The 137561-nt window shown below is 40.2% G+C and overlaps 1 protein-coding gene across 1 annotated transcript; it reads right to left on the reverse strand.

Annotated features, from left to right (window-relative positions):
• Positions 1 to 3984: 3984 nt before the first annotated feature.
• LOC124597599 (mite allergen Der f 3-like) lies at positions 3985 to 116928 on the reverse strand. The gene is made up of 7 exons (XM_047135947.1): positions 116871 to 116928; positions 102730 to 102815; positions 90329 to 90417; positions 60271 to 60406; positions 44164 to 44280; positions 12306 to 12464; positions 3985 to 4140 (listed from the first exon to the last, which is right to left on the reverse strand). Exons 1-7 carry the CDS (start codon positions 116926 to 116928, stop codon positions 3985 to 3987), a joined length of 801 nt encoding a protein of 266 aa, XP_046991903.1.
• Between the last annotated feature and the right edge of the window lie 20633 nt (positions 116929 to 137561).

Here is a 137561-nt window from a genome sequence, read left to right on the forward strand (position 1 = left end):
TGTGTCTATGTGCCTGTGGTTCTGTCAGTGTGATCATGTGATGTATCTGACCCCAGGAATGTGTCAATAAAGTTTCCCCTTCCTGGGACAATGAATTCACGGTGTTCTTATTTCAATTTCCAGGAGTGTATATATATATATATATATATATATATATATATTTATGCATTTATGTCGATTTATAATTAGTTTATATTTGTGAATATTATTTGTATTTATACGCTGGGTCTGGCCTAGGGAAAACTATACTATCGAACGAATACATCGATAGGTCGTGTGGAGAACGAAAGTGTTTAGGATCTTTGGTATAGTGTTAACTCTGTCGCGTGGAGCGCGGGCAGGGCAGGGGGAGTCTGGTTGGAGTAGCGAGTGGAGGAGGTGTTGTGTGACGCTCCCGCGAGTTGCCGCGCTTTCCGGGTTCAGCAGCATGTAATTACGCTCGACTTGCGATGATAGTTTCTGACATGGTGTCGCAGACGGGAAGCATTAGCTGGCGGACATCAAGAGCCCGTTTCGCCTGGTGACCGTGTCGAGAAGAAGGCGCGCCAGCATCCAGCTTCTGCAACAGCGACGGCCGACAATGAGTGACTGTCGCCACCTCCTCGATCGACGACTTCAAACCTTCAGTCAACCAACAAGGAAGACTAAAAGCACGTTAAGTTTCAGAACTGTATGGCAGACCTCAGCTTTTCAAACTGTTCAAATCGCAAAATTACAGCAACTTAGCACGAACCTTTGTTGCTCAGTGTCCCAATTGCATTACCAAGCAGGGTCCCTTCCTTTTCCGAAATGAACCCGAGTGTCGTTGAAATTCAAACGCCAGCATTAAAGCAGCATCATTCAATTTCACTGCTTTAATTTCAAAGTTCAGTTTAAGTATTCACAGCTGGCTACAATATTTAGATTACACGAGCACAAATTAAGAGTGCGAGTTTTGTTACCGTATTTTAGCTTACCTGTGGCTGCAGCTCAGCTTGGTACGTACAAAATTTTAGTATTGTTAATTGTTCAGAATCATTTAATTCAAGTTCAAAGTTAAATCTCTTATTTCTAAATTGCGTAGATTCAAGTAGCTTTTGAAATGATTGTTGAGGTAGTCCAAGACTAACCGTATTTTACTGAATTTCGATGTGCTTCAGAAAGAAAGCTCACTATTAACTTCAGTCACTAAATTAAATTTCGATTTTCCGGTTTTATTAATTCTTTTGCTAAATTAAGTCAGAGTGTAGCGAGATTTATTACTTCTGACAAACTTTCAGTTTTCACACTACACGTGTCAACCTTCAGTTGCCACGCTTCTAGTGCTAATTATAAGTGTAATAACCTTTCTTTTTCAGTTACTATAGTAATTGTCCTTAGGACTGGCGACCGTAATTTCCCCCAAATCTCAAATATCTAATTACCGCTAGTTAATTGTTAACGTAACGGCCGCACAGTTACTTTCTTTATTAACTTTACCCCTTTTCAAAATTAATTTCCACCAGTTTCATTTGCATTTTTCCTTTCATTTAGATGTAACCCTTTCCTCCCTCTTTACCGACAGATTAACTTCGGTGACGATTGCTTTTCCCAAATTTCCATTAGGTACACGCGGTTTAATTTTTCACTGTCATTAAGGTCGATAAGTGAGGGGGAGGTTACAAGGGGACGCAAAAGTTAGAAGCGGTGTGGTAGCCTCTACGCCCCCACTTATGCTGAAGTTATCGCGTGCTAAAAGAGGTCTAATTTATATCGGAAACTTGGACGGCCAGTTTCTCAGAAACGGCTGCTTATCTACGGTACGGATAAGACGAGACGTGTGTTCGCTTATTTTTTGCATTTATTCTACTGAGTTTCCGGGAAATCGCGTTATGGCACTTGCTGTGTTCTCTTCGTTAGCAGAAAGCGACGGCCCATCTCTCTCTGAAGAACCGGCAGTCGCTTCAGAAATGGAGGCCCCTACTGCTCGAAGGCCGGCCTGTCACAAGCGAGGAGAAAGCTGAATCATCCCTGGATCAGTTATAAACAAGTCGTCGCCGCTCGGAGTTTCCAACGACTGCTCACACCCATTCTGTATAACATTATGCCCGTAAACAGTCACAGGAGCATTCTTCTGAAATATCTATACAGAGTTGCTGGACACTGACGGTACGAAGTGGCGAGGCACACTAAAGTAGTGTTATCGATGGACAACACCCGAGCTCATGCTACGCAAGACTCACTCACGCACTCTGATTCTTTGTGCTGTCACATGTTGCCCTACTCACTGTATTCTCCTAACGTGGTACGCAATGATTTGTCCCTCTCTCCACAGTCGAGGAAAGAATTGCGTGGCAGATGTAACCACAATGAGAGTATATTCGATTTTCGAAACGTCTCCTGTAGAGCTCAAACGCATACATCTACAAACAAGGCCCCCACTACGTCATCCATTGTCGTGAAAAATGTCTCGTATTGAAGGGTGAATGTTCATCTTGAATTATTCGACGTGGTAATTATAATTTGATGACTGACCGTCTTAATTGCATTTTTTCACCTTGCACTGTGTAACGAACCTAGCCTCCTCGGAATTTTCACACATTAACACCTGGGTTAATTTTCTTACTTAAATGACATATTTCTTAAAGTAGATATTTCTGAAGACATCTGATTACCAAATAATAATTCTTTTACTATATTTTTATTATTTATGTCGACATATTTTCTAATATCAATCTTCTTCCATGAAAATAAGTAACCACAATTATCAACTTAACCGATCCAAAACAAATTTACAGTAAATACAATATTGTTACTCTTCAGTTCTCTTGTAAACAAAATTTATGTTTTCATTCATAATTTTTCTTATTTTGCCATAGAAAATGAAATACATTTTATAAAGTAGCAGGAAGATCCTATTTTTCATATCGTCAAAATCTGTAACATTTGTTATTGGTAATAGAGCCTATAATTCATTACTTAGATAATTATTTTTCAGAAAAGAATGTATAAATGAAATTTCAGAAACAATTTCACTTAAGACAGTACCGTTAATACAATTTTTTACTATATCCTATTCTAGAACGTACATGAAGCTGGACGTGCAATGTGTAATGCATTTTTGGTGCCAAGTGCGTCAGAGATGCGTCAGATAGCGTTACAAAATCGTTCAAATGGCTCTGAGCACTATGGGACTTAACATCTGAGGTCATCAGTCCCCTATAACTTAGAACTACTTAAACCTAACTAACCTAAGGACATCACACACACCCATGCCGGAGGCAAGATTCGAACCTGCGACCGTAGCGGTCGCGCGGTTCCAGACTGTAGCGCCGAGAACCGCTCGGCCACTCAGGCCGGCGATAGCCTTACAGTTGGATAAAATAGAATAGAATGGGCTTAGCATTTGCTTAATTTGGTAAATGTTGTGCTCTGATGGATTGTGTTCTTTCTATGGCTCAAGAAAATTGCACAAGCTATGTTTGGAAAGTGTCAAACATGTGACGGTAAGTTTGGGTTTAAGAACATCCAAATAAAAGATGAATATGGTTGAAAGCAACATAATATTCCAGCTGCTTGTCATTTAAACGATCGTGGACGAAATTTTTTAATAGGTTACACAGGAACAAAGGATCAAACCCTGACACTGAGACCAACTTTGCAAGATAAGCATTATGTATCCGCAAATGTAATGCATTAGCTCTTACTACATATTTTAACATTGTTTAAACTACGAGATAACATTTGTTTCTTGTAAAATATGGAAAAGTAGAAAAGTGATTTATAAGTGTAAGATGAGCGCTGAATTACATTTATTATAATTTATAAATAAGTTTTACGAATGAGAGTGAGCTTGACCCAGTGTCACAGATTGAGTACAAGATTGCCACCAAATAATGTTTTGGCTGGAATTTTATTGTCACTTCTAGACAGAGGTTAATATCGATAACATATTCTTATAACCCACAATATTAATTTTATAGGTATTTAAGGGCTGTAGCAAATACAAAGTCACCGTCTGTAGTACTACACCCGTGATCCGCTGGTCTTCTCAGTGATCCAGTCCAGATAACTGGAGACACGTGTGAAGACTGAGGGGTAGGGGGGCTCACCACAAAAGTGTCCCCACGACACCAGCCCCACAACCTTTCCCTCGTAGAGCAGCGGACCCCCTTCATCACCCTGCAAAGTGATAAAGTTGCTTGTAGTATGTGTAGAACATCATATTTTAGAAAGATATATTCTGATCACGCTTAACGTTGTACACGTTTCTTTTCACTCAACTTAAAAATGTTAATTATCAGGATAAACTGTTATTCACACCTCTAAACATAAATCTCAGTATTTTAATTAAGATATTGATTGCAATCGAAATTTACACCATGTTATTTATCGAAACATATTATAAAACAACATTACAAGCAACTAATATTAGGGATTCGAATAAAACTGCTAATCTTTACCTTTCTGAATGAAATGTGAACTTAACTCTATAAAAATTCATTCCTTAAATAAATTCATGATATTTACTTCGTTTACTTCGACTGATGATAATTCTGTTTTATACATATTGAAATTTTCGTTTACCACGTTTGAAAGGAAACTTGATAATCTAGCTCTCGAATTATTAACTTGTTTCTATATACTAGTAAGGCCTACTTAAACACACTGCTCCAGTGAATACAGGTTGTTTATAAATGAATATCGTGGTTTTAATGCTTTATAATATTTATTACATTAAACTTACAGTTACAAATTATATGTCAAATGAAAGAGCAACTCAAACAGTTTTACCAAGAACCTTATAAATGTTCACTGGCATAGCAAAGTATGCGGTTGGTTGAACTTCACTGTACCCAAGCGCTGGATAGGCCACAAGGGGCACAATGGCAGGGCTTGCTTTGCATGGCCTCCACATGCACCCGACCTAACGCCATGCGATTTTCTCCTTTGGGGCTTCATCAAGGATAGTGTGTACATGCCTCCGCTACCAGCAGACCTCCCTGAATTAAGAAACCGGACTGAAGCAGCTGTTTCTACAATCACTGAAGACACACTTATCAACATTTGGGAAGAACTCAGCTATAGACTTGATGCGTGCTGTGTGACAAATGGTGCTCACACTGAACATTTATAAGGTTCTTGGTAAAACTGTTTGAGTTGCTCTTTCCTTTGACATATCATTTATAACTGTAAGTTTAATATGCTAAATATTATAAAGCGTTAAAACCCCAATATTCATTTATAAACAGCCTATATATATATATGGGGTGATAGTAGATAGCATATTGGCATAGCTACAGAGAGCAATCTGTGTATGCCCTGCTAGATATATATAAGGAGCATTTATACATTTTAATGGTTTTCATATCTTCAACATATGTACAAACATAACTGAGAAATAGAGATGAACTAAAGACATCAAATGAAATATGCTAGTGAAATAATCAGTTTCTTCCTATACTCCAATGTGATTATGAAACATTTGCTCTTCACTCCAGCCTAGAGCAGTTAGTGCTCCATGCCAAGCTCCAGCAGTCAGCACATAATGGTCTGCAGATTATGAGACATTAATCGAAATCAATTGCAGTTTTTTAAAAATGAAATACATTGCCAGAAAAAAATTAGTATACTTGGAAAGACTATGTCGATTTTGATCCAGTGATAGCATATGCCAGCTGGGGGGATAGTTGATAGCATATTGGCATAGCTACAGAGAGCCATCTGTGTCTGCCCTCCAAATGGAAATGCTCACAGCCCGATGTCCCACAGTGATGCAGATGTGTAAAGCAAGGAGGCAACCATGCCACAGAGAAGGACTCATGCTTTCTACACCCAACTGAGCGAGTTAGATCAAATTGTGCCTCTCAGAGTGGTGGCATGGTCCTTTCGGAGAATTGCCACACAAGTTGGACATGCTGCGTCGATTGTGCAACGATGCTCGTGTCAGTAGCCATGTGAACATTCTCACTACTGTAGGCAGACGAGATTCTGGACGTCCCCACAGCACAGATGCCCACCAGGATCGTCGTATTATGAGAGCAGCAATGGCAGATTGTACAGCTGCCATAGCACAGATAAGAGGGCTTGTGAGCCCCGACATATCAACACGAAATGTTGAGAACTGGTTGTTACCAGTGTGACTACAGACATACACACGAAACTGTGGCAAACAAGTTGTTAGCAGTGGGACTGCAGCCACACACACTTCCAGCCAGTCTTCCACTCACGCCACGCACGTGCACGGCTCGACTGGTGCCGCCAGAGGATCACTTGGACGATGGAATGGCGCACCGCAATCTTTAGCAATAAAATCAGGTTCTGCCTGATGCAGGTGATGGTCATCTGTTGTACGACATAGACCTGGTGAGCACTTCCTGGAGAGTGCATTCGTCCAAGATACACTGGCCCCACTCAAGGCATTATGAAGGTGAAATAAGCTACAATTCTTCTTCGCCTTTAGTGTTTCCGAGGGGGGGGGGGGCACTAAAGAGTTGTCCCAACAAGATAGTGAGCGCACACACACACACACACACACACACACACGCACGGCTCCCCTGGGCCGCACGATTTCTGGACTTGTCTCCAATCGAGCACATATGGGATGTGACGAGATAAGAAGTGACTCATGCGACTCTTCAACGAACAACTCTTACAGAACTATCTGAAGAGGTCGAGCAGGCGTGGTATTACGTATACCAGGAATGTATTCATCATTTGTATGATCGACTGGATGCTAGAGTCAGTGGTTGCCGTGGTGGCTGTGGAGGCTGCACCATGTACTAATATACTTGTTGCAGCATGGGTCTATATTTTGTACCTCAGAACCGCTTGTGCTAGTGACATGTAAATGTAATCATTTCGTATACTCCAATATGCACTGCTGCACCAATAAATCTTAAGTGAACTGGAAGTGTCTAAAAGGACGTATTAATATTCTTTTCTGGCAGTGTATTTTATGTGGTGGAGACCGTTTTTATTATATTTTTAATTCTGAATAGTTCTCGGTTACTCAGTCGGGTGGTTTCGTCCAAAAGGCCAGATATTACGGCAAGTCGACTTCTTGCCATCTTTAGGCGTTCCTGGTGACTGAATGATAACTTTTTTTTTACATACATTGCTGAACAGGCCCAATCACCGTAGCTGATTTTCAATGTATTGGTATGTATGTTGGTGCTGAACACAGGTTATTTGGCATTTGAAGAAATGTCCGTGATTTTATTCGAACTTGGAAGTTCCCCAGCCAGCCACCACGAGGTTCAAATGGTGCAAACGGCTCTGAGCACTATGGGACTTAACATCTGAGGTCATCAGTCACCTAGAACTTAGAACTACTTAAAATTAACTAACCTAAGGACATCACACACATCCATGCCTGAGGCAGCATTCGAACCTGCGACCGTAGAGGTCGCGCGGTTCCAGACTGAAGCACCTAGAATCGCTCAGCCACAGCGGCCAGCCCGACTCTACGTGGGGCTCTGCGCCAGTATGGGGCTGCTTTACACTGGCAAGTATGGGCATATTTCGGAAGTGATTGTTGGACCCATCCACAGATGCTGCCCATCTGGCCCTGTATGCTTTTCTTGATTCTGTCGTTCATCCCAGCAGCCTAGTGCGGTATGGCTGAGGAAGCAGGTGTCTCTGGTGTGGCAGCCCCTACCATTGCCTGAGGGGAGACCTGGCTGATATTGAACGTGTACAGGATTCCATCTGTACGCTGTTCTACAGGTATTGTGGGCTCTATCTGAATGGCTTGTCTTTCTAGCACTGCCTTCCTGGGTATCGCGTCGCGTGAGGCGAGTTGTAGCTCTGTGGTGCGGTCGTCTGTCGGCGGATGACCTGTTGGGTTTTGGGGCGGGCAGGTGCAGCCTCATCCGTCGGCTCCTTTGCAGCATCCCTGTCAGTTCGTTCCGATTTAGCGGTATCTGAGGTTACTGGCTGCATTCTTCTACTATCCCCAGGTTCTGTCTTCCTTCAAATGACAACGGTGTGTGGTGCTATCGCAATGGTTGTGGGAGGGATCAGTTGGAGGGTTTCCTCCACGGCTGCCGTCAGGACAGCTACGTACTGCTTCGACAGTAGTCAGATTCTTTCCGCCATCCTCTCGCAGATTGCTGCGTACTCTGTCGACTTGTTGGCGTCCCCTGGTTGGGTAGCAGGTGCTCATTGTCTTCTTGGTGGAGCAGGGATGGGAGGTTCAGTCGTGTGGTCCTTCTTTCCGCGCCTGCGTTTTGGCTTCTTTTCGTGGCGACAACCCATTAAGTGAGGGCAGCCCCGAAAGCTAGCCACATGGTTGCCGCCGCAGTTGACATGTGTTAGTGCAGTGACATTTGGACAGTAGCATGTGGTCCTTACGTGGGTTTGTGAACATTTTGCACGCACCTCAGCGTTTCAGCAATATTTGCCACATGACCCAGCTGCTGGCAGCAGAAGCCTTGCTCACTCCTTTCCAGCAACGATGGTGCGACTTCGACCACTAATCACGTCAGCCTCCAGACATGAATGATGTCTTTGTTCTTCTTGTGCCAGGCTGAGCCGACAAACTGGCTGACCAGCGGCCATTCCCTGTTTGTCACCTGATGCAGGTCTATGACTCAGTAGAAGCCGTGTCGTCACAAGCCAGGGGTAGGCCATGCAAAGTCGCCTTCACAGTCTCGAGCCTTCTGGGATCCCTGGGTACAGTCTCTGTGACAAGGTGTTCAGTGAGAAGCTCCTTGGCGTCGTCATGTACTTATTGAGATGCAAAGGACAACGTCAATAAACTCCCATTGTTCCTCGCCTTGCACATTAATCTCCTCGTATGACTTTGGCGATGGCGGCGTCTAGTTCTTCCTACGACTTATACCCTGCGCATTTTCCAAGAGTGCCGGAGGCAGGGCAATAACACAGTTTTTGGATTCGTCTGAGGTGAGTTCACGAGTGGTGGAGGCACTTGTCTCTCCTTCTTGCAACTGGATTTTCTCTAAGTATATGGAGATGATCATGCTGGCTGTGGCCATATGGGACACATTTTCCTGGCCTGTAATCATCTTGACCTGTCATTTGCATCGGCGTTGCCTATGCCTCTTATTGTCTGGCATAGGCACTAGTAGAAACATGATATTATGCTTTTAAAGACAGTTGTCTCGATCAGAGTAACTCGAAATACGAGAGCTATACCAGACCACCTAGTTCAGCATACATGCGACAGATGGCGCTGAATGCAGGGGTCGACGACATGGTCGACAAGCGCTACACCTGTGGTAATGCTGACGGCAGTGGTGACTATGTCAGTGAAGACACTTTCATCGACAGCCCTGCCTGGCCATGATATGACCATTCTGCTTTCGCATCTCAAAAGAGACACATAGCCTCAGGTGTCTTCAGTGTCACCGACGAATGGGTGAAGCCAGTGATACTGCTGCCAGTGAGAAACTCGGAGTGATATTTTTTTTTTCCAGCGCATTTCATTCTTTTCTCTTACAGAGGAAGGCTGTCTTAACTAGTGATACATAGTCGCACTTTCCCAGCCAATGTCTTAAACTAAGATCGTTCTGTTTCCATCTTTATTTTGTTTGTGATCATGCCAAGAGGAGTTATTTTTGGGAGGGGGGTAGGGAATATTTGCTAGCGTCTCGCAATTGGAGCGCTTGCCGACCCTGTCGTCGACCCCCGCATTGTAGTACGAGTCTGAAGGGGTAGTTCAGTCATTCAACTTGCAGCTGCAGGGAAAATTCCAAAACCCTTGGCCAGAACTGTTGGTGGCTTCGCCTTGTTTTGAAGTGCTTTTTTTTCCAAGGGTCATCACCTTGGGTCAGTGAAGTCTTCTTCTTGGTGGTGGGTTTTGGACACTGGGCGTTGACCTTCTCCACATATTGGAGGTAGAACAGCCAGTTACGTTGCCATTTGTAGTCCTGGTCGTCTTCGTTTGGGATAGACCTTTCCTGCCATTCTGTATTTATTACTTAATTACAGCTGTTGAAGAATTCGATGGTTTGCACTACTTGGTCAGTTCTTTCTGTTCAGATGACTGAGATGCTGTCTTTTCTGTTGATCTCTGGCATTTGTGTTGTGCATTTGCACATCATCGGCTTCTTGCTCTGTGATCTAACAGGGCAGGTCTGCATCTCTCAGTGTTGCAGCATGAGGCCACCATGCGCCCATCTGCACCACTTCTGAATCTAATTATGGCCGACAATACTAGATATCTCTCAGTAGGAGGCAGGCCGCTTCCATTCCTGTATGGAGCGTCATACTAAAGTGAGAGTCAGCCTCTTACAGAGCGGCGTCGATGTCGGCACGTGTATCGTCCTTCTCACAGCCTGTTAGTGTGCCATTTTCTGCCACTGCTGCGCCTTAGACGTCTCGGCGATCTGGTGCTCACTGCCTTCATTCTAGTGTCCTGCTGGTTACTCCCTCCACCATCCTCACCGACGTTGGGGGCAGCTGACCGTGCAGGAAGGGGACCACTTCCGTCTCGCCTCTGGTCTGCTCTATGGGTGAAGCTGCGTCCTTGCTGCGTCTTCACCTCCTTCGACGCCTCTTTTTGACGTGATCGGTGCGTGCCGAACTCGCCTGGAACGTCTTCTTCGTCGCTTGGAACGTCATACACTGTTGCATTTCGCTGGCGTGGTTTCGGCCAGCAAAGACTCTGCAGCCACACCATCTTGCGACATGTGAACCACCACAGTAGGCACATGCCACTTGGTCTTATTTCCTCTCGGAAAGCTGGACTGTTGTGCTTGACAGACCACTCGGCACGCACTGGCTGATTGTAGCAGTATTTTCCTACATACTCCTCTTCTTGGTACTTATAGCACTGCGACTAAGTGACGAGTCCCACCGGGAGAGGCTCCACTTTCACGTCAAAGCTCATGAACTTGTTCAGTTCATAGACTAGTTTGGCTTCCTTTCTTCTTTTCTGGATCTCAGCTATGTCTACAGCCAAGACAAGAACAAGCGTGGGAGGTTCTTCTTTTGGCGGTCCTGCTGTAGGTTTTTCTTTATCCAGACATGTTTTTCTTCTTATTGGTTCTGTTATGTAGACTGACAGCCACATCTCTGAACCCAGCAGGTAGCGTACCTCCGCAGACTGTGTATCTATTTCAAAGCCATGGTATTCCTCTGAAGAGCGCCTTGATTGCTGCCATTTTCTTCTTTGGTTGCACCTTCTCTCGTCCTAGAACAATGTATTGGCTGCAGAGAGGCTTGAGAGCCTCATAGTCAGCGCAGAGTCCATTCGAATATCTAGTAGAGCGTCATTGTCAAGGCATTTGATGATGAAGTTTTATTTCACAGTGTCTTTGAGTGCGCAACGGAATCCCAACTAGTCTTCAGCCTGATACCGGACAAATATAGGTGGTGTCAAAGCATCTCAGTCACACATGGTCTGCTCTCTGACAGTGTGGCAGTCGGTCTTCGTCCATCTTATCACAGCTGGCAGAGTTAACGATTATGAGGTGGTTGCTGTCAGTGCTACCCAGTTCTTGTTGCAAGATTTTTATCCTCAGCCAGCTCCTTGGGCCACATCGCTGCTGTGCCTCCAGTCACAGTTGCCCTCTTCAGGTTCCCACATCCCTGTTTTCTCATAGAGTGTGCACACTGACACAACAGTTTGCTTCCACTGTTAAAACAACAAACACAATGGGTTTTCCAGGTGCATGCAACCCACGAGCTACCTGCTGGGTGCTGCCTTTATTTCCTCTCTCCCCTTCCCCTTCCAGCATCTCCACTCGGCGCCTCCGGATACAGTCCTAGTGCGATGATGAGGGAAGTGCAGTGTTGGGCGTCGACCCGTTTGCAAATAACACGTGTTCTATGTTTGAAGACCTTCTTCTTTTTTAGGAAACAACACGGTGCACAACTGACAAAGTGTGGCTTAACGATCCACACGTCATGCAACTAGTATTAAATAAGTAAGGAATTTTACTCACCATGAAACTCTGTAACAGAAGAATTTACAGTATCCTCCAGATAGATTTAATATACTAAAGAACACTTAAATATGCACAACTCGTATAATTTACAAAAGCTACACAAAACAGAACCTCACGTCTCTCAACAATAAAACAGTAGCCAGTCCCACAAACTGCTTATGGCAGTTTCTAGAGCCCGTTCCTTCACGTGATTCTAAAATCAGTCGCGAGACTGAACCACTGACGAGGAAACATCAAGTGTTCCTAGATACACTATCCTCCTTCATGTGATTCTAAAATCAGTCGCTAGATTGAAACACTGATTAGGAAACATCGTATGTTCCTAGGCACACTATCCTCCAGGTACAACAACTCCCCCACTCTGTAAGAGGCAGAAAAAAGGCCCTTCCTCGCACCGGCATACTTTTCACCACCAGCTCGTCGTTTACTTACAGTGCAGGCGTCGTAGTGCTTGTTATTCTTGAAACGAATTGCACAGATCTGTGTAGGGTAGACGTTGTAATTGATGTCATGCCACACGGACTCACACAGCCACTGCTGCCATATGTGTATGTCCACTTTGCGCAGGCCATCTTGAATCTGTCCAAAGTACTGTGAAAAAAGAACAGTCTTTTCTTACACTAGAGTTACGCTAGTATGTTCCAGTTTTCAAAACCCAGTATTTAAGCACAAAAATGTATGATGTAAATCTTCTATAATAGGCCCACCATTAGAAGAGCTCAATATTTTAACACAACATAGAAATAAATAATGAGAACATCATAAATTACAATCTAATTTAAATTGGGACTCATCTCACATTTAAGGTCTGAAGCTGCAATATTGTTGTATCTCTGCAGAGAGTGCTCCACTCTCCACAGTGACAGAAAATAGCTTTAAAGTCTATCACTGACACTTCATGTATGTAATACTTGTATATAATTTCTCTAAGTATAGGAAGTAGCTGTTTCTAATTTTTGTTAGAATCAGAGTTAGGTGAATGTTTTCGAAACAGAACGAAAGTTTTGCATCCAGAAACAATTTGAAACATAGGAAGTAATTTCGAAAGTTATTGAACTCATTGAAATAGTTTTTATTTTCGTTGAGTACCAAAATATCCTCCTCGGCGACTGGGTGCTCTTAAATTTCATACCGCATTTTCGTTTACTATGCAAAGCTCCAGATTTTTTTTGGTCAGTATTTAACCCACATTTGTATGAAGTTTAAAGTCTTACCTCTTACAGTAACCACGTACAAATTATGAAATTCAAACGAGGCATAAATTTTTTCTGTAAAGTCTGCAGACATGTCTAAAGTCTGTTCTTAATTTCAATTAGCGCCTGAGTTACGCTTTTTCCTTGAGAAATTTTCTCATTGAAGGGCAGGGTGGAGAAATTAGAGAAATTTTCGCTACCAGAAAGTATCCTATTTGAGAAATACCAGGCGCAGTGCTTTGAGCAGAGGAAGTAACGACACAGAGTGAGATAACAATGTCATTGGAATAATGTTAACGGAAATAGTCCAGTCAGTTCGCTGTAAAATGCCAGCAAATTTAAACAATACCGCAAAGTAGTCGATGACAGGGGAGTTGCAATAGTATCGCAAATTCACCATTGGTTGGGAATGTTGCATCTACATGTGCAAGCTGGCCGGAGTGCCGGCCGGTGTGGCCGAGCGGTTCTAGGCGCGTCAGTCTGGAACCACGCGACCGCTACAGTCGCAGGTTCGAATCCTGCCTCGGGCATGGATGTGTGTGATGTCCTTAGGTTAGTTAGGTTTACGTAGATCTCAGTTCTAGGGGACTGATGACCTCAGATGTTAAGTCCCATAGTGCTCAGAGCCATTTTTTGAACCGGCCGGAGTGGACGAGCGGTTCTAGACGCTACAGTCTGGAACCGTGTGACCGCTACGGTCACAGGTTCGAATCCTTCCTCGGGCATGGATATGTGGGATGTCCTTAGGTTAGTTAGGTTTAAGTAGTTCTAAGTTCTAGGAGAATGATGACCTCAGAAGTTAAATCCCATAGTGCTCAGAGCCATTTGAACCATTTTGAATTTACATGTGTAAGGGGGGGTTCAAGCTTAGTTCAGACCATCGACTTTTACATTTTCATCTTTTCTAATCTTTCTCAAGTTGCTCTCAGAAAATTACGGGTAACTCCTTCTCCACCATGTACGAACTACACGGTAATGGTCGCCGTAGCCCAGCCGTTCAGTGCTTTAATGATGTCTTTAGTAATAATCATAGGCCGTATAACTGCTCATCGATGTATATATCTACACTACTTTCTTTCTACAGGACACATGTCAAAACGACAAGAAAGCTTCTGTTCGACTCTTCTGAATTATGTAAGAAGAAGCTTGGCTAATGTAACTATGCTTCTCAAGCTTCAGTTGTACCCACCAACCTTTTCTAATCGAAAATAGTATTAGCTGCCGCTGAGTTCCGTTTTCTGTAATGCACTATAGCTTGTCTACGATGTCACTTCGATATCATTCGTGGGGAGCGAATATTTTTCTTAATTTATGGCCAATTTTGACTTGACCTCCTACAATATATGTTAATGAAATAAACTCAGTCACTTGAAAATGGCATAAAAGACAGAAAAATGGGTCGTAATTAAATAATGAACAATGCAGCCAACTGGCGATGTGTTCATTTCTTTAAACAAAAGTTGCTTATGAAATATAGACCTGCTCTATTTTGGTGGCAAGCACGGTTGAAGTTCAGCTTCTCGAATTAGCTATGTTTCTATAATACCTCATTGTTAACAGTGGTAACAATGGTATTCGTCTACTTAGGATAGATGCTTTGTTCTTCGACAGCAAAATTTCAACATCCAACGCTCTACACTTTTTCTGTGGAACTGATTCCCAGTCATTCAGCTGGCATCATCAGTCTTTTACCAAAGTATTTTAAATCTGCATTCTTTGCAGATACCTGCACATAGAGTGGACAAAATCATTTTTGTATATTTGCGACATCACTGACAAACCTATTACACACATCCCGTCTATGTGACGAAGACGTATTCACATGACTGAGGGATACTCGTAATGATCTAACTGAAGGAGGTAAACGCACTGGCGAAAAAAAATCGCAACACCAAAATATAATTAATGTAGAGAAATAATATTTCTGGAATACATTTCTATAGGCAACATACTTAAGTGATTTACATTGCAAGATCACAGGTTAACATAAGCCCGAGATAAACCATTGCAAATGTGAAATGCCGGTACATTAGTAACTGGTTTAAACGTCAGAATGTTGAATGCAAGCGTGCAAAGGTGCATGCATTGTGTTTTACAGACGACGGATGTCAGTAAATGGGACGAATTTCCATGACTGTTGCACTTCGTCAGTCAATACAAGGACGGTTAAAGCTGTTTATGGATGAGGCTGGAGTTGTCATCCAATGATGTCCCTTATGTGCTCGATCGTAGAAAGATCAGGTGATCGAGCTGGACAAGGCAACATGTCGACGCTGTAGAGCATGCTGGGTTACAACGGCTGTCTGTGGACGAGCGTTATCCTGTTGTAAAACACCCCCTGGAATGTTCTTGATAAATGGCAACAATGGTTTAAACGTCAGAATGTTGAATGCAAGCGTGCAAAGGTGCATGCATTGTGTTTTACAGACGACGGATGTCAGTAAATGGGACGAATTTCCATGACTGTTGCACTTCGTCAGTCAATACAAGGACGGTTAAAGCTGTTTATGGATGAGGCTGGAGTTGTCATCCAATGATGTCCCTTATGTGCTCGATCGTAGAAAGATCAGGTGATCGAGCTGGACAAGGCAACATGTCGACGCTGTAGAGCATGCTGGGTTACAACGGCTGTCTGTGGACGAGCGTTATCCTGTTGTAAAACACCCCCTGGAATGTTCTTGATAAATGGCAACAATGGTTTAAACGTCAGAATGTTGAATGCAAGCGTGCAAAGGTGCATGCATTGTGTTTTACAGACGACGGATGTCAGTAAATGGGACGAATTTCCATGACTGTTGCACTTCGTCAGTCAATACAAGGACGGTTAAAGCTGTTTATGGATGAGGCTGGAGTTGTCATCCAATGATGTCCCTTATGTGCTCGATCGTAGAAAGATCAGGTGATCGAGCTGGACAAGGCAACATGTCGACGCTGTAGAGCATGCTGGGTTACAACGGCTGTCTGTGGACGAGCGTTATCCTGTTGTAAAACACCCCCTGGAATGTTCTTGATAAATGGCAACAATGGTTTAAACGTCAGAATGTTGAATGCAAGCGTGCAAAGGTGCATGCATTGTGTTTTACAGACGACGGATGTCAGTAAATGGGACGAATTTCCATGACTGTTGCACTTCGTCAGTCAATACAAGGACGGTTAAAGCTGTTTATGGATGAGGCTGGAGTTGTCATCCAATGATGTCCCTTATGTGCTCGATCGTAGAAAGATCAGGTGATCGAGCTGGACAAGGCAACATGTCGACGCTGTAGAGCATGCTGGGTTACAACGGCTGTCTGTGGACGAGCGTTATCCTGTTGTAAAACACCCCCTGGAATGTTCTTGATAAATGGCAACAATGGTTTAAACGTCAGAATGTTGAATGCAAGCGTGCAAAGGTGCATGCATTGTGTTTTACAGACGACGGATGTCAGTAAATGGGACGAATTTCCATGACTGTTGCACTTCGTCAGTCAATACAAGGACGGTTAAAGCTGTTTATGGATGAGGCTGGAGTTGTCATCCAATGATGTCCCTTATGTGCTCGATCGTAGAAAGATCAGGTGATCGAGCTGGACAAGGCAACATGTCGACGCTGTAGAGCATGCTGGGTTACAACGGCTGTCTGTGGACGAGCGTTATCCTGTTGTAAAACACCCCCTGGAATGTTCTTGATAAATGGCAACAATGGTTTAAACGTCAGAATGTTGAATGCAAGCGTGCAAAGGTGCATGCATTGTGTTTTACAGACGACGGATGTCAGTAAATGGGACGAATTTCCATGACTGTTGCACTTCGTCAGTCAATACAAGGACGGTTAAAGCTGTTTATGGATGAGGCTGGAGTTGTCATCCAATGATGTCCCTTATGTGCTCGATCGTAGAAAGATCAGGTGATCGAGCTGGACAAGGCAACATGTCGACGCTGTAGAGCATGCTGGGTTACAACGGCTGTCTGTGGACGAGCGTTATCCTGTTGTAAAACACCCCCTGGAATGTTCTTGATAAATGGCAACAATGGTTTAAACGTCAGAATGTTGAATGCAAGCGTGCAAAGGTGCATGCATTGTGTTTTACAGACGACGGATGTCAGTAAATGGGACGAATTTCCATGACTGTTGCACTTCGTCAGTCAATACAAGGACGGTTAAAGCTGTTTATGGATGAGGCTGGAGTTGTCATCCAATGATGTCCCTTATGTGCTCGATCGTAGAAAGATCAGGTGATCGAGCTGGACAAGGCAACATGTCGACGCTGTAGAGCATGCTGGGTTACAACGGCTGTCTGTGGACGAGCGTTATCCTGTTGTAAAACACCCCCTGGAATGTTCTTGATAAATGGCAACAATGGTTTAAACGTCAGAATGTTGAATGCAAGCGTGCAAAGGTGCATGCATTGTGTTTTACAGACGACGGATGTCAGTAAATGGGACGAATTTCCATGACTGTTGCACTTCGTCAGTCAATACAAGGACGGTTAAAGCTGTTTATGGATGAGGCTGGAGTTGTCATCCAATGATGTCCCTTATGTGCTCGATCGTAGAAAGATCAGTTGATCGAGCTGGACAAGGCAACATGTCGACGCTGTAGAGCATGCTGGGTTACAACGGCTGTCTGTGGACGAGCGTTATCCTGTTGTAAAACACCCCCTGGAATGTTCTTCATAAATGGCAACACAACTACTCGAATGACCAGACTGACGTAAGTGCAATAAGGGTGCGTGGGATAACCACGAAAATGCTCCTGCTGTCATGCGAAATTGCACCCCAGACCATAACTCCAGGTGTAGGTCCAGTATATCCAGCATGCAGATAGGTTGGTTGGAGGCCCTCAATTGCCTTCCTTTTAACCAACCTACTATCATCACTGGCACTAAGATAGAACCAGCTTTCATCAGAAAGCACAACTGACCTCCACCCTGCCCTTCAATGAGATCTCACTTGACACCATTCTAGTCGCAAATGGAGGTGCTCAGGGGCCAGTGGAATGCACGATACAGATTATCTGACTCTGAACTGTTCTTGAAGTAATCGATTTGTAACAGTTCGTTGTATCACTGTGGTACCAAATTCTGCAAATTGCTGCAGCAGATGCACTACGATGCGCAAGAAACGTACGCTGAACACGATAGTCTTCCCATGTGGCCGCTGAAGCCTGGTCGTCTCGCGACCAAACATTCTCGTGACCATCGCTACCAACAACCACGTGCAATAGACACATTCCTGCCAAGTCTTTCTGCAATATCGAGTGCGGCTGGTCGCGGCGGAGGTTCGAGTCCTCCCTCGGGCATAGGTGTGTGTGTTCGTCCTTCGGATAATTAAGGTTAAGTAGTGTGTAAGCTTAGGGACTGATGACCTTAGCAGTTAAGTCCCATAAGATTTCACACACATTTGAACATTTGCAATATCAAAGAAGAAACATTCAGCTTCTCATAGCCCTATTACGCGGCCTCTCTCAGGCTCAGTGAGATGTTGATAATGGCTTCTTTGTCGTCTTGAAGGCACTCTTTCCTAACATCATCTCACCATGTCCAGTCTCAAAGGTAACTAACGCTCACGACCGTTACGGCATGTGTTTAGAGCAAACTTGATTTGCATCCTCATAGTGGTACTACTAGCGCCTTCTTACGCGACTGAGGTGAAACACACCTGCCAACTTTCGTTTATTTTGCACAACTCCTTGCTACTTCAGATTTTGTCCGTCGGTATAGCTCTCTGTAGTGAAACTTCCTGGCAGATTAAAGATCTGTGTTGGACTGTGATCGTTGCGTCGAACTGCGCGCCAGTCTAAACAAGTAGGCAACGAAATAAATAATGTAGCGACAACAACACGTACATACAATGGGGAGAGAAATCTGGAGTTTGTCTGATAAAGTACATTAAATACGCCCATAACAGCAAAACCGCAATAGCAAAAGAAATTAGAGTTTGAAAAGAGCGAAAATAAGAGTAATAATCAATAGTTCTGGATTCAGGCTAACTGGGTCGCGATGGTGAAAGTCAAACATCAGATATTGCTCATATGACGCGTTTTGGAATTTGTCCATCATCAGATATGCAGGAGCTATTATTGCGCGTAGATACAGTATGAAATGAAATGAGTGTATGGCATTGTTGGCCGGGAGGCCCCATCCTGGGAACTTCGGCCGCCAAGTGCAAGTCTTATTGCAGTCGGCGCCACATTGGGTGACGTGTGCCGGTGATGAGGATGAAATGATGATGAGGAGAACACAACACCCAGTCCACGAGCGGAGAAAATCTCCAACCAGGCCGGGAATCGAACCCGGGACCGATTGCAGGGAAGGCAAGCATGTTACCACCCAGCTAAGTATACAGACAAGTAGATACAGTGTTCCAGTAGTATTTGAAACAAACATTAGCGGACTACTGATAATTGTAATAATGGTCGCCTGTCTCCTGTATTACTTTACATCACATTTGTAAAAATAAGAGTATCAAGACAATAGCCTCTAAAAAAACCGAAAGTAAAACGCTAAATAATGGAAGGCTTCAGGTCTAAAGTGGGTGAGAAATAGAAAAGAATAACACGTTTCGCTGTTTGCCAATGACAAGCTGTAGAATAGATGGTAGATATAAAACTGTCACCGTAAACAATTAATGTCGTCCTATGATTACCACTGATAAGTCAGGACATTAAGACACCTCCTTAATACCTGGTAAGTTCACCTTTGGCATGGATAACAGCAGCGACGCTAGTGGCATCGAAGCAATGAGACCTTGGTAAGTGGCTGGGGGGAGTTGCACCTCATTTGCACAGCCAATCACCTAATTCCCGTAAATTCCGAGGACGTGCACGATGACCTCTGACGCCACTTTCAATCACATCCCAAATGTGCTCGATCAGGTTAAGATCTGGTGATTTGGGGGAGGGGGCACATCAATTGGAACTCGCCATATTGTTGCTCGAACGACTGTGTTACATTCCTTGCTTTGTGACAAGGCTCATTATCTTACTGAAAAAAGCCATTGCCCTCGAGAAACATGATCGCCATGAAGGGTTGTACGTGGTCTGCAACTAGTGTACGATACTTCTTGGCCGTCATGGGGTCTTGCACGAGCTCCACTGGACTCTTGGATGCACACATGCATATTCGCCGGAGCATAATGGAGCCACCGGCAGATTATGTCTGTCCTGCAGTATGAGAGTCAAGAAGCTGTTCCCCTGGAAGACGACGGACTCGCCCTCTCCTATCGACACGATGAAGAAGATATCGGGTTTCATCAGACCATGCAACACTCTGCCACTGCGCCAACGTCCAGAGCCGATAGTTATGTTCCCATTTCAGTCGCAGGTGCGATGTTGTGGTGTTAACATTGATACATGCATGGGTCATCGGCTGCAGAGACCCGTCGTTTGGAGTGTTTGGCGCATTGTGTGTTCAGACACACTTGTATTCTGCCCAGCATTAAAGTCTGATGTCACTTCTGTCACAGCTCGCGGCTGTCCTGTTTTACCAGGAAACTGAGAATGTTGGTAACACTCAGAAAAATAAATGAAACTCTGTATTAAAAAGATGGCAGTTACAGTGATATGTAACGTAAAGAGTGAACTGAAAGTGAACTGTAAGATGTCCACCTGGTTGCCAGATGAGAAAAAGCAGTTTGCTTGGATAGAATGAATTAGAAGTTACCTGTAAGTACCTTTCCATTTTATAAAAAACGTGAAGGAACTGTTTTTAAATCTATAACCAAGATGTGAAACCATAATCTATGTGTAAAAATGAACAAATCATGTAATATTTCAGGACACCCACTGAAGATGCCTTATAAAAAAGGCGAAACGAATCTGGGTGCACAAATAAAAATAAAAATTTCGATGTGCAGCATGCAAAAAAGGCATTTTCTTTTAAACAACTGCAATTTATATACAGCTGCTGCGAAAATGACCATTACAAGAAACGTGTTATATAAGCCTTGCGAGGCATTTCCAGTTGGTCTCTACCACAGATTCAGAAGACTACATCTCAACATCCATAAAACCCTGGAACACATAAAGTTCAACAATATTTGTAAATCCAATAACCTTCTACCTAACTATATCCATGTAAAGATTAAAAACAGTTCGTCTAGTTCTATAAAAACGAAAGAAACAGCTCAGAAAGTTTGGCTAAAATACGAAATCAAAGCTCTACACTCGAAAAAACAAACTTTATCTCGAAAACTATACAATACAGATGTACAACTTGCAAATAACATTAACAATCCTGCTGTTTCTTCTGATCTGGTCAGAAAGGTTGAAAGCTACACTGACACTGTCTTGAAAGAAAATGAAGAAAACCATAAGAAAAAGATAACACAGCTGATGAGACAACAAACACAACAAAGAAACTTAACAATAAAAACAACCAAAACACACACACAAATTTTATCCACGTTTGATGAATCTCACAGACACACAACTGAACAATGAAGGAAAAGAGCTCTTAGAAAAAGGACTGAAATATAACATGAATACAAAAGTAGATGAAGAATATACAGAAAACCTCATGTACAATAAGAAGCCATTCTAAAGCGAGAGGAGAAAAGTGAAAACAACAATGTAAACACTGGTAAAATGGGAATTGATAAAAAAAAGAAATACTTAAAAATATTACAGATACAAAAACGCAAACTGACATAAAAAGTAAAAACACAGAATCCAAAACACTCATAAAACTCAGAAACAAACTCCAAAATGAAAACATCATTATTACTAAAGCATACAAAGGAAATATAATAGTCCTTATGCCCAAACAGCAATACATTGACAATGCACAAGAGTTCATTTCACAAAATAATATTCAAAAATTGAAATCAGACCCAACAAACAGATTTCAGGCCAAGGTAAAGAATATGTTAAAAATATAGACTATATACTGGATGACAGAGAAAAAGGTAAATTAATACAGAACAATCCTACAGCACCCACTCTCTAATGCCAACCAAAAATCCATAAACCAAGTATCTGAGTATTACATATTTTAAACTTAAAAGAAGCTTCCACTTACAAACTTAAAGGAATCATGTTGATATTACTAACAGAAACTTATAAAACAGAAGATGACAGCACAACAAGCAGCAATGCACAATTAAGACAACTTATAAATGATTTAAAAATCCCACACACAGCTACTCCACTCTCTTTTGAGATAGAAAACATGTATTCTAACATCCAATAGCAGAAACAATAAATATCATAGAACAAAACCTGAAGGACAACAGCCAACGACCTGATGAACACATCAAAGAAATACAGAAGTTTCTGGAACTGATAACTGAACAAAACTAATTTAATTTCAATAATCAATACTACTTACAAGAAGATGGGCTACCAATGGGATCACCAGTAGGAAACTTAATTTTCAAAAATGTTATCAAAAAGAATTACAACATACTTTATTGGGTCAGATACAAAGATGAGATCCTTTGCTTAATAGATGAACCTCAGGCAAAAATTGACCAGTTTCATACACTTATAAACACAATACACAGAAAGATAAGATTCACAATGTAAAAATAACAGAACAACCAATTAAATCTTTTATATACAACTATTAAAAAAGAAAACAATCAGCATAGCTTTGAAATCTATCGTAAACCTGCAACAACTGACACAATCCTACATCAGACTTTTAATCAGCCACACTCACAGAAACAATCAACACTCAGACACATGCTTCGGAGGCTCAACACAGTACCATTCAGCACAGAAAATTACCAGAAAGAACTAGACATCATCACACAAATAGCAACAAAGAATGGGTACAATAGGGATCTAGTTACGAAATTAAACAAAAAAATTAAATAACAAATACAGTCAGTGAACACAGTACATAAACACCCACAAACAACAATACAACAAAACACTGTACAAACAGGCACAGAGACAGAACAATAACGACACAAGGAATACAGGAAAACAAGAAAGAAGATTCAAGATGGTACACAATGACATACAAGCAAAAACTCACACATAAAATAACGAACATTTTCAAAAGACAAGGGATAAACATAGCATGCAAAACAGACAATTCGATCCAAAGATACATTCCAAAAGTAACAAAAACCTTAGATATCTACCAAAAAGCAGGAACCTACCAACTACAGTACAGCACATGTGATGGAAGGTGTATAGGACAAACCAGCAGAACATTTGACACCTGGCACAAAGAACATATCAGAGCTTGGAAATATACAATGAGCCACTCAACTTTTGCAGAACATTTGAGAGAAAATAACCACAAACCTACTACAAGAGAAAATGATATGAAAATAATTAGAATAAATAATGAAAAACATCTCCTAACATTACAAGAAAATTATCGTATATACAAAACAAAGGCTGAAAAAAATAACTACTAAATGACCAAGTAAATATGACTAACAACTCACTGTTTACACTGATTAATCATATAATATACAGAAAACCCAACAAATGATTATACATCTGATTCCTCTCATAAGTATGTAGAGGAAAATATAGTAATAATAATTATTGTTATTGTTATTAAGAATAAATAAATGAATAAAAAGTAATAATAAAAATAAAATAAATAATTTTTTTTACTAAAAAAAGTCTGTCTCGCTCTCTAATACACACGCACACACACACACACACACACACACACACACACACACACACACACACATTCACAAAACAGTTGAATGCAGAAAAGTGAGAATTTTGGTAACACTTAGAAAAAGAAATGAAACTCTATATTAAAAAGAGAGCAGTTACAGTGATGTGTAAGATGTCCACCTGCTTGCCAGATGAGAGAAAGCAGATTGCTTAAATACAATGAATTAGAAGTTACCTGTAAGTACCTTACCATTTCATAAAAAAACGTTAAAGAGCTGTTTTTAAATCTATAGCATAGATGTGAAACCATAACCTATGTGTAAAAACGAACAAATCGTGTAGAATTTCAGGGCACCCACTGAAGATGCCTAGTAAAAATTGCGAAACATGTCTGGGTGCATAAATAAAAATAAAAATTTCGGTGTGCAGCACGCAAAAAAGGCATTTTCTTTGTAACAATTGCAATTTATAATTATCAGTACTTTATATTAATAAATATGTATAAGCTGAAACCCACACAACCTCAACAAGTTGTTAATATGTAACATTAATTTTCAGAAAGGAAGTAAATGAAACCCACTGAAGTGAGCACAGTAAGAGCTGAAATGTGTTTTGGTAAAAAAAAAAAACGCTAACCACAACTGTGTGGGCCAGTTTTGCGGTTTTTATTCAATAAGATATTTGGGTCTCTCAAACTTCGTGTTCAACACCTGTATTTTATCCTTAGTCATTTATTTAGATAGGGTCCTGTTCCAAGTACAGTGATATTTCTGAGTATCCAGTTTTATTGAACTGAAAAACAATTTTCTTTGACTATAGAATGAAATTTTCACTCTGCAGCGGAGTGTGCGCTGATGTGAAACTCCCTATCAGATTAAAACTGTCTGCCAGACCGGGACTCGAAATCGGGACCTTTCTTTGATGGGCAAGTGCTCACGATGGGTCCCCACAGCTTTACATCCACCAGTAGAGTACTTGCTGCAAAAGACAAAGGTCCCAAGTATGGCACACAGTTTTAATCTGCAGGAAGTTTCTTTCACTACAGTTAATAAAGATTGTGGAGTAGCAAATTTCATAATTATTCACTGAGCGTCATGTCTGAAGTAGGTCACGCAATTTGCATAAAAGGATAAATAGAGTTTTGCCAAAGCACAATTACAAAGAGAATATATAAAATCTTCAGCCAAAAGACTGTTTGTATTGAAATCTCAGTTCAGTATTACTGTTACCTGAAAAAACTGTTATAATTCGTAATAGTTACTAGCTAGTAGACTTCATGGCCAGCATAATAATTATTATTGTGCGGGTTTGGAAATAAGAGTGTTTATAACTTCTTACATACGTAATTAATGGTATTTTCACATTGTGCTGTGACTAAAATGTTCAGCATTGTTCTGAGCCTACTGACAGATTAGTTTATGAGTGCATAAGCCAACTGTTGAGCCAGATTTCAATTTCATGTTACAACTGCAGCAGTATGAACTGCACTTGTCAATCTCTAACATATTTTTGTAATAATAAGCAACTAGCTACAATTATTCAATCTATATTAGATCTCAGTACTGCATGAAGTATTGGAGCAAAATAGTGTAAAGACGTGAACACTCCTTAAGAAGGCAAATAATAGTCAGTAATGTAACACAGTTATCTGAAAACAATTTCAGTGGCAGCATTTTCTACTGATCCAACTGATAAAAGATAGTTAATACTTTCTTTTTATATTTGTCAGTATGCACAGATCCAAATACTTAATAAACATCAATATTGTCCATAGCAGGCTGTAATGCAACGTTTAATTCTGCAATTAGAGCTTCATGTCCAACTTAGCAGATCTCCACCATAAGCAAACGTTTTACTTGTAATGATCATTTTATATAAATAGCAGGTGGAGGGGGAGAAAGTAAAGGAAAAAGAAGGGACTATTGGTATCAGCTGCATCAAGACTTTTTTTCAGAATCAGTGACGACAAGTGAAAAATCTCTGAAAGAATGGACATCACACATTCATGTAGTTGACTGGCCACAATGGGTATTGAATCCACCACCTTCAGTGTGAAAGAACAGTTACGTCTGACCTGTGGGAATCTCAAAGTAGTGAGCATACAGAACATCAACAGGGGCTGCTGATAAGTGGTACTAAGTGGGAATCAGCAATGGCCAGGAAGTGTGATGAGATATTCTGCACAACTGTGATAAACACTGTGTCCAGGAGGCACAATAATAAGCCCAGCTGCCACATAAGCAGGGATCCTGATTTTAAATCTCAGTCCAGTACACATATAAAATAAGAACTTCAGTGTACTTTATGTGTGTGGCTTTCATTTTATCCAATTCCAATCCATAAACATTTTAATCAAAAGTGTGCTGATATTAGTTAATTTTATTCATTAATTTTAACCAAATTACATCAATAAATTTATCAATTGAAATTATTAATTTTAACTGAACATAAAACATAAAGAAAACTCACACATGAAAAGAAATTAATTTTCTTGAGATTAAATATTAAATACAGGAACTTGTATTTTTAAACCCATTAATTTCTTCATTTTCTTAAATTTTTTTATTTCTTGCAAAATTCACATTTAGTTTTCTGTGTTTTCCATTAAAATATTTATCAATTATATGCTCTTTGATTCCAGAGCTGTCTTACCAACCACCACAATCGTCTTTTAAAACCATAAAACTAAAAAAATTTGGAAAATTGTTTATCTTGATTCTCACCATCAAATATGTATGTAATAATTCACTTTTTCATAGATTTATTAAATAACATGTTTGATGTTTGTTTTAAAATATTTTTATGTCTTAACTTTCTAACTCTTCCAAAACTTTACACATAGCCATATACATAGAATAAATACTTTAACAGAATTAAGAAATGCTAGAAATCTTCTTATTTTTGATATATTCTAGAACACATTTTTTTCATTTATTTGATCAGTTACTTTAGAGACAGAGACTTATAAAACAATTTCAATATAGATTTTCTTGAAAATTTATGCATTTTTTAATCCATCTTTTCATCATTATTTTTTAATGTTCTCAACGTTTTTAAATGCCAATAATGTTTTTTACTCCAAATTCATTTTAAAAATTGCTTATAATAATATTTGAAATTTAGGGCTATGTTTTCCAGAAACAAAGAATTTCATTTTTGTTATATTTATTTTAAAGATGGTAATTTAATCAAGCTCTAAACATTGTTCTGTAACAATCTTTTGAATATTTCTGTGAAGTAAATATATTAATCGATTTATCAATCCTACATATTTTCGATTTGACAACTTCCATTTATATAGAAAAGTATTTCCTAGAAAAAGCAATAGTTAAAAAATGAAAATATTTTTTTTAGTAAATGGAGTGAATCAACAACTTAAAAATTATGATAAATGAATTTTAATAATAATTGACAAATAGCATTTTAATTGTATATTATAACATTATTCTTCGATTCAAAGCTATTATGAGAATTATCAAAACCAATCCATTTTACAAAAGCTGTATCATCTTTTGTTTATATAATTTTTGTATAAGATAATATCTGGAAATTTTGTCTTTTACAATGCTTAAATATAAAAAGTTACTTTCTCTATCTAAACTATTTTCTTTTTATATGTTTGGATGAGAACGAATGACTTTTCCATTTTCGAAAATTTCTGTTGACCAATTAACTACATCGCCTCTTTGAAATTTGCCTATTAATTTCCTGATTCTTACTTTATCGCCTACAAAGCTTAGACTCTTCGAAATTTGTAACATAAACAGTTTGTAATAATCGTTCTTGATTTTCTTTGTTTACATGTTTGGTTTAATTTTCATTGTTGAATATTTCGTGTTATTATATTGATCAACTTGCTTTTTAACTTTATCCATCCATTTATAATTACTGTCTAAGTCAAATTAATATCTTTTCTTTTTTTAAATCCAATTAAATCTATCAAATACAATGCTTTTATTTCTGTGTAAGTTGAATAATGAGTAATTTTATATTTTTTCATAAGTTCTCAAAACCTTTAATATAAAATTCTTTTCCATTACGCCTTTGTAAAGGATATCTTTCCTTTAAATTTTTTCAAAACAATGAGCTGTATTTTGATATGTTTTATCCTTAACTGGAATAGCCTAAGTAATTTTTAAAATCCATTTATTATGATTGATAAATATTTTATACCTTACTTATTTTTGAAATTCCTTTAAATTTCTTAGATACATATCTACGAAATCCAGTGGCCACAAATGATCGATACCAAAAGAAATAATTTTTCTTCTTGTAAAATTTTTACTCACCCATTTATGTAATACATAAATTATTTCTTCTCGAATATTGTTATCAGACTTCTCCAGCACCTACAGTACTTTTTAATTAACCTACTTTTCTTAGTTGTACAGACTGAACGAACACTTTCAAATGTTTGTTATAAGTTTGCTGTTATTCTGTTTGGATGTATTACATCACTAAATTTTTTACATTTTACATACCAAATATGACTATATGAAGAATGGTTGTATTTGGAAAAAATATTTATAAAATTTTAACTAGATAATGAACATCTGGAAAAGTATTTTATTTTCTAAAACATAACTCATATTATCTTGAAAATGTAGATATTTTTTATTGACTTCAACTAAATAGACTTCATGTTTCTCACATTGCATTAAATTTATAGTTCTCGATTGTTCATTATTATTAAAAAAAGAAATCTTGGTAACATATTTTACTTTTGGCAACAATCTTGTAATATATTTTGTTTTTATAAACAATCTTACTGATATTTTTATCTCTAACATGACATTTTGTTTCCACTTTTGATTTATTCTCCTCTGCTCATCAACTATATAAGCATACATTTGTTCTCTTGAACCACAAAATTCTACCATTAATTTTCCTTCACATTCATCTTTCAGTTTCCTAATACTTTTAATTTACTTAAGGTATATTATAAATAGAACTTTCTGAATAATCAAAAGTATGAAAAAAAAATCAATAATTGGTATTATATCTTTATAAAAAATTTAAGTTTTTATACAATGTCACTATCAGTATATTGATAAAAAGTTCATTTTTTGTGCATATTTAAGTTTCATAATATTATAATGAAAATCATACCTTATTTCTTTGGATTAAAACTATAGTCACTGCAATATAAATAGGTTTATTAAACAAAATTTTAGTTTCTTTCACTCAAAGAGCAACTACTATTCGTTATTTTTTTCAAATTTTTCTTTGCTATTAATTTCTCGCATTTTTTTGCATTTTCAACTAATTTTTTGTCTTCTCTGTTTCCTATATCTTGCAATCTTTTTCTGAGTACCAAAATAACCAGAGTTTATAAGACTCTTCTAGAAATTCATTTTTTGCTTATCAGTTTTCATTATCTTCATTCCTATGAGAGCTACTATTTAATATTTATATAATAAATGACATAATAATATTTATTATCTGATGTAGTTAATTTGTGCATTAGTTCTTGGTACAATTTGACTTTCAGATGGTAAAGGTAAATTATTTGGTAAATCACATAATTCTTTTTTATATCGTAAATCGACTTCGAAAATATAACTTATGTTTAGAAGGATCTAAAATTACACTTAGATTTTTAGAACCAGAATTTTTTGGTCCAGTTCAATCAAAATCGCCATCGATTCATGGTATACCTATATAGATTATTTTTCATCTAAATAAACTAAAAAATGCAAGATATTGTTTGTTTCAAAATTGTTCATGTGGTTAGTATATGATTCACCATGTCATTTACAACCCTGTGATATACGACCTTCTACTCCTTTTCCAACTACTGGAATCATATCGTAATTGTCTAACAATTAAAGTGGTTGATTAGTCAGTTATAATATCACACCAAATAGAAAACAGGTAACGTAAAATACCAACATGGATCTAAACCATATGCATCGGCAAAAAAGTTTCTAAAATTTCTAAAACATCAGCCTAAGACGAAACATCAAATTTGAGTTATATAAGACAGTATTCTAGTTAATTTTTTATCCAACAATGTTTACCAAAATGATAGTACACATTTATGACCTACATTACTTGCTTTATAGTCTTTTAGTTTATCATAAAATTTCTGTTTTGCTGGAAGATGTGTTTCTTGAAATTGTTCCCAATTACTCATATAATCATAGGGATAATCTTCTTTTTTGTTTCTAAATTTTTTAGGTATCCTTGTGAAAAAATCACCCTAATATTTTCCATTCGATTGTTTTTTAAACTCGAAGCAAGCTTCTCAAGACTTCAAGCTTAAAATTTAAATATATCAATAAATATCATTTTCAGATTTTTGAAAACTAATATATCTATGTTCGTTATTTAATGTTAAATCAATACATTTTCCATTGTTACCAAGAACATTTGCAAATAAATGAGAATCATCACCTGATAAAGTAATATAAATAAACCAATATTAAATCACAAAGTGTTAGTTTTACCATTGTTACATAACTGATGTTCATGATAATAATTTGCAGAAAAAGAATATTTTATCGATTTATCTTGCCTAGATTATTCTTCATTTATCAGTTGTTTCATTTCCTCAATTCACAATAAATGTCACCAATATTTAAACTTCTTTTTCATGGATACAACAAATTTTAATGACATTTAGACCCTCCTAATATAATTCGATTCTTATAGTATTCACTGATATATTTAATCAACTGCAGAAACCACATGGTTAATATGTTTGACATTTCATAGTAGACAATCGTTTTGGAATTGGATGACAGTTATCCATTTAATAATAAACATTCAACATCTGCAAAAATAACAAAAGGAACTTTAGGATAAACTTAAAGTTTTTAAGGTTTATGTACTGACCATTTTTTATTTAGCTCTATTTTGACCGGCTTAACAATTACACAATTTTGAGTAAGTATCTAAATATTCTATATTATTAAAGTATTAATACCTATGACAAATTTTGATCCATTATATTTCGAGAGCTGTGTTACAATCTGTTGATCAAAATCTTTTATTCAACAGTTGTACGAATTATTTCCCTTTTTAAAATATAATAAATAAATATAAGTTCCATTTATTGTGTATGTTGTTTATAATGATATAATTGATATTTTATGCCAAATTAAAAAATGCTAATAGGTGAATTAACTTTTGTCACAAATCTTCGAATATCATCACTTATGTGTGGTAACTCAAAATCTTTAATTTTTCACCAATAACGAATCTACTGTTTTATATTCAGTAACCTTTTGTGGATTTTCATTATTTTTATTTTCGAAATGAAGTACTGGCAATTTTGTAGACTACTTAAAATGTTTCTGATCATAATTTTTACATTAGTACATGCACATTTGTTCTTTTATTTTCCTTGTTACTTAATATAAGATGACTACCTTTATTCTATTTAATGTCTATCCAGAATCATAAATTTTAAAACATATCCTTTTTTAATATCTTGTTCCCTTTTTCTGATTTTTTTAACTTTATGTTTTTCTGTAGGAAGTACATAATTTTTTAGTTTGATGACAAAATTCATTAGTTGTCTGCAGTTTATATATACAACATAAATTAAAATTTATTTTCAAACTGTTACATAACTTAAAATTTTGTCATGCAGTTGTCATAATAATTGGCTTTCCAGCATTCTAGAAATGGTTAGTCTCAAATGACAGTAAAAGATTTTTGAAATTTTCGGTTTGTTATCTTTTTTTGTTTCCACAAAACAAAATTGGTGAAGAAAGTAAATATTCACATAATGGATTTGTTCATGATTTTAAAAAACTCTATTATCGTTTTCAATCTTAGAATAAGGCAATAATTACCAAATTAGCCTTTGTTTCTTTTTTCTTATTAAGTGTTAAACATACAATTAAATTATGTTTATTTTTAATATATGATGTCCACAAAATTTTTCTAATTTACAATAATTCCAAAGTACATTTACAGTTAAGTTACTTTTAAGAAATATACCAACTGTTTGAGTCCTTTATATTTTAGTATAGAAATCCCTTCCTCAAGAAACTGAAACAGATATTCATCAATTCGTTTATTATATCACATTGGCAAAATAATTTTAAAATCATTATTAAGCCCCAAAGAAATAAATTATATTTGTCATATCTACTACTTATATGTTCACAGGTAGTAGTAATTACAAAATATTTATTTCTAGATCACAAATTCTTTTAAACAAATTACATACACTCTTTATTTGCATACTCATTTATAATGAAAAAACGTCATTTCTTTAAAAAATAAAAACTGATTGATTTTTTTTGAAAACAACTTGTATTGTGAATGCAGTGTCCAGAACTCCTCTAGATTTTACTTTAATATGTCCTTCTTCAAATTAATTAAATCATAACCATTAATTACTTTATTGTATTTGTTTGACAAAATAATTTTAAATTTGTTATCAAGTTACAAACAAATTTTTCACCACATCTCGTATTTAAATACTGTTTTTGTAAGAAGTAATATTGTATTTAAAACTTAATTCAAGCTTACTAATATTTTAAAGAAAATGTAATTGCTAGTACAGTTGAAAGACTTAACGAAATACCGAAATCATTGAATAATAAATTGTTCTGTATTTTTTACCAATAACCACAACTTTGTGAAGAAGAAAAGTATATCCAAAATAGTGAGTTTTTTGTTCATTTCCACTCATAAATGTAAATTCAATTGTTTGAATGTTCATATTCACAGGTTATGTACATTAGTATATTCCACTATAAGATTAGTATTTTAATGATGTCGTTCTATGGATTCAAGGTCAATGTCAATATCATTGCACAACAGCACCTACTGATAAATGTGCCAGTGGCTCTAGTTGTCGCTATAAACTAAAGATAATGGATGAGTGTGACTTGAGGAGATGTGTAGGATGCCTTGTGAACACAAGCATGAGCTGTACCATCAGATCAGTTTGTTTGAAATAAGGTGAATTATTGACATAAGAGAATTTCATGCTTCTATCCGGGAAATTGCTCCTCATGTGAAACAAAGTGCTTCAGCAGTGCAACAGGTATGAGCAGAATGATTCACGGAGAGCTATATTACATGACGAGATGTCAGATTGCACCACCCAAACCCTCCCCCCCCCCCCCCCAATAAGATCGACACATCATACAAATAGCATAGCAGGACAGATCTGCATCCTCCACAGCTCTGGTCCAACTGTGGAACAGTTATTATGGCATGTGTTATGTGGGTAGATGCCAATAGTGTGTGGAATATGTCGAGACACCACAGGGGACTTAAATGGCATCAGGCAGTTTTTTCAGATAAAGGCAGATTCTGTTTGCTTAATAATGATGGCAGCATTTCGGTTTACTGTACACAGGAAGAGCAGCATTGCAGCGACCGCATTCACACAAGACACACAATAGCAGTTCAAGGCATCATGACATGGGGTGCCATTGAGTACAATCACAAATCACAGTTAGTGCATGTCCAGGGCACTGTGACCAGTGTAACCTATGTGAATGACATCCTACAACCTGTCACCATAACCATTTTTGCACAATATCAGTGATGCCATTTTTCAGCAAGACAATGCATCACTAGATGTTGCTGAGTGTACACCCGCCTTCTTGGTGTCACAGGATGTCAGCCTTTTCCTCTGGCCCATCAGATCATAAGACTTGTCGAAAATCGAAATTGTGTTGGATGTGGTGGAACAAAGGTACGGTGCTGTGACCCACTGCCAACATCAAAGATGAACTTTGGAAACAGATGAATGCAGCATGGACAACTATACAACAGGATGCCATTCACACCTTATATGTACTGATGCAATCATGCAACAAATTATTAGGGTTGTGCCTGCTACACAACAAGACACATGTTGAACCAATGTGACTGAAATACTAATTATTTTTGCAGAACTTACTAATGTACATGTCCTGTGCATATGAACATCCTATCTCTCATTGTTCAACGTGTTCTGTTTTTTTTCTGAACACAAGTGTATTTACTTCATTCTTGTTTAGTAATATTATTATTGAACTGTGTATAAATATTTATACTTTCAGTCTTCATGGAAGGATAGTTTAATTGTATTTCTAAAATTGGTTAATAAGAGGATCATAACTATTTACTGTATTTTTTGAAGAAACTAATCTTCTACTGACAAAAGTAGTCCAAATTTTCCTAAAACGAAAAATTATACTAGTGTTTTCTTAATTTGTTTAATTACCTTTTGTATTATTTGATCCAATTCATGTTTATTAATTTTTGTATCAATATTTGATTCTTAAGGCGATTTTATTTTTTTTATTTCTTAAAATTTGTTTTGGTTTTTAATTCTAATGAATCTGTTGTCAATTTTTAAAATTCTGAATATAATTCTGAAATAATTTTTGGTTCTGATTCATTATTAAATTTTTATTGCAATTCATTTTTCAGTTTTTCTAATTATTCACCATTTATTTCGCAGCTATCAAAGCAGCCTTTAGAATGTCCCTTGCCTCCAAAAATGTCCATTTATTACATTTCAAATATATTGAAATTTATAATTATGTAGTAACAGTTTTCACATAAACAAACAGAAAAGACCACAAATAAATTCTTCAAAAGTTTATATGCTATTAATATTATAATATTAATTAGTGCCAAAAGTTAATAAATTGCTATGTAAATTTCTGCCAAGTGGATCAAACACAATTCCTGTATTATTTGTTTTGTAATAACAAATCTATAGAGCACTGACATTATCAGAAATATGTGAATGTAATGTTTCAGATTCATGTATCTTAAAAATGTATACTAAATGTTCAATTTTTAATTCCTTAGCAAGGTTTCTTAAAACAAAATTTGATAAAGGTTCATAATTTTATTAATTTTTGTTTCTTTTAGTCAGTTGCTTTCTTTTCCATTGCTAAATCACTTCTTTTTTGTTTTTTACAACTTTTTTGGTTTTTTACCACTTATTCTTTTTGCTACTGTACTGGCAGCAGCTAAATGTGTTAATGCAGCTACTCATCCAGAACATGTCGGAATACCAAATGTTATAAGTCAATTTCCAGCAATATTTTCATCTTTCTTTCTTTCTTTTTTGAGTATCAGTTACAAAATTATCAATATTATTTAATTCTTCTGTATTTTATTTAATTTTCTTTGCTTTGGGTCTAGTTTTAGCACTTCAAAGTAAAGTATAAGCAATCGATAAGCTGTTCCATAAAATATGGAGGGTGCAGCCGCATAAATTCGACTTCTTCTTCTAATATTTCGGCTCAACATCATCCTGCCATATTCAGGGTGAGCCTAGGTGACTGACAGTCCAGCACTTGCTCCATCCTTTAAATGCCACAGACCACAAAACTGTACATGTGGCCCAGATACACAAGGCGCCAGAGACACTGATGGGAAAGGGGTGACATATGCATCGAATTAGATCTATGGCTGCACACTTGATCCACATGGTGATATCGATGTATCGCAGAGGGCTGCACTGTCACGCCATCATTGTGAGGTTATTACAGGAATTGCCAGATTCCATGATCTTCCCAAGCTGAAGCCACCATCCCTACTAATTAAACTGGTCGCCAACCGTACTTCAATTGCTTCTTTCACTATTGAGTCACAGAAAGATGAAGTTCACGCTAAAATTTCGACGTTATCATACACTATAGAGTGCCCGTTGTCTATACAGTGCTCTGCCACTGCAGATTTATTAGCCTGTAAGAGCTGGGTGCTTTGTGCATCTCTCCTGGATTGTACATGTCGTCTGTTCAATGTATGAACGCCTGCACTCATAGAGAATCTTGAAATCCTAGGCTTCTGAAGCACCAAATGGTCTTTAACGGAACCCAGGAGTGCTGCTGTCTTCGGTGAATGGCGAAAAATGACTTTCGCTTTGTGTTCACTGAGGATCCGTCCTATTTATGACGATAGGTTTCCCAAGTATGGCAGAAAAGCCTTGGATTTTAACTTTATAAAACCTATTGTTGGTTTCATTTGTAGTGCCTTACATATCTGCTGTGGAGGGTACCTGTTGGCCTCATAAACATTTCTCACGTGTAGAAGCGCATACACCAGACTGATCTCTACAGCAATGATGTCTGCTCTGAGTACCAGGGTTCTAAGCACACTCATCATCTGCAAAGGATGGTGGCAGCTATTTGCATATAAATATAAATGGATATGGATCTGTTTTCGATACACTGCAAGTCTCAAAGTGTCATCATCTAGCCACAGATCTAATTCCATGCACATATCTTATCTCTTTGCCATAGATCAACGTCTCTGGTGCTTTGTGCATCTATGGCACAAGTGCTGGAGCGTCAGTCACCTTGCCTAACTCTGAAGAAGGCTGGACGATATTCAGCCCAAATATTAGAAGAAAAAGTCGAATTTATGTGGCTGAATGACCCAAATTTTATTGAACAGCTTAATGATTGGTCGTACTTTACTTTAAAGTACTAAAACTAAACCTAAAGCAAAGAAAATTAAACGTAATAACGAGATTAAAATTTATAAATACATTTCTAAAACATCTGTGAGAGTAGCAGCATTGAAATCATTCAAATTATCAGCTCTATCATTTATAGTTATTTCTTAGAATTGAAATTGGTTAAGAATAGGAGCAAATAAAAGAAAAGAGTTTTATAAATAATTGGAGCGCCAAATATTAGTTCTGGTTTAAAAGGAGCAGAAAAACCTTTTTCACATCGAGAAAAATTGTTTTATATTGTAAAGATTCGATGAGATGAATTAAAATTAATAAACATTACTTCAAAAGGAATTATATTTTGGCAAATTGTTAGAACAGTGTTTCATTATTTGGCATAATTTGATTATTAAAACCTAAAAATCTTCCAATTTAACCTTTTATATCTGCATACAATTTAACATCATTTTCAACAATAAATTTATTTTAAATTTTATCTTCTTTAATATGTATATTAGGTTTTTAGTCTTATTAATTTTTCTTTATTTTTAAACAATATTGACCAACAGGAATTTCTATTGTTTCAACATCACAATATAATTTATAATGTATTGGTACAGTAGTTTCAGGTAATAATGTTGTTTGGAAAGCTGTCAAAGCAACTTTTATATAATTATAAATTAATGGAATTATGTGACTCATTAATTATTATTAAATTAATATTAAAATAAACAAAATGCAGTCAAAACTGCTGTAGCTATCACAATAATCAAGAAATTGGTTGGGTGCCACAAATGTGCATTTGTGAGAAATCATTTTAAAAGACAGGGTTAGCGTTTACCAAAGTCAAATCAGTGTGCTGTAATTGTACCAAGTGAATGTGAAAAAACTACATGAACTATTGACAATCATATTTTAGTGCCAGGACAGTTAAACTGAGATAAAGTATATCATTATTTATTCATTCTAAAAGTTAGATCAGTCAAAAATTTCAGAATTTGTTAAAAAGTGTAAAATATTTAAGAAAATAATTTTTACTTTAATAAGGAAAATGAAGAGATTATAGCATCAGATAATGTGAAGGTAATTCAGTTGTTTTATTTTATAGTTAAAAAACAAGATAATGTTAGAGAATATTTTACTATAGGAAGATATAAAGGAATAAATAGTGTTATTTAGCTGAAACAAATTCATAAAAACAGAATAATTAGTGAGAAATGTTTTGCATTTTTAAACATTATTGGACAGGATGATAAAAAACTAAAACATATTTATCATGGGTTTGTTGAGGGCAGAATTAAATTTTTTCACTTTAAAGAAATGTGCAGTAAATGATGCAATGATGATAAATTTGGAGTTATTACAAAAGATACAAAAGATATGAAAATTTAGTTGATAATGAGAAATACAGAAATAATGTTCAAATTTATAAAAATGTAGAAAGCTTCGCAAAATATTTAAAAACATTAAAAACATAAAAACATAGAAAATTGAGGAGCGTAACAAAACGAATTAAAATGTTAAAATATATAAAAACGTTCAAATATACAAAAATGTTAAAAACTTATAAAAACACATCAATAGCTATAAAATGTGTAAAATGCGCTGAAGGATCTAAAAACATTAAGAAAGTACCAAGATTCATAAAAATAAAAATGTATTAAACAACATTACAAATATGTAAAAACATGTAAAACATATGAAGCTATTATAAAAGATATAAACAAAATTGAAACATAACTATTCTTTAGAAACCAATATACATTTTAAAAGCTAAAATATTAATTTTGTTATGCTTCTTACATGTTTGCAAAATGCGATCACCTTAAAGGGCTTACTATGTATTTTGTGTATGATTGAGAAGTTGTTATAAGAGCTAGATGAAACAGATGGATAAGGGAACAATTAAAAGAAGAATTTTAAATTGTAGAAAACCACCTAGAAAGGAACATGAGAAATAAGATCAACCCCTCATTGATATAATAGAAGATACATTAGGTAAAACTTAAAACCAATTGAAGATACAACATAATGGTGTACCATGAATTAAAGAATACGAAACTCCCCAGCATGATATAGATTAAGAGAAACAGAAATACAGGATTTATTAAATAAGTATGAAGTAGAGGTTAAAGATAGAAAAAAGTGAGAACAACTCTCAAATGTGAAAAAAGTAGATGTACGTGAAAAATGCTGGAATATGTCAACAGTAGCGAATATACGATTTTGGGATTGGCACATTTACATTTGTTGGTAAAATACCTGTAACATTCGATTCTGATAAATTAGCAGTTGGTGATAACCATATAAAGTAACAGATGGATTAATGAAACTTTTAACTGAAAAACAGATTACTATCTATGATATCAATAAAGAATTTGATACTGTTGATATATCAAATTAAGTATATTATATCACTCAGGAGAATTATATTCTGATTATAATAGAAATAAAATAAAATCGAGTAAAGGTAAAGAATATAAATATTTGATGAAAGAAATTCTCTATGTATATATTTCAAAAAAAAATTTCCAGTAATTTTAAATTCTAGTGAAGATGAAATAATAGGTAAGAATATATGGTAAAACCAATTAAATACATTTGGATGAATGATGTTGGAGATTTGATTGCTATATAAGCAATTATTCATGGAGGAATATTAGCTGGAAACAACAACTATTGCAAAGAAAAATTTGGAATAACAAAAATGTTAACATTTAATTTAGTGATTTTGTTATTAATAATCCAAAAGCTATGACTTATGTAATGAGATGTTTTAATACCAACTTATTTAACCAGATTTTTGAATAATTTACCTCCCACATTTTGGAAATGACAAAAATATGGAAAAGTGCTCATTAATACTATAATTAATAAATTACTTTTGAAATGTGTCTTCCTGGTTATAATCTTTGTGGTCCAAGAATCACATTAGACATAATGTTATCTAGAGCTGATTAAGGAATCATTCCTTTAGGTGAAGCTTGTGAAAAATATAATATTGCATATAGAGACAATAAAGATCTAGAAAAGAAACATGAAGTAAGTATAGAACTTCAGTTAACTGCAAAAGAAAGAACACATGCTGAATATGCCTCATTTGGTGAAAAATTAGCAGCAACAGAGGAATATTGTCTGAAAAACTAAAATTAGGATAGGCCTAGATGATAATGGTTGGGGATTAGCACTTAACTCACAAGGTGAGTTTCCTGTAATGTATACTACTAGGTGATGTACTTTATCCATCAGAAGTATCTGGCGGTTTTTAAAGATATTATGTGGAAAGGAGATTTAACTGTCAATTTTCAGCTGGCCATGGTGGACGAGTGTATCAAGGTGCTTCAGTCCAAAACTGCGCTACTGCTACGGTCACAGGTTCGAAGCCTGTGTTGGGCATGGATGTGTGTGATGTCTTTAGGTTAGTTAGGTTTATGTAGTTCTAAGTTCTAGGGGACTGGTGACCTCAGATGTTAAGTCCCATAGTGCTCAGAGGAATTTGAACCATTTGCCAATTTTCCTTAAGCTCTAGTGCTGGAAAAATTTTGAGATGGGCCAATAAAAATTATACTGGAGTTGAATTAAAAGTTTCATTACCAAAAGAAGGAAACACTGAAAATATGGAAATTAGAATCTCTATCATCAAATATGAACATGATTATCAACTAGAATTAGTATAAGAAAGACTAAAAACTCCTAAATACCAATATCTTTCTTTGAATTACAAACTACAGAAATTGCTAGATTGAATAATAATAGTAACTTCGAGTGTGTGTGTGTGTGTTTGAGGTTTACGGGCGCTAAACAGCGGGGTTATCAGCGCTCAAGTAACTTCGAATTAGATGTAACAAATCATTATAATTGAACAACATTTGATACATCTTATTGTCTTTTTTTTTCAAATAAAAAGAAAAAATAATCAATTGGTTGAATTTCTTCAGTAAGTTGATCAAGTTAAACTGCAAGATATTTATTTTAAAAATGGAAGAAATATAATTTTTCCACTAGAAATGTGGAACTTAGATCCACGAAACAATTCTTCAAAAGCTTATGAATCATTTTATGATTTCAAATTTCTAACAGAATTAAAAGGGGGTACTCATATAAGTCCATATAATTTCATTATGGATTATGATATTTGTGTTGTAATACAGAATGTTTGAAAGAGAACTCCATAGTTTTAATGTGTACTATTCTAGTTGCTGGTGTTTGATTCATCACCTCTCTAAGTTTGGCTCTGCTGCAGTTGGCAGATCTGCTTAACCTTGAGACAATACCAGTGCTGGTTTTCTCCTCTATTCCCTCAGTACAGTCAAGGTGGGTGTGCAGTGCAGTGCAGGGCAACTCAGCAACAATGTGTACTCCGAAATAGAAAGTGCAGTATGTTATTTGGCTCATGAAAACTGTGTCAGTTTCAAAAGAGCAATGTAATTTTAGATACTAGCATGTTGGTGAACCACCAACAGTAAAACTATCCATCATTGGCGAAATTATTTCAAGGAAGCCAGTAGTGTTTTAAAAGCAAAAATCGCCAGGTAGACCAAGAACTTTTGAAGATGTTGTTGAACAGATCCGTTTTCGTGTTTTGGAGCCCAAGGAAGTCATTGGCCAAGCAAAGTCTACAATTTGGAGTGCCTAAAGGTACTGTGTATGATGTTGTGCGTAAAAGACATAAGTTTGGTGTGAGAAGTGGAATAATGTCTCAACATGTGTAGGGCAACAAATGGATCCCACGTTAGCGTATACTAACAATAAATAAAACTTGAAGGAATTTCCTTTCGTTAAGTGTACTCATTGATGTAATTTTTCATTAATTTCCCCTATTACATTCATATTTAAAACTAAGGAGTTCTTTTTCAAACAACCTGTATTACTCAAAGGACAAATATGGGTACAAATCGAGAAACAAAAGTGAAATTAACTGCTTCTTTCATGATAGAATTCCTTAAGCTACTTGAAATTTCACACTAACTTTTTTTTATGGAAAAAATAATTTAACTTACACTATTCGACAGAAAATGTTAATTCAGAATTTTTAAAATATTTATATTTTTTGTTTATTGAATTAGAGATGTTTAAAAATAATATTAAAACAAAAATATAATCTTTTAATATTCTTTATTCATTGTTAAACTCTTTGAATGTATCATCATAAATAAAATAAATTGTATGTTCAATACATATTTTTATATGATATTTCACAAATTCTTTTAATGTTGTAGAAAAGAGAAATTTAACTTTTCTATTTCTTCCTACATTTCTGACAAATCTTAATTGTAACCATAAAATTCAAATTCATGTATATTTTCACCATCAATTCCTTTGATATTAACGATAATATTATTATGTTCTACAGTGCTCAAATGCTCTATAATTAAAGATGCTTTAAAACAATATTTGCAAATATATCATTTAACTTTTCCTCTCTTGGCTTATTATTTCTTGCAACTAAAATATTTTTCTGAAATTTAAATTCATCAAAAGCAAAGATCATAATTCTAAATTAGATTTCTTGAAACTGCAAAAATTATTTTGTTAGAATTTATAAGGAAAAATTTTATTTGATTGTTAAAATGAAAAATGAAAAAGGACTAGATTTTAAAAATAAAAATGTATTTGATTTTTAAAAACGAAAAATGAAAACTATTAGATTTTAAAAGTTAAAAATTATAGATTTGTTGTGACCATAGAAAATTTTAATTTTTATTCTTGCTTTTGTGACCATAATAAGAGTCCAGCTCCATAGGCAAACAGCCAGCCAACATTAAGAAATAGTCCACCAGGATGTAGGGACAAGATAAGCAGTGGAGGCTGCCAAGTATGGCTTGTTGGTCAAATAACTTAGTGTTTGACTTCCTGCCAGAGGAAGCATCATGACTCAAACTTGGGCAATCGAAGACGCAAACACCAGGACAATAATACAGCAAGAGAGAGTGTCAGTCACGTGCAGAAAAGACTTGTGTGGAACCAAATTAAGTTATGTGCAGCTAGAAACGAAAGTGCCATGTGGAACTGAATTCATTCTTGCACAATCCATCCAATTAGAGACGAGAGTGTCATGTGGAACCCTAGGCATTCTTGTGCAATCCAATCACTTAGAAATGAAAGGGTCGTGTGAAACAAATTAACTCATGTGCACCCAAGTACATAAGAAACGAAATAAAAGGCCAGCCAGTTGAATAGCTAGAAGCAGAGATTCAGATGCAGATTCAGAGCCAGTGCTGGCAGTTTGGAGATACTGCAGCGGGACGCCAGTGGGGCAGAGTAGGCCCATAGCAACTGATACAGCTGATAAAGACTTCAACTATGAGAAGACGGTGATACACTCTGGGTGACACTCAGGAACTGCAGGTCAAGTAGGATTTTTAGAGTTTCATTGGAATAGTGTTGAACAGAGGTTGTCAGTTTTTGTCTCAATTACCTAGAGAGATTTCAGTGGTAACCAAGAACAAGTGATTGCTTTGTACTTGTTTCTTATATGTTCCGGCGATTAGCTTTGAAGTAGCAAGTCCAAATAAATAGACTGAATCTTACTAAGGGGTTTATGGTCCAACACCTCACATAAGTATATGTGAGAATAAACTTGATAGAAACCAAGCAATCTTTTCGGCCTATTGCAATTCTGTAACCTATTTTCAGGAAACTGATTTGCTTCAAATCAAGGAGATTCTCTCCCTCTCATCTCTGATATAAAGGTTGATAGCTATTTATAACCAACCCATTGTCGTTAACGTCCCGATTGCGCTACGCAGTTTGCACTTACTTCATTCTGGTATAGTGAGGCTGTGCCAGGATGTGACAGATTTAAAAAATAAAAAAATTGTTAGTTTTTTAAATCTAAAAAAGCTATTAGGTTTTTAAAAATGAATATTAAAAAATTTATTAGATTTAAAAAAACGAGTTTGCATATTTAATATTTAGTCTCAAAAAAAGGTTTTTTTGTTTGGGACTGTTTTTAATGTTTATGTTCTGTTAAAATTATCAGTTTTAATTGACATATTTATTGATGTAATGAATAAAATAGATAAATATTTGCACATTTTTGAATAAAAAGGTTTATCTGTTGGAGCCAGGTAAAATGAGAGCCACACACATATAGTGTGCTGAAGGTCTCATTTCATTTCCGCTTTCACTCATCGCTGCTGATTCTGTGTAAAACATAGATGCATCTGATATCAATGATCCTTGCATTCTGATTTTCTTTCTGCCCCTTTCAGCTTCAACTTACATAATATTCAGCCTCAATTTACATAATATATATCTGTTGTGTTTGTTCTTTCATACATGTTGTAACAAAAACATTTAATATTCCTCTTGTGTTGTTCTTGCCAAACTACTGTATCATTGGTTGCTGAAGTGTGCTACTGTCGTTTATCCTATCTGCAAAATGAGAATTTCAGAATCAAGTAACGTCAGTCTGAATAGTTAAATTTCTTCATGAACAGTGCTAGTGCTTGGTATAATTTTGCGTAATTAGGCTGGTGACCATTGTGTTTTATGTAATTGCAGTTTACATATAAATAATAGAATCTTGGTTCAAATTCATTTAGTTCTGCTACTACTTCCTCTCAACAGCAAGGTTTCGAGAAACGAAAACATTCTGATACCTTTCCATCAAGCATGAGTACAGTCAAATTAAAATCCTTTCACAGGAGTAACATTATCAGTCTATTGCTAACAACATAGTAGTTTATACCTTCTCTCCGCGTTTTCCTGCTATCGCCCAATGACAATATTTTCCTGAAGACAACACCATTGTCAGTGGATAATCTGATATCAGTGCTGGCTCTCTCTAATAAATTCCTTCCAAATACCGAGATCACTAACGGTCCTATTACGCCTCTTTGCACTGCACACTTTTCTGCTGAACATTCGGCACCCAGTATATAGAGCTGGGTTTTATTAGTGAAATATTTCTAGAAACAAAATCTTATCTAAGAAGATGTGAGACTGATTGTATCTTGGTAGTTAGTTGGAATGTGGCTCAACGTCGAAAGACTTTCTTAATCCAAGCTGCTAGTATGCATACACCCTTTGCAAGAAGAATACAGCTCAAGCTGAGGAACCACATCCTCAAGTGACAGTTTAAGCGTGGAAAGTTTTTGTCTCTATAGGAAGTTGATTTCAGAAATTACAATATAGAAAGAGGGGTCTTACCCAATGTTTTCCCCAGCCGATGGTCGTGACGTTGGCATTGTCTGGAACCTCCTCATCCTTTTCCGGCAGCTGTATTGGCGCCACTGTGACGCTGTCAATTGGGAAAGCTGGGGATACCTGCAAAGGCATGAACATTTCTGACGGCTGTGGAAGTAGAGTAGATATAAAATTAAGGCTTGCAATGGCAAGGAAAACCCTCTGAAAAAGAAAAATATTCTGACATGTAACATAAATCTATGTTGTGAAGATAAGACTGTGGAAATAAATGTCTATATGCTATACTTGTGTATAGCTATATACTATAATATACGACAGACTATTTGTATACACTGTAATCCATCACAGTTTGTGTATCTTTTATAATTGTCAGAAACTTAAAGGGTTTTAAAGTATTTACTCTTCTTTTATTACTCGTTTATCTTTAAAATCATTTGTATCTGTCTCAGTTCTAAAATGTTTAACAAAATTTTACTGTGGTATTCAGTGAGAGCGAGAATCTAGAATGTGTATCGATAGGTAGCGGTTTTCGATACAACAAAGAGTGGTCGGCAGTTATGCGTGGGTTGGTTGTCGACGCGTACGCCGGTATGGATAGCGAGTTTATAACACCAACATACAGCTTTTTTACCCTTCGCTATGGACTGGATAAGTAGTGGATAAACTGTATTCAAATGTTACTTCTCTAAGACTGATCCTGATTTAGGTTTTGTGTGATTTCCCCAAATCGCTTAAGGGAAAGGCCGGAATGGTTCCTTCGAAATGGCATGGCCGCTTTCCTTCTCCATCCTTCCCTAATCCGAGCTTCTGCTCCGTCTTTAACAACTTCAGTGTCGACGGACGTTTAACACTAATCTCCTCCTCTTCCCTGTATTGATCTTCCACGCAATGGTATAGAGAGTAAGACGCAGGAGTAGTGCAGAGACACGTTTATTGTCAGGATGATTTTCGAAACACATCGCGAACTGCCGGGACAAAATTCCGAAGTGTCGGTGTGGCTTTTATCGTGATCTGAGATATTGCGGAGAAATGTGAAAGCAATGAGTTTAGAAAGACAGTTTTACAGTGTGATCTAATATCAGCATTGAGCACATACAGTATTATGATCTGTGTACCAGTGACAACATGATTCTTATTGGGTAACACTCAGTTTACAAGTTCCCTGCAAACTCGACATCATTATGAGCTAATTCTCTTAGGACACTTCTTGTCGAACAAGATTCTCTTCAATTAAATTATATTAGCCATCAATCTGAGGTTCTACTTCATTTCACTACAGCAAAATGTACCAACACCCATGTTCTGAAAACTATGTTTGTCTACTAGAGTGGCTACCCACCCATTTTAATTGCAGTCCAACTTGTGAAACTAGTTTTCAGAATTAGTTTTCAAGAGTTCCAAAAATTAACTTAACTTGTTGGGACACCTTAATGAACGATTTTTCACAAATACTTTAAACGGATTCAATGCTCGCTGGCTCCAGCTTGTTTTTTGCTACTCGTTTCATATTCAGGGTTGAACACGTATCAGAAAATGTATTTGGTACAGCTTTTCAGTAAGTTTCGGAATCAATTCTTGCAAACACTTTAATCTCTCACTAATCCACAGTGTAGTCCACAAGAATGCAGATCTTAACAAGTTTATAATCAATGTAACTTCGGTGTTAACGTACTCTTCAGTAACCTCTCTAATCGAGGCAAATGTTATTGTTTTGAACGTCGCATCATGTGTTGTGAACTGAGCGATTCGGAAAATCGATTGACAGCCTTTATCGTCTTCGTTACAGGGTTTGACGTCAAAATGACGCCAGGTTTTCACGAAGTCTTGTGAGATGAGGGTTACTCGTTCTTATCATGAACCAGTGTATCAGGTAGAAGAATAAAAGCAATATTGTAAAAGGACAGATTAATTCAGTGAAATGATTTCAATATTGAGTATATATTCCGAACTGTATACAGTATACAAAAGCTACTACTTTCGAACAGTGGTTACAACTGCTGTTACTCTCTGCGCCGGCGCCAAAAATTTCATTTTTCAGTACAGTTTCGAATCAGCTCGACACATAGCCCATAGGAAGGCCACTTGCAATAGTGGCCAAAACGTCGGACAGTTTTGTATATTGACAATGCGGTAAACAGCTCAGAAGAATTTTATTGACAGATTACATTTGTTTCGCATCGTTGACCACCAATGCTTCCACAAAAAAGAAGACGATATCTATCTTTTACTGTACCTTCATACTACTGTCTTCAAGAGCAAACTCACAGCGACGTTCCAGCACATATAGGCACCATTTCTCTCACAGCTAAGTTTCTTTCTCTGAACATTGTAATGATTAGACAAATCTCCTCTCGCAGTTATGTTGTTTAATGATTTATTACATGAACCTTAACTTGGCTTTGATGAGTTCATATGCTGATTTTCTTGGTTTTCATATTGTTGTAGTCCATCTCACATTGCTTTGTGACACATTTATTTAAATAATTTTCCCATAATTTCAAGCACTGAACTAAAACGAAAGTCGCTGTACAGTGCTTTACCACAGAAATATGTCAATGCAAATGGTATCTGTTTTCGTTAAATTCCTTTATCAATTGCATGCATTACACTTTGTTGACTTCCTACACTATTACGAAATGTTCTGAAACTTCCTGTCTCTGCTGGTCTTGGGGCATTGGTCTTTCGCGAGCAAGTGCTTTCTTTACTCACTGAGTTTCATATCTGCGCCGGCCGAAGTGGCCGTGCGGTTATAGGCGCTGCAGTCTGGAACCGCAAGACCGCTACGGTCGCAGGTTCGAATCCTGCCTTGGGCATGGATGTTTGTGATGTCCTTAGGTTAGTTAGGTTTAACTAGTTCTAAGTTCTAGGGGACTAACGACCTCAGCAGTTGAGTCCCATAGTGCTCAGAGCCATTTGAACCATTTTGAGCCATATCTGCGCACACTTCACTGCAGAGTGAAAATTTCGTTCTGGAAACATCCCGCCGGCTATTACTAAGCCGTTTCTTCACAATATCCTTGCTAGTCTCGTAAGTTTCGCAGGTGAGCTTCTGTGAAGTTGGGATTGCAGGAGATGAAATACTGGCGGAAGTACAGCTGTTCTGAAGGGTGGCGAGTCGTTCTTGGGTGCTCAGTCAGTAGAGTACTTGCCCGCGAAAGGCAAAGGTCCCGAGTTCGGGTCTTGGCCCAGCACACGATTTTAATCTCCCAGGAAGTTTCATATCAGCACACATTCCACTGAAGCGTGAAAAATTTATTCTAGAAGATATGTTCTATTAATTTTTTTGTTTTTTGTCTTCTTATATGTAACCTGGTATTGGCAGTGTCGATATGTGTTGCACTCTCTTGGGTACGTTTAGTCAGATTTTCCAGTGGATTACGCAATATTTGAAGTGCTACTGACATGTTCTCGTCGTAAAGTGGGCGCCATTAGGCCAGTTAGGGTCGACCAAATACACCAAAGTACCTATACTTTCTTTGGTAGAATGTTCAGACAGCGGATATTTTTCTGCTGAATCAAGTTTGTTTGCGTATAACAACTCACCAAACTGCAATATTACAGAGCCATTTTGGGCACTTGTGAGCTATGTACATGCTGCTATACCTATTCCATTACAAGTGAGGGCACCAGTGGATAAATTCTTAACACAATCAAATATTATAATTCTTCCCCATTCTTTAATGTTAACAATCAGATTTGACTTTTACTTAACAGATCAATTAAAATGGTGTTAGATTTTTTTGCATGAACATGGACATTACTGATAGAAAGATTAATTATGAGCGAGATCTGGTTTCACTGTACGTGGTGCTGAGTACGACAGAACTTCAGAACTTTGTTTTTTAGGGTCCTGTGCCTGTAGTTAGTGGCCAGATGTCAAATATTCTGTAGTGGATATTCCTGTTAGATTTTACATTGATTTTTCAAAACTACTATGAGTGGAGAAGAGAGCTGACACAGATTTCAAGTGGTAGGGGATAAAGCAGCAGGGTATCACAAAGCAAGTAGCAAGAAGGAAAGAGAAATGGGATCAGGTAACAATAATAATTTTGATGAGAAAAACAATACAGGTGATATGATGAGATGTGATTCAGAGCATTGAATCTGAATCAGGAGGTTAAATTTAAAGTTGCAGGTGAAGTAAGGATGTTGAATCTATAACTGAATCGAAAGTTATCAAGGTATTGTAGGCTGAAAATAAATCTATGAAGGCATTATATGAGCAATTGATAGGAATCGAAAATAAAGGGGCAAAGCTTAGGTTATAGACAAAGAAAGAGTTTGAAAGATTCAAGAAACCTTGAAATATTTAAAGTGGAAGTCTTAACTTTCAAAAAGATGTGAGGGGTATAGGTTATACCGAGGACAAACAAGTTCATTAGAACTGAGAGCTGACGCACAGATGCAAGACTTGGACAAAATTGTTGAAGACCAAGTCAGTTAATGTAGGAAAGGCAGGCATGAGGTTAAAATTTATTATGGTCGATTTTTCAAGCGTTCAACAAAGAAGCTAGAGAGAAGATGAAAAAATAGGACAGAATGAAGTTACCTGAAAAGAAAGTTTGGGAAGGAAATATTGCAATTCCGTCTATGATAAAACACATAAAAGACAGGAACAGTTTCAGTAACATCAGTTTTGAGCTACATGTGTCATTTCATCCAATGCCTTTGACAAATAGTTTATAAAAGCAATTCAATGCAGGCTGGTCAGAGGAGGATAAGTTTAGGCGAACAAGTATATTACTTAAAAGGGAAAGTTTAGACTGGGGTGCAGATATTCCAGAAAGGATTGTACATTTTAAAACTTTTGCAAAAAGTTTTTTGGTAGGTGCTGTTCCAAAGTCAAGTAAGAAGAAGTAACAGAAGCTGTAAAAAGGAAACATATTGCAATCAGTCAGGAAAAGTCCTAAAGGAAAATTGTGAGCTGGTCCGGTGTGGCCATGCAGTTCTAGGCGCTTCAGTCTGGAACCGCGTTGCTGCTCTGGTTGCAGGTTCGAATCCTGCCTCAGGCATGGATGTGTGTGATGTCCTTAGGTTAGTTAGGTTTAAGTAGTTCTAAGTTCCAGGGGACTGATGACCACAGATGTTAAGTCCCATGGTGCTCAGTCATTTGAACCATTTGAAAATTGTGAAGAACAGACCAGAAAACTAATACTCTTGTACCATTCTTGGACAGGAAAGGATAGCATAAATTTATTTATAGAAAAAGTACCCTATAACAAGAGAGCAAGTCTGATAGATAGTAACCATAATCTAGGAGAATTTTTGGAAGGAGTAGGAGAAATCGATGAGTGGCAAAGAGATTATAATTCCAGATATAATTAAGTTTCACAGGAGGATAGAATATCTGTGGATCATATGAGTTCATAAAGAATGAGATGAGGGAGAGGTTGTGGTAATTTTATGAATATTACTACAACCACAGGAGATCAGGTACTCAAATAGGAAACAACATGCCACAACAGTGATGGTATGCCTTGTCACATTTGATCGGGAATGATAAGTTTGCTGTCAGGATTATCATCATACTGAGTCTTCACATGATTACATAGTTCCATCTGTAAAAGGCAAGGTATGTAATAAAGAGGCTCTAACTTGAATAACTGTGAATGATTTGGGAACAAAAGGTCTGATTGCCTAATTTCAAATTATAATAAGAATGATGAAAGAAAATCTGGAGTTGAAAAGTGCCTGTAGGTTTGTTTATTCAATAACCAAAATATAAGGTGCTAGTCAGGGCTGGTACGCAAAACGGGATAGAGATGAGAAAGCAATATGTTGATGTAGTGTATCTGACCCACAAGAGGCTGCAAGATTATGAAGGTGCCCAGCAGAAAATATTGACTAATATTAAGTGGGGGAGACAGAAATGGAATGAGCAGTGGGGAATATAGTGAGTGCTATAGCAGTTACGATAATAGCACTGAGAGCGAATCTGATAGAGTGGAATCTGAGGTACATGTATTTAAGGGAGAAGATGTACGTGAAAGTGCCTTGTGAGATAAGAAGTTGATTGTCATTAACAATATGTATCCATTATAGAGTGTGGAAAATGGTAATGAAGAACTAGATAAGGAATAAGGAATTAAGCTGTCCCTTTTACAAGTTGGTGAAAAGATTATAGAAAACAATGATGTGCCTGAGAGGAAACTACATGAAGTTGGTGCTGAATGGGTGGAGGAAAATTTAGAGAAGTAGACTCAGGACAGGAGGGAAATGAAGACGATCTTTAGAAGAGGAATCGCAGTGGTGATGGTAATGATGGTAGACAACAACCTTTAGTGCTTGTAGAGGTATATGGGATCGGAGAATGAGCTTTACTAGACATGGGAAAGCAGATCTGTGCTATTTCAGAGTCATTTTGTGAGATGATAAAGCAAGAAGAACAAGTAATGGCTATGTCAGTACTAGGGTTGAAATTTGTAGGGAAAATTATTAAGAGCCAATTGATAATCAAGCTGCAGATTGATGATGTTTGAGCAGTAGATATATTTTTGTAATCCTTGACCTATATGTACACGTAATTATTGGGATGGACTTGTTCAAAGATTGTAGTACTTATATAGACTGTGAACTACAGTATATATTCTGATCATGAAAGCAGAATACAGGTGGGCCAACAAACAATTGGTCGTAATGTTAATGGCTTGAAACAATACTATAGGTATATGAAAAGTGTCGACCATGTCTGTAGAAGGAGAAGTAGGGGAAGAAGATAAGAATGGGCCAGGGATTCCAGAAAAATAGGTCAAGTGATACATGAAGTGTTGGAAAGAATAGTTAAGTGCAAGATATAAGTCAGTGTCAGAGGCAAGAGTTGAGAGAAGTGCTATTGGTGAATACAGAAGTATTTTCAAAGAAATCAGGAAAAGTTAAGAGTTTTGAGCGCATGTTTGATGTAATACCACATGAACCATTTGCTAGAAAACAGTGTCCTACATTGATCAAAGGAAGGGGGTCTTTAGAATAGGGAATTAAGAGATTTTTGAGTTGGAGTGTAATAGAGAGAGGTACTAATGAATATGTAATTCATTGGTGGTTACGAAACAGGATCACGCAGTATGTGTAATGAAAAATGCAAGGAAATTGAACACAATTGTAGCAAAACAAAGAGTGGAACTGAGAACATGGATGAGATTCTTCAGAAATATGAATTTGTAAAATGTTTAACAAACCTGGATTTGACTGCTGTTCATTGGAAAACTGGTGAAGCATATAGAAGGTACACCACATTTTTCTTTGGGACAAGACCTAACAATTCAATGTATTGGCATTTGGGTTACCCAATGGTGCATTACCCAGAGTACTTGGGCCTAAGTTGGGTACAGAAATTACTGTGTATGTTGATGACTTACTTACTGCCACATCTAACTGGAGGAAGCATTGTGGAGGTGTTTCAACCATTAAGGAAGGAAGGTGTGACACTGAGACTGCAAGAAATCGGAATTTATGAACGGGGAATTTAAATTTCAGGTGAGTGTGGATCATGTTAAATCCTCTCATGATAGAAAATAATTGGTCTTATCTCCTTTCATTACTAATCTGAACAAAATACATTGGCTTACATCAAAAAGAAGTAAAGGTACAACCCTAACCAAAATATGTTATAGAGTTGTAGTAAAGGCCTAACTCTTGGTACTGTGTCCTCAAAGCCGGCCGCTGTGGCCGAACGCTTCTAGTCGCTTCAGTCCAGAACTGCGCGACTGCTACGATCGCAGGTTCGAATCCTGCCTCGGGCATGGATGCGTGTGATGTCCTTAGGTTAGTTAGGTTTAAGTAGTTCTAAGTCTAGGGGACTGATGACCTTAGATGTTAAGTCCCATAGCGCTTAGAGCCACTTGAACCACTTGTGCCCTCGACGTCGATTTCCTCGGTCTGTTAACCTCACTGCCATTACTTTTATAGCAGTTATTCACTCTCTGTACTCCAACATATGTACTCGAGTGATGAATTATTCTAACACGACAATGCAGGACTTACAGCCACTCTCCCAGGATTGTTTGAGTTCTGCTGACAATAAATAACACAATATTTTCAAAGACACAAAATGGTGTAAACGCGCCATTGAGACCAGGAAGTGTCAGTGCCAATATAGTCACAAGACTGAGGCAGTAAACAACTGGGTAGTCCATATTGTCCCACTTACTGCCATGAGTTGGAGTGATGGTTTATTGTATGGCAAATGCTTTGCTCATTATCTGTTGTCACCTAAGTCTCAATCAAAATATCATCAATCAAAGTGTGAATATTTCTCATAATATAATGAGTTAATTCAATTGCTCCGTCGAGACACTCTCAGAATATTACATGAAATAATTATGCTTACCTATCAACTCGAACAATAAATTATTTTATGTTAGACTATTTTTTCTATGGTGCATGCTTTGAACTTTTTCACGTGGTTGTAGCTGAGGGAAAGTCTGTCCCTGTAAACTATGGTTTTTTTAATATTTTTTCCCTTGTTGGTATTCTTCATCAGTCCTCCAAAGTTGCTGTGCAGGATTAGCCGAGTGGTCTGGGGCGCAGCAGTTATGGACTGTGGCTGGTCCCGACGCAGGTTCGAGTCCTCCCTCGGGCATGGGTGTGTGTGTTTGTCCTTAGGATAATTTAAGTTAAATAGTGTGTAAGCTGAAGGACTGATGACCTTAGCAGTTAAGTCCCATAAGATTTCACACACATTTGACCTTTTTCCTCCAAAGTTCTCGGCAGTGCACTTAGAACACCAGCCATGATGTCTCACTTTTTTGTGCATATCTTCTCACTACTGGGCAATCATGGCTCCTCGTTGTCCCTGCCAGCTACTATCAGTTCTGATTATTACACTCAATCAAAATTTAAATATCTTGTGATTGCAACCCCAGATCATAGTATGGCTTTCACCAATCTCACGTACCACTACTGTGATAATGGCAAACTTAGTAACTCTGAAATGAATGTTTACAGTGAGATGACATACCACTGCCAAATTTCAAGTTCTGGTAACTGAAGGTATCATGCCTGCCAAAATAATAGAGGCCATGAAAGGATGTTCCAAACCAAGGAATAGAAAACAGCTGAAGTCATTTTAGAGATCTGTAGGTTTTATAGAAATTTGGCTCCAGAGCAACTATTCCATGATCCAAATATGAACCTATTACTGAGTCCAAACGGAACACATGAATGGAATGAAAAATTTCAGGGAGCATTTGAAGGAAGCATTTAGTGAAGATGGAATATTATATCACCCAAGGTGGAGCAGGCCCTTCTGTATGAGTCAGACATGAGTGGGCACAGTTTAGGAGTGAGGCTTTTTGGTGTTGAGAATATTCAGTCAATTGCATTCGCAAATTACACTTTGACTTGGAATGCAAATAATTATAGTGTCTCAGAGTGCAAGGCCTTAGCTTTGGGCTTCCAAAATCTCAGAATATATCTGTAAGGGCATATGACATATGACCACTGACCACTGAGCGTTACTGTTCCTGAAGAAATTCAGATTAGCTCATGGGAGACTAACACAGTGGTCACTGTACCCACAACAGTTTCAATTTCAGATCAAATATATTAAAGGAACGCATAACTAACGCAGTGGACACTGTACCTGCAACAGTTTAACCCTGAGATCAAATGTATTTAAGGAATTCATAATAAGGGATTAGATACATCGCCCAGATTACCAGTCAGAGAGGATGGGGACGATATGGAAGAATATCCTCTCGTATAAATTTGGAAAGGAACCCCTGATGGAAAGAAAATTATAGTTGTATACAAGAACAGGAAGAAGTAGCAAAATATGGATGATATATGTAAATCAGTAGAGCAAAATTTGGGGGTAAAGATGAACAATTACTTTTCAAAATTTTATAAAATACGTGATGAAATTCTGTTCTGGAGGACCCTTGAAAAAACAGCATATTTCACATTCTAAGAGCAGAATAACTTTCATGTAAACATTAGTAACAACCTCTACAAAAAATAGCGTGAAATCAGCGAAAGGAATAACCAGTGAGTTCCAAAGTCCTACCAGCAGTCCGACTAGCTCAATGACGATGCATAGAAAGTTAAAATGAATGAGTTTCAAAAGCCGAGTAGCTCCTCACAAGCCATGTGTTTCTGTAGCCAGTGCTAAGTGAAACTTCAGGTAGCGTAACGGGGGACTCCACTCCTGAGTGGAAGACTGAAAATGAGCGAGTTGTAGTGATGAACCACCTGTGCCCTGTGTCAATCTGATCGATGGGTTTCGGTTTAGTGAATACCGAGAGGCCTTTATCTGTCACCGTGTGCGGTGCCAACAGTGAAGTGTAAAGGACTTGGTGCATGGTGCAGGAGTATTTTTCGTTGTTAGTATATGTTCTACTTATTAAATTTAAGAAGAAACTAAATGCAGGGCGATATGAACACATGTTGCAGCATTGTTGAGTGCAGAGGAACATCTCAGGGATGATGATTGTTTATTTCAGCACGACAATGCACGGACAGGCCTGCCCATAGTCCCTACATGAAGTAATGGAACACGTTTATTCTCAGCGTACAGCTTCACTACTTGAGGAAATATGGGCTGCCATCGCTTCATAGACATTAAGACATCTCATTGAAAAGGTCTTCCGCAAAGTTCAAGCCGTCATAACGGTGAATAGTGAATATTTTTGAATACACCGTACATTAGTGTACGTTAATAGTTGTCCAGGTAGTTTTGATCAGATAGTGCATATTGATGATTAAGGAGAAAACTGACCATCAATCCTTAACGTTAATAATAATAAAGGTCCCCTGATTTGTGCCTTTAGCATATCAAACGTATTTACACCAGTAGGGATTTGTACCTATTGTCTAACATTCACTGACCGAGTACACCCACAAAGCTTATACCCAGTTGGATTGCTGAGTTAATGTTGCGCACTAAAAGCTAAAAATTTTAAAGAGAGAACCGAACAGGATGATGCATCGTTTACCAACCATAGACAAATCAGCCTTCGTAATACTAACTATTGGTCAGCTGAGAAACCCACGCTCGCCGAGAGAAGTGGAAAAACAACGCTTTTTGTCCGGCAACGTGTGGGACGTGCTTTTCAAGAGGTGTATTAATGGTCACTATTTTGTTGATGGGACTCCAAATAGGCACATATATCTGTAATTTCTTCAGTCTACATCTACATCTACATCTACATCCATACTCCGCAAGCCACCTGACGGTGCGTGGCGGAGGGTACCCTGAGTACCTCTATCGGTTCTCCCTTCTATTCCAGTCTCGTATTGTTCGTGGAAAGAAGGATTGTCGGTATGCTTCTGTGTGGGCTCTAATCTCTCTGATTTTATCCTCATGGTCTCTTCGCGAGATATACGTAGGAGGGAGCGATATACTGCTTGACTCTTCGGTCAAGGCATGTTCTCGAAACTTCAACAAAAGCCCGTACCGAGCTACTGAGCGTCTCTCCTGCAGGTTCTTCCACTGGAGTTTATCTGTCATCTCCGTAACGCTTTCGCGATTACTAAATGATCCTGTAACGAAGCGCGCTGCTCTCCGTTGGATCTTCTCTATCTCTTCTATGAACCCTGTCTGGTACGGATCTCACACTACTGAGCAGTATTCAAGCACTGGGAGAACAAGCGTACTGTAACCTACTTCCTTTGTTTTCGGATTGCATTTCCTTAGGATTCTTCCAATGAATCTCAGGCTGGCATCTACTTTACCGACGATCAACTTTATATGATCATTCCATTTTCAATCACTCCTAATGCGTACTCCCAAATAATTTATGGAATTAACTGCTTCCAGTTGCTGACCTGCTATTTTGTAGCTAAATGATAAGGGATCTATCTTTCTATGTATTCGCAGCACATTACACTTGTCTACATTGAGATTCAATTGCCATTCCCTGCACCATGCGTCAATTCGCTGCAGATCCTCCTGCATTTCTCCTGCATTTCAGTACAATTTTCCATTGTTACAACCTCTCGATACACCACATCATCATCTGCAAAAAGCCTCAGTGAACTTCCGATGTCATCCACCAGGTCATTTATGTATATTGTGAATAGCAACGGTCCTATGACACTCTCCTGCGGCACACCTGAAATCACTCTTACTTCGGAAGACTTCTCTCCATTGAGAATGACATGCTGGGTACTGTTATCTAGGAACTCCTCAATCCAATCACACAACTGGTCTGATAGTCCATATGCTCTTACTTTGTTCATTAAACGACTGTGGGGAACTGTATCGAACGCCTTGCGGAAGTCAAGAAACACGGCATCTACCAGCGAACCCGTGTCTATGGCCCTCTGAGTCTCGTGGACGAATAGCGCGAGCTGGGTTTCACACGACCGTCTTTTTCGAAACCCATGCTGATTCCTACAGAGTAGATTTCTAGTCTCCAGAAAAGTCATTATACTCGAACATAATACGTGTTCCAAAATTCTACAACTGATCGACGTTAGAGATATAGGTCTATAGTTCTGCACATCTGTTCGACGTCCCTTCTTGAAAACGGGGATGACCTGTGCCCTTTTCCAATCCTTTGGAACGCTACGCTCTTCTAGAGACCTACGGTACACCGCTGCAAGAAGGGGGGCAAGTTCCTTCGCGTACTCTGTGTAAAATCGAACTGGTATCCCATCAGGTCCAGTGGCCTTTCCTCTTTTGAGCGATTTTAATTGTTTCTCTATCCCTCTGTCGTCTATTTCGATATCTACCATTTTGTCATCTGTGCGACAATCTAGAGAAGGAACTACAGTGCAGTCTTCCACTGTGAAACAGCTTTGAAAAAAGACATTTAGTACTTCGGCCTTTAGTCTGTCATCCTCTGTTTCAGTACCATTTTGGTCACAGAGTGTCTGGACATTTTGTTTTGATCCACCTACCGCTTTGACATAAGACCAAAATTTCTTAGGATTTTCTGCCAAGTCAGTACATAGAACTTTACTTTCGAATTCATTGAACGCCTCTCCCATAGTCCTCCTCACACTACATTTCACTTCGCGTAATTTTTGTTTGTCTGCAAGGCTTTGGCTATGGCTATGTTTATGTTTCCTGTGAAGTTCCCTTTGCTTCCGCAGCAGTTTCCTAACTCGGTTGTTGTACCATGGTGGCTCTTTTCCATCTCTTACGATCTTGCTTGGCACATACTCATCTAACGCATATTGTACCATGGTTTTGAACTTTGTCCACTGATCCTCAACACTATCTGTACTTGAGACAATACTTTTGTGTTGAGCCGTCAGGTACTCTGTAATCTGCTTTTTGTCACTTTTGCTAAACAGAAAAATCTTCCTACCTTTCATAATATTTCTATTTACGGCTGAAATCATCGATGCAGTAACCGCTTTATGATCATTGATTCCCTGTTCTGCATTAACTGTTTCAAATAGTTCGGGCCCGTTTGTCACCAGAAGGTCTAATATGTTATCGCCACGAGACGGTTCTCTGTTTAACTGCTCAAGGTAGTTTTCAGGTAAAGCACTTTAAAAAATTTCGCTGAATTCTTTGTCCCTGCCACCTGTTATGAACGTTTGAGTCTCCCAGTCTATATCCGGCAAATTAAAATCTCCACCCAGAACTATAACATGGTAGGGAAATCTACTCGAAATATTTTCCAAATTATCCTTCAGGTGCTCAGCCACAACAGCTGCTGAGCCCGGGGGCCAATAGAGACATCCAATTACTATGTCTGAGCCTGCTTTAACCGTGACCTTCACCCAAATCATTTCACATTTCGGATCTCCGTCAATTTCCTTCGATACTATTGCACTTCTTATCGCTATAAACACGCCTCCCTCTGCACTGTCCACCCTGTCTCTGCGGTATACATACCAATCTGAGTTTAGGATTTCATTACTGTTTACGTCTGGTTTCAGCCAACTTTCTGTCCCTAGTACTATATGGGCGTTGCGACCGTTAGTAATGAGAGCAGTTCTGGGACCTTTCTATAGACGCTCCTGCAGTTTACTATTAGCACATTAATATTGTTATTCCCTGTTGCATTTTGCCTACTCCTACCTTTCCGCGTCTCAGGAGGCGTCTTGTCGGGCCTGGGGAGGGAATTCTCTAACCTAAAAAACCCCCATGTGCACTCCACAAGTACTCCGCTACCATTGTAGCCGCTTCCGGCGTGTAGTGCACGCCTGACCTATTCAGGGGGACTCTACATTTCTCCACCCGATAGCGGAGGTCGAGAAATTTGCACCCCAGATCTCCGCAGAATCGTCTGAGCCTCTGGTTTAAGCCTTCGACTCGGCTCCAAACCAGAGGACCGCGATCGGTTCTGGGAACGATACTACAAATAGTTAGCTCTGATTCCACCCCGCGTGCGAGGCTTTCCGCCTTCACCAATTCCGCCAACCCCCTGTACGAACTGAGGATGACCTCTGAACCCAGACGGCAGGAGTCATTGGTGCCGACATGAGCAACAATTTGCAGTCGGGTGCACCCAGTGCTCTCTATCGCCGCCGGTAGGGCCTCCTCCACATCTCGATTGAGACCCCCCGGCAAGCAGACAGAGTGAACACTGGCCTTCTTCCCCGACCTTTCCGCTATTTCCCTAAGGGGCTCCATCACCTGCCTAACGTTGGAGCACCCAATAACTAATAAACCCCTCCCCCCGTGTGCCTGCTCGGACCTTGCTGAAGGAGCAGCCACATGTCCACTCACAGGCAGAGCGGGCGATGCCACACGGACAGCCTCGACATTTACCCTCCGCCTCGTGCGCCGCGAACGCCACTGAACCCGCCACTTCCCTTGGGGAGGGGGTAGCCCAACCGCGCCTGGTACCAGCGAAGATGTCTCGACAGCAGGGACAGTGGGTGAAGCATGTAACACCTGGGGTGTACCTTGCGACGCACCAGACTCCCCACTGCCGCTACACTTCGACGATCCATCCTAAGGAATCAATTTACTGAAGAGACTTAATCAACTTTTAACTAGTCTGCTAATTCAATAAAGGCGGCTGATTATTGACTAAACTGTGATTGCTAGCCACTTCTTGTAGAAAACAATGAAAATAGCACTACCTGTCTCTGGACTGTATTGAAAACAAACACTAGCACTACTGGCACTATGGTTGACTAAAGGGACTCTCTCTGGCTGTATTCAAAACAAACACGAAATCTATGGAACACTATTAATAGCACTCGACAATTAAAGCTTCCTAAAAGCAAAAACACACGGAAGAAGAAGTGACAAGTAAGAAAAATACAGTTAATACTTAAATTAAGGTAGCTCGCTGCACAGCAGACGTGAAGCAGACGGCGGTTAGGACGTTCCCATTTTTTCACAGTTTCGTTCTCCGACAGAACTTTCCATTTTTTTTTTTTTTTTTTGCTATATGAGTTTCTGACTACAAAAACAAAAAAAAAATTGAATCCAGGAAGAAAATTACAGTCGTTTCGGTCATGTTAAAATTTTAAATCTTGCAGATGAGATGTCCACTACTTTTTAATCTTATTTTTCGAACATGTACCACAAGGTTGGATAATTTTTCTTTTGTTCACTGGAAATTTAGACTGTAGCTATCTTCCTTTCCGTTTCTACAGAGAACCTTTCTCGTAATCTTGAGTTCCTCTTTTAGGATGTTTTGCACGTCTCCTTTTATCTGAAGTATGGGATTTTCGCTTGCATAAAGGGCTGCTGGTTTTATGACAGTGTTGTAGTGTCTGATGTTTGTTTGCGTCAGAAGATATTTTTATTCGTAGATACAGGGAGTTCTTCCATAGGCTCTCTTGAATTTCTGTAGGTGAATTTTCCCTGTCAGTAGATTCGATAATCTCACCTAGGTACCTGAAATACGGATTCTCTCACTTTGACCTACTTTGCGGACAGTTTCTGGATATCGAGTTCGGAAAACGTGAATTCATGTTTTTGGAAGGAGAATTGCATCGATGTTATTGAAAGTAACATTATTTTGGTATGCTTTCAACCCTGTTCGCGGCTGTCTCCTACTACACTAAAACTTCTGGAGTCTTTTCAGTAGTTTCACCGTTCTTCTTTCTGTTGTCTCCACTGGCGGGCCACAGACATCTTCTTAGATTTCACCGTTTTGCTTCTCATTTCAAAGATTCAGTGCAGTTGAAATATTATCGATTATTATTGGACTCTCTCGATACGAATCCACGTTACGAAATACTAGCAATACTGACCTTGAGCACGGCGATGTCGTTGACCCAGGAATCACTGGCGTCATAACCCTCATGAGAGCTTATGAATGTCACCGTGTGTCGGGTGCCGCCTTCACTGAGGGTGTTGGTACCAGCTAGCACCTCGTACGTGTCGTCGCTGCTGACAAAAGAAATGAAGAGTGCGTCACATCTCTGCAGAAGAGAACTACGTGTAACTTGTTACAGTTAGACAGAGCTATTTTCACTTAGACTGCGCTTAGTGAGATGTGTTATCGGATTATAAAACGTACAGGATTTAATGAAAATGTATTACATAAAAAGTCAGTAAAATTAAAGTAATCCGTAGCTCGACACTTCCTTTGAACGACATAGACATTTACTAGGCAAGGTTCTATTCGAGGTACTATGCCTTTACATTCCTGCGACTATTGATATTGACCTTGTCACTTATAATGGATCAATTGTTCAACTTGCAAACAAATGAAAAACTGATTGACAGTTTTCATTATTGCGGTTGGATTTATAAACTGCTAAATCTGAAGCAAAGCCCTCCATTCTTGGAAGGAGGTGTTTCTGTATTCTATTCTCCATAGGTTCACATACGAGAAAATAAACTATTAGTAACAAGCACAACGATATTTTGGAAACTAGAGAAGTGAAACCGTAGTAGCACAACGTCTTTGTCTTTGAGCTTTCTTGACGACTCTGATCATCTGCAATGGCACCGCAAGGACTAGCAAAAATCCAGCTCATACACCTCACAAACCACTCCCTGTCTCAGACAGCCTTTGACAAATTTACAGATATATACTTAGCAATCCTTTAATTCTTTTAATTAATCGTAATATTTTTCATATGCTAAGTTCAGAAACCCCCCCATGAACCATAGACCTTGCCGTTGGTGGGAAGGCTTTCGTGCCTCAGCGATACAGATAGCCGTACCGTAGGTGCAACCACAACGGAGGGGTGTCTGTTGAGAGGCCAGACAAACGTATTGTTCCTGAAGAGGGGCAGCAGCCTTTTCAGTAGTTGCAGGGGGCAACAGTCTGGATGATTGACTGATCTGGCCTTGCAACACTAACCAAAACGGCCTTGCTGTGCTGGTACTGCGAACGGCTGAAAGCAAGGGGAAACTACAGCAGTAACTTTTCCGAGGGCATGCAGCTTTACTGTACGGTTAAATGATGATAGCGTCCTCTTGGGTAAAATATTCCAGAGGTAAAATAGTCCCCCATTTGGATCTCCGGGCGGGGACTACTCAGGACGACGTCGTTATCAGGAGAAAGAAAACTGGCGTTCTACGGATGGGAGCGTGGAATGTCAGATCCTTTAATCGGGCAGGTAGGTCAACAACATAAGATTCTTCTTTTTTACAAAGTGATGTTGAAGAACCACAGAATTTATACAAAAAACGCGTACATCAAAAAAGATATTTAAAAACCGTTATAATGTAAGGTACTCCTAAGATTATAAAGAAGTATCATTCTTCAGTTCTAAGAAGAATGTCTCTATTTCGAACTTTTCCTTTCTTTCTGCCTGAGGATAAATGGTTCAAATAGCTCTGAGAACTATGGGACTTAACATCTTAGGGCATTAGTCCCCTAGAACTTAAAACTACGTAAACCTAATTAACCTAAGGACACCACACACATCCGTGCCCGGGACAGGATTCGAACCTGCGACCGTAGCAGTCGCGCGGTTCCGGACTGAAGTGCCTAGAATCGCTCGGCCACCACGGCCGGCGCCTGAGGATACTGTCTGTGTAGCAGTCTTCAATAGTCATATGTCATGCCGTCATCCCAACGGGCCAGGAAGATCTGTTTCATTTCTTTAGTGTTTTCATGGAACCATTCGCTCTGTCTCTCACTCACAGTACATGGACTGTATTGGAAAAGCTGACCTGGGAGTCCAGGAAACGCAGCTCTTTGAGGCACCCAGCACTTTGCAGTTATCCAGCAGGTTTTTTTACTATATTCTCACCGAGGAAGGTGGCGCACTGGCTACCACCCTGGACAGCCTTTCAGCAGGACGACGGATCAAACCCGCGTCCGGGAATCCTTATGTAGATTTTCCGCGATTACCTTAAACGCCGGAATAGTTCCTTTGACAGGACGTGGCCGATTTTGTTCCTCATTCTTCACTCGTATCTAATGACCTCGCTGTCAATGTAACCCTAAATCATAATCTTTCCTCTTCTTCTTACTATGTCCTCGTAATTAGGGCCTTTTTAGTTGCTGAAAAACTTGTTGACTGCTTTAAAGGACCTCAAAGCAGACATTCTCATGTCTTTTATTCTGTCTTCAAATGTTTCGTCTTTCATCAGTTTCCAAATGTCGAAGCCGACGAAAATTCCCTTTAGCTCCTAATATCTGCGGAAACTTAATTGTCTAATATTTGACACCATCTTTGGTAGGGCTTTCATGAACTGTATCATAATGGCAAATTTTAGGTGAAGATACAAAAAATTTCATTTTTAACCAATATTTTCCATCAGCAACTCCTGTGTCAATCTCTCCATCTAACTGCAACGGCTGCACCAATTGGTCTCAGTTTTCTGATCTACAGGTTGCCAATTATTGCCCTACATGAAATAATATCGTCATAACTTCTGAACGGTTTGCGTTAGGGTGTTAAAAAGTGCATGGTTGGCCGCGGAGCATGGTGCAAGCCCACGCACCTTCTTGTTGTCGGCCATTTCAGAGTGATAATGTAAAGGTATAGCGTAGGTGAGAGTTTTGCGTTTGTGAAGGCTTGTTATGCAAGCAATAACAGCCCAACTGCGGCCCAAAGTAAGTTTGCGACTGAATTCAAGCTGAAGACAACCGGTCCAAGTGTGCTAACAATCAAGAATTTGATTCGCAGGTTTGAGAGAATGGGTAGTATTCGTGATGAGAGTGTTTGCGATGTAGGTCGTCTCAAAAGGGTGAAAACGCCTGAAAACATAGAGAAGACATGCGCTGTATTTCAAACGAGCCCCAGGAATCGATCAGACGAGTTGCACAACAGGTAGGAATCAACCGGGAGGCACTGCGACACATTGTTCTTGAATACCTACATCTCTTGCCATAGAAGTGACAAACAGGACTTTGATGTTAATATGGTTTGGTTTAGCGACGAAGTCCACTTTCATTTCGATGAGTTTGTTAAAAAGCAAAATTGGCGCACATGGGGGACTGAGAACCCTCATTTCGTGATCGAGAAGTCTCTTCACCCTCAACAAGTGACTGTGTAGTGTGCAATGTCCAGTCACGGAATGACTGTGCGATATTCCTTGATGGTGCGGTGACCACCGAACGGTATGTGAAGGTTTGGGATGATGAAATCATCTCCATTGTATAAAGTGACCCTGATTTCGACAACACGTGGTCCATGCAAGATGGATCTCGACCCCATCGAAACAGAAGAATGTCTGATGTCCTGGAGGAGCGCTTTAGGAATCGCATTCTGGCTCTGGGGTATCCTGAGGCCACTGGCGTAGGCCTCGATTGGTCGCCATTTTCTCCGGATCTGAACACATTCGACTCTTTTTGTGGGGCTATATTACAGAAAAAGTGTAGAGCAATAAGCCCAAAACCATTGTGGAGCTGAAATCAGCCAATGAGGAGTTCATCGGGAGCATCGATGTTCCGTCACTTCAGCGGGTCACGTAGAATTTCGCTATTCGTCTGCGCCACATCGTGGCCAATGATGGCAGGCACATCGAACATGTCATAACCTAAATCTGAATACCTGTAGTGACGTTTACACGTTGAATGAAGTATGTGTACGCCGTAGTTTGTAACTAATTTTTTCGTATAGTTCAATAATTGTCACCCTGTATACATGCTGGTCCATTGATAGTGACCGGGCTAAATATCTCACGAAATAAGCATCAAACGAAAAAACTACAAACAACGAGACTCGTCTAACTTGAAGGGGAAAACTAGATGACTCTATGGTTGGCCCGCTAGATGGCGCTGCCATAGGTCAAACGGATATCAACTGCGTTTTTTTTTTTTTTTTTTTAAATAGGAACCCTCATTTTTTATTACATATTCGTGTAGTACCTAAAGAAATATGAATCTTTTAGTTGGACCACTTTTTCGCTTTGTGATAGAAGATGTTCTAATAGTCACAAACATATAAGTAAGTGGTATCACGTAACATTCCCAGTGCGGACGGTATTTGCTTCGTGATACATTATCCGTGTTAAAATGGTAAACGTACCCATTGCGGAAAAGGTCGATATCGTGTTATGTATGGCTACTACGATCAAAATGCCCAACGGGCGTGTACTATGTATGCTGCTCGGTATCCTGGATCATCTAAGTGTCCGAACCGTTCGCCGGATAGTAACGTTATTTAAGGAAACAGGAAGTGTGCAGCCACATGCGAAATGTCAACGACGACCTGCAACAAACGATGATAATCAAGTAGGTGTTTTAGCTGCTGTCGCGGCTAATCCGCACATCAGTAGCAGACAAATTGCGCGAGAATCGGGAATCTCAAAAACGTCGGTGTTGAGAATACTACATCAACATCGATTCCAACCGTACCATATTTCTATGCTCCAGGAATTGCATGACGACGACTTTGAACGTTGTATACAGTTCTTCCACTGGGCACAAGAGAAATTACGGGACGATGACGGATTTTTTGCACGCGTTCTATTTAGCGACGAAGCGTCATTCACCAACAGCGGTAACGTAAACCGGCATAATATGCACTATTGGGCAACGGAAAATCTACGATGGCTGCAACAAGTGGAACATCAGAGACCTTGGCGGGTCAGTTTATGGTGAGGCATTAAGGGAGGAAAGATAATTGGCCCCCATTTCATCGGTGGCAATCTAAATGCTGCAATGTATGCTGATTTCCTACGTAATGTTCTATCGATGTTACTACAAGATGTTTAACTGCATGACAGAACGGCGGTGTACTTCCAACATGATGGATGTCCTGCAAATAGCTCGCGTGCGGTTGTAGCGGTATTGAATAGCATATTTCATGACAGGTGGATTGGTCGTCGAAGCACCATACCATGGTCCGCACGTTCACCGGATCTGACGTCCCCGGATTTCTTTCTGTGGGGAGAGTTAAAGGATATTTGCTATCGTGATCCACCGACAACTCCTGACAACATACGTCAGCGCATTGTCAATGCATGTGCGAACATTACGGAAGGCGAACTACTCGCTGTTGAGAGAAATGTCGTCACACGCATTACCAAATGCATTGAGGTTGACGGACATCATTTTGAGGATTTATTGAATTAATGTGGTATTTACAGGTAATCACGCTGTAACAGTATGCGTTCTCAGAAATGATAAGTTCACAAAGGTACATGTATCACACTCGAACAACCGAAATAAAATGTTCAAACGTACCTGCGCTCTGTATTTTAATTTAAAAAACCTACCTGTTACCAAATGTTCGTCTAAAATTGTAAGCCATATGTTTGTGACTATTACAGCGCCATCTATCACAAAGCGAAAAAAGTGATCCAACTAAAACATTCATATTTCTTTATTTCTTTACGTACTACACGAATATGTAATAAAAAAGGGGGTTCATGTTTTAAAAGAACGCAGTTGATATCCGTTTCACCTATGGCAGCGCCATCTAGCGGGACAAACATAGCGCCATCTGGTTTCCCCCTTCAAGCTAGACAAGTTTCGTTCTTTGTAGTTTTTTCGTTTGACGCTTATTTCGTGAGATATTTGGCCCGGTCACTATCAATGGACCATCCTGTATATTTCAGTCTCGAACAAACGTGCATATAAGTTGCCCATGACGTTATCACAGTATGTATGCAATTTGTGCATCCTTTCTGTTGGCAGGGGATTCCTCCAAAGCTGGATCGTAATGACCTAAGCCGTTTCACAGGACCTACTTTCGTCTGCCCCCGGATAGTATACTGAAGTTCATAGAAATCGGTGACTCATAGCGTCTGATCTAGTCTTGTTAAGTTAACTGATGACTATAACAGTGAAGAAGAATATCCAAGCACGAAGATAATATTAAACGGTTGTCAATTAACGAGATTACACAACTCATGCGAATGAGACATTGTGAAGCCAAGGACAGCTTATCAAACAAGTACTTAGGTTTTTCGTAATCTGGATAAGACAGAGGAATGGTTTTTTCCAGATCTTCAGTACGAGTACGTCAAATCACAGTACTAATTAACGCAGCTCACAATCAAATTTCGAGGACCGCGCGCTGCTCATTTGAAATTTTTTCTATAAGAGCCAACTGATTGGGAGCCAAGAGAGGGTAGCGGTGAGGTCGGAGGGATAACACGCAGACGCCCGCGTCGCTTGTACTACACTGAAGAGCCAAAGAAACTGGTACACCTGCAAAATATCGTGTAGGGGCCACGCGAGCACGCAGAAGTGCCGCATCACGACATGGCATGGACCCGACTAACGTCTGAAGTAGTGTTAGAGGGAAATGACACCATGAATCCTGCAGGGCTGTCCATAAACCCTTAAGAGTACGAGTAGGCCTAGAACTCTTCTGTTACAAGGCATCGTAGGTATGCTCAATAATGTTCATATCCGACGATTTTGGTGGCCAGAGGAAGTGTTTAAGCTCAAAGAGTGTTCGTGGAGCCACTCGATAACAATTCTGGACGTGTGGGGTGTCGCATTGTCCTGCTGGAATTGCCCAAGTCCGTCGGCATGCACAGTGGACATGAATGGATGCAGGTGATCAAACAGGATGCTTAAGTATGTGTCACCAGTCATAGTCGTATCTAGACGTATCAGGGGTCTCAGTCACTCCAACTGCAGACGCCCCACGCCATTACAGACCTTCCACTAGCCTGAACAGTCCCCTCCTTCCACACCCGCCAGTTATTACCCTGGTAGAGTGGGAGAATCATTTTAAAGGCCAGCTGACAAAATAAAGGACAGAGTGCAAGGAAATAAAACAGGATATATGGGTGAACCAGGATGGTATAAAAGCACCGGAACAACCATGAAAGAGCTACAGAATGCGGCTACACAAAACAAATTTTGATAACCATCAAGATCTGAAAATCTACCAGCAGAGTTAGTAAGGTATGACCCCATAGAGACTTCTATGAAAATCTAAGCATGTTATTTAATAAATGTATATGGTATGGGTAGGAAACTCCAGCAGAATGAAACGCTGCGTATCTAAGCCCCATACATAAAAATGAAAGAAACAAAGGAAGTGTGTAGCAATGATCTGAACATACGTTTTCCCACTAGGGTGCAGAGGAACAGTAGCACAGCCATAGACCATATTTTTATTCATTCTTCGTTACTGGGTTGGCATTCTGTTAGTAAAAGGGTGAATGGCTTTTCAGACCATGATGCACAAAATTTAACACTAAAAGGCTTTTGTACTCAAACGAATGTCACATATAATTACAAACTATGTAGGAAAGCTAATCCAACAGCAATAGAGAGTTTTTTAAACCTCGTTAAGGAACAAGAGTGGCGCGATGTTTATAATGCCGATAACGTAGATGGCTAATATAATTCTTTCCTTAGCACATTTCTCATCTTCTTTGAGAGTTGCTTTCCATTAGAACGTTCCCTAACGGGGTACTAGCAGTAAAAGGCAGCCTGTGTGGCTTATTAGTGGGATAAGGATATCATGTAGAGAAAAGCGGGAATTATATCAAAATGTTAGAACTAGTCACAATCAACAACCTACAGTAGCCCATTACAAACAATATTGTAAGGTGCTTAAAAATTTTATTAGGAAGGCAAATAGTATGTGTTACGCAAATAGAATAGCTAATACACAGGATAAAATTAATACCATGTGGCCAGTTGTGAAGGAAGTGCCTGGTCAGCAGCACAAGATCGACGATATAAAGTCAGTTAGTAGTAAAAATATTTCTGTTACTGATAAGTCAGATAGATGTACAGTATTTAACAATCATTTTCTGAGCATTGCTCGTGAATTAAATAAAAATTTATTTTCTAGAGGGAATCATTTAACTCTTTTGAAAAATCCCTTTCTGAGGCTGATGTCTGAAATACTCCTCTGTGATAGTGACAAGGGGGAGACTGAGTTAATAATTAAATCACTCAAGACTAAGGACCCATTGATATGATGGACTGCCTAGCAGAATATTAAAGTCATTTGCTTAGCCATATTTGTAATTTTTCCTTTGAGAATGATCAGTTTTCTGAACGATTAAAGTACTCAGTAGTAAAGCCACTTTATCAAAAGGGAAAATGGGATAATGTGGACGGTTTTAGACCTATTTCTGTGCCAACAGTAATTGCTACAGTTACTGAAAAGGCTGTGAATGTAAGGATAATCGATCATTTTACATCACATAATTTGCTATCAAATGTACAGTTCGGCTTTGGAATTCGTTTAACAACTGAAAATGCTATATTCTCTTTTCTCTGTGAGGTACTGGATGGATAAAAAAAAAGGTTTAGAGTGCTAGGCCTATTTTTTTATTTAACTAAGGCGTTTGATTGTGTTGATCACAAAAAATTGCTCCAGCAGTTGGACCATTACAGAATACAGGGAGTAGCTCACAATTGGTTCACCTCTTACGTTAACAACAAACAGCAAAAGGTCATTATTCACAGTGTTGAGAATGGCTGTGATGAAGGGTCTGGCTGGGGTACAGTCAAATGGGGATTGGGGGGGGGGGGTTGCCCCAGGGATCATTGTTGGAGCTACTCCTGTTCCTTATTTACGTAAATGATATGCAGAATATTAAGGGTAATTCTAAAACATTTCTGTTTGCTGATGAGACTAAGTTGGTACTAAAGGATGTTATGTGCAACATTGGCTCTGTTTCAAACAGTGCAGAACATTAGTTCATTACCTGTAGAAAATAAACTAAAGCCGAATCACAGTTTCTAATACGGAATTCAACAAAACCCGACGTTTTAATTGCACAGGATGGGCATATGATTAGTGAAACTGAAGAGTTCAAACTTCTAGGTGTCCAGATAGCTAATAAACTGTCGTGGACTTTCCACGTTCAGGATCTTGTTCAAAGATTTAATGCTGGCAGTTTTACTATTAGAACGCTATCTGAAGTAAGTGATCGTTCGACACGACAATTAGTCTACTTGACTTATTTTCATTCTCTTATGTCGTATGGTGTTATATTTTGGGGTAACTGTTCCTATTTAAAGGGATATTTTTGTCTCAGAAACGGGCAGTTCGGGCAATAGGTGGTGTAAAACTTCTCGAACCTTTTGTCGACCCCTGTTCACTAGATGGTATTTTGACATTGCCCTCTCAATATGTATATATTTTACCATCGTTTATTGTTGGCAATATCAGCTTATTCCCAAGAATTAGCAGCTTTCACTCAGTTAATACTCGGCAGAAATCCAATCTGCATTTGTATCACACGTCCACACAGAAAGGTGTGCAGTGTATTGCTGCACCCATTTTCAATAAGCTACCACAAGAATTCAAAAATCTTAGCAGCAATCCACGCGCTTTCAAATCAAAACTGAAGAGTTTCCTCAGGGGTCACTCCTTCTATTCTGTTGAGGAGTTCCTTGAAAAATTAAGCTGATTCTTATGTTACGTTGTTGACTGCGTTTACTTAAACTTATGACTTGACTTTTTTTGGGTTCATAAACATTTTATTTTATGTGTTATTACTTTCATGTAGTAATTTCGTATACTGACACGTTCCATGACCTCGGAGATTTCTTCCTCAATTTGGTCCTACGGAACTAGACGTGTAAACAAAATAAAGTAAAATAAAGTGTCACAAGTACAATTAGCAGGCTGTAAGGAAGGATATTAAAAACAGGAATGAAGAAAAATGTTCAAATGTGTGTGAATTCCTAATGGAGCAAACTACTGAGTTCATCGGCCCCTAGACTTACACACTACCGGTACTTAAACTAACTTATGCTAAGAACAACACACACACCCATGCCTGAGGGGGGCTCGAACCTCCGGCGGGAGGGAGGAATGGAGTAGATTGTCAATCAAGTGCAAGAACAAAGTGACTTCGGAAGAGACAGGTCATGTGTAGGTAACACCTTTACCCTGAGACAGATCATGGAGAAGATATAGGAAAGGAATACAAGCAGTTATTTGGTTTTCATATATCTTGAGAAAACGCAATGTCTCTAAAGCTATTCTTCGAGGTGCTGTGATCCAGTGAACTGCCAAAAAATTGTGTAAGAAATATTATAAACTTCTACAAGATGGCAGAATGTGTCCTTACAGTGGGGACAGAAATTTCTAGGGAGTTCTGAAATTTTCCCGGCGTATTTCTTCTTCTAATAATTTCCGGGTATGCAACCGGATCCCGTCGACATTCTGCCACGATATTTCGGCCCAGAGACGTCCGGCCATCATCAGGTGAGTACACAACTACTGAAGAGCCCAGGGGCAGTCGCGGTATTTATGCCGAATCTCGCGCATGTGAAATGTACTGGCATCCTACAGCGCATGCGTCAGGTGTTGACATGCTCAGCATAGCCGAGTTGTACGTGCTGCCCTCGGTGGTGGAAATAAAGGTTCATCTAGTCATTGAGTATCGAATGACACTGTCGATTCCGCTGTGATTGTATAATTTTAATCACAGGATTCCAATTTTTATCCAGCTGAAAGCCGTTGTCTCGATTTATAAGATTATTGGCAAGACGTATTTCCACTGATTCCTTGATTACGGAATCCCAAAAACTGGAAACCGGGGATAAAATTTTTGTTACATTGTATTCCATTGAATGTCCCAAAGAAATACAGTGCTCTGCTACTGCCGATTTTGACGGTTGCCGCAGACGGGTGTATCTTTCATGTTCTATACATCGTTCATGGACAGTGTACTCACCTGATGATGGCCGGACGTCTCTGGGCCGAAATATCGTGGCAGAACGTCGACGGGATCCGGCTGCATACCCGGAAATTATTAGAAGAATTTCTAGGGAGGTTTTCAGAATAACTTAAGGACTGTAACAAGGGTGCTGTCTATCCCCACATTCTTTAAGACGTATGTGAAGAAGGCGCTGATCTATGGTATAGAAAGTGCATGGACGTGGACACTGTAGTAGGAAACCACCATATGTACACACTTTTCTATGCTGACCAGTTTGTTGTAGCAAATGATAAAGATGATATAGTAATCTTATATGCTTAGGAAGTTGTTGGAAGAGTATAAAAAGTAGGGTTTAAAAATTAATTTAAGAGTTTGAATACCTGAGTAGTAGTCTATCACGTGATGGAAGATGTAACAGATACATCTAACAATGGATCAGGCAGGGAAGGACAGCTATCCACAAATTAAATCCCGTAGTTTGGTCTTCAAAAATTAGTTTAAATATTAAAATAGTTCCATAGAAATCCATTGTGGAACCAATAACAAGGTATGGGACTGAGTTCCGCAAATTCACAGAAAGAAGTAAAAGAAGACTTAGAGCTTCAGTAATGGACCTCTTGAGAAGAGCAAGTAGAATTTTCCGACTTTACCACATAAGAAATGAGGAATAAGATAAAGGCTGTAAGTCATTACAGTATTGTGGATAGAATAAAAGAAAGACAGCAAGAATGGTTAGGGCATGGCAAAAGAATGGAATAAGGCAGGTGCACGACGAAACTACTTTCATGGCAACCTACTGGAAGGGAAAGAAGGTGAAGACCACAGAAAGGGTGACTAAGCGGTATCCAAGAAGCTATGGAGAGAAGAAAAACAGCAGAGGAGGATGAATGGTGAGATCGAGGTATTTGGCGGAGGGATGCAGGATGAGGCGACAGCTGTAATGCCCCTGCAATAAGAAGAAGTACAAGTGTGTAAAGTGTGTCAGTGGTATGCAAGGAAAATTATCAGTGAAGTGAGGAAAAGAGAGTCTTAGAGGTAAAGAATTATCTTGTATTTCGAGTTTGTGTATTTTATTGGTTTTTGTTTGGTGCTAGTAGTGTGGTGTAACGTGGAATTTCTATGGTATTTTATCCTTTTAAGCCAATGAAAAACGCTTGTGAAATTTCAAAACATCGTTAAGGTAGTTTTTAAGATTGGAGCATCCCATTGGGCATGTTTTGGCTTAACATAAGTGCAGATGGGGTGCGGAAGCTGCCACGACAGCGAGAGCAAGTCCCAATCGCTGGGGAGGCTTGATTAAGCTTTGTCGTCATGGCCCGGCAGTGCCTTGGTAGGCTCAGAGAAAAGGAGTCGGCTGCGAGAATGTAAACGATCACACAGCTGAAGATTATACCGGAGAACTGTCATGAAATTTAAATTATGGTAAAACATCAAATATGACATCAATATGAGGTGAAAGAAGTTCTTTGAGAATAAAACTTACGGACACTTTAAAAGATTTCAGTTTGAACAATTAGTTTGCACTTGTGTTTTAATTTCCAAGACTACCTCTATTTTAAAAGCAATGGATGCAGGGTGAGTTGTATCACTGACATGCTGTTTTCTGGACGACTTTCATTTCTGAACACAGCATTATGAAAACACTTAACGTGAAGAACAGAACACTTTGTGAATCATAGCGCAGACATATGTTCTGTAGATTTTTGATTTGACTGATGCAAACTGCATCTATATCTGATGGGTTATGTGAATTTCAATCAAGTAGTGCATCAAAATTCAGGGAGGCAAGTGGCAGCCATGTTCGACCACAATCGGGCAGGGGTGGCTAGGCGCTGCTTGAGTCCCATAGAGGGTCGAAGCTGAGGCGTCTGAAACATTCTGGATGCTGAAGGAATATTTCCGCCAAAACTTAAAAGTAAGATGCAGTTTTAGTGGGAAGACACCCGTCAGCATCAGTTGGAGGACCTTGGCCCTGGCCCTGAAGAAACTGATCAAGAAGGGTTCCCGAGTAGGTTGATGCCTAAGTTACCGCTGTGGCTCATCAATGTAATTAAACTATGGATATTAGGAAAAGTGACGTTTCTGACATCACATTCTGTTAAAAAGGTACAAATAGGGGTAGCGTCCCCTTGTACCCAGAAGGTCATGACATGTGTTGACTCAAGACAGACCTGTAGCTGTGAGTTGATGCCTAAGTTACTGTTGTGGCTCACCAAAGTAATAAAAGTATGGATTTTAGGAAAAGTGACGTTTCTGACATCACATTCTGTTAAAAGGGTACAAATATGGGTAGCGTCCCTTGTACTCAGCAGGTCATGACACGTGTTGACTGAGGACAGAACTGCAGCTGATAGCTTCTCAAGTTTAGCGACGCATTAAGCTTTTTGTTAGATCATATGACCTTTGCAATGAAGAACTAAAGACAGTCACATGGGAAGTGACTGTAATTGGACTCAAAAGTGGTATTTTTCACTGTGGCAGTAGCTACAGTTTTAAACATGGATAAATCAGATGAACAAAAGTTATGTCAGGCTGATACACAGCACCTCAGATTGGAACTAATAAGTACGACTCTGCTTTTTATCTTAGTGTCGTGGCAGATACTTTAGTGGTAGTGGAGAATCTTCTACATCGACATGCTAAGCAGTATTGTAACTATCATGGCGCTTCTATTATAAAGTTCTTCATGAAACATGTTTTGTTTTGTGTCGGACTGTGGTCGCTAAATCTCCAAAGCTACGTTTTGAAGATTATCTGGCATTCGTGGCATCCATGCAGCCTCCATGAATTTCCTTTCAAGGCGGTTTTGTCTTTGGTTTGGAATTGCTATTGATGTACACCAACTGAATTGCATGACATATGGCCTCGACAGAGTAGTCTGTTTTTAGCAGACGAATTGAATATTTACAGTGATGAGCCAAAACATTACGACCACTGACAATGGCGACGTTGGATGCCGCCTAGTGGTACTGCTGGCACGTGACGTAGTCACAAAAGTATGTAAGCAGGACATACACGGACGGGGGATCATCATTGCAAAGATATGGGCTGCAAATGGGGAAATACATTGAGATAAGTGACTTGATAAAGGGCAAATTATTATCACGCAGAGACTGCGAACGAGTATATCGAAAACGGCGAAGCCGGTCGAATGTTCATGTGCTACTGTCATGGGCATCATCTAGGGAGAGAGGTAGAAGGACAGTAAAACTACCACTAGACGCTAAATGTTTGGACGTCCATGACTCTTCAGAGAACGCAGGGTTAAAGGGCTTATCTGCTCTGTAAAGTAGGATAAATGGTGATCTGTGGCAGCTCTGGCGAAAGAGCACATTGCTGGTGCATGCACAAGTGTTTTGGACCACACCGTTCATCACACATTGTTGAACATGGAGCTCCACAGCAGACCACACCTACTTATTCACATCTTGACCCAAAGACATGGTCAGTTATGATTGCAGTGGCCACGGGACCATCGGAATGCGACCTTCGATCAATAGAAACGTGTCGGCTTGTAACGCCGGAAATGCGTATCCTCCTATTTCCATCTATTGTACTATAAATTTTTTCCTTGTTTTGTTGCTTGAAGATATGACATTTCTGTGTCTTTATATATTGTAATTATCTTACTCTCTGTATATATACATATTTTTATGCATTTATGTTGATGTATAATTGGTTTGTTTTGTAAACATTATTTGTATTTTTACGCTGGGTCTGGCCTATGGAAAACTATGCTATCGAACGATTACATCGATAGGTCGTGTGGAGAACCAAAGTGTTTAGGATCTTTGGTAGTGTTAACTCAGCCGCGTGGAGCGCGGGCAGAGCAGAGTCTGGCGGGAGTAGGGCGGTGGAGCAGGTGTGTTGAGTGACGCTCCCGCGAGTTGCCGCGCTTTCGGGGTTTGGCAGAATGTAATTGCGTTCGACGTGCTATGATAGTTTCTGACACGGTGTCGCGGACGGGAAGCATTAGCTCGCGCACATCAAGAGCCCGTTCCGCCTGGTGACCGTGTCGAGAAGAAGACGCGCCAACATCCAGCTTCTGCAGCAGCGACGGCCGACAATGAGTGACTGTCGCCACCTCCTCGACCGACGACTTCAAACCTTCAATCAACCAACAAGGAAGACTGGAAGCACGTAAAGTATGGCAGACCTCAGGTTTTAAAATTGTCCCATTTATCTCACAAAATTACAGCAACTTAGCATGAACCTTTGTTGCTCATTGTCCCAATTGCACTGCCAAGCAGGGTCCCTTCCTTTTCTGGAGTGAACCAGAGTGTCGTTGAAATTCAAACGCCAGCATTAAAGTAATATCATTCCATTTCACTGCTTTAATTTCAAAGTTCAGTTAAAGTATTCATAGCTGGCTACAATATTTAGATTACGCAAGCACAAATTAAGAGTGTGAGTTTTGTTACCATATTTTAGCTTACCTGTGACTGCAGCTCAGCTTGGTACATACTAAATTTTACTATTGTTAATTGTTCAGAATCATTTAATTCAAGTTCAAAGTTAAATCTCTTATTTCTAAATTGCGTAGATTCAAGTAGCTTTTGAATGATTGTCGAGGTAGCCCAAGACTAACCTTATTTTATTGAATTTCGTAGTGCTCCAGAACAAAGTTCACTATTAATTTCAGTCACTAAATTAACTTTCAATTTTCTGATTTTATTCATTCTTTTGCTAAATTAAGTCAGAATTTATCGAAATTTATTACTTCTGACAAACATTCAGTTTTCACACAACACGTGTCAACCTTCAGTTGCCACGCTTTTAGTGCTAATTATATGTGCATTAATCTTTCATTTTCAGTTATTATAGTAGTTGTCCATGGGACTGGCGACCGTAATTTTCCCCAAATCTCAAATGTCTAATTAACGCCAATTATTTGTTAACGTAACGACCGCAGATTTACTTTCTTTATTAACTTTGCCCCTTTTCAGAATTAATTTCCACCAATTTCATTTGCATTTTTCCATTCATTTAGATGTAACCCTTTCCTCCCTCTTTACCGACAGGGTGCAGCAAGCTGCAGGTGGTGGCACATGTCGGCACTAATGACGTGTGTCGCTTTGGAACTGAGGAAATTCTCTCTGGATTCCAGCGGCTATCTGATTTGGTGAAGGCTGCCGGTCTTGCTTATGAGATGAAGGCAGAGCTCACCATCTGCAGAATCGTTGACAGAACCGACTGCAGACCTTTGGTGCAGAGCCGGGTGGCGGGTCTGAATCAGAGGCTCAGACGGTTTTGCGACCGTGTTGGCTGCAGATTCCTTGACTTGCGCCATAGGGTGGTGGGGTTTCGGGTTCTGCTGAATAGGTCAGGAGTTCACTACACTCAGCTGGCGGCTACACGAGTAGCGGAGGCTGTGTGGCGTGGACTGGGTGGTTTTTTAGGTTACGGGAAAGTACGGGGTGGGCAGCAATCTCAAAGGGTGCATGGCAAATACAGGACGTGCTTGGATCAAGGAACAGTCGGAATTGTAGTTGTAAATTGTTGTAGTTGTGCTGGGAAAGTCCCTGAACTACAAGCGCTAATAGAAAGCACAGAAGCTGAAATCGTTATAGGTACAGAAAGCTGACTAACGCCTGAAATAAGTTCTGCAGAAATTTTTACGAAGTCTCAGACGGTGTTCAGGAAATATAGATTAGGCAGAATTGGTGGTGGAGTGTTTGTGTCTGTCAGTAGTGGTTTATCTTGTAGTGAAGTCGAAGTAGATACTAAGTGCGAATTGGTATGGGTGGAGGTTATACTTAACAGCCGAACTAAGTTAATAATTGGCTCCTTCTACCGACCCCCAGACTCCGCTGATATAGTTGCTGAACAGTTCAGAGAAAATTTGAGTCTCGTAACAAATAAACACCCCACTCATACGGTTATAGTTGGTGGGGACTTCAACCTTCCCTCGATATGTTGGCAAAAATACTTGTTCAAAACCGGTGGTAGGCCGAAAACATCTTCCGAGATTGTCCTAAATGCTTTCTCTGAAAATTATTTCGAGCAGTTAGTCCACGAACCCACGCGAATTGTAAATGGTTGCGAAAACACACTTGACCTCTTAGTCACAAACAATCCAGAGCTAATAGAGAGCATCATTACTGATACAGGGATTAGTGATCACAAGGTCGTTGTAGCTAGGCTCAATACCGTTTCTTCCAAATCCACCAGAAACAAACGCAAAATAATTTTATTTAAAAAAGCGGATAAAGTGTCACTAGAAGCCTTCCTAAGAGACAATCTCCATTCCTTCCGAACTAACTATGCAAATGTAGACGAGATGTGGCTCAAATTCAAAGATAAAGGTACACAAAACAGGTCCGAACGCTGTTGCAGAGGCAACGGAAAAAGCATGCGAAGTTCAGAAGAACGCGAAATCCTGAAGATTGGCTAAAATTTACAGACGTGCGAAATTTGGCACGGACTTCAATGTGAGATGCCTTTAATAGGTTCCACAACGAAACATTGTCTCGAAATTTGGTAGAAAATCCGAAGAAATTCTGGTCGTATGTGATGTACACAAGCGACAAGACGCAGTCAATACCTTCGCTGCGCAGTGCCGATGGTACTGTTACCGACGACTGTGCCGCTAAAGCGGAATTATTGAACGCAGTTTTCCGAAATTCCTTCACCAGGGAAGACGAGTGGAATATTCCAGACTTTGAAACACAAACAATTGCTACCATGAGTTTCTTAGAAGTAGATACCTCAGGGGTTGCGAAGCAACTCAAATCGCTTGATACGGGCAAGTCTTCTGGTCCAGATTGTATACCGATTAGGTTCCTTTCAGTTACGCTGATACAATAGCTCCCTACTTAGCAATCATATACAACCGCTCGCGAACCGGTAGATCTGTACCTACAGATTGGAAATTTGCGCAGGTCGCACCAGTGTTTAAGAAGGGTAGTAGGAGTAATCCATCGAACTACAGACCTACATCATTGACGTCGGTTTGCAGTAGGGTTTTGGAGCATATACTGTATTCAAACATTATGAATCACCTCGAAGGGAACGATCTTTTGATACGTAATCAGCATGGTTTCAGAAAACATCGTTCTTGTGCAACGCAGCTAGCTCTTTATTCGCCGCTATCGACAGGGGATCTCAGGTTGATTCCGTATTTCTGGATTTCCGGAAGGCTTTTGACACCGTTCCTCACAAGCGACTTCCAATCAATTGCGGTCCTATGGGGTATCGTCTCAGTTGTGCGACTGGATTCGTGATTTCCTGTCAGGAAGGTCGCGGTTCGTAGTACAAGATGGCAAATCATCGAGTAAGACTGAAGTGATATGAGGTGTTCTCCAGGGAAGCGTCCTGGGACCTCTGCTGTTCCTGATCTATATAAATGACCTGGGTGACACTCTGAGCAGTTCTCTTAGGTTGTTCGCAGATGATGCTGTAATTTACCGCCTAGTAAGGTCATCCGAAGACCAATATCAGTTGCAAAGCGATTTAGAAAAGATTGCTGTATGGTGTGGCAGGTGGCAGTTGACGCTAAATAACGAAAAGTGTGAGGTGATCCACATGAGTTCCAAAAGAAATCCGTTGGAATTCGATTACTCGATAAATAGTACAATTCTCAAGGCTGTCAATTCAACTAAGTACTTGGGTGTTAAAATCACAAACAACTTCAGTTGGAAAGACCATATAGATAATATTGTGGGGAAGGCGAGCCAAAGGTTGCGTTTCGTTGGCAGGACACTTAGAAGATGCAACAAGTCCACTAAAGAGACAGCTTACACTACACTCGTTCGTCCTCTGTTAGAATATTGCTGCGCGGTGTGGGATCCTTACCAGGTGGGATTGATGGAGGACATCGAAAGGGTGCAAAAAAGGGCAGCTCGTTTTGTATTATCACGTAGTAGGGGAGAGAGTGTGGCAGATATGATCCGCGAATTGGGATGGAAGTCATTAAAGCAACGTTTTTCGTCGCGGCGAGATCTACTTACGAAATTTCAGTCACCAACTTTCTTTTCCGAATGCGAAAATATTTTGTTGAGCCCAACCTACATAGGTAGGAATGATCATCAAAATAAAATAAGAGAAATCAGAGCTCGAACAGAAAGGTTTAGGTGTTCGTTTTCCCCGCTCGCTGTTCGGGAGTGGAATGGTAGAGAGATAGTATGATTGTGGTTCGATGAACCCTCTGCCATGCACTTAAATGTGAATTTCAGAGTAGTCACGTAGATGTAGATGTAGATTAACTTCGATGACGATTGCTTTTCCCAAATTTCCATTAGGTACACGCGGTTTAATTTTTCACTGTCATTAAGGCCGAAAAGTGAGGTGGAGGTTACACGTGGCGACCTGGTGACAGGGCAATCTTCGGATTTGAGGTTGTTCTGGACACGAATTTTGCATTGTGCAAATCTCGAAACAAAGGACTGGTTACGAACAGGTCGTTACGTCAGCGAGAATAAGTAGTGTGAGGAATCCTAATTAGATTTGAGATATGGCATTTATATTGAAAATTATTAAAATGAGTGAAGACAACAATTACCAAAATTTGGTAGACTTGGATACGGAACAATCGGTCGAACAGTGGGAAACGCGCACCGCGGAACGCATTGTTCAGGGGCAGGTGGCTAGCATGCGAGACGCGACCGCCGAAACGCAACAAAGAGCAGAAATGGAATTCCAAACTTTAGGAAATGATTCGGAATCGGAAGTGAAAATAAAATCTGAACCCCTTGATGACGAATACGGGGGGACAATTAAAGAGGCACCCGCTACGGAAGTATAACCGCTGGTTTCCGAAAATTTAACTGATTTAATGAATGTATTGATTAACGAAATCAAGGCTCAGTCTAGCAAGATAGAAACTCAATCGGCAGAAATTAAAGCTCAGTCTGCCAAGCAAGAAGCTCAGTCTGCCAAGCAAGAAGCTCAGTCTGAAAAAATTGACAGGATGCTAGACAATCAGAACAAAGCTATTAAAGTTGTTAACAACAATGTTTGAGTTGTTAACACAAAAGTTGATAAAATCAAATAAGATATTGTTGTGATTAATACCGAAATCTGTAATCTTAAACAGGAAATGATAGGCGTTCAGGCGGAAATTGCGAGCATAAATACTCGTTTTGATTCCGAAATTAGCAGAATCGAGAAAGGTGTAGGAGAAGAAGTTACTCCGATCATTGAGAATAAGGTCACTGAACAAATTCAATTAGTGAAAAAAGAGGATCAACAGAAGGTGGAAACTTTAAACGCTTTAGTATCCGAAGTAGATACTAAAGTGAGGAAGCAAGCTAATACCTGTGAAGAGAAAAAGAGGGAAGTGGAAACACTTGCCAAGTAATTACGAGAGTTTCGGAATTAGAAAAGAAACTTGACGAAAAACAGCGCTATGTGCCAATCTGCGCACATAGTTCGGAATTGTTGACGAAAGAGGAGCGGTTCGACCCCTTGAAAAAGGCGATATACACGCGACGGATTTCATTAAAAATTGTGAAAGAGTTTTACCCAAATCATGGAATAATGAGAGAAAAATTAATGCGGTTATTGACGTGTTGGCTGGTGATGCCAGGCGTTGGGGCTTAAACCTCAACATTACGAACCTGACTTTTGACGAGTTTAAAAATTTGTTTCTGGCTGAATACTGGTCAGAGCAAGAACAACAAAGTGTCTGGCGCGAATTTGTCGTATCGACGCCTTTCGATGCGAATTCGCGCGGCTCGATGAAGGAGTTTTGTGAGGGCTGGATCCGCAACATGGAATATTTGCGTGATCGCCGCACGGAATACGAAATAGTCTGGGAACTCTACAAGAAGCTTCCAGATGATACAAAGCGATACGTAGGAAGCAATTACAAGGCAATCAATGATTTCCTGGAAAGAGTTGTGGACGAGGACAATTGGCGCAATAATCGCGACAGTGGTAGAGGCCGCGGTAACAACAACGGGTACCACAACAACCACAACAACGATAACCATGGGAATAATGCATACCGCAACCATGGCAGCAATAATAATAATGGTTCAGACCGTAATAACAATCGGTACAATGCAAATAATAAGAGGAATGACGGAAACCAGTATCATACTAACGTGATACGGGCTTCACAGAATAGTAATAACACCAGAGGATGTGAGAAGCCACCTCAGCAGCATTCGGGGAGCAGATCTGCTGGGATGAGACAGGGAAACAATTAGCCGTGCCGGTGTGGTGCCAACCGGGCGTGGAGAAATTTTGGCGGCCCAATAACAGGAGAGGTGGTGGTGGTGGTGGTGGTTAGTGTTTAACGTCCCGTCGACAACGAGGTCATTAGAGACGGAGCGCAAGCACGGATTAGGAAGGAAATCGGCCGTGCCCGTTCAAAGGAACCATCCCGGCATTTGCCTGAAACGATTTAGGGAAATCACGGAAAACCTAAATCAGGATGGCCGGAGACGGGATTGAACCGTCGTCCTCCCGAATGCGAGTCCAGTGTGCTAACCACTGCGCCACCCCGCTCGGTCCAATAACAGGAGAAAACCCAGGTGTCGTCGTTATGAAAATTCCGTATGGAATAATCAACGGCGGGCGAGTGTGCTAGTGTTCAGAGAAAGGAGTGCGCCCACAAGTAGTAGATCAGCTGTAGACACGGCAGTAGAAAATACATTCGCTGTCAGTGAGAACAATTTAAGTAGTGTTCTGGAAATCGATTATAAAGTGGCTGCTGTAACACCCACAGCGGAACTGGAGATTGAGTTTAAGATTCGCAAGTGTTGAGAGAAGATCAGATGTCGGATAACACGTCCGTCATCGAGCGAGGGAATCAGAGAGGGATGAGGTCTGGTTAAGGCAGTTCGGTCGCTTATACGACGAACTAAAAGATTATAGGGGCCTGTACGGGAGAAGGGTTTATGGGGAGCGCGTGGAGGATTTGCCGCGTCTCGTCCCGCAGGAAGAAGGTGTTTGTGAAGTGATAGAAAGTTCAGGCCCTAACCGGCAGACTTTACCAGAAATAGTTGATTTTAATGGGGAGCACGAGCAAGATACGTCGTGTTTCGTCCCGCAGGATTTGGATGTTGAAGTAGTAACGGAAAGTTGTGGCCCTAACTGGCAGAACTTACCGAAAGTTATAGTGGTAGAAGTAGCCGACCCATCCGACGCAAAACTCCAGTCTAAAATTGCGACAGTATTAATGAAAAAGATTACGAAAATTTTAGTGATAGCCGGACACGATTGGTAGAAAAGCACGTAGATTACAGCGTGTATGAGGTTAGAGCTGATGTTATACGGTCGGACGGTAGCAGTGTGGGTTGCGCAGATCCAGAGGAAGTAATTGCAGATACTACTGGGCACATTCCTCCAGGTAGATTGGCAGATGAGATCAATCTGACCAAAGTGGAATCAACGAAGGTGACAATTAGTGAATTGATAGCAAAGCAACACTCCCTAGTTGACGAGATACAAGAAAAGGTTTCGGTATTGGAGGCGAAGCTACAGACTAAGCCTCAGGACAAACGTGTTGAAATTAAAACTGTATGACCTGGATATAGACGAGGATTTATTGTGGTAAAATAGAGAAACAGTCGAGGATAAGTGTAGACAGATAGTAGTGTCTGTTAATATGCACGGCCTACAACTAAACGTGTTGATTGACACCGGGGCAGAATTGAGTGCTGTGTCTGGGAAAATATTTGAGTTACTGAAAGACAGACCTGGTATCGTAGTTATGCCAGTAACAGGAGTGAAAATTATCGGTGCTACTGGGAAGGCCAGTAAACCGGTCACAAAGCAGATTTTTGTCAACTTCGAGATATGTGGGGCACGATTTGAACAAGAGTGTGTCGTCGTGCCAGACTTAACTACGGAAGTAATTATCGGGTTGGATTGGCTATTAAAGTACCGTGCAATGATTAGTTGCGAAAGCAAAACTTTGACATGTACACCACAAAGTAAAATAATAGTAGTTAGTTTTGACGAGGCAGGAGACGGTGTGCATAGGCAATACCAGCCTATACACATTGTTAACTGGCCAGATGCCATTGACATAGGCATGAATTTGAACTACTGTAATGTGAGGAATCCACGGATTGACATTAGTTTTGTTGCGAAAAAGGATTGTTTGCGAGAAATAATGAAGCTGAAAGCCGATGCTCGCATACGTCGTCATTACGCTAAAGCGCGTTTTGCTAAGTTTGCAATCGGAGACTTAGTACTTGTAAAAGCTCATGAGAAATCGATCGAGATAGACAATGAAATCTCTAAATTTAAGTTTGTTTATAATGGACCGTATGAAGTCATTGGTATACCTCACACAAATGCTTATTGCTTAGAGTATCCAAGCTCTGGAAAACTATTAGGTATACGGAACATTGTATACTTGCAATTGTACCAACCTACGATTGATCGATACAACAGAATGGGCAATTTTTACAGTATGTAAATATAGAGTGTAAGATTTAACGATTTGCTAGATTGCCATGCTTTTGCCTGACCAAGAGGACAGGAAATAAGTTGTAATTAATAAGTAATTAATTTTCACTAAATGATTTAAGAGTAACTGATTATTAATCAATTGAAAAATCCAACCTGCTATTTTAAGTTTTCAGCTGAGTCACAGTAAATTAAGGAATGTAAATATTATTTTGTAAATAGCTGTAAGATTTCATAAATATGTGATTTACTAGCCATTGCCAATGTATTTAGACGCTGTTTTAAGTTTCAGGCTAGTAGATCCGTGTGATGTTGGACAGTGTTGAGTTATCCACTGGGGAGTGAGTCTTTCCGAAAGAATTCAGTGAAACGGACGTTCTGGAAATGCCGTTACACAGGCGAGTGAGATCAAGCGTGCCGCAGAGGCGGGCGCAACAGTACTGGCGAGGCGGAGCCGCTGTCGGCTCTTGTGCTGCTGTCGGCATTCTTTTACTTGCGAGTACGGAAGGCGGAGTTGTGTTTTTCTTCCCGGACAGCTGATGTCAAAGAATTCTGCTGTCAATATGTATGTTTTTTTCGATCTGCTTTATATTATTTTCTTGTTCAGTGTTAAGTGGACTCTCATGACAAGAATATTAATTATGAAAAGGTTATATAAAAATGTGTTTTCTATGTAATTAATTATTAATTTGCGTATTTTGATCTACCTGTTTTTATGACCATGTACTCTGATTAATTTTGTAAATAGTATTCCATTTCTTGATACTGTTAGGAATTTTGCTGATTTTAGAATAGCTAAACCATTTTCTATGTTTTCTATGAATTTTAATATTTGTCAACCTGTTTTCTTTCGTGTAAGATGACAGAGTGGAATAAGGTTAGGAGTGTCTCCACTCAATTATTATGGTCTAAAAATTGGTTTATGGTTAGTCAGCCTAATGCTAAATTATCTTGACGTTTTGAGCATATGCATTTCCGTTGTTCTTTTTTTCCTTTTTGGGACATTTTCTGAGTCTGTTTAGGTTACACGAACATCCTCAGACAATGTGGGGCACGAGTAACGCCGGTAATGCATATCCCCCTATTTCCATCTATTGTACTATAAATTTTTTCCTTATTTTGTTACCTGAAGATATGACATTTCTGTGTCTTTATATATTGTAATTAACTTACTATCTGTATATATACATATTTATGCATTTATGTCGATGTATAATTGGTTTGTTTTGTAAACATTATTTGTATTTTTACGCTGGGTCTCGCCTAGGGAAAACTATGCTATCGAACGATTACATCGATAGGTCGTGTGGAGAACCAAAGTGTTTAGGATCTTTGGTAGTGTTAACTCTGCCGCGTGGAGCGCGGGCAGAGCAGAGTATGGCGGGAGTAGGGCGGTGGAGCAGGTGTGTTGTGTGACGATCCCACGAGTTGCCGCGCTTTCGGGGTTTGGCAGCATGTAATTGCGTTCGACTTGCTATGATAGTTTCTGACACGGTGTCGCGGATGGGAAGCATTAGCTCGCGCACATCAAGAGCCCGTTCCACCTGGTGACAATGTCGAGAAGAAGGCACGCCAACATCCAGCTTCTGCAACGGCGACGGCCAACAATGAGCGACTGTCGCCACCTCCTCGACCGACGACTTCAAACCTTCGATCAACTAACAAGGAAGACTGGAAGCACGTAACGTTTTAGAACTGTATGGCAGACCTCAGGTTTGAAAATTGTCCCATTTGCCTCACAAAATTACAGCAACTTAGCGTGAACCTTTGTTGCTCATTGACCCAATTGCATTACCAAGCAGGGTCCCTTCCTTTTCTGGCATGAACCAGAGTGTCGTTGAAATTCAAACGCCAGCATTAAAGTAATATCATTCCATTTCACTGCTTTAATTCTAAAGTTCAGTTAGAGTATTCATAGCTGGCTACAATATTTAGATAACACAAGCACAAATTAAGAGTGCGAGTTTTGTTACCATATTTTAACTTATCTGTGACTGCAGCTCAGCTTGGTACGTACTAAATTTTACTATTGTTAATTGTTCAGAATCATTTAATTCAACTTCAAAGTTAAATCTCTTGTTTCTAAATTGTGTAGATTCAAGTAGCTTTTGAAATGATTGTCGAGGTAGCCCAAGACTAACATTATTTTATTGAATTTCGTAGTGCTCCGGAAACAAAGTTCACTATTAATTTCAGTCACTAAAGTAACTTTCAATTTTCCGATTTTATTCATTCTTTTGCAAAAATTAAGTCAGAGTTTAGCGAAATTTATTACTTCTGACAAACATTCAGTTTTCACACAACACGTGTCAACCTTCAGTTGCCACCCTTTTAGTGCTAAATATATGTGCATTAATCTTTAGTTTTCAGTTATTATAGTAGTTGTCCATGGGACTGGCGACCGTAACTTTCCCCAAATCTCAAATATCTAATTACCGTTAGTTAGTTGTTAACGTAACGACCGCACATTTACTTTCTTTATTAACTTTATCTCTTTTCAAAATTAATTTCCACCAATTTCATTTGCGATTTTCCTTTCATTTAGATGTAACCCTTTCCTCCCTCTTTACCGACAGATTAACGTCGGTGACGACTGCTTTTCCCAAATTACCATTAGGTACATGCTGTTTAATTTTTCACCGTCATTAAGGTCGAAAAATGAGGGGGAGGTTACAGGCTCTTCAGGTGAATCACATTTTTGCTACTCTAGGTTGATGGTTCTCCACAAACGCCGTCACCGAGGTAAAAGGCGGCTCGAAACGTGCAGCGTTCCACGGACGCAGACTGGTGGGAGCAGTATTACGCTATGGGAGACATTCTCCTGTACTTTCATCGGACCTGTGATAGTAATCAACAGCTGCGAACCACCTGCATCCCTTCATGTTTGATGCCTTTCCCGATGGCGATGTCATCTTCCAGCAGTATAATTGTCCGTGCCTCAGAGCCAGAACCGTGATACAGTGGTTTGAGGAGCATTATTGTGAACTCACGTTGATTTCTCGGAGACGTATTCTCCTTATGTAAATCCCATGGAACCCATCTCGGTCGCTATCGGGCGCCATCACCACGTACGCATATTAGCATCGCATTACTTAAGCAAATTACATGACCTGTGAGTAGACATCTAATTCCACATACCTCCACAAACCTACCAATAAAATTTCGGATCCCTGATAAACATAATCAGTGTTGTACTTCGTTCTAAAGAAGGACAAACAAGCTCTTCATGAGGTGGTCATAATGTTTTGGCTCTTTATTGTATTTGCTGCTCAGTCAGCCTCTGCCCAAGCACATAATTTCATTCAAGGGCTGTGCATATGTGACCAGCCAGCTGGAAAGCAACGTTACATACTAGTGCCGTCCGAGAAGTGCTGGTAGGTAGTGATGCTCATTCGGACCGAACTGTAAAAGTATCAGATAGCTCCAGTTTAGCGTTAGATTGTGTGGACCTGTTATATCTCCCAGTTACTGCTGCAGAGTCGTATGATTTTTTTCCTTCTCTTCTGTCTGTTAAAAATCGATGCACAAGCAGTAATGGACAAGGTGAAACTGGTTACAAACTGTGTTCCACCAATATGAAATACTTCGAAAAAAACTATCTGTATACACATAAATGGCACTAATTCAGAAAATATCTTTGTTGTGGAGTAGAACTGGCTCTTTATTCGCACTGAGTAACGAGTGCTATCGACAGTGGATCTCAAGTGGATAACAAATTACTAGATATCCAGGAGGAATATGACACCATTCCTCACAAGAAGCTTTTGTTCAAGTTGCATACCTATTGAGTACCGTCCCATCTGCGTGAATGGATATGTGGTTCTCTGTCAGAAAGATCTCAGATCATAGAAATTGATGAGGAGTGATCTAATATGAGAAAATCATAACTGTGGTTCCTCAAGAAACATTGTAGGCTCTCTGATGGTCTTAATTTATATAAACAATTTAGGAGACAATGTGAGCGTACCTAGTAGATTGTTTGTAGAAAATGTCAACCTTTTACAGAGTAATGGAGTCACCAGAAGATCAAACCGAGCTAGAAATTAATTTAGACAGGCTATCTGTCTGATGTGAAAAGCGACAACTAATCTTGACCAATAAATTGTCATAGGTGCTCCACATTAGTATTACAAAAATTCCGTTAAATTTCGGTTACACGGTAAATCACACAAATTTAAAGGCTGTCAGTTCAACTAAATAAATCTCTGGGAATTACATCATGGTTTATTGTCAGAAAATCTACTAAAGGGACTCTCTGCAATATACTTGTCCATCCTCTTTTATAGAGTTTCTGCACAGTATATGATCCTCACCACACAGGACTGAAGGAGGACACCGAAAAAGTTCAAAGAAGGGTAGCTTGTTTTGTATTGTTCAAAAATAGGGGGAAACTGTCATGGATATGAGAATCGTGTTGGCACGGTAGTCATTAAAAAGAAGACTTTTTCGCTGTGGTGTGATATGTTTACGATATTACAATCACCAGCTCCCCCCCCCCCCCTCCCCCACAAGTCGCAGAATATTTGTTTATGCACATTAATGAGGGTGTAAGGATGGATGACTATCATGATAAAGTAAAAGAAATAGTAGCTCGCACAGATATATTTAAGTGCTAATTTTTGCATGTTCTTTTCCAGACTGAAGAGTAGAGAGACAGTCTGAAACTGGTTTTATGCACCCTTTGCCAAACACTGAACTATGAATTGCAGAGTAGTCATGTGTATATAAATCATTTAGTTGTTCAACAAAAATAGCCTTGTAGAAAGTACACTAGGATGAGTTGTGGAACTGCAAGAGAAAGATGAAGTATTTGTCAGTTATGTAGGTGAGCACACTAATCTGCTTCAGCAGTTTGGTGAAATAATGACAATGTTGAGGAATAGAGAATGTGGTTCCACAGCAACTTGTCTTCAGTGGGCTATACCAAACGAAAATTGTAACGTAACACATAAGCTGGTGAGCAATTAGCCAAGCAAAAGTTATCGAGTCGTGGTACTGTGAATGTTGGTTCGGCTGCTGAGACCAATGCGAATGGAGACAGCTGGTGTGTGACCAAAATCCATGCAGCTAGGGGCAAGCGAGCTTCCAGCAACAGGTAATCGGCAGTTTTCTCCAGGCCGCAGACGATGGGGAATGACGTTTAGCTATCTGGCTACCGTGGTCTGAGAGAAATTGGCTCCAAAGATGGCGGCGTTCGCAACATGGCAGAATATGATTATTCTGAAATACTTCGAAACTCAATCGTAGCTCGCTGTTTCATCGTAGAACAAAAACAGTCACGTCACATATACATGGGGCTGAAATGCATATGTAGAGATATAAATACCATGAATATCACGAAAACCATAGACCCTACATACTCACAGTAAATGAATAATCTTACAGTAGAACATTACAATCAATAGCTGTTAAATACTTCATGAGAACTGGACAAATCAGATATTGAATGATAGCTTAGAGCACTTGCTGTCATTCCTGATAGCCACACATTTGTACATTTTTTATTATTGTGTTACTACTGTTTTTATGTCCTTTTAATTATGTAAATGTGCCAGCTCATCGTTTTCTCCACAGTAACACAGCAAATGATCACAACATGATAACTTGAATACCTCTCCCTACTTAATCATGTAATGAAGTCTACGTTATTTCTTAATTTCTAATTTATTTAAATCAATTATATTAAAAACACTCGTCATTTGAAAGCGATAGTTTGCATATAAGATCTTTTAGCGTCACTGAATAGACCGTGAAAAGACGCGGCTATTGGACAGTCCAACTTTAGTGCTTTCCATGCTTTAACAACTTTCTTTCCGTTATTTCTCGTAACCATGCATGCGTAAAAGTCATGTTTTAATTAATAATGCCTAAACTGTTACGTGCAGAACAATGTATATGGTCTTAGGGGACTGAAAAAGAGAGACCTTTCGTTTAACAAGTATGACACATTTCTAAGTTATGTATATTTTAAATTATGATCCATTTTCTATGTTTTAAGTACGTCGTGAATTTTGGAGGGGGAAAGCTTAAAAGCGCGAGCGAGACTTCACTTCTAGTCTTTGTGAGTCGAGCGGTCATTGTAAACAGGATGCATCTGGCAGTCTGTCTGTATGGATCGGTCTTGAGGTAACTTGTTGGGGGCGTGGATGGTGTGGCTTTTGACTTGCATCAGTGATACATTCTGGGCGAAGAGTGGTCGAAAAAAACACTTTAATATTCGTTTGTTGACTGGAATTTTAACATTCGCGAGTATTAGATGTGGTTCAGTACTGAACTTTTTCAGATGCAATTTTGAATTAATACTGTATGCAGCGTGTGAACCGACAAATGATTTAGAGAATATGTTGATCACCCTAATAGATATCATGTATTTAAGAGATGGAGAATATTTTGTATTTAGTTGAAAAGCAGGGGGCTCTGTTCTCTGTGTACTAGTATTGTTTGAATAGTATTTGAGGAATCTGCTGTCATTCTAATCACGCATTCAAGCAAACTTTATAGAATTTGAGTATTTCCATGTTTAAGTTTATTGCTATGGGACCACCATTTTTAAGATTTCATAGTTTTGACTGAATGAATGAATTATTAGTTCATTCCACTCGAACTCCCTCTAGCCACCTACACAGTTACTCAGTTATTATTGTAATTATTATTCTGTTTCGTTTGAACTTGTTTTAGGTTACAAAATTCGCATTAAACGCGAATCATTGGGTTAGTAGACTAAAGGAGCAGCGATTTTAGCTACTGGGTGTGAAAGCAATCGAGTACAATCCGACCCTATTAGCATATCGAGCCACAGTTCTGAATAGAGGACTGCATCGCCCATCTGCGTTCAGTGCTAAAATCGTCTCAGGGATTTTACTTAGTAAAAAGCATTGGCACCCAGTGAGACGCAAAGTGTGCCACTATTTCATGTACTTTTCTTAGGGAGATACTCACTCTTCGACACACTGAGCTGCAGTGAGTGCCCAGTCTTCGTTCAAGATGACGGCGCCACACCAGTGTTCTGCGTTCTTCTGCAGCGACAGCTGAAACACAAAGTACTGAAGTTACTCCGAATTCAGAAACAGCGTAGAACAAATAAGGAAGTCCCATAATCCAAATGTAATATAGAACAAGATTCCCTGTGCAGGGGGTTTATCATTGCCTTCAACATCTACACCTATACTGCGTGATGTTAGGTGGGATGGGGAGAGGTGAGTTCATAACAATTTTGTCATATCGTGACGTCTCGAATGCTATCTTCACGAGATCGTTCTCTATCCGCTCGAAAAAAATTTCGAAAATCACTGCCTCTGGCATCAGTATTAATGCCATGACTCTCCCTTTTTATAATTGGAAAATGTAAGTCACCTCGTATTACGATAGTTTGATCAGGAAATTTACTCGTTTTGTGCTCCAAGTTTTCTAACAGGCATACTGCCACCTCAATTCCTGAGGTAGGCCTTCCACCAAACTGTTCTCCAGCGTGAAATGTGCTTCTGTGTCGTTTCTGTGGCTCTGAACACTATGGTCATCACTCCCCTAGAACTTAGAACTACGTAAACCTAACTAACCTAAGGACATCACACAACACCCAGTCATCACGAGGCAGAGAAAATCCCTGACCCCGCCGGGAATCGAACCCGGGAACCCGGGCGCGGGAAGCGAGAACGCTTCCGCACGACCACGAGCTGCGGACTCGTGTCGTTTCTAAGACTGTGGTAGACGTTTGGTTTGTGTTCATATGAAGACTTAGGGAGTGCAAGAATGAGGAGACGTAAATTTGGTGCAAGGTCATAGCCTACACATCTCTACAAAACCAAAGGAGTTCATGAACTTAACATCTGCACCCCATAGATGGGTCACTTTCAATAGTTCCAAACACTACGATTACCTGAGATTCTACCTAGTCGATGGTATACTCTCATCAGTCTAACAATGTATCATTGTACACTGTTTCTTAATTTCTCACACATTTCTTCCATATTTCTTCGTTTCATAACTCTCCCCATGAGACGTGTGGCCACTCGACTTATGGAAATAAAATCCATTGTAAGTAATAGAGGATCTGCAAATATACTTCTCAGTCCTGCCGATGGATAATATTGTGCAAATACCGCAACGAGGAAGTCACTGATGACAGTGCCACTAAAGCAGAGTTAATAAACACGGTTTTCCGAAACTCCTTCACCAAAGAAAAAGAAGTAAATGTTCCTGAAATCCAATCAAGAACAACTGCGAAAATGAGAAACATAGGAGTAGATATCCTCGGTGTAACAAAGCAGCTTAAAGCACTTAATAAAGACAAGGCCTCCGGTCCAGATTTTATACCAGTCATGTTTCTCTCAGAGTATGCTGATACAATAGCTTCATATTTAGCAATTATATACAACCACTCGCTTACAGAAAGATCCGTACATAAAGAATGGAAAATTGCTCAAGTCACACCAATACCCAAAAAGGGAAGTAGGAATAATCCGCTGAATTACAGGCCTATATCACTAACGTCGATTTTCAGTAGGGTTTTGGAACATATACTGTATTTGAACATTATGAAGTACCTCGAAGAAAAGGATTTATTGACACATAGTCAGCACGTTTTCAGAAAATATCGTTCTTGTGAAACACAAATACCTCTTTATACTCATGAAGTAATAAGTGCTATCGACAGAGGATGTCAAATTGATTCCATATTTTTAGATTTCCAGAAGGCTTTCGACACCGTTCCTCACAAGCGTCCTCTAACCAAACTGCGTGCCTACGGAGTATCGCCTCAATTGTGTGACTGGATTCGTGATTTCCTGTCAGAAAGATCACAGTTCGTTGTAATAGACAGAAAGTCATCGAGTAAAACAGAAGTAATATCTGGCGTTCCCCAAGCAAGTGTTATAGGCCCTCTATTGTTCCTGATCTATATTAACGACATAGGAGACAATCTCAGTTGCCGTCTTAGATTGTTTGCAGATGATGCTGTCATTTACCATCTTGTAAAGTCATCATATGATCAAAACGACTTTCAAAATGATTTAGATAAGATATCTGTATGGTGCGAAAAGGGGCAATTGATCCTGAATAACGAAAAGTGTGAAGTTATTCACATGAGTACTAAAAGAAATCAGCTAAATTTCGATTACGCGAGAAGTCACATAAATCTGAAGGCTGTACATTCAGCTAAATACTTAGGGATTACAATTACAAATAACCTAAACTGGAACGATTACATAGATAATATTGTGGGTAGAGGAAACCAAAGACTGCGATTCATTGGCGGAACACTTAAGAAGGTGCAACAGGTCTACTAAAGAGACTGCTTACACCACGCTTGTGGTGTGGGATCCGCATCAGGTGGGACTGACAGATGACATCGAAAAAGTACAAAGAGGGGCAGCTCGTTTTGTATTATCGCGAAATAGTGGAGATAGTGTCACAGACATGATACATGAATTGAAGTGGCAATAATTAAAACAAAGGCGTTTCTCGTTGCGACGGGATCTTCTCATGAAATTTCAATCACCCGTTTTCTCCTCCGATTGCGAAAACATTCCATTGCCACCCACCTACACAGGGAGAAATGATCATCACGATAAAATAAGAGAAATCAGGGCTCACACTGAAAAATTTAAGTACTCGTTTTTCCCGCATCCCGTTCGAGAGCGGAACGGTAGAGAGACAGCTTGAAGGTGGTTCATTGAACCCTCTCTCAGGCACTTCATTGTGAAATAAAGAGTCTCACGTAGTTGCAGATGTAGAGCTAATGGTGACAGTTACAGTTGACACTTCTGCAAAACGCGATTGATAATAATCGTTGTTGCGGTGTTGAATTTCTCACGCCAGGAGAACGAAATATATATGTGCGAGAGGGTGCTCACAGTTGGATGATAGTAGCGTTCACAGTGCCCTCTGCCGGGAGCTGCAGAGAGCCACTCTGAGCGTTCACTGTGGAGAATGACTCAGCCAGGAGGATGCAGTTAGCAACGTGCAGAACGTAACGTGTTTTCTCAGTTGCGAGTCAAACAGTACACTCTTTCATCTTGTTTGTGATAGATTTTGCTCTGTTTGGTGGAGTACTTTGATCATATTCTAATAAGTACACAGTCAACCGTGTCAACTCCAACGAATTCGAGAGTGTTACACTTTTTCCTGTAATTGCACAGAGATTTGATTTGAAACTGAAATAACCAGCGAACAGTTCCCCCTACCCTCCATCTCTCCACCCTACATCTCCTTTCCCAAGGTGGCTTCCATCAACTCCCCCTCCCAGACGATGCCCTCTCTCCCTCCATTTATCCCTCCTATCAACTCTGATCCTCACCCCCCTCCTTCCTCCGTCCTTTCCCTGGGCTCCCTCTTCCTCCCCCCTTCCATCCTGTGTTTTCTCCCCGCCCAACCTCCCCCTAAGTCCCTTCTCCCCCCCCCCCCGAGTCCTTTTGCATTCCCCTCCTCTGTATTCCCCACTCCCTGGCACATCTGCTCAGCACCCCCCACCCCTCTTATGGGTCCTCATTCTCCATTGGCTTCTTTCCCCCCTCCAACCCTTCACTTTTCCTCTCCTTCCCCCCCTTTTTTTCCTCCATCATCTGTCCAGTTTCCCCCCCACCAGCTCTCGGCTGTGGTATGTCATATTTGTGCCAACTTTTTAGTGCTGTGTTTAAGTGAGTGTTCAGTGTTGTGTGTCTTTCCACAGTGTTGCGAACAGAAATCATGCTGTCGCTGGGTGTGCATTTTATATCTTGCAAACAGAAACCAGACTGTCGCCGTGGTTTTTTTTTTATCTGTGTGTCTGCTATTTTTCTGCTTCTTGTGTATTTTCTTAGCATCATCAACCCTGTGTTTTATGTTTTAAGTTCTAGAATTTTCTGCCATTTTACCTTTAAGTCACCGATTTTATCGCCAACTGTTATTTTTTATTATCTTCATCTTTTTAACACAAATTCTGTAGGCTGAAGATCGGCGTAGTAAGTTGCTGCCAGCCCGCCCCCCTTCGGGGGGAATTGAAATTCTATAAAGAAAAAAAAAAGCGAACAGTTAACAGTGGAATCAGTATTGCGTTCGCCAGCTTTATGGTTTATGGTTTGCTCTGTGAAATACTCAGTGCGGAATATACAGGGTGGGCCAAATATCTCACGAAATAAGTGTCAAACGAAAAAACTACGAAGAACGAAACTCGTCTAGCATTAAGGCGGAAACCAGATGGCGCTATGGTGAGCCCGCTTGATGGCGCTGCCATAGGTCAAACGGATATCAACTGCCTTTTTTTAAATAGGAACCCCCATTTTTATTACATATTCGTGAAGTACATAAAGAAATACGAATGTTTTAGTTGGACCACTTTTTTCGCTTTGTGATAGATGGCACTGTGATAGTCACAAACATATGGCCCACAATTTTAGACGAACTATTGGTAACAGGTACGTTTTTTAAATTAAAAAACAGAACGTAGGAACGTCTGAACATTTTATTTCGGTCGTTCCAATGTGATACATGTACCTTTGTGAACTTATCATTTCTGAGAACGCATGCTGTTACAGCGTGATTACCTGTAAATACCACATTAATGCAATAAATGCTCAAAATGATGTCTGTCAACCTCAATTCTTGGACGAACAATCCACCTGTCATGAAATATGCTATTCAATACCGCTTCAACCGCACGCGAGCTATGTGCCGGACATCCATCATGTTCGAAGTACATCGCCATTCTGTCATGCAGTGAAACATCTTGTAGTAACATCGGTAGAACATTACGTAGGAAATCAGCATACATTGCACCATTTAGATAGCCATCGATAAAATGGGGACCAATTATCCTTCCTCCCATAATGCCGCACCATGCATTAACCCGTCAAGGTCGCTAATGTTCCACTAGTCGCAGCCATCGTGGATTTTCCGTTGCCCAATAGTGCATATTATGCCGGTTTACGTTACCGCTGTTGGTGAATGACACTTCGTCGCTAAATAGAATTCGTGCAAAAAATCTGTCATCGTCCCGTAATTTCTCTTGTGCTTCGTGGCAGAACTGTACACAACGTTCAAAGTCGTCGCCATGCAATTCCTGGTCATAGAAATATGGTACGGTTGCAATAGATGTTGATGTAGCATTCTCAACACCGACGTTTTTGGGGTTCCCGATTCTCACGTAATTTGTCTGCTACTGATGTGCGGGTTAGCCGCCACAGCAGCTAAATCACCTACTTGGTCATCATCATTTGTTGCAGGTCGTGGTTGACGTATCACATGTGGCTGTACTCTTCCTGTTTCCTTAAATAACGTAACTATCCGGCGAAGGGGTCGGACACTTGGATGATGTCGTCCAGGATACCGAGCAGCGTACATAACACACGCCCGTTGGACACTTTGATCACAATAGCCATACATCAACACGATATCTATCTTTTCCGCTATTGGTAAACGGTCCATTTTAACACGGATAACGTATCAGGAAGGTTCAAAAATGGTTCAAATGGCTCTGAGCACTATGGGACTCAACTGCTGAGGTTATTAGTCCCCTAGAACTTAGAACTAGTTAAACCTAACTAACCTAAGGACATCACAAACATCCATGCCCGAGGCAGGATTCGAACCTGCGACCGTAGCGGCCTTGCGGTTCCAGACTGCAGCGCCTTTAACCGCACGGCCACTTCGGCCGGCTGTATCACGAAGCAAATATCGTCTTCACTGGGAATGTTACGTGATACCACTTACTTATACGATTGTGATTATTACAGCATCATCTATCACAAAGCGAAAAAAGAGGTCAAACTAAAATATTCATATTTCTTTACGTACTACACGAATATGTAAAAAAATGGGTGTTCCTATTTTAAAAAACGCAGTTGATATCCGTTTGACCTATGGCAGCGCCATCTAGAGGGCCAACCATAGCGCCATCTGGTTTTCCCCTTCAAGCTAGACGAGTTTCGTTCTTTGTAGTTTTTTCGTTTGATGCCTATTTCGTGAGATATTTGGCCCAGTCACTATCAATGGACCACCCTGTATATATTTGAGTCATCAGTCTTCTAACTGGTCTGATGCAGCCCGCCACCGATTCCTGTCCAGTGCCAACCTCTTCACACTGAATAGCACCTGTAACCTACGTCCTCAGTTATCAGTTATTTGCTGGATTTATTCCAGTCTCTGTCCTCCTCTACAGTTCTCACCCTCTACAACTTCCTCTAGTACCATGTAAGTCATTCTCTCATGTCTTAACTGATGTCCTATCATCCTCTCCCTTCTCATTGTCATGGTTTTCCACATATTCCTTTCGTCTCCGACTCAGCGTAGAACCTACTCATCCCTTACCTTATCAGTCTGCCTAATTTTCAACATTCGTCTGCAGCACCACATCTCTTATGCTTCGATTGTCTTCTGTTCCGGTTTTCCCACAGTCCAAGTTTCAATAGCATACAATGCTGTACTCCAAGTGTACATTCTCAGAAATTCTTCTTCAAACTATGGGCAGTGTTTGATACTAGTGGACTTCTCTAGGCCAGGACTGCCCTTTTTGATAGTGTTAGTCTTTTTTGACGACCTCCACGCTCTGTTCGTCATTGGTTATTCTACTGCCTAGGTAGCATAATTACTTAACTTCATCTACTTCCTGACCACTGCTGTAGCCGCACACTTCGGTCATCGTAGCGCCTAATGCATCGGCATCCCACTTTACGTTAACCATCACGGGTTGCCTGCATCACAGGGTGTATATTCACCAGGATAACCTACGTCGTCTGTGTTGTCGAAACAAAGAATTACCGGTGTCCACAACACAACACACCATCAGGTTTCCACCAACGACCGCCAGGGACTTCTGCCCGTTCGTTTATTGTAATTTTCATACCTGTACAGATACATAGGTAGGCTGGCAGCAGCATCATACGCTGCTCTTCAGCCTTCGATTTTCCAATGAGAAAAAACATTAAGAAGATACATAATAAGTAGAGTGACGGGTAAAAAACAGTAGACACACAAAAATACAAAACACGGAGCCGTTCACACTCGACGAAAATTACACTGAAACACGTTGGCACGGCGCACAAACACTGATGATTCGATGGCACAGGTGAACGTAGGAGTGTGACGGTGAACACTAACACAAACACGACGGCACACACACGAGAAACTGATGGCGATGATCTCCGGCGCTCGAAAGTCCACGTAACGTGTGCGAGTCCGGGGACCTGCCAAGAGGGGAAGAGGGGCGAGGGGGAGGGAGAGGGGAGAGCAAAGATGCCAATGGCAGAGGAGATGGGAGGAAGAGTAGAGGGACGGGGATAGGGGAAGCCCGGGGGAGGAGTGGGGAGAAAGGGAGGAGGGAGGGAAAGGGGAGAGAAGGGAGAGAGGGTGCCCAAAGGAAACAAACACAGGAAGAGGGAGGATCAAAGTTGGTGGGAGGGTTAGATGGAGGGGAGGAGGGCATCATCAGGGAGGGAGAGCTGGCGAAAGCCACCTTGGGAGAGGGTGTGGAGAGTGGAGAGATGGAGAGCAGGTGGGACATGGAAGTACAGGCGCGGCAGCGGACGGGGGCGGGAGAGGATGGGAGAGACCAGCGGGTGTGGAGGATCGAGCTTGCGGGAGGTGTAGAGGATCCGTATCTGTTCGAGGAAAAGGAGGAGGTGGGGGAAGGGAATTAGGTCGTACAGGATCCGCGTGGGGGAGGGGAGACGGATGCGATAGGCGAGGTAAAGAGCATGGCGTTCCAGGATCTGAAGGGATTTGTAAAATGTAGGGGGAGTGGAGGTCCAGGCAGTGTGGGCGTAGCAAAGGATAGGGCGAATGAGGGATTTATAGGTATGGAGGATGGTAGAGGGGTCCAGACCCCAAGGTCGGCTGGAGAGGAGTTTGAGGAGACAGAGGCGGGAGCGCGTCTTGGCTTGGATCGTCCGGAGGTGGGGGGTCCAGGAGAGGCGACGGTCAAGGGTGACACCAAGGTACTTAAGGGTGGAGGTGAGGGCAATAGGACGGCCATAGATGGTGATGTAGAAATCGAGGAGGCGGAAGGAAGGAGTGGTTTTGCCTACTATGATCGCCTGGGATTTGGCAGGATTGACCTTAAGCAACCACTGGTTCCACCAAGCGGTGAACCGGTCAAGATGGGATTGGAGAAGGTGTTGGGTTCGAAGAGCCTGCAGAATAGCTTTACCAGAGGTCGCAGCTAGCCTAGGGACTACTTCGCTACGCCAGGCACGTGATTGTAAATAGTTCCGGCAGATACATCCTCCAGCTGGCTTTATAAGGCGGCTCACTGCCGGAAAAAGACAGTTAGACGCACCGCTCGGAAGGATGCAGCTCCGGCCAGATGCCTCTTCTAGCTGGCCGATCTCTTTGGTATACGTAGTCGACGAACCTCTGGACGTTGTAGAACTGTTTGCGTTCGCTCCCTGTGAAAAGGCGAGTCTTTTTCTATTAATATTGTTATTTGTTATTTTGCGTTTGTGTCGATAAGCAGTCGGGATCGAGTCGGTTGTTCTTTTGGATACTGTATTATTGTTTCGTTTTGGTGAGTTCAATAAATTGTTTTCGGACGTTGTCTTTCGCATTTCTATTCTGCTAGCGCAAATACTTCAACCACCAACCCTGATATTAAATTTCCCGCTGTTCCCATTTATGCTACTACTCATTACTTTCGTCTTTCTTCGATTTACTCTCAATACATATTATGCACTCATTAGACCGTCCATTCCATTCAGCAGATCATGTAAGGATAGCAATGTCATCACCGAATTGTATCATTGGTATATTTTCACCTTGAATTTTAATTCCATCTTGCTTTCTTTTATTTCCATCATTGCTTCTTCCATGTATAATATAAACAGTAGGGGCGAAAGATTACATTCCTGCCTTACGCCCTTTTCAATCCGAGAGCTTCGTTCTTGGTCGTCCACTCTTACTATTCCCTCGTGGCTCTTGTACACATTGTATATCACACGTCTGTCCCTATGGCTTATGCCTAGTTTCCTCAGGATTTCGAATATCTTGCATCATTTGACACTGTCAAACGCTTCTTCTGGGTCAATAGATCCTATCAACGTGCCCTTTTTTTGTTTCAGACTTACTTCCATTATCAACCGCAACGTTAGAATTGCCTCTCCAGTGCCTTTGCCTTTCGTAAAGCCAAACCGATCGCCATCTAACACAGCCTTAATTTTCTTTCCCATTCTTCTGTATATTATTGTTGTCAGCAACTTGGATGCTTGAGCTGTTAAGTTGATTGTGCGATTGTGCGACAATTATCGTATTTGTCAGCTCTTAGAGTCCTCGGAATTGTGTGGATGATATTTTTCAGGAAGTCAGATGGTATATCGCCGGACTCATACATTCTACATACCAACGTGAATAATCGTTTCATTGCCACTTCCCCCAGTGATTTTGGAAATTCTGAGAGAATGTTATCTATCTCTTCTGCCTTATTTAATCTTAAGTCTTCCAAAGATCTTTTAAATTCCAATTCTAATATGGATCGCCTGCCTGTTCTAAATGGACTCCTGTTTCTTCTTCTATCTTCCACATCATCAGACAAATCTTCTCCCTCATAGAAGGTTTACATGTACTTTTTCCACCTATCCGCTCTGTCCTCTGCATTTAACAGTGAAATTCCCATTGAACTCTTAATGCTACAACCCTTGCTTTTAGTTTCACCGAGGGTTGTTTTGACTTTCCTGTATGCTGAGTTAGTCCTACTGACAATCATTTACCGGCCGCGGTGGCCGAGCGGTTCTAGGCGCTACAGTCTGGAGCCGCGCGACCGCTACGGTCGCAGGTTCGAATCCTGCCTCGGGCATGTATGTGTGTGATGTCCTTAGGTTAGTTAGGTTTAAGTAGTTCTAAGTTCTAGGGGACTGATGACCTCAGACGTTAAGTCCCATAGTGCTCAGAGCCATTTGAACCATTTTGACAATCATTTCTTTTTCGATTTCTTCACATTTTTCAAGCAGCCATTTTATCTTAGCTTTACTGCGCTTCCTATTTATTTCATTCTTTGCCCACTTATATTTCTGTATTCCTGAATTTCCCTGAAGATTTTTATACTTCCTTCTTTCATCGAGCAGCTGAAGTACGTATTTCTTCTGCTACCCATGTTTCATCTTTGTATCTATGTTTTCCTTGCCAACCTCTGTGATTGCCCTTTTCTGATATGTCCATTCTTCTTCAACTGCACTGACTAATGTGTTATTACTTATTGCTGTATCTATAACATTTTTTTTAGTCATCAGTCTTCTGACTGGTCTGATGCGGCCCGCCACGAATTCCTCTCCTGTGCCGACCTCTTCATCTCAGAGAAGCACTTGCAGCCTACATCCTCAGTTATTTGCTGGATGTCTTCCAATCTCTGTCTTCCTCTACAGTTTTTGCCCTCTACAGCTCCCTCTAGTACCATGGAAGTCATTGCCTCATGTCTTAACAGGTGTTCTGTCATCCTGTCCCTTCTCGTTATCAGTGTTTTCCACATATTTCTTTCCTTTCTGATTCTGCACGGAATCTCTTCATTCCTTACCTTATCAAACCACTTAATTTTCAACTTTCGTCTGTAGCACCACATCACAAATGCTCTGATTCGCTTCTGTTCCGGTTTCCCCGCAGTCCAAGTTTCACTACCATACAGTGGTAGACGTACATCCTCAGACATTTTTAATCCTCGAATTAAGGCGATATTTGATATTAGCAGACTTCTCTTGGCTAGGACTGCACTTTTTGCCATTTCTAGTCTACTTCTGATGTCCTCTTTGCTCCGTCCGTCATTGATTATTTTAGCGCCTAGGTAGCAGAATTCCTTAACTTTATCTACTTCATGATGATGAATCCTGATGTTAAGCTTATCGCTGTTCTCATTTCTACTACTTCTCATTAGACTGTTCATTCAGTTGAGCAGATGATATAATTATTCTTCACTTCCACTCAGGATAGCAATGTCATAGCGAATCGTATCATTGATATCCTTTCACCTTGAATTTAATTCCACTCCTGAACCTTTCTTTTATTTTCATCATTGCTTCCTCGATGTACTGATCGAACAGTAGGGGCGAAAGGCTACATCATTGTCTTATACCCACTCATGCGTATTTCCTGCTCCTGGCTCCTGGCCGAGCGGTTATCATTAGCCACGTCTTGCAGCAGTGATAACAGCAGCCACCACCACCCAAACGTGTCGAACAGTCTTATCGACGAACTTTTGTGGGATTTGCACTACATTATCCGGTGGCAATTTCTGGAAGTGCATTTGCAACAAATCCAGAAAAGTGACAACAGGAGCTCTCTCTCTGAATCTATTTATGTGACAAACATCTGTCAGCAAGGAAAAATACCTGGTCCCTTGAATTCTTTTTTCTCTTCAATGTTTGAATGTATTGGACCTAAGTCTTTGCCAATGGTTTCCATTTATTTTGCTAAGTACTTATGTTTTTCCATCATCTGAGCGTACAAACATGGCACCCAATCTTGAAGTTCCAAAGAGATCTTGCTGTAAAAGATATACAGGGTGGATATTAATAAAATCGAAAAATCCAGGGACTGGAAATGGAGGAGAAACTGTCCTAAGGATACGTGTCTGAAAATGGACGGTGTGCGTGCAACAACAACAAATCGACCCGGAACACGATACAGAGCTGCATCGCATCCGCGTCACAACAGCTGTTCAAAGTGGTCTACATGGGATGCACTGCACGCGTTCATACACAGCTGTCATGCAGGATAGACATAATCGTACTTTGGTTTACACCAAGTTGTTGGGCCTCTTGCTTGAGGCTTGCACCAGGGTTCGTCTCAGTATCCTGTAGAACACGGTCCTCCCTGCGCGTCCGTCTGTCTGAAAGGTCCCATAATCACACAAACGCCCAAAACTGGCTTTAAATGTTGTATGACGTAGTTGGTGTGTGTGGGGGTACTTGTATTGGTATAGCCGTGCTACCTCTCGACCGTTTCAATCTCGGCTTGCTCCCGACGCGAATACAGAAACATTCTGCCGCTTACACTACGCTGGGTCAGTCACACAGCCTGCAACATACAAGGAACACACGGCACGTGGTCGGAACATCTTTCGTTCGTCAGCGTCATCTACCGGAACAACGATACATTTCCGGACACGTTTCCAGTTAGAAATCCGTCCCTGCAGTTTGTCGGTTTTATTTATGTTCCCCCTGTATAGCTGCAGATACCTCAGTCATTTCTTACTCCTTTCTGAGTAAATAAGAGATTCAATAATGAGTAATAGTGTTACTAGGTAGTCATATTGCAACAAAATGACTAGCAGTAGCGTCCATTTCTGTTGGCAATGGAAACATAACGGGCTACATACGAATTACCTTTTTTTAACACACACATTCTACACTGTAAAGCAATTTTCTGGCTGTTTGGTTACCAGTACTCACTTGATAAGGGAACTCCCCTGGTTCCGCTTCGACGCCGTTGACTATACGTCCCTTTAGTACCGAAGGCTTCCGCAGTAGTGCGCCACCTGCAACAGGTTGTACTTTTACAATTTGCGCTTCATGCAGTGAACGTGGAGGCGTTATTGACAACCACAGGGGCAAACTTACATTGCGCAGAATGGGTATTTTTTCAGTATTATAGTAATGTCCATCTGTGGACCGATAACTGTGTCACGTTAACACACTCCTTTTTAAACAAATTCCCCGAGACTTTTGCCAGTTCTCCACTCTATGAGATATCTGGTACCAGTCCACAGGTCATTTTAATGAAACGTTTTACATACCGTTGTTCAGTGCCTATAGTGCGCTCGTTACAATGAGGTGACGAAAGTCATGGGGTAGGCGTGTGCACTTATATAGGTGCCGATAGTATCACGTACACAGGGTACAAAGGGCAGTGCAGTGACGGATATGTCATTTGCACTCAGGTGATTCATTTGAACAGGTTCCCGACGTGATTATGTCTGCACGAGGATAATTAGCAGACTCTGAATGCAGTATGGTACTTGGAGCAGACACATCGTACCTTCCATTTAGAAAATGGTTAGGGAATTCAATATTCCGCGATCCACAGTGTCAAGAGCGTGCCAAGAGTACCAAATTTGAGACATTACTTCTCGTCATGGATAACGCAGTTTCACGTTAATTACCGCATGGGAGCATGAAGTTAGTTTATACTACATCATACATGGTGTGTAACTCATACACGCACAAAAAACGACCAAGGACAGCCGCATTTGCGTATAGATGTCGGTGCTAACAGACAAGCAACCCTGAGTGAAATAACCGCGGAAATCAGTGTGGGGCATACGACGAACGGCGCGGCGATGTTTGTCGTTAATGGGCTACGGCAGCAGACGACCGACGCGAGTGCCTTTGCTAACAGCACGAAATCGCCTATAGCGCCTCTCCTGGGCTCGTGACTGTATTAACTGGACCGTAGACAGCTGGAAAACCGCGGCTCAGTCACATGAGTCCGGATTTCAGTTGGTAAGAGCTAATGATAGGATTCGAGTGTGGCACAGACCCCTCTAAACCATGACCCAAGATGTCAACAACGCACAGTGCAAGCTGGTGATCCTCCTAATGGTGTGGACTATGTTTACAAAGAATGGCCTGGTTCCTCTGGTCGAACTGAAACGCTCATTGATAGGAAATGCTTATGTTCGGCTACCTGGAGACCATTTTCAGCCATTCAGGGACATTATGTTCCCAAACAACGCTGTAATTTTTATGGATGTCAATGCGGCCTGTCACTGTGCCACAGCTGTTCACGATTTGTTTGAAGAACATTCTGGACAATTCGAGCGAATGATCTGCTCACCCAGACCACCCGCCATGAATCCCATCTAACCTATATTCAGGACAGTGGAAATTACAGTGTCCTGTGCTGCCTCTCCTGCTCCCAGTCGGCCGTTTTGACATCCTACCCCCCTTTGGAAAAACTCACAATTAATACTGCTTGGGATTATTGTAACCGGGAAGAATAAGAGATCTTGAGAAAAGTTGCACTCTTCATTGCCTATTAGTTAATAATTTCCTCTTTTGTGTAACATAAAATTAATTATAGGAAACATAAAACCAGTGAAGACAAGAAACAAGCAAGACAGAACAAATTTCTTCCATCCTTAGGTCCCAGCGGTTTTTTCTCTCTTATCTTGCTACAGCTTTCCGCGAAAGAATCTATTACCTCATTAAAGTTGGTCAAACGTTTTGCTACGTGGAAAATCAAAATGTCATCTAATAGTGAAAAAGCTGTTAATACGAATAGTACCTAAGAGTGGTGTGGTTTCTCGATTTATGTCTATTTTGTCACTGTCTGCTACATAAAACGAAATTGGTCTTTCCATTATTGGAGCAATTGTTACACGCGCAAAATAAGCGAGACTGTTTTGGCGCAAATGGTTATTTTATTCTACCTCATTTACACAGACAACACGACGGAATAAAATTCACGAAATACCAATATTAAATGCCTATTAAGTCAACTACAAACAAAACGTTTTATCTTAGGAAAGACTCTGAAGAGTCAAAGGAACTGGTACACCAGCTTAATATCGGTTAGGGCACCCGCGAGCACGCGGAAGAGCCGCAACGCGACGTGGCATGGACTCGACTAATGTCTGAAGTAGTGCTGGAGCGAAGAGACACCATAAACACAGCGGAGCTGTCCATAAATCAGAAAGAGTACGATGGGTGGAGATCTCTTCTGAACAGCTCGTTGCAAGGCATCCCAGTTATGCTCAATAACATTCATAACTGGGGAGCTTGGCGGCCAGTGGAAGTGTTTAAACCCAGAAGAGCGTTCGTGAAGCCACTCTGTAGCAATTCTGGACGTGTGGGGTGTCGCAGTCTCTTCCTGGAATTGCCTAAGTCCGTCGGAATGCACAATGGACATGAATGGATACAGGCGATCAGACAGGGTGCTTACGTGTCCTCACACCATTGCACAGCTTCCACCGGCTTGAACAGTCCCCTGCTGGCATGCAGGGTCCATGGATTCTCTCGACACCCGTAACGTTTCCAGGCAACATGTTTCCAGTCATCAACAGTCCAATGTCGATGTTGGCGGGCCCAGGTGAGGCGTAAAGCTTTGGGTCATATCAGAGGTACACGAATGGGCCTTGTGCTGTGAAAGCCCATATCGATGATGTTTCGTAGAAAGGTCCACATGTTGACACTTACTGATGGCCCAGCAATGAAATCTGCAGCAATGTGCGGAAGGGTTGCACTTATGTCTTCAGTCCGATTCTTGCAGAATCTTTTTCCGGGCGCAGCAATGTCGGAGATTTGATGTTTTACCGTATACCTGGTATTCACGGTACACTTGTGAAATGGTCGTACGGGAAAATCCCCACTTCATCGTTACCTCAGAGCTATTGTATCCCATCGCTCGTGTGCTGACTATAACACCACGTTCAAACTAACATAAATCTTGATAAGTACCATTGTAGCAGCAGTAACCGATCTAACAACTGCGCTAGACACTTGGGCTTATTGCCCAAAACACATTCAGTATTTATGGAGAGTATCGTGTTAACCTCTAGCTGTAAGAATACCGGATAGTGCATATTTCACAATATCTCTGTTCATCCTTTTATTTTAATGTAAACAAATGGTGCTGCTGCCCTGGCTAGGTCGCCAGATGGTTTTTCTGTGTTAAATGTAAGCTCTTGTGGGTTAAAATATGCACAAAAATACCCTAAATATACATTAAAACAACGAAAATGCATCAAAAATATACTAATCAGCACTTAAAATGAACGAGCCTGCAATTAAAACGAATACCAAATACAAATGGAAAAACATGAATTTAAAAATTTATTCGGCGTTTCTGACAGTAAGAAGAAAAAAAAAGTAAATATACCGTTTTCTTTAACTCGAAAATTTAGCAGCAAGTAAGTATATGACGATTCTTAAATGTACTAAAGAAACTTACTTACAGTATTTCATATAAATTGAGGGAATCACAGATTACCGCAGATATTATAGCGGCTGTAACAACTGGACGTTTCGTCGTAATTTTTAACTTTTTACGAAGCAATAGCGGCTGTTTCAACACTGGGTTTCCAGATTGCATGAAACATTGTTCTGTTTTTACATTCAAGAGAAGGAGCCAGTGAGAGTTGTCATAAAGTTAAATTGTATTTTTATTTATTCTTAATTTTCCTTTCCCTGGTGCTTTGTCACTGATGACCATAACTACTAACAGTTCACAATAGTTGCGAGCGAAGCCCGGCTGACTTGGTAACAATAATTTTTACATGAACCGCTATAACCATGCAAAATTAGGCATCAAATTTAATAGATTCTGTGTAATGTTAAGTAAAACGGGGAAAAGTCTATTAAATTGTAAAGATATTGCTTTAAAAATTATTCATCTAAATCATGTCTGCGGCTCGTGGTCTTGCGGTAGCGTTCTCGCTTCCCGCGCACGGCGTCCCGGTTTCGATTCCCGGCGGGTCAGGGATTTTCTCTGCCTCGAGATGACTGGGTGTTGTGTGTCTTTCACCCTAGTTTACTCTCAAGTCGCCGTAGTGGCGTTAAAGAACTTGTGGAGCGCCGGTCGAACCGCCCCGCGAGGGGTCTCCGGGCCACCAATGCCATACGCTCATTATTATTATTATCTAAATCTTCACTATTCTTGCTGTTTCATCAGCACAGATCTTCACCAGTTTCTTCATGTATTTCCACTGCTTAGCCGCTAGGTGCTCATTGAAGACTTGAGTTTTTAATTATTTTTAACTTGGAAAGGCTACATTCTGCAGAAGCTACAGACACATGCGTGCACAAAAATATTCTTAACGCAGTTGTTATGTTTAGGAAAACGTATCCTGAATTCATTTCCAAGACGCATTGCAGTACTTCTAAACATGTTGTGGAAGCATTTCTTTTTTCTTCTTTTTTTTAGATTCTGCGAGTTTATGTCTCCTGAATGCATTTTAGGGTGTCTCAGAGCGTCTAAAAGACTTCTGCACCCTCTGTTGAGACTGAATTTTTGTGTTTCTAAGTTCGTAATGTCAAAAATAACACTTAACACGACACAGCAGTTACTGAGCTGCTGAAAACTTCCCTTCAAAGACATAACTGCGGTGTCTGCCACAACATAAAACTAGTTTACCCTTCTCTTCCCCCGTTATGAGTTCATCTCTACTTTGGTAAGAAAATTGCATTTTAATCGTTACAGGTGTGTATTCTGATAAGGCAGCAACATTTCTTAAAGATGTAAGCAGTTCCTCTGCTTCTTTTTCAGCCTTTTCAAAACTGTTGGATATATATTCTTCAGTAACACTGAGAGTTGATTTTATTAATTTTATTGTAGACTGTTATTGTATACCTTCTTGCTGAACTGCTCTGTTGACGTGGAAAATAACATTATTGCATATCACAGCATACAAAGAAAACTTAAATTCCGACATTTCTTTCAAGGCACAAGATACTTCAGTGAAACACATTGAATCATTTTTCGCACGTGCTCGTTAACTCCGTTAATACAAGTCTTATGTTATTAAGGTCAGATCTTACAACCCGAACGCTTTCACTCCTGGCCTCCCATCTTGTGTAACACAGTGGTTTCAGAGTCAGGCTAAGTGGTTTTTGAGTGCTTCCCAGCGCTTTACACAGGCAGAAAATAATGTGAACAATCTTTGAACTACATCAAAAAATATAGTGCAATTATAAATGATTTAACTGCGTCACTAACAACCAAGTTCAAGCTATGAACACAGCAAGGGATACAATGAGGTCTTGGGTTTTCTTCGATTATATGAGCGTGAGTACCACTTTTCTTGGTCTTCATGTTGTTCCCGTTGTCATAAGATTGTCCTAGACTCCGCAAACGATATGCCGTGGTTATGTAGTATCTGAAGTAACATTACTGTAAGACCTTTTCCAGCGGTATCACTCACTTCAAAAAATCAAAAAATATGCTTCAGTTGCAACTGGTTTGGAAGACACGTCTACCACTCTTAAAACCACGCTTAATTGTTCCTTGTGACTTAAATCTGGTGTACAGTCCAATATTATTGAATAATACTTATTTTTGAGTATAGTATCCTTAGTGACATACACAATCTCATCAGGAATTATGGTAATGATTTCATTTCGTATGTCCTTAAGTAAGTAAGCAACCTTCCAGGCTTAGCCACACAATTAATATGATCATTTAATAAAGGATCAAACTTGGACATTAATTCTATCTGCCCTAAAAACTTTCCATTACCTGGATTTCCCAGTACTTCATGGTCGCCTCTTAATGGTAGATTTATTTCGACAAGGAAACATACTATGGAAACTAATGTTAAAAAAACCGATCTCCACTTCCTTCATTCGTGATTGATTTTATTATAGCTTGCCTGACCAATTACTGTTGAGACTTTAATTCTCTGCAAAAACTGTTTTCACTTGGACATTTCAGTAAGATGAGTGGGGGGCAGTTCATGGTTAGAGAGAACTTTTGATAAGTTTTCCCATTCTCTTAAACTATTTCTTGTGATAGCGGCAGCTCTCGGACTGAACAATCTGCGATAAAAGCAATACACATCTTTTGCTCCAGAACATACAAGTCAGGTTCACCTAACTTTCTCATCATTTAAAAACGACAGAATCAATGAAAAACAGCAAAAATATCTTCTTATCTCACTATCCACAGTAAATGTTACTTTTTTTCTCTAATGTCTTGGGGACATTCCTTAACAGCTCTTAGACTAAAATTATCATTTGGAAGATTCAAGCAGGTTCCAACAGGTTAAATAAATTGTGCCAACAAAGTATGGCAGACTGCAACCCACTGTTCCATTCGCCTTGTGGCTGCACTGCATCGGTGGAACTGAAAATCTGTGCTACCCACATAAATGCGTGAAAATGAACTGGAAAGTTACAGAATAAAAGGTAGCTGCAAACTTCAAAGTGAATTCGAAGAAAAACGATATAGTGTTGAAGATATCTGACGAGGGCCCGAAACACGTATTGTCAGAAACAAAGGTATATAAAAGTGTCTCGTAGTTGAATTTTGTCATTTAATATTATAAAAACGCTGAAGACTCCTTTATCAACGAACATTGGCATAAAGTTGTTGTATATTTTGCTGTAATAGTTTAAATGTATGCAAGAATTGCTTTTCGTGACGCAAACTACAGCATGGCGTCCCACGCCTCACGCATCCCTCCCCCCCCCCCCCCCCCCCCACCCCCACACACGTACGCAAGCGCGTGCGCCCCTATGCGTCGCACACTGTATCGATTTCGTAGAGATTGTGAAGATGAGTTACGCTATTATGATCTCTAAGACAAACATAGAAGAATTCATCTTCACAGATGCGGCTCCAGTGTCCGTTTATGGCGAGGGTCGAAGAGGGGGAGCGGGAGGAGATAGTGGGCTTCAGATTTTGCGGCTGGTCTTTGCCACATCCCGCCCCTCTGCGCAATATAACATTCCGTCAGTCCGTTATTTAACGTGGCACATAGGCCTCTGATTCTAATTACCATAACAGTAGAATACATAAATTTTTTGAGATAATAATAACTGTAACATTACAGGTTCACTGTCTCTTTTAGACATCCTAAAGGGGCAAGGACCAGACTCAAAGTAAGCACTCACAGACACCAAGTCGAATATCCTTTGCAATTAAAACCGATTTTCGCCAACCAGTTGAACTGTCTCCATTGCTAATCCAAAACAAAGTTCTTAGGGAAAGCGAAAAAGAATCTAAAAGCAAGATTTCTCGATGACTGATCAAGTCGGACGGACTAATGGTGAAGATCGCCTGCTTAGCTTTCGCAGGCGATTTAGTAATTCTAGCGCACAGTAAATTCACGGAATTCAAACAATGCGGTGAAAGGCTGACCTGCAGATCTGAGTTCATTTGCACCAAATTTACCGTTCAGAAACTAAACACGAAGTACGGGAAGATGAAGACGTTCAGACACTTCAACTATTTCGGTGAGATCGTAGAACCAATGGGACTAGAGAAGGAAGCACGGAATGATCGGCTGCAGAAACTCAAGAGAGCGTATGGGGGAAAACGTGAAGCCTACAAGAAGTGTATGTTTATACATACTAAGGTTAGACACTACAACACGGCGACCAAACTTGAAGTTCTGTATGTAAGCGGAACTTCAATTCTCAACAGAAACAGCGATCTGGAAAACAACCTGAAGGAAGGTCGAAGGATTAAGAGGACAACTCTTGGGCCAGGAGGAAACGGAGGGTGGATACAGACTGAAATCTTAAGCAGTAACAAGTTGCTAAACCTGGATTCAGACGTTAGAAAATAAAAGACTGAAACATTGTCGCCATTTTGAAATAGTGACCACAACAAGGTATACACACGACATTATATCACATGAATATACCATGGTTCTTGAGAGTATTTTTGTTCAGTCGTTGCAACTAAAAAATGCGTGATATTTTTCACCAGACGCGTTTCGCTTTATTGAGGTGAAGCATCATCGGTAGTTGTGATTTTCGCTTGATTTCAGGCTTACATCGGGAAATGCCCTCTGGTAGCACATCGTTGATGTTTTTATGATTTAAACACAGATAATTTTGGTCTAACTTTTAGTTGTTCTGCATCACTAGTGTTTTTCACAGTACACTTTTACGCACAACGCTGTTTTCTGAAGAATATACCATGGATTCAACAAGTTAAAAAGACCGAGATAGAAGGAGTGGAAGTAGTAGACAGTAAACTGTCCAGTCAGAAGGTAAACTGTTGGGCAGTATAGTCTGAGAACAAGGTCGCAAAAAATAAATAAAATAAAAAAATAAAATAATAAACAGGAACAAGGTGGACTGAAGGAAGCATGCAGCAAACGGATAGAGAATGAAACCCCTATTGAAGATGAGAAAAACTAATCTAAAAGCACTGTGTGATTCAAAGTGGTCCATACGTAAACAGTAATGCATGGAGAATACGGAAGATCAGGAAAATTGATCTGAAAACACTGTGTGAGCCAACATGGTCCATACATAAATAATAATTCATTTAGATCAGGACTTAGTACTGTCCTTTAATTTGACTTCTGAGAAACCGCAATTCGGAGACATACGGAATTTCAAGAAAGTATTCGTCCAAAACATGAATTCCCATGTGTCGTGCAATTAATTTAAGAACTATAATAGCTACAAACTCTCACAACTGCGACAGCGTCAAGACCTAAATTTTACTTCAGTATCAGTGTTTCACTAAGCTCTTCTATAGTGAACGTTGATCAGCAGTCTACAATTTAGCGAGTGTCTACGTTTGAGAAAATCGGTCTCCGTTATTTTCCTCCTCAGTGTGGGGTCTCTCCCATTCTGCCTGACATTCAGCCTGCTCTGACCTATTGGTCCTACCTGCGGACTCAATAAGCAGGTGGGGCCAGGTCAACGTCTCCTCTCGCCAGGGAGGTTTCCTGCAGTCGGTGACGCCGCAGGACTACGCAGTTCACTTGCAGGCCTCTGGTCTTGCACTGGTGCGTTTAAGTTTGGAGTGTGTAGTACAAGAGAACTCATTGCCCCCCCCCCCCCCCCCTCCCACTCCCCAGTTATTTCCACTCCAAAATGATGAGACGAAAACAACCATTACATGAAAATACTTTATTAATTATTACCTTAAAAGTGCACAGGGTAATGATATTGATGTCGGGCTCCAGCCGTAACGTAACGTCATTATTATTTCGGCGGTCCGCCTGGCTGACATCTCGCCAGAACTGGCGGCAGCTCCTGCATACACCGCCCGTAGGTCCACCGCGCGTGCGCGAACATATCTGTCCTGTAGCGACAACAACGCTCTTGTGGTGAAAACTCGCGGAAACGATAAATCGGTAACGAACACTATTGACTGCTTTTGAAGACCGAAACAAAGACCATTGTCTTTTAATGTCAAACAAAACAGGTTTCCAGCTCTTAATTAACGGATACCCCGTACCTCCGTTATGATATCGTCAGACAGCCGGACTTCAATAGCTTCTTTCACTACACAATTCCAATAACGCTATGCAAGGGAAACCACTTGTCTCGTCGTACAACATTTTATGTCCTTCACTAAGACCAGATTTCTCTGGCTGAAACAAACGCATGCGGCGATTGTGCTCCGCCCATCGATCCTGGACCTTACGAACCGTTTGTCCATTATAGGCTTTCCTGCAAACGCAGGGAATTCTGTAGACACCTGGCTTCCTCAAACCCAAACCATCCTTCACTGATCCCAGCAGAGTTCTAGTCTTAACTGGTGGACGGAATACACTTTTAATATCAAATATCTTTAAAATTCTTCCTATTTCCCGCGAAAGGTAGAAATGCCACCGATTTTCTTGTGTCTTCTGTTGGTTCCCGCGAGGGTCCAATCTGGAGAACGACGAATCTGATTGTCGGTATAACCATTCTGCTTGAACACAGCTTTCAGTTGATCCAGTTCTTATCTTAAACAATCTGCGTCTGATGTATACGTAGGCTTCCGCGGCCGTTGTCACAGTCAATAAAATTCTTCTGGGTTTGAGGCAGCATTGTCAACTATAATATTCCAACGTTTCGGCGACTGTTGCAACACGTCTTTTTATGAAGGCATTCGAAGAAACAGCACACCAGTCCGCACCATTACGCCCAGAATACGTTGACGACACCTTCCTCATCTGGCCACACGGAGAAGAAGAGCTTCTGAATTTCCACCATTATCTCAATCAGCAGCATAGAAAAATTCACTTTACCATGGAGATGGAAAAGAACGAAGCTTGGACACAAACTTTATAGAAAGCCCACGAACACGGATACGTACCTGCATGCATCCTCCCACCATCATCCTACGCAAAAGAAATCGGCCCTGCAAACTTTAACTAAGAGAGCCTACAGGATCAGCGATGGCTACAATCTTAATGCCGAACTACAGAACCTCAGGTCCATTTTTGGAGCCAATGGCTAAGACATGAGGATGATACATAAAACTATGGCGTCAAAGGAGGAGGGCAACAGGGAAATGCAGAACGAAGCACGGAACACGGGCCTGGTACTATACATACAAGGGGTTAGTGAACGTCTGGGCAAAATTCTCCGTAGAGAAGGTATTAAGCCGATCTTTCGTAGCAACAACAAACCCAGAAGAATTTTATTGACTGAATCTGCATCTGAGATGGCATAATCTATTTTTAGCAATCCACGTAGGACCCCATTGCGTTGTTACGATGAATGACAACTTGATGCGTGAAGACATCGGTCCATATGCGTGGGCTTACCATAAACGCTGTGTCCTAATATCCCATCATCCCTCCTGTAGACATCTAAAAGATCGCCTACTGACGGCGTTTGCATAAACCCAATCTGATATCGCCCAGGACGAAATGTCAACCAAATCTCAGGATGCAGCAGACAGCAACGCCGAAACTTCCAGAGGCCAATAAAATAAATCCATGGCTATGAAATCCAGTTGTCTTCGTGTAAAACGAACGCGCTCCCTCACTAAGGCAAAACCAGCACGCTTCTTATTGTTGTTGGCCATTTTTGTCCCGAGGTAATGAACAGTTTTAGCCAATTTAGGTAATATACCTTCATTCCCGCATCTCAGCAGAAAAGCGAGGGCGCTCAGCAACTTCCCCCAGCCGCATGTCACTGTCCGCGCGGCTTCCCCCGTCGGAGGTTCGAGTCCTTCTTCGGGCATGGGTGTGTGGGTCGTCCTTAGCGTAAGTTAGTTAGATTAAATAGTTTGTAAGCTTAAGGACCGATGACCTCAGCAGTTTGGTCCCATAAGACCTTACCAGAAATTTCCAATTTCCAAGTTCTCCTTCTTATTATAAAGTTTATCCCACTTCCTTACAAGTTCAAACATCTTGATGTAGCTCCGCAAACTTTTGTGGCGTAATGATTAATGATTTTCATGTTGGAGTCTCCAGCCGGAACACAACGTCGTCTTGACACTACTTGCTGCAGTGTCTCCAGGCTGCCTGAAGCATCTGTTCTCATCGGATGCTCGGCAGTACCTGCGAGCGCGTCAACAAAGGACCTGGAAAGTCCAGGTTTCCACACACAAAGTTTCAACATTTCCAGACAGGGAGCATATTATACTGGAGAGACTGACCTGCCCGGTTTGCAAAATGCCGCTAGATGGCACATGGAGTGGCACGTGAGTTAAGGAACTTAACATACGCCCACTCTAAAATGAGTCTTCTCATTTTACAAGTTAAACATGAATTTAACAAGCAACAAATGGAAGCATAAGTTCCAAACAGGGAAAACAATAAAAATAGAACTGAACAAAATATTTAGGCATATTAAAATTAAATATATTAACAATTAGGATACACAAAACCGACAAAATGTTATCGATACACTGCGTATGAAACATGGAGGGTACTAACATAAATGTTAGTGCATAAAAACAAAAATATTACTGTCATACTGCGTATGAAATTTAGGAAATCAATACAAAAAAGCATATACAAGTTCTGAAGCTGCGATTAAGAGCTGAGATTTTTTTTCTGCAAAAAGCAAGCTGGCGATAGGCGTTCAACGTGTACCACCACGCAATTGAGAGGGGACCCACCACTCGTTATCTGTTGGGCAGGGCACACACTTTCACTAACAGGCCTTTCTAATCTACCAATCGCAGTTTTCAATGACACCCTACGCATTCACTAGTCGAGGCTGGGAAACAGCTGATCGATGACACCCAGCCCCCACACCGGCTTAGGTAAGTTATCCCCCTTGAAGCGAACACGATCACCGATCTGGGGCTATCCTGTACGCTGTTCACTTGCAAGCCTCTGATAACTTACTTCTGGAGGACTCACTGCCCTCGCCTTATCTCCATTCCACAATAATGAGACGAACACAATCTTCACGTGAAAGTACTTTACTCCATATTACCTTACAAAGTGCACGAGGTGATATTCGCCTGATATTTTTCAAGATGAGCCCGGGCCGCGACCATTGGCTGCTCATCACGGTATCTCCAGGCTACCTTAGGCATTACACTTAACGAATGCCCGCCAGTATCTGCCTGAACAAAGAATCTGGAAAGTCGAGATCCACACAGACAAAATTACAACATTTCCCGACATGGAGCAGATTATACTGGCCAGACTGATCTGTCCGGTTTGCAAAATGCCTTCAGATAGCACTTGGAGTTGCAGGCAACTGCATTACGTAACTCAGCAGTCTTCGAACTTGAGCTACCTATCGATCCCTTAGACAAGTTGTGCCACAAATTTGTCTTCGTTCCAATTCTGTTCAGTACTTCCACATTAGTTGCAAGATCTACCTTAGTAATCTTCATCGTTCTTCTGTAGCAGCACATTTCAGATGCTTCCATTGTCTTCTTATTGCTTATCGCTCACATTTCACTTCCGTGCAAGGTTATATTCCAGACAAACACCTTCACAAAAGACTTCCTAGCCCTTAAATCTGCATTCGATGTTAAGAAATTTCTGTTCTTCAGAAATTCTTTTCTTTTCTACATTTTATATTCTCTCTATTTCGGCCATCATCAGTTATTTTGTTTCCCAAATAACAAACTCACCTACTACTCGTTACCTAGTCCAATTCCATCATCACTACCTGGTTTATTTCGTCTACATTCCATTTCCCTTGTTTTCCTTTTGTGATGTTCATCTTTTATGCGGCTTTCAAGCCACTGTCCATTCTGTTCAACTGCACTTCCAACTCCTTTGCTGTCTCTGACACAATTACAACCTCATCGGGACTTTAATTTCAGCTTCAGATTTTTCTTTTGCATCCTTTACTGCTTGCTCAATATACAGACTGAATAACATCAGCGATAGGCTACAACACTGTCTCACTACCCTCTCAACCACTGCTTCCCTTTCATGCCCCTCGACTCTTAGAACTGACGTCAGGTTTCTGTACAAGTGGTAAATAGCGTTTCGCTCCCTGTATTTTACGCCTGCTACCTTCAGAAATTTAAAGAGTGTATTCCGGTGAGTATTACCAACAACTTTCTCTAAATCTACAAATGCTGTAAACGTAGGTTTGCCTGTCCTCAGCTTGCTTTCTAAGAGAAGTCGTACGGCCAGTATTGCCTCTCGTGTTTGTATAGAATTCAAACAGAGTACCCTGGGTTAAACATAGAGCGTTAGTGTGATTCTATAGTTTCTCCCGGTGTATTTCTTGCTCAAACAGTCCACGGGTCTACTGCCAGTCCATAGTGTTCAACGGGCACAATATTTCGGGAGCTCAGTTTGTCAGCGCATCTGACGATGGAGACACGTCTGATCGCCGAAATATTGTGCCCATTGGAGACTATGGACCGGCAGTATACCCGTGGACTGTTCGAACAGACTGTTAGTGCTCATGTTATTTTACTCCCCGAAACTTGGCTGAGAAATTTGCAAACGGTTATACATAAAAACATGAATGCCTTTAGTGAACTTTCTTTTTGTGGGGAGGGATGGAGGGGTGTGGTTTGGAGGTGAGGGACCTTGTTCCCAACCACACACACCCACACTTCTTGGATCCGCACCTGATTGTTCGTACCCCATACGTAAATCGAAGAATTCTTAATACATAGAACAATAAAGAAAGGATTTTCCTCTACTCACATTAAGAGTGAGTCACAGGGACTACATACGAAAGTAAATAAATGCAGATCTCACCTGGAGCACACGCCACGGACGCTGCTAGGAGCAACAGTAGCAACGCTGTCTGCGGCATGGTGTTCTTAACGTGGCTACAACACAGACACCAACAGCGTCTTTTATAACGACAACCACCACAGCCAGATATGAACCGTAGATGAAATTGTCTTATTAGGGGTCTTATCACTGTTAAGTTATCCTTAAAAGAGCCTAAGAAAGTTCTCATCGATCAAGCAAACATGTAATTTTATTCTTGAATAAAAGTGCTTGTATCACCAGTGTAAAACTACATTTAGCGATTTGTTCTGTTATCGGATCCATCCATCAGTAGAGTAAGTAGCTAATCCATCTTTTCCTGACATGTATCATTGCATCCCTGTAAAGCTTCTCGGTGTTTAAGCTGATAACGACAGACGACGCAGTCCACGAGTAGTGACAGAGGATAATGCTTTGAGAACGCCATCCATTGGTGCTAAAGAAACATTAGGTTGCCATACGGCCGCTTGCTGCGAAACATATCTCCCAGGGGATATGTCAAGAAGCGGCCGCAGAACTCAGAATGCTTATTTGATAGGGTGCAGTGTCTGTTGCAGCACAAAACTTAAAAAAATAAGTAACGCACGCACACACACACACACACACACACACACACACACACACACACGTTTCTTGGGTCATCCAGTAGTGTTGCCGCCCAAAATACATAGCTCACTCTGATATCACTGAATTGTTACACGCACAATTACTTCAGTCAGGTTGGAGGGCTTTTCATTTCGCTACTCTCTTCTTCTCACGGAGCAACTGCACGTGCAGATCGCCAGCAGCCAAGTACTTGGTTCAAATGGCTCTGAGCACTATGGGACTTAACGCCTGACGTCATCAGTCCCCTAAAACTTAGAACTACTTAAACCTAACTAACCTAAGGACATCACACACATCCATGCCCGAGGCAGAGGATTCGAACCTGCGACCGTAGCGGTCGCGCGGTTCCAGACTGCAGTGCTTAGAACCGCTCGGCCACCCCGGCCGGCGGCCAAGTACTGCTTCAAGGGTTTAGTACATTCTTTCAGCACAGTTCATTCACAGAAGACCTTTAATTTGCATTTTGCTGAGTGGTTGACTAGTGTAGAGAAAATATATAAAGCTGCATGCTCTAATAAAGATTTCGTATTTCTTCGAGTGTTTCTTTCATGGTGTTTTCATCGCGGTGTTTTGTTTTTGAGGTGCCGGCCGCTGTGGCCGAACGACTCTAGGTCCTTCAGTCCGGAACCGCGCTGCTGCTGCGGTCGCAGGTTTGAATCCAGCTTCGGGCATGGCTGTGTGTGATGTCCTTAGGTTAGTTAGGTTTAAGTAGCTCTAAGTCTAGGGGAGTGATGACCTCAGATGTTAAGTCCCATAGTGCTTGGAGCCATTTGATTTTTAATAAACATTTTTGGAGCAGCGATCAAAAAATTTTTTATAGAATTTTCTTTTTAAAATTCAGTCTTGATCGCACCATGTATGCTACAAGAACATAGGTGATCGGTTTCGGTCATATCACATGACCATCATCAGACCCATGGCATCCTTCGAAGAGTGCTCCAGCTGCCATCTTCGAAGGATGCCATGGGTCTGATGACCAATCAATTCTTAAAAACAGTTGGTTCTCCCGACACTAGTTCCAGCTCTTCCACGCGCTGTCAGCGAACACTTGTCTTCCGCTCACGATTATTGACATTATTGAGGTGTGTGAATGAGTAGTGTCAATTTCTTCTGAAATAATACTGCATTATTGATTGGAGAGATGTGATTAAAGACGTTTCTGCAACGAATCGCATGCTAACGGATTATTTTGGAAAACTTGAGAGTAGAGCCAAAAACCCTCGTAAGGAATTTGATATTGCTTGCGCTACAGAATTGGAACCGTCACAGCCTTTGAAACATCCCCTTAGAAAAATTAGTGAATTACTGTGCTGATAAACCTCTTACGTTATTTGATTTTCAAACAGCTGAGCAAAACTGAACGTACTCAGACATTTCTCTCTTATTCTGATCATCACTAAACTGACATACAATATTTTTAGCGCAACGCAATCTGACTTTCAAAAATCCCTACAAAAGAATGGCCCTGACTAACAATAACCTATACCTTTCATGAATCACTTACCTCTCAAAAACCTTCGTTACTCAAACTACTGCAATACAGCGTGCGCCAATACTGCCAGCTGAATAAAAGATTCTAACTACTGAAGTCTACATCTACATCTACATCTACATTGATACTCCGCAAGCCACCCAACGGTGTGTGGCGGAGGGCACTTTACGTGCCACTGTCATTACCTCCCTTTCCTGTTCCAGTCGCGTATGGTTCGCGGGAAGAACGACTGTCTGAAAGCCTCCGTGCGCGCTCTAATCTCTCTAATTTTACATTCGTGATCTCCTCGGGAGGTATAAGTAGGGGGAAGCAATATATTCGATACCTCATCCAGAAACGCACCCTCTCGAAACCTGGCGAGCAAGCTACACCGCGATGCAGAGCGCCTCTCTTGCAGAGTCTGCCACTTGAGTTTATTAAACATCTCCGTAACGCTATCACGGTTACCAAATAACCCAGTGACGAAACGCGCCGCTCTTCTTTGGATCTTCTCTATCTCCTCCGTCAACCCGACCTGGTACGGATCCCACACTGATGAGCAATACTCTAGTATAGGTCGAACGAGTGTTTTGTAAGCCACCTCCTTTGTTGATGGACTACATTTTCTAAGCACTCTCCCAATGAATCTCAACCTGGTACCCGCCTTACCAACAATTAATTTTATATGATCATTCCACTTCAAATCGTTCCGTACGCATACTCCCAGATATTTTACAGAAGTAACTGCTACCAGTGTTTGTTCCGCTATCATATAATCATACAATAAAGGATCCTTCTTTCTATGTATTCGCAATACATTACATTTGTCTATGTTAAGGGTCAGTTGCCACTCCCTGCACCAAGTGCCTATCCGCTGCAGATCTTCCTGTATTTCGCTACAATTTTCTAATGCAGCAACTTCTCTGTATACTACAGCATCATCCGCGAAAAGCCGCATGGAACTTCCGACACTATCTACTAAGTCATTTATATATATTGTGAAAAGCAATGGTCCCATAACACTCCCCTGTGGCACGCCAGAGGTTACTTTAACGTCTGTAGACGTCTCTCCATTGATAACAACATGCTGTGTTCTGTTTGCTAAAAACTCTTCAATCCAGCCACACAGCTGGTCTGATATTCCGTAGGCTCTTACTTTGTTTATCAGGCGACAGTGTGGAACTGTATCGAACGCCTTCCGGAAGTCAAGAAAAATAGCATCTACCTGGGAGCCTGTATCTAATATTTTCTGGGTCTCATGAACAAATAAGGCGAGTTGGGTCTCACACGATCGCTGTTTCCGGAATCCATGTTGATTCCTACATAGTAGATTCTGGGTTTCCAGAAATGACATGATACGCGAGCAAAAAACATGTTCTAAAATTCTACAAGAGATCGACGTAAGAGATATAGGTCTATAGTTTTGCGCATTTGCTCGACGACCCTTCTTGAAGACTGGGACTATCTGTGCTCTTTTCCAATCATTTGGAACCCTCCGTTCCTCTAGAGACTTGCGGTACACGGTTGTTAGAAGGGGGGCAAGTTCTTTCGCGTACTCTGTGTAGAATCGAATTGGTATCCCGTCAGGTCCAGTGGACTTTCCTCTATTGAGTGATTCCAGTTGCTTTTCTATTCCTTGGACACTTATTTCGATGTCAGCCATTTTTTCGTTTGTGCGAGGATTTAGAGAAGGAACTGCAGTGCGGTCTTCCTCTGTGAAACAGCTTTGGAAAAAGGTGTTTAGTATTTCAGCTTTACGCGTGTCATCCTCTGTTTCAATGCCATCATCATCCCGTAGTGTCTGGATATGCTGTTTCGAGCCACTTACTGATTTAACGTAAGACCAGAACTTCCTAGGATTTTCTGTCAAGTCGGTACATAGAATTTTACTTTCGAATTCAATGAACGCTTCACGCATAGCCCTCCTTACGCTAACTTTGACATCGTTTAGCTTCTGTTTGTCTGAGAGGTTTTGGCTGCGTTTAAACTTGGAGTGGAGCTCTCTTTGCTTTCGCAGTAGTTTCCTAACTTTGTTGTTGTACCACGGTGGGTTTTTCCCGTCCCTCACAGTTTTACTCGGCACGTACCTGTCTAAAACGCATTTTACGATTGCCTTGAACTTTTTCCATAAACACTCAACATTGTCAGTGTCGGAACAGAAATTTTCGTTTTGATCTGTTAGGTAGTCTGAAATCTGCCTTCTATTACTCTTGCTAAACAGATAAACCTTCCTCCCTTTTTTTATATTCCTATTAACTTCCATATTCAGGGATGCTGCAACGGCCTTATGATCACTGATTCCCTGTTCTGTACATACAGATTCGAAAAGTTCGGGTCTGTTTGTTATCAGTAGGTCCAATATGTTATCTCCACGAGTCGGTTCTCTGTTTAATTGCTCGAGGTAACTTTCGGATAGTGCACTCAGTATAATGTCACTCGATGCTCTGTCCCTACCACCCGTCCTAAACATCTGAGTGTCCCAGTCTATATCTGGTAAATTGAAGTCTCCACCTAAGACCATAACATGCTGAGAAAATTTATGTGAAATGTATTCCAAATTTTCTCTCAGTTGTTCTGCCACTAATGCTGCTGAGTCGGGAGGTCGGTAAAAGGAGCCAATTATTAACCTAGTTTGGTTGTTTAGTGTAACCTCCACCCATAATAATTCACAGGAACTATCCACTTCTACTTCACTACAGGATAAACTACTACTAACAGCGATGAACACTCCACCACCGGTTGCATGCAATCTATCCTTTCTAAACACCGTCTGTACCTTTGTAAAAATTTCGGCAGAATTTATCTCTGGCTTAAGCCAGCTTTCTGTACCTATAACGATTTCAGCTTCGGTGCATTCTATCAGCGCTTGAAGTTCCGGTACTTTACCAACGCAGCTTCGACAGTTGACAATTACAATACCGATTGCTGCTTGGTCCCCGCATGTCCTGACGTTGCCCCGCACCCGTTGAGGCTGTTGCCCTTTCTGTACTTGCCCAAGGCCATCTAACCTAAAAAACCGCCCAGCCCACGCCACACAACCCCTGCTACCCGTGTAGCCGCTTGTTGCGTGTAGTGGACTCCTGACCTATCCAGCGGAACCCGAAACCCCACCACCCTATGGCGCAAGTCGAGGAATCTGCAGCCCACACGGTCGCAGAACCGTCTCAGCCTCTGATTCAGACCCTCCACTCGGCTCTGTACCAAAGGTCCGCAGTCAGTCCTGTCGACGATGCTGCAGATGGTGAGCTCTGCTTTCATCCCGCTAGCGAGACTGGCAGTCTTCACCAAATCAGATAGCCGCCGAAAGCCAGAGAGGATTTCCTCCGATCCATAGCGACACACATCATTGGTGCCGACATGAGCGACCACCTGCAGATGGGTGCACCCTGTACCCTTCATGGCATCCGGAAGGACCCTTTCCACATCTGGAATGACTCCCCCCGGTATGCACACGGAGTGCACATTGGTTTTCTTCCCCTTTCTTGCTGCCATTTCCCTAAGGGGCCCCATTACGCGCCTGACGTTGGAGCTCCCAACTACCAGTAAGCCCACCCTCTGCGACTGCCCGGATCTTGCAGACTGAGGGGCAACCTCTGGAACAGGACAAGCAGCCATGTCAGGCCGAAGATCAGTATCAGCCTGAGACAGAGCCTGAAACCGGTTCGTCACTAACTACTGATAGGCATAGTTAGCAAATGAAAGATTTTGATAGAGAACAAACAATGTATTTACCTTAATAGTGTTCAAAAGTCATTATATATATATATATATATATAGCATTTCATGACATACAGTCTTACAAATTTACTGTCTCTGATGGACACACGTCCAGATCATCTGCTCTCAAAACTCCGCCATGTCTCTCCCCACATCCACCATTGCTGGCGGCTCACCTCCAACTGCGCAACGTTACGCGCTGTTCACACTCAACAGCGCAACACTACAATAGTAAATATTCCAACAATGCAAACCAGCCACAGACTGCACACATTACAGTCAGTGATTATCATACAGAGCGCTACGTGGCGTTACCAACATAAAAACCTGAACAGCCTACTTACACCTATTGCATCTACAGTCTACAATTTCTAGAACACAAAACAATTGGGAAGGGCTACATATTCTTAATTTTAAATAATACTACCTTCATGTTCTCGGGATTTTTTTCAGAAGAAACGGCTCTAAGCACTATGGGACCTAACATCTGACGTCATCACTCCCCTAGACTTGGAACTGCTTAAACGTAACTAACCTAAGGACAGCACGCACGCCCATGACCGAGGCAGGATTCGAACGTGCGACCGTAGCAGCAGCGCGGTTCTGGACTGAGGCACCTAGAACCGTTCGGCCACGGGATTTTTTCAGTAGTTTAATTAAGTAATATTAGCGATATTATGTTTAATCGATAACTAATGGTAAGAATATGACTGGTTGAAAACATTACAAATGATGTTTCTTAAAGACGCCATTCACCTATAATGAGGTACAATATTTTTTGCACAAACCAGCATTGTTTAATTAATTTGTACTGAAAAATAACACTTTATTGTTGTATTTATGTACTAAAACTGCCCATACGTATTTTTGGTATTAATAATATCGACAAAATTATTCAAAGCTTCCTTTCTAAACAAAATCTACTAAATTTCAATAATAGCTATAAACACGTGAAAGCATTTCAGACGTTTCTAAAAGCTTTTCAGACTACTAGAAGAAAGCTTATAAGCCTGTAGTAAGTAATGTGATGCGCAATCATTCCTGGTTTTGCTGTTATTAATCTGATTGCGACCGATTGACGGCACTGAGCGGAACCAACCAACAATCTTCATCAACATAGATCGCTAATGTCGTGTTAAATTTTGAAGCCTTACTGTGGGAACATTTGTAAACAAAACTTCCAGGCAACGACCACTAAATTGAGAGATACTTAGATGTTACGTATCTTTGGACTCATAAATACCGTTCACGGATCAGTTTCACAAATAAATAGATTTACAATGTGTAAACTGTATCTTGACAGTCCTATTCCCTAGTCCTGAATTGGTAGAAGTCGGGAGACTTCGACCAGTAGTCACTTTTTGCAGGCTGCCGGTAACATTAGATAACTGAAACACTGTCTCAAGTAGCCATTGTTGTCTGCTTCTTATTCTTTACTGCTTCACTGTTCTGAGTCTTTTTTCCTTGTCATTACTGTACGGAATTGCTGCAGTTAGTACCTTCATTAAGCATGTCAATACATAAGACCATTTCAGTACTGTCTACCACGGGCGCCTATACGAATGTGTGTTGGTGGAAGGGGCAAGACCGAGGAATATGGGGTAGTGTTAATGTTTTGGAAGACAAATGGTGACTTTTTAATGATCATAAAAATTATATATATATATGTGTGTAAATAATGCTATATACTTTTATGTTAAGCCACTTGTACATAATACTGACATTTAATTCACAGGGAGAAAGACCAGAAAGGACTGAAACATGTTATGACCCATATGCTGTAGAAGGAGCTGTAAAAAGCGCCTCATATGACGATGAGAAGCTTAAGTCTTTAAAGAATACTTGAAAGCCTCCTGTAAACTTTTCTTTTCCCACTCAATTACAAGGGAAGCAAAACTGAAGATTTAAGCATGAATGGATCAGCCAGAACAACTAGCTTTCATACAGTAAAATGTTACGTGGTGGATTTTGTGCTGCATGTGTTCTGTTTTCTCCTTCAGGTGCCGGAATCGGCTCCAATGTGCTTATTACAGCTTTCCATTATTCTAAATAATTGATACTTTTACCTGGCTTGGTAAAAACCATAAATAACTTGGAGGTGTCATTTTTAATGGGAATCACTACAGATATAAAAACATAATTATTCAAATTGTTTTCAGGCTTGGTTTCCAGCAAAAATTTCTATGTTGCTAACATTTGGAGAGCTTACAAGGTTTGGTGTTTGCACTATTTTTTTCTTTACTTTATTATTTACCGAAGACATTGTAATTTATTTTTATAGGCTTTGAAAACACTGGTAAAAGAACCATTGGTCAAATACAAAAGGGCTACGGAAGATCTTCGTCATCATGAAAACACAAATTACCATAAGTTTTCTATGGAATCAAGTAAAAAAAGTGTTGCTGTTGTGAAACTTCCTGGCAGATTAAAACTGTGTGCCCGACCGAGACTCGAACTCGGGACCTTTGCCTTTCGCGGGCAAGTGCTCTACCGACTGAGCTGCCGAAGCACGACTGACGCCCGGTACTCACAGCTTTACTTCTGCCAGTATCTCGTCTCCTACCTTCCAAACTTTGCAGAAGCTCTCCTGCGAACCTTGCAGAACTAGCACTCCTGAAAGAAAGGGTATAGCGGAGACATGGCTTAGCCACAGCCTGGGGGATGTTTCCAGAATGAGATTTTCACTCTGCAGCGGAGTGTGCGCTGATATGAAACTTCCTGGCAGATTAAAACTGTGTGCCCGACCGAGACTCGAACTCGGGACCTTTGCCTTTCGCGGGCAAGTGCTCTACCAACTGAGCTGCCGAAGCACGACTCACGCCCGGTACTCACAGCTTTACTTCTACCAGTATCTCGTCTCCTACCATCCAAACTTTGCAGAAGCTCTCCTGCGACCCTTGCAGAACTAGCACTTCTGAAAGAAAGGATATAGCGGAGACATGGCTTAGCCACAGCCTGGGGGATGTTTCCAAAATGAGATTTTCACTCTGCAGCGGAGTGTGCGCTGATATGAAACTTCCTGGCAGATTAAAACTGTGTGCCCGACCGAGACTCGAACTCGGGACCTTTGCCTTTCGCGGGCAAGTGCTCTACCAACTGAGCTCTTTTCAGTAAATGTGGCCGAAACAGTTCTGTAATAAGTAATACAGTACAAAATGAAGTCATACATTGTATTGGTGAGAGTATTCGCTCCTCAATATCGAGGGATGTGAAAAAGGCTAAAATTTTAGCATTATGTGTGATGAAACAACTGATCTCACCACTAAGGAACAGATGACATTTTGTATTAGGTACACTTTGTGGGGTTTACTGAGCTTAAGTCAACTACTGGCACTTAGATTAGAGAAGCGATCGATAAAGAACTCAAGATACTGGGGTTGAGCTATCAATATCTTTGTGGACAGGACTACGATGGCGACTCAAACATGGCTAGGAAATTCAAAGGAGTTCAAGTAAACAACCGTTGGCTATTTCTACCCACTGTTTTACCCACTCTTTGAACTTGTGCTTTTCTAACACTTGCGATACACCAACAGTTAGAAATACGATGGGAATTGTGGGATCAGTTTCAGAATTCTTGTCTGCCTCGGAAAACAGAAAAAATTTCTTAGAGCAAGCTATACCACGACTACCGTTCACAGGGCCGAAGAAAACATAGTTGAAGGCAATGTGTCCAACAAGATGGGTGGAAAGATACGATACCCTTATTACTTTGGTTCAAAATGGCTCTGAGTACTATGCGACTTAACTTCTGAGGTCATCAGTCGCCTAGAACTAATTAAACCTAACTAACCTAAGGACATCACACACATCCCTGCCCGAGGAAGGATTCGAACCTGCGACCGTAGCGGTCGCTCGGTTCCAGACTGTAGCGCCTAGAACCGCACGGCCACTCCGGCCGGCCTTATTACTCTCAAGGAGCTATTTGTCCCGGTCGTGACCTTGTTTGACGAACTTTCAAGTAGTCGTGAAACCAACGCAGAAATAGCTGGTAAAGCTTGTATGTTTAGTTCTGCTGTCCGAAGAGCGACTTCGTAGTAGCTTTAGCAAATACAGCATATTGCTTCTCTTTAACTCTAAGACTAAGCGAACAGCTCCAAACTCCTAAAATGCATTTAACAACTTCCTTAAATCATGTGAATGATGTGCTCTAGGTGTTCAACAATCTAAGGATGGATGCGGAAATATAATTCGGAAGTATTTTTGTAGACGCTATTAAACTGGCAGAAGACATTGGAAGTGTAATAGCAATGTCAAGAACTATTTCAACACAAACCAAAAGAGACAAAGTTCCTGCTTAAAACGCCGAGGAAAACTTCAGGCGAACAGTATTTTTACCCGTTGTGGATCGTTTCATTGGCGAGCTAGAAACAAGATTTCCCCAACATTTTTGCACCATGTTATCACTTGAAGCCCTCATTCCTGCATGCTGTTTAAAATGCAGTGAGGATGAAGTGATACAGGTATCCGAGAAATATGAACAGTTTTTCGAGAGTTCTTCGCTTTAACAACAGGAAAATCTGAAACAATGGAATAAAAAGTGGATTAATGAAAGTAAAAGATCTGAAACAGCAACTGAACCTCTAAAGAACTGTGACAAGCAAATTTTCCCAAATGTATATGTTTTACTTCAAATATTTCGGACTATTCCTGTCACCACAAGCACTCACTAACGAAGCTTCTCTACTTTGATACGAAAAAGACTTATTTACGTAACATAATGGGGCAGTTGAGATGGATTGGATTTTGCAAATATCCATAAAGAAAGAGATATAGACATTGAAAATATCATTGACATATTCAGTAACAAGAAACAGAGACGAATGAGCATGACAAATTGGACAGAAGACGGAAATATCCAGTGAAGTTTGTTGCTGAAGTTTTTTTTATATTCATCTCAAGTTCAAGTTTTTACATTCATCTCATCTTGTGTGTCCAGAAAATTAATGAAAACTTATTTGTTGGAAGTTGACCTGTAGTATGGTTTATGTAATTTAAAAATCTACCATGTTAAAATAGTTTTTTTTTTGCCCTGAACTCCAAAACAGTTACCAAAAACTACTTTAAGCCACACCAAATTTTACCAATTTGTCGGTGGGGGACCCCAAATCTCCATTTGATCAGCGCTATTCCATTCGCCCAAACACCCTACCTCCCCCCCCCCCCCCAACTTTAGCCCTCCCCCCTCCCCGCTCTTAACCGACTTCTAGAATCGCCCCTGAAAGCACATCGAAATGCAGTAGAAGCATAAACAGAACGAGGCCGAAAAAAGCAATTATAAGATTTAAGCCTCTTGCAGAATCAAATTAGGTTCTCAAGAACGACTTCAGAAAATTTTAAATTTAACATCGAACAGAGCAAGCACGCCAACATCTAAATATTAAAGGATAATGGCCGAGCTCGCCTAGTATCGTCGCTAAACAATAACAGGATAACTGCTGGATTTACATTTGAAACCAACACGGCCGTAGCTGTAGGCAATGATTTAAGGGACAGGTTAATATGCCAAAATTTTCAACAGACTTTTTTTATTAGCAACTTGTTTTTGTTGTTGTGGTCTTCAGTCCTGAGACTGGTTTGATGCAGCTCTCCATGCTACTCTATCCTGTGCAAGCTTCTTCATCTCCCAGTACCTACTGCAACCTACGTCCTTCTGAATCTGCTTGGTGTATTCATCTCTTGGTCTCCCTCTACGATTTTTACCCTCTACGCTGCCCTCCAATACTAAACTGGAGATCCATTGATGCATCAGAACATGTCCTACCAACCGATCCCTTCTTCTAGTCAAGTTGTGCCACAAACTTCTCCCCAATCCTATTCAACACCTCCTCATTAGTTATGCGATCTACCCATCTAATCTTCAGCATTCTTCTGTAGCACCACATTTGGAAAGCTTCTATTCTCTTCTTGTCTAAACTATTTATCGTCCATGTTTCACTTCCATACATGGCTACACTCCATACAAATACTTCCAGAAACGATTTCCTGACACTTAAATCTATACTCGATGTTAACAAATTTCTCTTCTTCAGAAACGCTTTCCTTCCCATTGCCAGTCTACATTTTATATCCTCTCTACTTCGACCATCATCAGTTATTTTGCTCCCCAAATAGCAAAACTCCTTTACTACTTTAAGTGTCTCATTTCCTAATCTAATTCCCTCAGCATCAGTCGACTTAATTCGACTACATTCCATTATCCTCGTTTTGCTTTTGTTGATGTTCATCTTATATCCTCCTTTCAAGACACTGTCCATTCCGTTCAACTGCTCTTCCAAGTCCTTTGCCGTTTCTGACAGAATTAAAATGTCATCTGCGAACCTTAAAGTTTTTATTTCTTCTCCGTGGATTTTAATACCTATTCCGAATTTTTCTTTTGTTTCCTTCACTGCTTGCTCAATATACAGATTGAATAACATCGGGGAGAGACTACAACCCTGTCTCACTCCCTTCCCAACCACAGCTTCCCTTTCATGCCCCTCGACTCGTATAACTGCCATCTGGTTTCTGTACAAATTGTAAATAGCCTTTCGCTCCCTGTATTTTACCCCTGCCACCTTTAGAATTTGAAAGAGAGTATTCCAGTCAACATTGTCAAAAGCTTTCTCTAAGTTTACAAATGCTAGAAACATAGATTTGCCTTTCCTTAATCTAGCTTCTAAGATAAGTCGTAGGGTCAGTATTGCCTCACGTGTTCCAATATTTCTACGGAATCCAAACTGATCTTCCCCGAGGTCGGCTTCTACTAGTTTTTCTATTCGTCTGTAAAGAATTCGCGTTAGTATTTTGCAGCCGTGACTTATTAAACTGATAGTTCGGTAATTTTCACACCTGTCAACACCTGCTTTCTTTGGGATTGGAATTATTATATTCTTCTTGAAGTCTGAGGGTACTTCGCCTGTCTCATACATCTTGCTCACCAGATGGTAGAGTTTTGTCAGGACTGGCTCTCCTAAGGCCGTCAGTAGTTCTAATGGAATGTTGTCTACTCCCGCGGCCTTGTTTCGACTCAGGTCTCTCAGTGGTCTGTCAAACTCTTCACGCAGTATCATATCTCCCATTTCATCTTCATCTACATCCTCTTCCATTTCCATAATATTGTCCTCAAGTACATCGCCCTTGTATAGACCCTCTATATACTCCTTCCACCTTTCTGCTTTCCCTTCTTTGCTTAGAACTGGGTTTCCATGATACCTCTTAATATTCATACAAGTGGTTCTCTTTTCTCCAAAGGTCTCTTTAATTTTCCTGTAGGCAGCATCTATCTTACCCTTAGTGAGATAAGCCTCTACATCCTTACATTTATCCTCTAGCCATGCCTGCTTAGCCATTTTGCACTTCCTGTCGATCTCATTTTTTAGACGTTTGTATTCCTTTTTTGCCTGCTTCATTTACTGCGTTTTTATATTTTTTCCTTTCATCAATTAAATTCAATATTTCTTCTGTTACCCAAGGATTTCTACTATCCCTCGTCTTTTTACCTACTTGATCCTCTGCTTCCTTCACTACTTCATCCCTCAAAGCTACCTATTCTTCTTCTACTGTATTTCTTTCTCCCATTCCTGCCATTTGTTTCCTTATGCTCTCCCTGAAACTCTGTACAACCTCTGGTTTACTCAGTTTATCCAGGTCCCATCTCCTTAAATTCCCACCTTTTTGCAGTTTCTTCAGTTTTAATCTACAGTTCATAACCAATAGATTGTGGTCAGAGTCCACATCTGCCCCTGGAAATGTCTTACAACTTAAAACCTGGTTCCTAAATCTCTGTCATACCATTATATAATCTATCTTAAATCTGTCAGTATCTCCAGGCTTCTTCCATGTATACAACCTTCTTTTACGATTCTTGAACCAAGTGTTAGCTATGATTAAGTTGTGCTCTGTGCAAAATTCTACCAGGCGGCTTCCTCTTTCATTTCTTAGCCCCAATCCATATTCACCAACTATGTTTCCTTCTCTCCCATTTCCTACTACCGAATTCCAGTCACCCATGACTGTTAAATTTTCGTCTCCCTTCACTATCTGAATAATTTCTTTTATTTCGTCATACAGTTTTTCAATTTCTTCGTCATCTGCAGAGCTACTTTGCATATAAACTTGTACTACTGTAGTAGGCGTGGGTTTCGTGTCTATCTTGGCGTGTCTATCTTGCGTTCACTATGCTGTTTGTAGTAGCGTACCCGCATTCCTATTTTTTATTCATTATTAAACCTACTCCTGCATTACCCCTATCTGACTTTGTATTTATAATCCTGTATTCGCCTGACCAAAAGTCTTGTTCTCCTGCCACCGAACTTCACCAATTCCCACTATATCTATCTTTAACCTATCCATTTCCCTTTTTAAATTTTCTAACCTACCTGCCCGATTAAGTGATCTGACATTCCACGCTCCGATCCGTAGAACGCCAGTTTTCTTTCTCCTGATAACGACGTCGTCCTGAGTAGTCCCCGCCCGGAGATCCAAATGGGGGACTATTTTACCTCTGGAATATTTTACCCAAGAGGACGCTATCATCATTTAATCATACAGTAAAGCTGCATTCCCTCGGGAAATATTACGGCTGTAGTTTCCCCTTGCTTTCAACCGTTCGCAGTACCAGCACAGCGAGGCTGTTTTGGTTAGTGTTACAAGGCCAGATCAGTCAATCATCCAGACTGTTGCCCCTGCAACTACTGAAAAGGCTGCTGCCCCTCTTCAGGCACCAAGCGTTTGTCTGGCCTCTCAACAGATACCCCTCCGTTGTGGTTGCACCTACGGTACGGTTGTCTGTATCGCTGAGGCACGCAAACCTCCCCACCAACGGCAAGGTCCATCGTTCATGGCCGGAGGATTAGCAACTTAATCACATTAAATGTTAGTTACTTGCCTAGCAGTTAAGCGGCCCGCCTTAGAAGAAAAGTTGTTCAAAGAAGAAGGTTACAAGAACACTAACTCCACTACTTAATAACGAGGTAGAATGGCCTGCGTGATCGGCAACACCCAAGATTAATCAGAATGCTAAATCACATTAAACCATTAAACACAATACAGTCACCGAACGCTGTCGTTCTGACACAGTACTAGCGGACAATTGTTTGCCTGCCTATTCCACAGACAGGAATAGCAGTGGCCCCATGCTCACCACTTCGCCAGCAAGCAATTTAGTCATTGTCATATTTTTCTTGTTTTAAAGTTCTTTGGAAGTAAACCCCACATGCAAACCACCTCTCAAGTTGCCCATCAATCCGCCAAGCCCTTCCACGCAAACAAACATGTGGCTTCCGCCTTCCTGCCAATCCATGCTGACGGCTCCGCACTCATAATAAGGCTTCAATCTTGTTACAGCTTTAAATACTCATAAACTCAAAACAAATTAGGAAATGGAAATGCTTTAAATCAACAATTTATGTATTAAAACTATAGGAAGACAGGGATAAGTTTCGATTTATAGAATGCCATGACCGATGGATGGAGAACGACAGAAAGACATTGACCCCCCTCCGTCCTGGGCAGCCATCACATTATCTTCTCCTGCTCGCTATCCAAGGCCGAGGACCTCAGCAATATTGTTAGCCTCTCGCCCTCAGATGGCGTGATCCTACATCTAGGTTAGTTACCTTTTATGTTTACTATCTTAAAATAATGTGAACTTATTTGTGTGTATGTTTTTACTATCTGTTAACTGTTACTAAAACTAACTGTACCTTTTTTTCTTATTTTGTGCAAGAGTTATACAGATGGTAGCTATACGGATCAGTAATGATAGTTCTAAATCTATAATTGTTAATATTATCTTATGTATTGATATGTATTCCCTTTTTTCTATCGGCACCGGCGTCTGAGTCTGTGACTTTGTTTGTCATTCCATGGGTTCTGTCATCAGGTTTCTTGTGTGTCTACTCAGATGACTGTGTATGGTCGCCTTTCTACATGCCCCGTATAAGGTTTGTGACACATCGTCAAGTATACTGTTCAGTTCATACCATTTATCCGGTTGTCGTATAATTTGTCCGTTGTCGTCATACTCAGACCTTGGTCTTAGGCCTCTGATTGCAACTGTGTTGCAGTATTCCTTAACTCACGAGGCGACTTTACTTTTACACATGCCATGACGTATGGTCTCTGGGACCCACACGTTTAAGCCGAGATGTAAGGAGAAAAATCACTCGAAATTTTTCACTCAATTTATTTAAAATTTATTTTCACAATTATTTAAGTGTTGCTCAAATACGTCTTGTTGGTCGTATTGCCCTAAATAAAGTCTCCTGTACTTTACTTTTTATCACACAAACTAACATACTTTTGTCTGGTTTTTTAAGTAGTGCTCATAAAGGTACTGTTATAGAACTAAATTTCACATTCATATAAATTGTAGTATCTATGCAGCAAGTTAATATTCACATAAAATTAAATTATAGTGTTTAAATTTACACTTACAAGCTGTCCTCGACAGGTGCAAAAACAAAGTCTGTGATGGAATCTACGATTCTCTTTATCACCACTCACAACACATTTTATTTTAATTAACACTTTATATATTTTATTGGAGTAGCAGTAAGATCCCAACCAGAATTGTCCTGAAAATTTTCCTCTTGTGATCATTGGTTTTTGTAAAATCGTCGTCTTCTTCGTCTATTTCTTGATTTTTATGCCTGACATCTTCCTCCAGCCGTCAACTGACAATTTACCAAAACTTTGGATCATTAAAACTGACACGTTCCAGCGAACACATTTTGTACTGTACTGGAGGAAACTGGTACGAAGTTCACGAGGCGCGGTCTAGGAAACCACGTGGGTCAATAAGAGTCAAGAACAAAAAAAGACGGCGATAATGCAACCGACAACAATACATTTTGAAGAGGGCGATTTAAAAAGTGAAAGGTATAGAATCTTTCCCCATGAAATGACCTTGCGTAAAGACTGGACTGCGTAAAAATTGGAGCTTTGTACGGGCGCTGTTTATATTAAAGAAATGGTGAACGAGAAGGGTTGAGAAGCATGGTGGATTTATATTAATGGTTCAAAACACCTTGAGGGACAACATTTTTTTTCTTTTATATATTGTTATTTATTCGAATTACGTGGCCTTATTAGTGAACCTAGATTCCTTTTGTGTGCGTGGAAATTAGCAGGACGGGTATATTATCCATAGTAACGAAATGTGGCAATCCCAGTAGCATATCTGTTGTTTCTGCAGTTTGTTCCCGCCTCCAGTTCCGTTCGTGTTGGTTCTTGTCTGATGCTATGGCGTTAAGAAGCCCGGTGTGGGATTATTTTATGAAGATGAATTCTGAGAACATTAAATGTAATTTGTGCTCAGCAGTGTTGTCGTTTAAAAGCAGTTCAACTTCTTGCTTAAACAGACGCTTGGGACACAAGCATCCAACAGTTACTTTAAGTGGAACTCGTTCGAAACCAGTTTTTATGAATCTGGGCAGTGGCGAAGCCAGTTCAGTTTTCACAGCAACTGTTTAGGAATCTGCCATTTCAGCCCCTGTGCGCCAAGACGAACAATCTGTGCAAGCCAGCACTTCCACCGGTTCAATTCTGGGTAGGTGCATTAGACAAACAAAGATTAGTGGATTTGCATTGAGACCAGTGCCTTCATCCAAATCAGCCAAAATAGACGAACTGATTTTGTGACTTGTTGTTAAAGAATATCTTCCATTTAATGTGGCTGAGAGTGTAGGGTTTAGAAACACTCTCCAACATTTTACTCCCTCAAGTGTTCGACAACACACTAGTGTGAGTAAGATCTGCTTTGCAAACTGCATCCTACATGTGCATTATGACTGATGGATGGACATCCGTCAAAAATGAGAATTAAATTGCAGTGACTGCTCACTTCATTGATGAAAAATACAATCTGAAGTCATATCTGTTATTTAGTTTTACATTCTATGACAAGCATACAGCAAGAAACATTTCCTGTGAATTAAAAAATGTGAATTCAACTTGGGGTATTTCCAATAAAACTGTAGCTTGCACTACAGATAATGCACCTAATGTGGTGAAGGCAGTGATGATGTGCAAATGGTGGCTTGTATCTTGTTTTTCACATACACTGAATTTAATTGTCCAAACACACCTTGAACCATTTACAGACACAAGGGCAAAAGTGAAGTCAATAATGGACTTTTTCAAAAGAAGTCCTCAAGCACTTGAAAAATTACACAATATTCAGAAACAAATGGGCTTCCCTATTTTAACACCGAAACAAGATTGCCCTATGAGATGGAATTCCACGTATGAAATGTTTGACAGGCTTTTGAAAATCAAAGAGCCTTTGCAAAGCACCCTCACCATGCTCAGTGTGGATTCACAAACAAAACTGTCCATTGAAGACTATTCAGTTACTGAAAAATCTTGTGAAATACTATCTCCTTTTGAAGAAGTCACAACAGAAATTAGCATAGAAAGAAATGTAACCTTGTCAAAAGTTGTCTTATTAAGCAAAAGTTTACAAAGTCATTGTCTGAGACTGAAAAACTCAGATTACAGCAATCAAGCCACTAATACAGTAGTTGGTAACCTTGAGTATGGAATCTGTACCCATCTCGTTCAAAAGTTTGCAGATAAAGCAATTGCTTGTGAAGCAACATTATTGGATCCTCGCTTCAGGTAGCATGGATTTCCAAAAACTGTGCATCAATTAAAAGAAACAAAATACGCCATAATGAACAAGTTCTGTGCAATATGACAGGAAACCACTCAGTGTTCTACAAACAATCCACCACCAGCCAAACCAGTTGTTGTCAGCACATTCAACTCTAGCAGTGGCAATTTTTGGCAAGATTTGGACCAAGCAGTATGAGGCTTGATCCAAAGTGTAGACAATCGAAGTGCTGCAAATATAGTCGAGCTTGATAAATATATGAAGATGCCACTGATACACGAATCACAAGATCCATTGCTGTTGTGGAAAGAAAATCATGTGTTGTTTTCTACGCTGTTTGAAATAATGAAATGACGTCTTTGTATTATGGTCACCTCTGTCCCATGTGAGCGCATATTTTCAAAGCAGGGTCAAACAATAACTGACAGACGATCCCATCTTTCAAGTGAAAAAGCATAAAAAATGATATTTCTAAACTAAAACTTAGAATAGGTACAGTAGATCTACTCAGAAATGAAACAGTAAAATTTCATTTGATTTTGTTCTTCTCTGGACAATGTGCACTGAATTTGTATTTGACTGTACTTTGTTTAGTCCACTAAATCTTACAAGTAGCTTCCTTACAAGCACATTTTCCTCAAATTTGTTGCACACACAAGACACTTGCGTTTTTCCTCACCATTCAGTGAGTTTAATCTTTTTGAATATGTTATATATTTACGTGTTTGAGAATAATTAACTGATTGATGTTTGTGTGTTTATTTTTCTAAATGTGCTATGTTTGGTTATTACACTATAGACATCTTAATACTTGTGTACCATGAGTAATTCTCAGGCAAATCAACAATGGTACTTCGATACTTTTGTTTTTGGCGTTCAGATACTGTGATAAAAATTGCATTTCAACAGCATCTTAACTTCATCTCTAATTTCCTGGGTAAGTTTATACTAAAATGATAATATATCATTTATTACCATTTATTACTAGGTCTTCGTCGCTCACCAGCCATGGCTGGACAGACTGCGTCAAAGTTACAATCTGCTTGCTGTGAGTACTTACGGGAACACCATATACCCGTATCTCAAACAAACTTCTTTTGCAAGAAGTGTAAGCGGTGCAGAGCAAGATCTGCCATGATACAGGTACTACAAAGGCATTACACGGTATGAATTCTTTTAAATTTTAGTCTGGATTTTATACTTCATGGAAACATACCGATCTCTGCATTTCAGTTACCTTGAAATGTTGTAACATGTTTTTCAGTTCTATGATGTGTACATATTATGAGCTGTATCCAGCTAACTTCTGAATGTTTGATGAAAAACTGTCACACTTGACCATTGTGCTACATGCACCAGTCTATTATGGTAACTTCTTGATCTGTGTGCATCAGTCATTTCGCATCCTGCTCTGTGTGACAAACAACGGAAAATTTAACTGTAAGAGAAGTGTGAGTGACACACTCATAAAGGTTACTTCAGTGCCTCGCTTCCCACAATGCTATCTCAATAAATTATATCTCATGATATGCCTTTGCCGGCCGCGGTGGTCTAGCGGTTCTAGGCGCTCAGTCCGGAGCCGCGCGACCGCTACGCTCGCAGGTTCGAATCCTGCCTCGGGCATGGATGTGTGTGATGTCCTTAGGTTAGTTAGGTTTAAGTAGTTCTAAGTTCTAGGGGACTGATGACCACAGATGTTAAGTCCCATAGTGCTCAGAGCCATTTGAACCTTTTTTTTTTATATGCCTTTTCAAAAGCACATACAATCACTCATAAAACCTTTCAAAATTAGGCAGCAGAATACAGGGAAACGAGTTTGGCAAAATCTGTTATGTCAAACATATGAAGTCTGTCCTCAGCCAATTGGAAAGTGTGAAAGTCACGTGACACGAAAACAGCGCGTTTGCTACAGGAAATACGGAACTGCCAAGACGCTAAGCGAAAGTTATTCAAGATTATATAATGTGAAGGCCTTTACGATTATAAAACACAAACTGATTTGAAACGTTACACTGTCCTGTTTCATTTGTTTCGAAAGAGTTATGCATTTCAGTTTGCCCATCGCCTATCATTAATATCCTTTCCTCTTTGCCAAGTGACAATCTACCAACCATTCCAGTTACGCTTCTTTGCCGCATGTCATCCCACCAATCCTTAAAATTACCCTTCTCTGTAATTCTTTCACCTTAACATCAAGTACCTTCTCACGCTAATCCTTTTTTTTTTTTTTTTTTTTTTTTAATGGACTTGTAGTCCGGGGTGATATGTTACAATACAGCAT

The sequence above is a fragment of the Schistocerca americana genome, chromosome 1, assembly GCF_021461395.2.
Source record: "Schistocerca americana isolate TAMUIC-IGC-003095 chromosome 1, iqSchAmer2.1, whole genome shotgun sequence".
NCBI classification, from domain to species: domain Eukaryota; kingdom Metazoa; phylum Arthropoda; class Insecta; order Orthoptera; family Acrididae; genus Schistocerca; species Schistocerca americana.

Coding starts and splice junctions, on each gene's coding strand:
- LOC124597599 (XM_047135947.1), bottom strand. CDS start 116,928: ATGCCGCAGACAGCGTTGCTACTGTTGCTCCTAGCAGCGTCCGTGGCG. Junction 90,418..102,729: donor CAGGGGAGTTCCCTTATCAA/GTGAGTACTGGT, acceptor TTTGTGTTTCAG/CTGTCGCTGCAGAAGAACGC. Junction 4,141..12,305: donor AGCACTACGACGCCTGCACT/GTAAGTAAACGA, acceptor ATCACTTTGCAG/GGTGATGAAGGGGGTCCGCT.